Source organism: Meles meles, chromosome 7 (assembly GCF_922984935.1).
Source record: "Meles meles chromosome 7, mMelMel3.1 paternal haplotype, whole genome shotgun sequence".
Classification (NCBI taxonomy): Eukaryota; Metazoa; Chordata; class Mammalia; order Carnivora; family Mustelidae; genus Meles; species Meles meles.
The window spans coordinates 53,983,735-54,127,913 of record NC_060072.1 but is presented as its reverse complement, the minus strand read 5'-3'; the positions used below and the strand labels follow the sequence as shown (position 1 = coordinate 54,127,913).

At 41.1% G+C, this 144,179-nt stretch overlaps 5 protein-coding genes across 11 annotated transcripts; 3 read left to right on the top strand and 2 right to left on the bottom strand.

Annotated features, from left to right (window-relative positions):
- The first annotated feature begins 3,122 nt into the window (after positions 1–3,122).
- Positions 3,123–16,767, top strand: CLEC7A (C-type lectin domain containing 7A). Of its 5 annotated transcripts, none has more exons than XM_046012503.1 (6): positions 3,123–3,302; positions 5,019–5,117; positions 6,378–6,494; positions 7,610–7,761; positions 9,500–9,618; positions 16,002–16,767. In XM_046012503.1, exons 1-6 carry the CDS (start codon positions 3,200–3,202, stop codon positions 16,135–16,137), a joined length of 726 nt encoding a protein of 241 aa, XP_045868459.1. In that variant the 5' UTR covers positions 3,123–3,199; the 3' UTR covers positions 16,138–16,767. The 5 variants fall into 5 exon arrangements, with proteins under 5 accessions (XP_045868459.1, XP_045868458.1, XP_045868460.1 ...); XM_046012502.1 differs by having other exon boundaries at positions 6,357–6,494; positions 16,002–16,765; XM_046012504.1 differs by lacking the exon at positions 6,378–6,494 and having other exon boundaries at positions 16,002–16,765.
- A 41,469-nt stretch (positions 16,768–58,236) lies between these two features.
- Positions 58,237–82,491, top strand: CLEC1A (C-type lectin domain family 1 member A). 2 transcript variants are annotated; one of them, XM_046012622.1, is made up of 6 exons: positions 58,237–58,520; positions 70,488–70,586; positions 72,528–72,704; positions 75,995–76,146; positions 78,209–78,327; positions 79,717–82,491. In XM_046012622.1, the coding sequence occupies exons 1-6, from the start codon at positions 58,406–58,408 to the stop codon at positions 79,865–79,867; spliced, it is 813 nt and encodes a 270-aa protein (XP_045868578.1). In that variant the 5' UTR covers positions 58,237–58,405; the 3' UTR covers positions 79,868–82,491. The 2 variants fall into 2 exon arrangements, with proteins under 2 accessions (XP_045868578.1, XP_045868579.1); XM_046012623.1 differs by lacking the exon at positions 70,488–70,586.
- Positions 82,492–85,756: 3,265 nt separating this feature from the next.
- Positions 85,757–99,997, bottom strand: CLEC9A (C-type lectin domain containing 9A). The gene is made up of 6 exons (XM_046013947.1): positions 98,922–99,997; positions 96,928–97,008; positions 90,999–91,145; positions 88,962–89,113; positions 87,387–87,502; positions 85,757–86,711 (listed from the first exon to the last, which is right to left on the bottom strand). Exons 1-6 carry the CDS (start codon positions 99,010–99,012, stop codon positions 86,582–86,584), a joined length of 717 nt encoding a protein of 238 aa, XP_045869903.1. The 5' UTR covers positions 99,013–99,997; the 3' UTR covers positions 85,757–86,581.
- Positions 99,998–100,941: 944 nt separating this feature from the next.
- CLEC1B (C-type lectin domain family 1 member B) lies at positions 100,942–109,613 on the bottom strand. Its single transcript, XM_046013948.1, has 6 exons — positions 109,439–109,613; positions 108,731–108,829; positions 107,614–107,733; positions 107,309–107,460; positions 104,555–104,661; positions 100,942–102,702 (listed from the first exon to the last, which is right to left on the bottom strand). The coding sequence occupies exons 1-6, from the start codon at positions 109,500–109,502 to the stop codon at positions 102,558–102,560; spliced, it is 687 nt and encodes a 228-aa protein (XP_045869904.1). The 5' UTR covers positions 109,503–109,613; the 3' UTR covers positions 100,942–102,557.
- A 10,446-nt stretch (positions 109,614–120,059) lies between these two features.
- CLEC12B (C-type lectin domain family 12 member B) lies at positions 120,060–128,338 on the top strand. Of its 2 annotated transcripts, none has more exons than XM_046013587.1 (6): positions 120,060–120,169; positions 122,030–122,128; positions 124,381–124,599; positions 125,299–125,453; positions 125,626–125,741; positions 128,275–128,338. In XM_046013587.1, the coding sequence occupies exons 1-6, from the start codon at positions 120,079–120,081 to the stop codon at positions 128,336–128,338; spliced, it is 744 nt and encodes a 247-aa protein (XP_045869543.1). In that variant the 5' UTR covers positions 120,060–120,078. The 2 variants fall into 2 exon arrangements, with proteins under 2 accessions (XP_045869543.1, XP_045869542.1); XM_046013586.1 differs by having other exon boundaries at positions 128,188–128,338.
- The last annotated feature ends 15,841 nt before the right edge of the window (positions 128,339–144,179 follow it).

Genomic DNA, 144,179 nt, shown 5'->3' with positions numbered 1-144,179 from the left:
TCTGTGAACAAGACAAACAAAATTCTTAACTCATGGAGCTTACAGACCTGTGAATAGGGGGAGAATAATTATAAACAAATGAATGATTTTCAAATAGCACGAAGTGCTTTGAAGAAAAAAGTAAATAACAATGTGACTCAGAATGATGGGAGAGCTCCCTGGTTGTATTCTGCTTCAGGCTGAGGAATCAGGGAAGGCTGCCCAGAGAAAATGATGTTTGAACTGAGAACTGATTGTGCAGAAAAATCCCACATGCAAAGTTCTGAAGGCAAAGCACATAGCCAAAGTGGAAGGCCCAAGTCTCTCAGACAGGAGCAAATCGGTATATTTTTGTGATTAAAAAAAGAAGACCAGTAAGGCTGTAGAGGAGAAGTGAGTTGGGGGAAATCAGAGGGAGAGACAAACCGTGAGAGACTGTGGACTCTGAGAAACAAACTGAGGGTTTTGGAGGGGGAAGGGGTGGGAGACTGGGTGAGCCTGGTGGTGGGTATTAAGGAGGGCACGTATTGCATGGAGCACTGGGTGTGGTGCATAAAAAATGAATTCTGGGACCCTGAAAAGAAAAAGAATAAATAATTTTTTTTAAAAAAAGTCAGTCTGCTTTTTTATCATCAGCATTATTCAACAATGCCAATGATCAAATATTCCCTGAAAATACCTTTTGCTGCCCAAGGTTTTGAACCATTTTTGTGATTATTGTTAAGTTTTACAACTCTGTTTATCTATTTATGTACACTGCCCGTTCTCCTTATTGTAGGATTGTGATTAGAGGAAGAGATTCCTAGAAAATTAAAGTTATTATACAAAATTCACCCAATGAAGGGGCCTGGATTGACAGTGGGAAACCAGCTTCTTATTATTGCCTGGAAGGTGCTTGCCTCATTACGGTTCTGTTAGCAGGCTGACCTTTTTTCCCTGAACCAGATAAGCAATCTGTGAAAAATCCCCTGTTTTGCAAAGACTGCATTATAGAACAGGGAGGCTGATGGATGTTGAGATTAAGATCCACATGACTACTTTGCAAGGTATCTACAAAAAGTTAGCAAAACTTTCATGGCAGGTTAAGTGAGGGGGAGAAACTCACCTATTTACTCTCCATCGAACTCTTCCATTTTGATATGTGTTAGTAAGAACCTTAGAGCTCTTAGCTATATCTCCATCCAAACTTCTGCACTAACAGACTTGACATCATCTGACACCTTAATGTCCCTCGGATGATATTGAAACCCCGCCTCCCCTGCCCCTTGAAATGCTTGCCTGAGAAAACTCAGTGCTTCCAGGAAAATTTACTGTTTGTTCCAGTCAAAACTTGGTGATGGACAGGCTTCTAATTCCCTCTTAGAGCAGTTACCTTAGAAATCTTGCAACTATGATTCCTTTCTCTGACCTTTGAAAAGTCCATCTCCCACTTGAAGCTATTTCTTCAAGGAGTTGAGAGCCATCTCTCTGAAATGCAAACATCCAGGGAGTTAAGAGAGAGGACTCTCACTCTCTCTGTCCCTGTGGGAGCGTAAAGATCTAATTTCACCAGGGGCACCATCTTGCTTTGACACGTATGGCTACTACCATCATAAAGACCAGAGAAGTTTATTTCTCTCCTAAATAGTCACCAACTAACAAAACTTCACATGGATTAAGACCCCTTAATACCACTCAGTGTCTCTCCTTTTGCATGCCTTTAAAAAGAAAGTCTTTTAATACTTTGTTTTGGAGAAGTTGAGTTCCTTCATGCTGGTCGCTCTTCTCCACTGTAATTGTATTACTGAACGAAATCTGTCCTCACTGCTTTAATGAGTGTCTGGGTTTTTTTCAGATGTCTCCTTCATTCTGCTTGCTTCATAGTCTTGTAAGTGGGTTGAGTACCTTTCTGGTTTCCAGTAAAGATAAGTGTTTTCCAAATGTCATTAATTTGGGTATTTTACATATTTCAGTCCCAGAATTCTCCATAAGTTGTCAAACTCATTTTTTCTTATCTCTGGGAGATATGTTCCAAGATCCCCCTTGGAGGCCTGCCCCAAGGATAGTATTGAATCTTATATATATACTGTTTTTTTTTCTTCTTCTTGTACATATGTACCTATGAGATAGGCCTTGTGAGGTAGGTTTAGGCTGCTACCGACTTTCTGATGATACATCAGGAGGATCATCTTCTTCGTGACCGCAGTTGCCTGGGGTAACTGAAACCATACAAAGCAAAAACCACAATTAAAGGGGGGACTATGTACTTATAATATAAGCGTATGAAAAGATCATGCATCTTGCAATGAAAGTGCACTTTGGTTTGATTTTTTGCTTCAATATTTTTACTAGCTTCTTAAAACTGGGTAAGGGACTAAAATTTCTATATCCCATCGTCTTCATTTGAAAATTAAATAAAGGGGCACGTGGGTGACTTAGTGAGTTAAGCTTCTGCCTTCAGCTCAGGTCATGATCTTGGGGTCCTGGCATCAGGCTTAGTGACAAGTCTGCTCTCCCTCTCCCTCTGTGATCTCTCTCTCTCACAATATAAATAAATAAACTCTTAATAAAATAAAATAAATATATACTATATGGACTTGTTGGAAAATTGAGATTGAGTGAGAAAATATGAGCAATGGGTGTACCTAGCTCAGAGTAATTTTCAATAAATAATTACTACTTTGAATTATCAATCCCTGAAAAATCCTAAAGAAATTTGTTTCTCCTCTCTGTTGTTACAATGCCTCCTTATGGCATCCTTTACATATTTGTCTGTAGGTTTCCTCTATTACGCAATGAGCTTCTTCTCAGATATCTTTTATCCCTATATCCTCAAGTCTTCAGCTCTGCCATTTGAAAAGATGGGCATTTGATAAATGTTTAGTGGATGAACAAGTACATGAATAAATGAATGCATGTATGAATTCATGTTTTTTTTTCTTATATTTGGTCTGAAACAGAGATTTGTCTATTGTGCTGCCTTATACTTTTCTTAAGACTCATCAGTCTTAGAAACAGGATCTAAAGTTACAAATGGGAACTTACCACAGCGTAGTTTTCATTTCCTCCCTTTGGCCGTATCTGGTTGGACTATTTACTTGAGCTCAACTTGTTAAAACTCAGTAAATGCCTACCCCACATGATTTGACCCATACATCCTTTTTTGTCCACAGACAGCTGTCTTTAGAAAAAAAAGGGAGAACTCTCAAATGCTGTGTCAATTCAGGAACTCAGTAGAACAATGGAATCCCGTGCTGAGGTAGAAAATTTGGATGAAGATGGTTATACTCAATTAGACTTCCACTCTCAAGGCATCACTGGGAGACGTGTGGTGTTAGAGAAAGGTATCTTTTCTTTCTACCTTCAATGTTCTTGTTTTCATCAATGAAAACACTTATGTGGAGAAAATTTGAGAGATTTATGATTTGTAGGCTGAAAACCTTTGAAAAGATTTTCAGAAGTCACTGAAGATATTTTGAAATATCTTTCCTCATTGCAAGCATTTGGTGACTAATTATCAGTATTTAAATTAATTATTATCATAGCAGAAAATATAATTTCTCGGGTGCCTGGTTGGCTCTGTCAGTTAAGTTTCTGCCTTTAGCTCAGGTCATGGTCCCAGGGTCCTGGGATTGAGTCCCACAGGGAGCCTGCTTCTCACTCTGCTTCTCTCTCTCTCTCTCATATAAATAAATAAAATCTAAGAAAAAAAAGAAAATAAAATTTTCTCTGTTCTGTAGAAATAGACCCTTCAGCAGCAAGGAACAGTAAATAAGTGTGATGAAATGCAAAGATGTAAGAATTTCAATAGGAGTGACTTGTTGCTTGTTTGGTGGCAAGGAATAACTCATAGAATGGAAGTCATGGAAACTTAAAGAAATATATGTGAACAACATCAGGATATTGGAGATAAGAAAGAGAAGAATGAAAAGAGAGAAGATAGGTGAGGGAAGAAACAGATTTGTGATTTTGTGGTAAAGGCCAAAGGGACTTCAGAAGTCATAGGGTTTGGAATCACAAAAAACACCAATGTGTTTTTTGAGGTAAGACATTGATTTGGATGTTTTTCTTAATCAAACTGGAGTCTTTTGTATACTAGTGAAGGAAAATATATGTGCTGGATGAAAAGATTCCATTTGCAGAACATGAGTCTTAAACATAATAGAAAAGGAATAAAATACGGAGAAAGGTATTACAAGCTCTTTCCCTTAATAGAATGAGTCATGAAGTTTCCTCTATGGCTCTCCTATTTGACAATTCTCTGAAATGCCTGTAATGCTTATTCTCAAAGGGAGAACTATATCCTTGGTGAAGTGGTATCAACATAAAATGAGTTCCCTGTTATCAGGAGAAAGATTATTCTTAAGTTTTGACATGAGAATTTGCTCTCTTCTGTTTTGTGGTAACCCACATTGCACAATTATTTTCCCTTTACCACTTACGCAATTCTTTTCTTGCTCAACCAGTTGAGGAGGACTAGAAAAACTGGATGATGCAAGAGGTAGGGAGGCAGGTGTATGTTTCTATGTATTTGTTGACAAACAGTGAATTACGTATAATGTGCTAGTAGCCTCTAGACTAGGTGTTTTATGTGTTAGCCCATTTGGTTCCCACAATGAAACTCTGGAGTATTATTACCTCAGTTTTTCACAAAGAGAAATGAATAAAGTGAGAGAGTAATTCATCCAAGGCTGTCCAACAAATAAATGAAAAGAGAAGGGTGTCCCCAGTAACCAGGGCTATCTTCCCTATAGTCATCTGTCTTCTATAAAAATGAGTGGGATTTCAGAAACTCTGGTAATGTCAGGACCATTAGTGTGAACCTGAAATTAGGAGTGTACAGATATCAGGTCACTGTGCTGAAATTGCAGTTCCAGAGTTTAAGGAGGTATGCCAAATATGAGGGAAAATTCAGATAATCCTAGATGATTAGATTATCTGCACATCAGTGATTATTAATTCACTTATAATTTTCCAGATTTTGATGAATTGTAGAACTGAAATGCTCTGTGATTTATCATATTTCTTCATTTTAATTTCTCTTCCCTCTGGCTTCCTAGTAACTTGTGCTACATCTCCTCATTGGCGTACCATTGCTCTGACTTTAGGAATCCTATGCCTGCTAATACTGGTGATAGCTGTGATCCTGGGTACCATGGGTGAGTATTGGTGGGGGAGATCAACAACAACAATAACAACAACCAGATATTCAATAAGCATTTATTATGTGCCAGGCACTCTTTTAAGAGCTTAGCATGCATAATCTAATTGAATCTGTATATTAACCCAATTGAATCAGTGCTACGTATTCTCATTTTACTTATAAGAGAAGTGAGAGGTGGGTGGAGGTGCATTTTATTTTCTAGGGCCATAAACTAGTAAATGGTAAGACCATGATTAGATTGAAAAAATGCATACTTTTTTTTTTTCTTCCTTCTTCTTCTTTTTCTTTAAGAGAGGTAGAGAGAGCCAGTGTGAGTGGGGGAGGGAAGGAGGGGAAAGATTCTCAAGCAGACTCCTTACTCATTACACAGCCTGACACGGGGTTCCATCTGATGACCCTGAGATCATGATCTGAGCTGAAGTTAAGAGTCAGAGGCTTAACCAACTGAAGCACTCAGGCACCCCTAAAAAAGGCATACTCTTAACTATGTTGCTCTACTGTCTTCCTTGAATAGCTTGTTTTAAAGCTGTGAAATTCCCAAGATACATTAATGGTAGTAAACCAGGGGAAGTGAAGAAGGAAGTACAATAAGGTGCTTATCTTCTTAATGAAATAAATTCTCTAATAAGACTATAAACTACGTTTATGAATCTCATGATCTAAGGAAATTATTTTATACCTAATCTTTATTTAATCTAAACTCTTCTGAATAATACCAGGTATTACCTGAGGTACTTACTAAATAGATATTTTGTGATGAGTGAATGAATTCCTTTAGATTTTGTATCTCACATGTTCTATTGTCAATAAAATATTACTACACCTTTGGAGTCTCCTCAAGGAGCTCTCATTTTTAAATAACAGAAGAAAGATAGAAGATTTATTACTACTTCAAATCTATCATGGACCCAGTTGATGGTATTTCATGTGCCTCTTGCTTTCTCTTTCATACTCTTTCTTTATCTCTTTGTTTTTCTCCCAATTTTTACTACACCTTCATGGAAGTAATTTTTTTTTCCATCTATTTATCTATCATCTATTCTATAACATATCACCTCTCTATCTACCATCTATTTTTAACCTCTCAATCAGCAATGTGTTATCTATTTATTGTTAATGAAAATATACCCCTTTGTATTCCAAACAAAAATATGGATCTTGGAATTATAATTTCAAATATAGTAGAATGACTTTTTTTTTTTTCTGTCACTATAATTGTTGTTGGTATATGAAGCTATTTGGAAATCCAATTCAGGGAGCAACCCATTGAAGAACGACAACTTTCCATCAAGAAATAAAGAGAACCACAGTCAACCCACACAATCATCTTTAGAAGACCACGTGGCTCCTACCAAGTCTCTCAGAACCACAGGCAAGGGCAGGGTTAAAAGATGAATGGAATCCTTAATCCAGGAAGGTTAATAACTGGGGCTAAGTCCTGGAGTAGGGTGGGTAAAGACAATACTTCTATAGGCAAGGATTGCATATTCATGAAAGTACACATCAGTATTACCTCAGTATATAGTATGTCCCTGTCATATATGCAATAAAGTCATATAAATATCCCATGCATTTGGCCAACAATTTCTAAGTTGGATTTTTTTTTCAAATCAGCAACAAATTTATCACTCTCTACATATTTAGACCCATAGGAGACTGTATAATTTGATGCAAAGGAATGAAATATGTTCTCCCCCCTTGAGAACTGACATTTTAAAGTAACAGAGATAGAATAGGAAATTGGATGTCAGAAAGGAAGAAAGGGAGAGAAAAGGAAAGAAGGGAAAATGTGCTAAGAAATAAGAATTGTATGTGAATTAAACATATACAAAAGACATAGACCTAATAGATATAGTCCTAAAAACTCTGGTTATATTTGTTTTTCTTTAATCATACAATTTCATTAATTTTATTGCAATTTTATATATACGACCTTTTTTTTCTCGTTGTATCAAAATTGAGTATGATAATATTTTCATTTCAATTTCCCATCTCTGGAACCATACTTTCTCACTATATCAAGTAGCTAAAAATAGAAAGTAGATATACTCTATAATGTGATCAATTTCTCTTATATTCTTTTCATTTGTAAAGTTGCATTCTTAAATGGATCTCACAACTCTAAACTAAGTTAACATGAAATGACTGTATATCTTGAAGATTGATTTTGAATTGATTTATTTTAAAAATTATCATGAAGAAAGGGAGTTCTGGACTGAAGGTGAAAGAACGGAAGAGAGATCAAGAAGGAAAGGAGAGTTGACTGTCTAAACTGTTTATGGTTAATTCATTTTTAAATTTTCAATGAATGAGGGGATTTCAATGTGGTCTCTTCTGTAAAAATCATATCCCTATGATTTGAACTAAAAATGGAATATATTACTGGCAATTCATTGATTATTAAGTATCTTTGAAGTGAATGATGCTTACACTAAAAGAGCAAACTGTTATGTTATGAACCTCATTGTGTTTACATTTTATTTCCAGGAGCTTTTTCCAGCTCGTGTCCTCCTAATTGGATCATACATAAGAACAACTGTTATCTGTTTAGCACCTCATTAGCTTCTTGGAATAGAAGTAAAAGTCAGTGTTCTCAGCTGTACTCTAACCTCCTGAAGATAGACAGTGCAGAAGAACTGGTAAGTGTGGACTTCAGTTATAATTATCGGAGGTCAATATTGAGCAGAAAAAATACATAATTCCAGGTAATGATAATTTTCCCTAAGAGAGGGCACCTGGGTGGCTCAGTCAGTTAAGTGTCTGCCTTCTGCTTAGGTCATGATCCCAAGGTCCAGGGATGGAGCCTCACATCAGGCTCCCTGCTCTCTTTGCCTCTCGCCCCTGCATATGTTCTCTATTTCTAGCTCTCTCTCTCTGTCCCTCTCAAATAAATAAATAAAATATATTTTTTTAAATTTCCCTAAGAGAAAGTCACACTTAATATCTTCCATAATTATAGCAGCATGTATTATGTGGGTAAAATATATGGTTTTTTAATTAATTCAAAAAATAAATATTTTCACTTTATGTTTTTAAAGGTTTTATTTGTTTTATTTTAGAGAGAGAGAGTTTGTGCATGAGGCAGAGTGTGGGCAGAGGGAAAGAGAGTATCTCAAGAAGACTCTGCACTGAACACAGAGCCTGATGCAGGTCTCGATCACATGACCCTGAGATATGGACCTGAGCCAAAACCAAGAGTCGGATGCTTAACCAACTGTACTCAGGGGCCCCAATGTGTTTTACTTTAAAACAAATATATCCAAACACACTAAAAGTTTGCATGACTATGACAATCAGGCCACTACTCATTTTTGTGGGTTTGGATTTCAGTTCTTAAATTTGCGGAGTAAAATAGAAAATTCTCCCCCTTGTCATCATTATTATCAAGGAAAAAAGCAGCAATAATAATACACATTTATAAATCATTTACTCCTTGCAAGATACTGGGAAGGGCAAAGAGATTTAAAAAGTAACCTTGCTAATTCAATGCTTACATAGTTTCTAAGAAGAAAGAAAACAACTCAACAGTTGCTAAAAGTTAAATATCTGCTTTTGTCAATCAATGACATAGGAATTCAGAGAGAGATGTCCAGATACATAAAGTTTTATAGAAAAAGTGAGAGTTATAATGCATCTTGAATGAAGGGTAGAACCATTTGGGCTAGGAGAAGGCATTAATAGTCAGAAAACACTCTGCACTATAAATCTAAACACTCTTTAACTCCTACATTTACTTTCATTTCCTTTCAACTTCTGTGTTTCTGTCCTGCGTTACCCAACAGTTGTAGTTCGCATGAAAATGAACAGGAAGTAGTGTGTGGCAAAGAAAAGGAATGATACTGGAAGTCTGTCTGGCTTTTAGATGTTCCTGTTGTTTGTCAAATGTCAGCATTAAACCTCAAATTACTTATTCATAGAACATGCAGTGGAACGAAGTTATTTTTATATTTTTATCTAACTCTGCAAAGCATTTCTTGACAAAAGTGTTACAAATTCATATATTCAATTGGAGAAGATAGTGGCCTGTTGTCCATGAAAATTGCCTCAGGGGTCTGTCATTCATGGGCCTTGTCAAGCAGGTTGCATGGAGGCATTATAATTTTGACACTATAAGTCTCTTTTTTATTGGAAAACTAAACAATAATGACTTTGAAGAAACAAAATATACTTTTTGAGACACTCAATGACAATCAATAATTGGTACTTTTCTTTCGGTTGATGCCAGTGTATGCCTGCGTTCTTTACAAGGTGATTCAATCTGTTGTCTCTCTCAATGTCTATGAGAGTCTCTCTCCATCTTTTTATCTCTATCATCTCTGTCTGTCTCACTCTCTCCATGACTCTTTGACATGTACTTGTATTTATGTTTTCCTACAGGAATTTATAGTAAGGCAAACGTCTTCTCAACCCGATAATTCATTCTGGATAGGACTTTCTCGCCATCAAACTGAAGGACCATGGCTCTGGGAGGATGGCTCAGTGTTCTCTTCTAACTTGTAAGTATCTGGAAGGACAATACTTCATACTCTTTCTCAGAAGTATAAGAGCATGCCAAGCAGTTACGTACCTGATTTGTAGGTCACATATAAGAACGAGAGAAAGAGAAATGGTGACAGAGAGAAAAAGAGTGAATCAGGGGGGGAAAAAAGGAAAGAAAACAGGGTAGAAAACAGGTTGCTGTTAGTGTAAAATTGTGGTGAAGAGCACGGGCTTTGGAGTCAGTTCTCAGCTTGAGACAATGATTGGCCCGCTCTCTGTGTGAAATTGGATAATTGGCTTGACCTACCTGAGACCCTCTTTCCTCATTTTAATAAGAATAAAAATAATACCTTGCTATTAGGATTTTAAGATAAAGGAGATAAAAGCCAAATCACTTAGCATAGCATCCAACACCTAGTAAATGTGTGACACATGTTATTATTCATTTTGAAAGAAACCACGTTTCAGACTCTATAAAATTCTTTTACACATATTTCTCATTTACATTATAAATTCTCCTTATTGTGTGTGGATCAGCTAGGGTTCCTTAGAGAAGAAGATCTATACAGATCTACTGGTTCTTCAGAACTGATCCACACAATGAGGAATAACTGATACACGGAGATTTCTTATGAGGAATTGGCTCACATGATTATGGAAGCTAAGAAGGCCCATAACCTGCCATCTGCAAGCTGGTGACCCAGGGTAACCTGGGGCTATAAATTCCCTTCAAGTATGAAGGGCTGGGAACCAGGGAAGCGAATGGTGTAAAACTCAGGGCTCAGGTAGAAAGAAAAAGAGGAACTACACTGATCTACACTGACATGCCTCAGCTCACACAGTGAGGCAGGAAAAGGCAAAGTCTTCCTCCTGAGGACTTTTTGTTCTATTCAAGCCCTCAGTGGATTGGATGATACCCACCCACATAGGGTGGCAGTCTACTTTCCTGTGTCCACTGATTCAAAGGCTAATTTTACCCAGAAACACCCTCAAGATATAATTAGAAATAATGTGGAATCTGGGTGTGGCTAGTCAAGTTAACAGAAAACCATCACAAAATGTTGAGGTCCTCCTCATTATAATTGTCATTATTTTTTTTTCATACCTGAAACATATGAAATTATATTCTCCTTCTAAATTTCTGTTGTTAGCATATATATATATGTGCAAGTGTCTGGTTTTTTGTTTGTTTTCCCATTATTCTCAGTAGGTTTATTTTCCAACTCAATTTCTCTCTTCAAAGAAAGAATTTTAGGTTTTGTTGATTCTCTCTTTCCTCTGTGTCTTTTTTAAAAAAAAAAAAACTTATTTCCGCTCTCACCTTTATTACTTTTTCCCATTCAAATTCTTTGTGTTTTATTTGCTATTCTCTTTCTAATTACTTGTATGGATGTTTGACTCCTGAAATTCCCCCTTCTTTTTCATAAGTATGTTTATTTAAGGCTATAATTTCAATGTATTTTTATTATCATCATACTTTTTAATTTCCATTGTGAGTGGTTCTTTGGTCTATGAGTTACTTCAAAATGCACTTCTTGGGGCACCTGGGTGGCTCAGTGGGTTAAAGTCTCTGCCTTCAGCTCAGGTCATGATCCCAGGGTCATGGGATCGAGCCCCACATTGGACTCTCTGCTTAGCAGGGAGCCTGCTTCTTCCTCTCTCTCTGCCTGCTTCTCTGCCTACTTGTGATCTCTGTCTGTCAAAAAAATAAAATCTTAAAAAAAAATGCACTTCTTAATTTATAAATATCTGTGTGTTTATAATTATTCCTTTGCTTCAGGTCTCAGCTTAATTCCATTATGGTCAGAGAACATATTATATGTGATTGCAATCCTTTGGCTTTTATCTGCTTCTTCATCCCCTGCTGAGAAAAGTAGATTAAAATCTCCCACTGTGACTCTACTTACAATTCTATAACGATTTTGTTTGGCTGATGGTGTACTATTAGGCACATATAGATTTAGAATTTTTATACTGTACAGTACACAGCCATTCAAAGTACTTTTTCTTATCTTTCTTCTCTTTGAAATGTTTAATAGTTTTATGACTCCATTTTTTCTTACATCAATTCAGAATTTACTCTTACTAATTTTTTGTAGTTGTTCTAAAGATTATAACACATATTCTTCACTCATCAAAGTCTAATATGAATTGTTTTATAATGTTCTTCCCGGGCAATTTAAAAATATATTAGAATATTTCTTTACTCTCTGTCCTCCCTCCCCAATTAAATGCTATTATTTTTGTGAACTTTAATGCTTTCACATCTTTTCCCACATTTTAAATCTCTACATTTGGCACCTGTCTTACAGCTGCTGGTCTTTTTTTATTTTTTTAAAGATTTTATTTATTTATTTGTCAGAGAGAGAGAGACAGAGAGAGAAAGATCACAAGTAGGCAGAGAGGTAGGCAGAGGGAGAGGGAGAAGCAGGCTCTCTGCCGAGCAAGGAGCCCGATATGGGACTCGATCCCAGGATGCTAGGATCATGACCTGAGCCTAAGGCAGCCGCTCAACCAACTGAGCCACCCAGGCGTCCCAGCTGCTGGTCTTTTATCATCACTGTAGGTCTGAACTGAAGTCGAGTCCTGTCAAGAAGGATTAGTGTTTGCTTCTGCCAGTCAATGAAAGGCACCACAAACCTGAGATTACTTAAACACTCTGCTTGTTTTTGTTTTTGTTTGTTTGTTTTGTTTTTTAAATACACTGGTATTATGGATTCAAATAGAAGATCTGTGTAAGTACCAGCTTGTGGTTCAGCTTCTCTTTTCTCTCATCCTCCACTTGGGGGCAAGATTGAGACAGGCACGTCTCATGGTTACTCTTTTCTGGTTGTAGTTTTAGTTTTCATTTACTCCTACACAAGAATTGACCTTTGTTCTGCAGGGTTTTCTACTAAATTCAATCTTGGATGAATTTATTTCACAGTATTAGTTAAATAAATGATCTCTCCACAATTGATGCACCTCTGATTCAGTAAAAATATAGTCCTAGAAAACAGTAGATACATAGATTATATACTCCATCTGGATTTTCCCACATATTTATGATTTGCATTAGTTCTTGTTTATTTCTGTCTCTCCTACCTTCCATTTCAACCATTTTCCTTAAACCTGAAGAATACTCTCTACTATTTCCTTTAGAGTTTATTTCTGTATCTAATACTATTTTTATTTCAACTTTTTTTTTGATGATAAAATTGGAAATATGTAGTTTGTTTCTCCCATCACTCAAAGATGTTGTTCTAATGTTTTCCCATTTATTTATTACTGTTTTTGAAAGGTCAGATGTTTGAAGGTAATATATGTTTTAAATCTGGTGCCTTTGTTCAGCTTTGGAAAACTCTCAGCCAACTTGCTTCAGATGTTGCTTCTATCCTATCTTTCTTCCTTCTGGGGATTCCAGTTATATACATTATAGACCCATTCACAATATTCTGTATGTCTCATTTACTTAATCCTTCATCCTTTTTTCCTCATATATTTACTTCTCATATATCTTCCATTTCACAATTTTTTTTTCTCATCTGTGACTAATTTGGTGTTAAAAGACTTCATTAAGTTTTTAATTTTATTTAGTGGATTTTTTTCAGTTCTATAACTGAAACTTGGCTCTTTGTCACATCTACTTTGTCACTATTTATAATTTCTAGCGTTCTTCCAACATTCTCGAATTTATCTTTTAACTCCTAGAATATGCTGAATATGGCTGTTTAAACATTTGTGTTTGGTAATTCCAATGTCTTATACTCATGTATGTCTGTTTGTATTGTTTTTCTATTTTTCATTCATGTTGATTTTTTCTTATATGTCTGATTATTTTGTTACTATTTTTTAAATTTTACTTCCGGAGCAATTAACATGTAGTGTTATATTAGTTTCAGGGGTGCAATATTGTGGTTCACTAATTCTATGCATTATTCACTGCTCCTCATGATAAAGTATACCCTTTAATCCCAATCACCTATGTTACCTTTTTGCAACTCATATTCTCTCTGGTAACCATTTGTGCTCTATAGTTAAGAGTCTGCTTTTTGGTTTGTCTCTTTTTTCCTTTGTTCATTTGTTTTTTCCCCTTAAATTTCACATATGAGTGAAATCGTATGGTATCTCTTTTCTCTGACTGGCTTATTTCACTTAGCTTTGTACTTTCTAGCTCCATCCATGCCAATGCAAATGTCAAGATTTCACTCTTTTTATGACTAAATATTCCACTATATATCCTCTTCTTTATCCATTAAGTATATCTCCTCTTCTTTATCCGTTCATCTATTGTTGGCCACTTAGGCTGCTTCCATAATTTGGCTACTGTAAGTAAAACTGCAGTAAACATAGGAGTGCATGTGTCCCTTTGAATTAGTGCTTTCATATTCTTTAAGTAAATAACTAGTAGTGTGATTCCTGGATCTTAGGGTAGTTCTATTTTTAATTTTTGAGGAACTCCATACCATTTTCCACAGTGGCTGCACCAGTTGCATTCCTACCAACAGTATAAAAAGGTTCCTTTTTCTACACATCTTCAACACTTATTTCCTGAATTTTTTTATTTTAGCCATTCTGACAGGTATGAGGTTATAGCTTACTGTGGTTTTGATTTGGATTTTCCTGACGATGAGAGTTATTGAGCATCTCTTCATGTGTCTGTTGGCCATCTGAATGTCCTCCTTGGAGAAATGTCTGTTCATGTCTTCTTCCCATTTTTTAATTGGATTATTTGTTTTTATGCCTGATTATTTTTGATAGTGTGCTTAACATTATATCTTAAATCTTTGTAGATTTGAAATATACAGAGTGGCTTTTTGTTTGCTTCTGGTAGGCATTATTTGAGTGTGAATAATACAAACTGCTGAGTATGATCACATTTGGATTTTTAACTGTTTCACTTCCACCAGCCCAAGCACAGTGAATTTATTAGCAATCTTAACAAAGTATATGTCCTACTTTTTTTTATAGCATTTGGTTGTCTTTGAGTTTTCTTTTGCTATTTAAACATACGACTAATGGACACTTTCTAAAATCACAAAAGTGGGCCCAAATTGACACTTTGATATGTTACAATGTCTTGGTTTCCTGGGTGGCAGTCCATACTCAAAAATACTCTTCAACATCAAGGAACATTTTGGAGAACACCAGTCAGAATTCTCCCTGAGGCCTGAATCAAAGTTGTCTCATGCTTTTAGCCTAGCCATTTCTACAAAAGAATTATCTCAATCCTCCAGTCCCAGGGCCTCTTTAGAGCTCGAGGCACAAGATGAAGAGTACTAGTCCATAACCTTTATGGGGAAGCTCAGTGTTGCCTTTGAAGTTTGACTAATTATCACCACTCCTTCAGGAGACTGAAGAGCAAATAGAACAGAGTCATACTCCCACTTACCCAGGATAATTATCATAATTGTCTATCACTGTATTGTAATATAATTCTGTCTTCAGAATGCATTAAAATATATAATGCTGAAAAGTATATATATATATATAATGCTGTTTTCCCTGTCTTTAAATGGCCTTGATAGGGGCGCCTGGGTGGCTCAGTGGGTTAAAGCCTCTGCCTTCAGCTCAGGTCATGATCTCAGGGTCCTGGGATCGAGCCCCGTATTGGGCTCTCTGCGCCCCGTATTGGGCTCTCTGCTCAGCAGGGAGCCTGCTTCCCCCTTTCTCTCTCTGCCTGCCTCTTTGCCTACTTGTGATCTCTGTCTGTCAAATAAATAAATAAAATCTTTTAAAAAAATGGCCTTGATATCTACGATTCTTCATTTATATTTTTTCCAAGATTTTATTTATTTATTTGAGAGAAAGAGAGCATGAGAGAGGGAGATCACAAGCAGGGGGAGGGATAGAGGGAGAAACAGACTTCCCCACTGAATAGGGAGCCCATAGTGGGACTTAATCCCAGGACCCTGGGATCATGACCTGAGCTGAAGGCATATACTTAAATGACTGAGCCACCCAGGCACCCCTATGATTCTTCATTTAGTTCTAGATTCTTCTCAATAATAACTCTTCTGCTTGGTCTACTCACTAAATATACACTAAGATAATTTCATGAACCTGTTGTTTTATTTGATAAATATAATTCTAGTTAAGAGGTTGAAAGATAAAGAACTGTCTATAGAATAGTAAATGATTTTTTTATTTGTCAGAAGCTTTATTTAATTTTATGTGACTAATAGTATTTTTCTTAACAAATTTTTGAGTCATTTTTATGCCTTAATAATAAAGGCTCTTCTGTTCCCATTTGAGAACGAATGCAAGTTAAGTTCAAGTTTCCTTTTCCAATAACATAACCACTTAGGAAATTTTTTCACCAATATCTTTGCCCATATCCTTGCTAATTTATTTCAGTATTGTGTAGATAGTAGGCAGTATTTCTTACATTTGTTCCAATTGCCTTATTATACTTTAACAGGTTTCAAATCAGAAGCACAGAAACCCAAGAAAGCTCATCTCACAACTGTGTGTGGATTCACCTGTCAATAATTTATGACCAACTTTGTAATGTGCCCTCATACAGTATATGTGAGAAGAAGTTGTCAATAAAATGATTGGGGTGTCACTGTGGAAGACCAGAGAGAAGTATGTAAAATAATAAGAAGGGCAGAAAGCAACACAGAAAAGAGATATTTGAGGTCAAAATAATGGCTGAAAATATCAAGAGAGCTCAGCCAACTTTAATCTTAGATGAGAATGGAGAAGCTATAATTCTGTACTTACCAAATGAATTAGAAGATCAGTATTAGGTTCTAGGTAATAGAGCCCTAGAAATGGAATCAGGTCAGCTGAACTTACATCTTCTCACTTAATATTAACATGGAATTAGCCATAAATCTTGGTGTTTCAAGAAGACAATTATTTCTGGGTCTACTAGGGTTGCTTTTTGTCCTTAAAAAGTGCCCCTGGACCCCTGGATGGCTCAGTGAGTTAAAGCCTCTCTGCCTTCAGCTCAGATCACAATCTCAGGGTCCTGGGATTGAGCCCAACATCGGGCTCTCTGCTCACCAGGGAGCCTGCTTCCTCCTCTCTCTCTGCCTGCCTTTCTGCCTACTTGTGAACTCTATCAAATAAATAAATAAAATCTTAAAAAAAAAAAAAGAACTGCCCCTGGGGTACATATGTTGTGTTTCCATGAAATGTTTCTCCATGTCCAATAAGTGTATCCGATACAGGTGGAAGGAAGAATGTATTTCTGAACAGCAAAATGAGGAAATGAGAAAAAAAATCTTTACTACAATCAGAGCTATTTTATTATTTTGTTCATCAATATGATTATGATAAAAAATCATGAAGAAAACAGCAACTCCAACTCTTTTTTATCTTCAAATAGCTCAGAGAATATGTCTGTCACATATCTGACTAATAAGATCTTGTATATTGTGAAATAGTATGGTAACTGCTCTTATAAAAAAGTGTTCTCCTTTGTAAATACTATCAATCAAAAAAGATCTGGTAATGAATATAGAATGACAACAACAACAATAATCCAGGGGGCCTGGGGGGCTCACTTGGTTGAGCATCCAACTCTTGATTTCGGCTGCGGAGGTGATCTCAGGATCTGAGAATGAGCCCCAGGTCAGGCTCCACATTCAGCTCGGATGCGCCTCGAGATTCTCTCTCTTCCTCTCTCTGCTCCTCTCCCTGCTCATGTGCTCTCTCCCTAATAAATAAATTAAATCTTAAAAGAAAAACAACAACAACAAAAAATCCTATCACTGAGGTATTAACATTCTAGAAGGCAAAAACTGTCTTACTACGTTTTATGATTACTGCTTTGGAAGATTTTAGCAATTTTTCAGTAATTACCATTAAAGGGTGTTATTGGAACATGTTTCCTCATACGATAACCCTAACCCTAACCCCATAACCCTAAACCCTAAACCCTAACCTCTGCCCTAACCCTAACCAGTACCCTAACTATAACCTGTACAATAATCCATACCCTAACCCTAAACCTAACCCATACCCAAACCATAACCCGTACCCTAACCCTAACCATAACCCACACCCTAACCCTAACCCATAACCAAACCCTAAACCTACCCTAACCCTAACCCATACCCTAACCCTAACACTAACGCGTACCCTAACCCTAACCGGTTCCCTAACCCGTACCCTAACCCATACCCTAACCCTAACCTACCCTAACCCTAACCTGTACCCTAACTATAACAAAGGGGGAAGGTTACCTCATGAATGCTTAACACCTCTTTTCCTCTTCTACCCTAGTTCTCTCCGCTTACCTTTGTACCTGGGCAAACTGGAAGGAACATATCCATGGAACATGGACATGCTCTGACATCTGAATCTTTCCGGGCAGCTTTTTGAGGGCTCCTTATGCAAACAGAACCTAGTGTATCCTACCATAATGTGTTTGAAAATGATCATCGACAGAATAGGAGAGTGAAAATCCCTCCATTTTTACCTCACTCTTCATGAAGTAGAACATGGTCTTCATCTTTCCTTCCATGACTTCAGTTCAAATTTGTTTCCATGCAGTCTTCATTCCTTTGCTTCAGGGGTAGGATTTCATGATTTCTCCCCTGCATAGAACACCCAGAGCTCATCACAACAAGTACCCTCCCTAATATCCGTCACCCATTTAACCCTTCCCCTCCACACCCCTCCTCTCTAGCCACCCTCAGTTGGTGTTCTAAGTTTGAGTCTCTTTCCTCATTGGCCTTACACCCCTCACTGTGTTCATCTGTTTTCTTCTTGAAATTCCATGGAAGTCAAGTTAAAGGCTATTGGTCTTTTCTTACTGATTTTGCTTAGCTAAATCTATTCTAGATCCATCCACATCCTTGCAAATGGTAAGAGTTCATTCTTTCTGAACCTGGCTCCTATTCCATTAGGAATATCTGGGAGATTATATATCTACAGTCATATATATATATATATATATATATATATATATATATATATATCTCACTCATCAGTGAATGGATATTGGGACTCCCTCCATCGTTTTGCTATGGTTGATAATGCTGGTGTCCATATCATGGTGCCTGTACCCCATTTAATGTGCATTTTTGTGCCCTTTAGGGAAATACTTAGGAAGGCAACTGCTGGATCCTAGGCATGTTCAGTTCTTAGCTTTTGGAGGAACCACCATACTCTTTTCTGGGGTGGCTATAACATCCTGCATGCACAACAACAGTGCAGAAGGGTTATGCTAGAAGCAGAACATTCCCCGACAGCAATTTCCTAATGGGGAAATAGAAAACCTGGGGGATAACATGACTCACCCAGCGTCCGGCAAGGAGCCCCAGAAATTCACCCCAGGGTTCCTGATGCCATGCCCTGGGAAGCTATCAGAATGCCTCTATACAGGGGAATTCCCAAAGACTCTCCTTTTGATTCACCACCCATGAAACTGCAGGGAAAGGATGCCATGGCCAACTCTCTAGATGGTCCACTGAGTGAAACTAGAAAGTCAAGCTTCCCTTTTCAATCATCCAAGGATCCTTGGAATCCTTTTGAATGTTCCCTCTCCCCTCATTGGAACTCTTTGGATACAAAGGATGAATCCATTAGGATACATCACCTTGGACAAAGGAGAAGCCGTCATCCAAGTCTATCTCTGACTACAAACAGCCACCTTACTCTAGATGCCCGCCATTCCACCACAGCCTGGGACCCATGGAATCAACACTGTTAGATGAAGGAACACATTCTAGGTTCCAAACACACACAAAGCCCATCTCATCTTCCCTTTCTAATCCAAGGGACTGCCTAGGAAAGAGATGTGCCAAATATCTTTGTGAGAAATAAACAGAGAAAATTAGATCCCCGGACAAGTGTTCCCTTCAGGGAAACTCAGGAACTCTAACACCCACTATATATTGCCAACAGGTGCATTAGTGTGACTTTGTGGCTCCACTGGAGAAAACCCAGGATGTTTGGAGTGAAAGAGAAGTTTTACCTCCTATCCTGGCATGGATGTGACATTGTGCCCCACGGGCATGCTGTTTTCCCTGAAGGCTGAAGTCCTGGGATAAGCTGCATGGCTGCCTCAGACGCTGATTTCCAAACTTCAGGTCTCGTGGCACCAGAGTGGAGAAGGATTGTCAGGTGGGGATAAGCAGGCACCTCCCACCTAAAACCTGTATACCTGCTCCAATTCCTGGGAGAAGAAGAGACACATGCTTGTTTCTTAAGTGGTCACTACTTCATTCTAAAGCCAGCCAGTGCCCTTGTGCTTTTTTTTTTTTTTTTTTTTTTTTTTTGCCCTTGTGCTTTTTAGAGAAGCAAATATACTTTCCCAAACAAACACTCAACTCCTCAGTTCCAAAGGCACCAGGGGTCGAGTTTGGTTGCCCCTGGCTTCAGACTCCCACCAGGAGGACTCTCCTGAACCATTATGACAGCACATTACCATCAAACCTGGGGCAACGGGGTACAACCTGAGTGGGGGTCCGGCTCCAGCAGTTGTTACCACCACTCTTGAGCCTGGGAAAACAGAGAGTCTTCAGCTCAGCACTCTGTCCTGTAAAAACAAGTTGCCATGCCTCACTTTTCAGGCTCTCTCACCCAGGCCCTCACCACTGCTCTTGAGCCTGGGGAAACAGAGAGTCTTCAGCTCAACACTCTGTCCTGTGAAAACAAGCTGCCGTGCCTCACCTTTCAGATCCCTCACCCAGCACCTCACCACTGCCCTCAGAGCCAGCATGCTGCACAGACTCCTGGTCTGGTGTGTTTCCCACGGCAGCTCACCACTGCCTCCAGTGGTGGCAAGCAGCATTGCCACGCCTACTATGCTCTCTCACACCACAGCTCACCACGCCCTCCAGTGGCGTGAATCAGCACTGCCAGGCCTTCCACAGATTCCTAATGCAGCTCACAAACCCTCCACAGGTCTAAAGCCACTCTGGCACTGTCCCTCCAGACTGGGGACCTCTGGGCCACACCCCACGAGTCTGCCTGCCACCCAGGAAGAAACTGTGCCATTTGAAGCTATGCAGAACCCTTGGAATGGAACAATCCTCATGCCTCCCTGAGGACACCCCCAACCTCAATGCCCCCCACCCAGTCACAAACTCACAGCCTGATGTGCTTCCTAACCCCTGTGCTCGACTCAGCCCCCAGGGCTCTCACCTCAGTAGTGGAAGATCGGGCCAGGATACCCCTAAGCTCTAACCCAAACCCTAGATTGTGTTTTCAGGCTTCTGTGCCCAGAGAACTAGCCAGCAAGCCCTCCAGCCACACCTAAGGACTCCGCCTGCCATCCAGGAGGAAACCCTTCCACCTGGAGCTGCCCAGAACCCTCAGACCATGAGACCCCCCCCCCACATTCCTGTGTTAGGGTCCGTAATCAAAGGAATGAAACTGGGGCGCCTGGGTGGCTCAGTAGGTTAAAGCCTTTGCCTTCGACTTAGGTCATGATCTCAGGGTCCTGGGATTGAGCCCCGCATTGGGCTCTCTGCTCAGCAGGGAGCCTAATCTTCCCTCTCTCTCTGCCTGCCTCTCTGCCTACTTGTGATATCTCTTTATATCAAATAAATAAAATATTTCAAAAAAAAAAGGAACAAGACTGACACAAAGTGAAAATCAAGCAAAACTTTATTTCACGCCAAGCATCAGAAACCAAACCGATCGGTCGGGGCCATCTCTTACCTATAGGCGACGACGATGAGGACGTCACTCCCGATGACAAAGAGGGAAGGACGACGAGGACAACAACCCTGATGACACAGACTCTGCTCCCCATGAGGCCACTCTGACAAGGCCACTCCCTGGAGGAGGCTGCTCCCCAGACGAGGCCACACGCTGAACGAGGCCGCTCCCGACGATAAAGAGGCCGCTGTGGTGAGGCCGCTCTGGCCAGGCCACTCCAGTGAGGCCACTGCTTGGGTCAGTGAGGCCACTGGCAGCGGGGCGGTGCTGCTCCCGACGACCCCAATGCTATCACTTCTACGACTACCCTAATGGCTCCCAAAGGCTACCCTAACAGCTATGCTAACAGCTCCCAAAGGCTACTCTCACGGCTATTCTAACTGCTATTCTAATGGCTATTCTAACTCCTCCTACTTCTCCAACAGCTATTCTAACTCCTCCTACTTCTCCGTCCCTCCAGCCTCACAGACTAACCTTTATAGAGGTGGTTGAACCCGGCCCCCACACAGATGGCCAATGAGATTTCAACTCACCACAGTTAATATATGCGTGCCCCACTGATTGGATACGGCTATCTGGCCTCGTCTGCCCCTATATCCACAGTTTACAAGTTAGTTCCTCTGGCTAACCAGGCCCCTACACCTGAGACCACCCTCACCACAGATGACCCACATGACAACAAAACCCAGAGCCTGACATGCCACTTGACTCCCATTCTTGACTCAGCCCATCAGGGAACCTGCCTCAGAATCTGGCAGATTGGGTCTGCCATGCCCCTAGGCCCTAATCCTAGGGGTTAGCTTTTCCAGCTTCCATCCACAGAGAACTGGCCCCCAAGCCCTCCAGATTCGGGACACCTGAGTCACAACCCAGGACTTTGGCTGCCACCCAGGACAAAACCGTACCCATAGGAGCTGTGCAAAACCCTCAGAGCAGGAGAAACCTGCATGCCCCCATAATGCCACTCCAACCATCAGTGGCTCCCAACCATAAAGCCGGATTCTGCTGCAGTGCTGGACAGATGCCCTCCACTCAGCCCTGAGTGGAGCCTGCCTTAGCGCTGGCAGATCAGGCCTGTAATGCCCCTAGGCCCTAACTCTAACCCTAGTTTGGGTTTTCAGGTTTCCATTCTGAGGGGCCTGGCTCACAAAGCCCACAGATAAAGGACCCCTGAGTGACACTCCAAGACTCTGCCAGCCACAGGGTAGGAAACCATGCTGTTTGGACTAGAGGGCTGGCTCCCAAGCCCACCACACTCGGGATGCCTGAGACTCATACCAGCAATCCACCAGTCTCCTAGGGTGAAATGGTGCCATTTGGAAGTGCAGAGAGACCTCAGAGCAGGAGAAACCTGCAACCCACCGAGACCACTCCCGGCGTCACCACCCACTGGACCCAAATCCTGACTCTGACCCACCACCTGAAGGCCACCCTCCACTCAGCACACAGCGGAGCCCATGTCAGCACTGAGAGATTGGGCCTGTCATGCCCCTAGGCCCTAATGCTAACCCTAGTTTGGGTTTTCAGGCTTCCATCCCAAGAGGCCTTGCCCCAAAGTTCCCCTGACTAAGTACCCCTGAGTGACAACCTGACTCCACTTGTCACAGCGAAGGAAACCTTGCAGTTTGGAGCTATGCCGGACCCTCAGAGTGGGAGAAACCGCATGCCCCCGTAAAGCCACCCCTACCATCGGTGGTCCCCCTGGCCATAAAGCCGGATTCTGCTGTGCCACCGAACACATGTCCTCAACTCAGCCCTGAGGGGAGACTCAGTCAGAGCTAGCAGATCAGTCGTGCCATTCCCCTAGGCCCTAACTTTAACACTACTTTGGGTTTACAGCCTTCCTTCTGAGGGTCCTGGCCATCAAGCCCCACGGATTAAGGACCACTGAGCTACCCCCACGACTCCACCTGCCATTTGGTAGGAACCCGTGCTGTATGGAGCTGCAATGAACCCTTAGTGGGGGAGAAAACTGCATGTCCCCCTAAAACCACTCCCACCATCTGTGTACCCCCGGCCATAAAGCAGGATTCTGCCATGCCACTGGACTCATGCCTTCAACTCAACCCTAAGAGAAGCCTGCCTCAGCACCATCAAATCAGGCCTGCCATGCCCCTACAACCTAACCCTAACACTAGTTTGGGTTTTCAGTCTTCCATCCAAAGAGGCCTATCCTTCGACCCCCCCCCCCCAATTAAGGACCCCTGAGCAACACCCCAAACACAATCCACCATGTGGGAGGAAACCTTGCAGTTTGGAGCTCACTGAACACTCAGAATGGGAGAAAACTGTATGCCCCCCTAAAGCCACCCATACCATTGGCTGCACACCTAGCCATAAAGGCAGAGTCGGCCGTAGTGCTGGACAAACTCCCTCAACTCAACCCTAAGGGGAACCTGCCTCAGCGCCAGCAGATCAGACCTCTAATGCCCCTAAGCCCTAAAAATAACCCTAGTTTGGGTTCTCAGGCTTCCATCTGAAGAGAACTGGCCCCCACACACCCACATTAAGGATGCCAGAGTGACAACCCATGACTCCACCCGCCACATGGAAGGAAACCTTGTGGTTTGGAGCTCGCCGATCCCTCAGAGTGGGAGAAAACGACATGACCCCCTAAAGACACCCCCACCATCAGTGGCCCACCTGGCCATAAAGCCGTATTCTTCCGAGCTGCCAAATGCATGCCCTCAACTCAGCCCTGAGAGGAGCCCACATCAGCACCATCAGATAGGGTCTGCCATGCCCCTAGGACCTAATGCAAAGACTTTCATTGCAAGAGGCTGGTCTCTCAAGCCCCCTGGATTAAGGACCCCTGAGGGACACCCTAGGACACCGTCCACAAAGCTGGAGGAAACCTTGCCATTTGGAGCTCACTGGACCCTCAGAGTGGGAGAAACCTACATGCCCCCCTAAAGCCACCTCTATCATCGGTGGCCCACCTGGCCATAAAGTTGGATTCTGCCATGGCCCTGGATGAATGCCCTCAACTCAGCCCTGAGGGGGCCTGCCACAGCGCCAGCAGATTGGGCTTCTAATACCCCGAGGCCCTAACCCTAACCGTAGTTTGGGTTTTCAGGCTTCCATTCTGAGGTGCCTGGCCACAAAGCCCCATGGATTAAGGACCCTGAGCTATACACGAGGACTTCCCCCACCACATGGTAGGAACCTGTGCCTTTTGGAGCTGCACCGAACCCTTAGTGGGGGAGAAAACCGCATGCCTCCTTAAAGCAACCCCCACCATTGGCAGCCTTCCTGGGCATAAAGCCAGATTCTGCTGTGGTGTCAGATGAATTCCCTCAATTCAGCCCTGAGAGGACCCTGTCTCAGTGCCACCAAATTGTGCCTGTAATGCCCCTAGGCCCTAACCCTAACCCTAGTTTGTGTTTTCAGGCTTCCATTCTGAGGGGCCTGGCTCCCACGCCCCCAGATAAAGGACCCTGAGTGACACTCCAGGACTTTGCCAGCCATGTGGTAGGAAACTGTGCCATTTGGAGCTGTGCCGAACCCTCAGAGGGTGACAAACCTGCTGCCACCCTAAAGTCACCCCAAACATCAGTGGCCTCCCTGTCATAAAGCCATATTCTTCCACGGTGCAGGATGCATGCACTCAACTCAGCCCCGAAGGGAGCCCCTCAGTGCTGGCAGATTGGGCCTGCCATGCCCCTAGGCCCTAAGCCTAACCTTAGGTGGGGTGCACAGGCTTCCTGAGTCCACCCCCACCTCTGGGGCCCACTCGGTCATTAAACACAGAGCTTGACACACAGCCTGTCACCCACCCTTGACTCAACCAAATGGGAATCCTGCCTCAGTGCCGACATATCGGGCCTGCCATGCTCCTAGGCCCTAACCTTAACCCTAGTTTGGCTTTTCAGGCTTCCATCTCCAGAGACCTGGCCCCCAAGCCCTCCAGATTGGGGAACCCTGAGCCACAACCCAGGACTCCGCCTGCCACCCAGGAGGAAACCGTGCTGTTCAGAGCTGCACAAAACCCACAGAGCAGGAGAAACCTGCATGACTCCCTGAGGCCACCCCAACATTTGGTGCCCCACCAGGCCACAAACATGAAGGCTGATGTTCAGCAAGACCCCCTGACTCAACATAGCCCCCCAGAAAGCTCCACTGGGTGGGGGCCCTCAGGGGAGCCACGTGGGCCCAGCCAGTGTTCCTGGATGGCCGGGACATGCACCTAGCGAGAAACCGCTCTAGACCATGGGCAACCAGCACAGCCCAAATCGTCGCACAATGCTGGCCAATTCTCAAAAGCTTTCTGCTCAAATCTATATTGATTTAAGCAGAAAGCTTGTGAGAATTGTTCAGAAACTCCCCAGCAAACTAGCTGGCAGTGGCGCGGGCCACTACAGGGCCACCGCCTGGGCCTGCCCTTGAATTTCGAGTGGTCGTGGCCTGAACCCTGCGATACAGCCGTCTATGAGCCAGGGCCACGTGCGACCTACCCCTCCTGCTATTCAGTCCTATGGGGTGCCTGCCCCAGTGCTGTTGGTTTGGGCCTGCCAGGCCCTTAGGCCCTTGCCCTAAGTCTCCTTTGGGTTTTCAGGCTTCAGATCCTGGGACCTGTCCCGAGTGCTCCAGATTGGGGACCCCGGAGTCACACCCCAGGGGCCCACATGCCACCCTGAGCTGCACAGAACCCTCAGACTGGGAGAAAACCACAAGCATCCCTGAGGCCACCCCCACCTCTGTTGCCCCGCCCCCATCCACAAAACCTGGAGTCTGACACTCTGCTTGACCCTCATCCTCAACTCATGCTCCCTCTGGGGATCCCACCTCAGAGTTGGCTGATCAGGCCTGTCATTCCCCTAGGCCCTAACGGTAACCATAGGGTGGATTCTCAGGTTTCTGTCCCCATAGAACTGGCCCCCAATCTGTCCAGATTAAGGACCCCTGAGCCACACTCCAGGCCTCTGCCTGCCACCAGGAGGAAACCGTGCCATTAAAAGTTGACCAAATGCCTCAGAGCAGGAGAAATCTGCATGCCCACATGAGAACTTCCCCACGTTGTGCAGCTCCCCAGTTATAAACCCGGAGCCTGATGCACCGCCTGACCCCATTCTCAACTCAGCCCCTCGGGGAAACCACCTCAGCACCAGCAGTTCTGGCCTGCCATGCCACTAGCTCGTCTCTCCTCAACAACCCCATCAGCTCTAGGCAAACCTAGAACTCTCCTGTCTGTGGCAAAGCTCTGGGATCCCCCCTCATTCTTCTCAATTTACACTGGCCCAGGCATTCATGAGAAAGGGGGAAGGCTACCTCCTGAATAGTTAACACCTCCTTTCCTCTTCTGCCCTTTTTCTCTCCACTTACCTTTGTACCTGGGCAGACTGGAAGGAACATATCAGTGGAACATGGACATGCTCTGACATCTGAATCTTCCTGGCACCTTTCTGAGGGCTCCTTATGCAAAAAGAAACTAGTGTATTGTACCATAGTGTGTTTGAAAATGATCATTGACAGAACAGGAGAGTGAAAATCCCTCTATTTTCACCTCACTCCTCATGTAATAGAACATGGTCTTCTTCTTTCCTTCCTTGACTTCAATTCCAATTTGTTTCCATGCAGTGTTCAGTCCTTTGCTTCAGGGGTAGGATTTCATGCTTCCTCACCTGCATAGAACACCCAGAGCTCATCACAACAAGTACCCTCCCTAATATCCGTCACCCATTGAACCCTTCCCCCCATACCCCTGCTCTAGCAACCCTCGGTTTGTGCTCTAAGGCTGAGTCTGTTCCCTCATTGGCCAATTTTTCTCCCCTCAATATGTTCATCTGTTTTCTTTCTGGAATTCCATAGGAGGAGGAGTCAAGATGGTAGAGAAGTAGCAGGCTGACAGGACAACACATAGCAGGAGTTCAGCTAGATAGCTTGTCAAACCATTGGAAACACCAACAAATCCAATAGGAGATCGAAGAGAAGAAGAGCAACAATACTAGAAACAGAAAATCGACCACTTTCTGAAAGGTAGGACCAGTGGAGAAGTGAATCCAAAGCGACTGGAAGATAGACCGCGAGGGGAGGGACCAGCTCCCAGCAAGCAAGCGGCGGAGCAATGAAGCACAAAATCAAGGAATTTTTAAAAAGTCTGCTCCACTGAGGGACATCACTCCAGAGGCTTAACTGGGGTGAAGCCCATGCGAGGTCAGCATGGCCCCAGGTCCCACTGGGTCACAGAAGGATCAGGGTGTCTGAGTATCGCAGAGCTCGCAGGTATTAGAGTGGGGAAGCTGGCTACAGAGACAGAGCCAAGGACTGAGCTCTCAGCTCAGGGTTACCTTGAACTGGTCACAGGCTGGGTGAGCTTGGACCACGGCCAGAGACTAGGGAAACAGGAGTGATTGAATGCTTTTCTCTGAGGGCTCACTGAAGAGAGGGGCACTGAGCTCTTGGCTCCTCCAGGTCAGAGATTGGGAGGCCACCATTTTCGTTCCCAGTCTCCCGAATTCTACGGAAAGCGTCCAGGGAACAAAAGTTCCCAAAAGCGAATCCAAACGAATTACTTAGCCTGGCCCCTGGTAAGGGCGGTGCAATTCTGCTTCGAGCAATGACAATTGAGAAACACTACAACAGGCCCCTCCCCCAGAAGACCAACAAGAAATCCAGCCAAGACCAAGTTCACTTACCAAGGAGAACAGTGGAATTCCAGAGGAATTCACAGAATTCATGGCTTTCTCCCCATGATTCTTTAGTCTCACAGTTAATTATTTTTTTTTAATTTTTTTTCTTCAGCTGAATTTTTTTTAAACTTTTACCCTTTCCTCTTTTAATGTTTTTTAACTAGATTATCTTAACAATACCTTCATAAAAAAATAATAATCTTTTTTGAACCTTCATTATTATAGTCACATTTTATCCTTCATTGTATTCTAACTTTATTTTTTGAACACACATAGGAATTTTTCTTCTAAAAATTTGGGGTACAACTTCTTCTAATAGATCAAATATACCCTAAATCTAGCTTTGGGCTTGTTCTAGTCTCCAGCCCGAGTAAATTCTCTCCACTTTCTTTTTCTTTATTCTCCCAACCAACTTACTTTATCAACTCCTTTTTTTGAAATTAAAAAAAAATTTTTTTCATCTTATTGGGCATATTCCATCCCTTCATTGTGTTTACCCTTATATATGTTTTTCATTCTTTAAAATTTGGGGAAGTAGTTTCTTCTAAGAGACCAAAATACTCCCAAAATTAAGATGGTGACCCAGTTCTAGTCACCAGTCTAATATGTATATATATATTTTTATTTTTTATATTTTTTCTTTGTTTTCTTTTTTCAATTTTTTTTCTTAACTTCTTTTTAACTTTCTCCCTCCCATGATTCGGGGTCTCTTCTTATTGGGTTAAATCACATTTTCCTGGGGTCTTTGCCACCCTTTTAGTATTTTATTTGCTCCTTCACATATTCTTTTTTTTTAAAGATTTCTATTTATTTATTTGTCAGAGAGAGAGAGAGAGAGACAGAGAGCACAGGCAGACAGAGTGGCAGGGTGAGGCAGAGGGAGAAGCAAGCTCTCTGCTGAGCAAGGAGCCCGATGTGGGACTTGATCCCAGGACACTGGGATCATGACCTGAGCCAAAGGCTGCTGCTTAACCAACTGAGCTACCCAGGCATCCCTCCTTCCTATATTCTTATCTGGACAAAATGACAAGGCAGAAAAACTCACCACACACAAAAAAAGAACAAGAGGCAATACCGAAGGTTAGGGACTTAATCAATAAGGACATTGGTAATAAGTCAGATCTAGAGTTCAGAATGGTAATTCTCAAGGTTTTAGCCAGGCTCAAAAAAGGCATGGAAGATATTAGAGAAACCCTCTCCAGAGAAATAAAAGCCTTTTCTGGAGAAATAAAAGAACTAAAATCTAACCAAGTTGAAATCAAAAAAGCTATTAATGAGGTTCAATCAAAAATGGAGGCTCTCACTGCTAGGATAAATGAGGCAGAAGAAAGAATTAGTGATATAGAAGACCAAATGACAGGGAATAAAGAAGCTGAGCAAAAGATGGACAAACAACTACTGGACCATGAGGGGAGAATTCGAGAGATAGGTGACACCATAAGACGAAACAACATTAGAATAATTGGGATTCCAGAAGAAGAAGAAAGAGAGAGGGGAGCAGAAGGTATATTGGAGAGAATTATTGGGCTGTCATTCAGAATGAATGGAGAGAAAAGGGCCTTCTGGGATCACCAGAAACTGAAAAAATATGTAACCACCAAGCCAGCCCTACAAGAAATATTAAGGGGGATTCTATAAAAGAAGACCCAAAGACTAATATAGACCAGCTATTTATGGAGAAAATCTATATAAACAATTTCACAGGCAATACCTTTATTGAAAATATCTTGTATTGAAAGTATTGAAATCATATCTTCCAAAACTCACTCTCAATGTGAATGGCCTAAATCCTCCCATAAAATGGCACAGGGTTGCAGATTAGATAAAAAGATATGACCCATCCCTATGCTGAACCTAAAGATACATCCAGATTGAAAGTGGGGGATGGAGAACCATTTTTCAGCAGAAAAGACCTCAGCAGAAAGCTGGCGTAGAAATTCTTACATCCAACAAATTAGACTTTAAGCTAAACATTGTAATAAGAGATGCAGAAGGACACTATATCATACTTAAAGGGTCTCTCCAACAATATCTAACAATTGTAAATATCTTTGTCCCTAACATGGAAACAGTCAACTACATAAGCCAACTGCTAACCAAAATAATCATATTGATGATAATAATAATACGTTAACAATAGAATACCTCACCACTCCACCCTCAGCAATACACAGATCATCTAAGCAGAAGATAAAACAAAACAAAACAAACACACACACACACACAAAAAAAAAAAAAAAAAAAAAAAACAGGAGCTTTGAATGACACATTGGACCAGATGGACTTCATAGATATATACAGATCACTCCACCCTAAAACAACAGAATACTCATTATTCTCAAATGCACACAGAACTTTCTCCAGAGTAGACCACATACTGGGTCGCAAATCAGGTCTCAACCAATACTGAAAGATCGAGATTATTCCCTGCATATTTTCAGACCACAAGGCTTTGAAACTGGAACTTAATCACAAGAAAAACTTTGGAAGAAATTCAAACACTTGGAAGATAGAGGCCATCCTGATGAGAGTGTTTGGGTCAACCAGGAAATTAAAGAAGAACTTAAACAATTCATGGAAACCAGTGAGAATGAGAACACATCGATTCAAAACCTATGGGATACTGAAAAGGGGGTCCTAAGGGGGAAAGATGTAGCCATCAAGCCTCACTCAAAAAGGTAGAAAAATCCCAAATGCACAAGCAAACCTCACACCTAAGGACTGGAGAAAGAACAGCAAATAAAACCCAAACCAAGCAGGAGAAGAGACATAATAAACATTAGAGCACAAATCAATGAAATAGAAACCAGAAAAACAGTAGAGCAGATCAAAGAAACGAGAAGCTGGTTCTTGGAAAGAATTCATAAGATTGATAAACCTCTGGCCAGACTTATCCAAAAGAAGAGAGAAAGGACCCAAATTAATAAAATCATGAATGAAAGGGAAGAGATCACAACTAACACCAAGAAAATAGAAACAATTACTAGAAATTATTATCAGCAATTATATGCCAACAAATTAAGCAACCTAGAAGAAATGGATGCCTTCCTGGAAATTAATAAAATACCAAGACTGAAACAGAAGAAGTAGACAATCTGTAGAGACCAAAAATCACTGACAAAATTGAGGCAGTAATCAAAAACCTCCCCCAAAACAAGCGCCCTGGGCCAAATGGATTCCCACAGGAATTCTACTGAACATTTACAGAAGAAATAATACCTATTCTTCTGAAGCTGTTTCAAAAAAAAAAAAAAATAGAAACAGAAAGAAAACTTCCAAACTCATTCTCTGAGGCCAGCATTACCTTGATCCCAAAACCAGACAAAGACCCCATCAAAAAGGAGAACAGACCAATATCCCTGACGAAAATGGATGCCAAAATACTCAACAAGATCCTAGCCAAAATGATCCCATAGTACATTAATAGGATTATCTATCACGGCCAGATGGGATTTATTCCTGGAATGCAAGACTGGTTCAACATTTCCAAATCAACCACATGATTGAGCACATTAATTAAAAAAAAAAAAAGACAAGAACCATGTGATCCTCTCAATTGATGCACAAAAATCATTTGACAAAATACAGCATCCTTTCCCAATTAAAACTCTTCAGAGTGTAGGGATAGAGGAACATTCCTCAGTTTCATTAAAAACCACCTATGAAAAGCCCATGGAGAATGTCATTCTTAATGTGGAAAAGCTGAGAGCTTTTCCCTTAGGCTCAGGAACACAACAAAGATGCCCAATCTTGTCACTATTTTTCAACATAGTACTAGAAGGCCTAGCATCAGCAATCAGAAAACAACAAGAAATAGAAAGCATTCAAATTGATAAAGAAGAAGTCAAACTCTCTCTCTTCACAGATGACATGATACTATATGTAGAAAACACAGAAGACTCCACCCCTATATTACTAGAACTCATACAGCAATTCAGTCATGTGACAGTATACAAAATCAATGCACAGAAATCAGTTGTTTTTCTATACACTAACAATGTAACTGTAGAAAGATAAATTAGGGAACCAATTCCATTTACAACAGCACCAAAAACATAAGATACCTAGGAATAAACCTAACCAAAGAGGTAAAGGCTGTATATTCTAGAAACTACAGAACACTTATGAAAGGAATCAAGGAAGGCACAAAGAGATGGAAAAATATTCCATGCTCATGAGTTGGAAGAATAAACATTGTCAAAATATCTATGCTGCCAGGGCAATCTACACATTCAATGTCATCCCTATCAAAATACCATTGGCATTTTTCAATGAGCTGGAACAAACAGGAACCTGAAAAGACTCCACATAACAAGGGAAAGATTGAAAAAGAAACCCAAAGCTGGGATCATCACATCACGATGCCGGACTTCAAGCTATATTACAAAGCTGTGAGCATCAAGACAGCATGGCATTGGCACAAAAACAGACACATAAATCAATGGAACAGAATAGAGGACCCAAAAATGGATCCTCAACTCTATAGGCAACCAATCTTTGGCAAATCAGGAATGAATATCCAGTGGAAAAAGAACAGTCTCTTAAATAAATGGTGCTGGGAAAATTGGACATCCACATGCAGAAGAATGAAACTGGACCATTCTTTTACACCATACATAAAGATAAACTCAAAATGGATGAAAGACCACAATGTGAGACAGGAATCCATCAAAATCCTAGAGGAGAACATAGGCAGAAACCTCTTTGACCTCAGCCACAGCAACTTCTTTCAAGACACATCTCTAGGGGCACCTGAGTGGCTCAGTCATTAAATGTCTGCCTTCAGCTCAGGTCATAATCCTGGGGTCTTGGATCAAGCCCCACATCAGATTCCCTGTTTAGTGGGAGGCCTGCTTCTCCCTTTCCCACTTCCCATGCTTGTGTTCCCTCTCTCCTTCTGTATTTCTCTGTCTAATAAATAAAAATCTTAAAAATAAAAAGACATGTCTCTAAAGTCAAGGGAAATAAAAACAGAAATAAACTTTTGGGACTTCATCAAGATGAAAAGCTTCTGCTCAGCAAAGGAAAGAGTCAACAAAACTAAGAGACAACCCATGGAATGGGAGAAGATATTGGCAAATGGCATTACAGATAAAGGGCTGGTATCCAAGATCTATAAAGAACTTATCAAACTCAACACCCCCCCCCCAAAAAAAAAACAAATAATCAAGTCAAGAAATGGACAGAAGACATGAACAGACACTTCTCCAAAGAAGACATACAAATGGCCAAAGGACATATGAAAAAGTGTTCCACAGAGCTAGCCATCAGGGAAATTCAAATCAAAACCACACTGAGATGCCACCTTACATCATTTAGAATGGCAAAAATTAACAAGACAGGAAATAACAAATGTTGCAAGGATGTGGAGAAAGGGGAACCCTCTTACACTCCTGGTGGGAGTGCAAGCTGGTACAGCCACCTTGGAAAACAGCATGGAGGTACCTCAAGACATTAATAATAGAGCTACCCTACAACTGACCAATTGCACACTGGGTATTTACCTGAAAGATACAGATGTAATGAAAAGAAGGGACATGTGCACCCCAGTGTTCATAGCAGCAATGTCCACAATAGCCAAACTGTGGAAGAGTCTAGATGCTCTTCAATAGATGAATGGATAAAGAAGATATGGTCCATATATACAATGGAATATCACCCAGTCATCAGAAAGGATGAATACCCCCCATTTGCATCAACATGGGTAGAACTGAAGGTGATCATGCTGAATGAAATAAGTCAACCAGAGAAAGACAATTATCATATGGTTTTCTTTTTTTTTTTAAGATTTTTTTTAAAGATTTTATTTATTTGACAGACAGAGATCACAAGCAGGCAGAGAGGCAGGCAGAGAGAGGGGGGGAAGCAGGCTCCCCACGGAGCAGAGAGCCTGAGGCAGGGTTTGATCCCAAGACCCTGGGATCACAACCCAAGCTGAAGGAAGAAGCTGTAACCCACTGAGCCACCCAGGCATCCCTTATCATATGGTTTTACTCATATGAGGAATGCAAGGAATAACATGGAGGACCATAGGGGAAGGGAGGGAAAACCAAATGGGAAGAAATCAGAGAGGGAAACAAGCCATGAGAGACTCTGGACTTTGGGAACCAAACTGAGGGTTACAGAAGGGAAGGGAAATGGGGTAACAGGGTGATGGATATTAAGAAGGGCATGTGTTGTGATGAGCACTGAGTGTTATACACAGCTAATGAATCATTGAACACTACATCAAAAATGAATGTTGTACTATATGTGGCTAACTGAACATAATAAATAAATAAATATGCTTTCTACATGATAAACAAATAATAATGGGAACAGAAGTTCAGATTTGTAAGATGAAATGTTCTCAAGATAAGATTTGTAAGATGAAATGTTCTCAAGATCTGTTTCACAGCAGTGTAAATACACTTAACACTATTGGACTTTATACTGAAAATGCTTAAAATGAAAAAATCAATGTTCAATTCTTTACAATTTTTTAAAAGTACATTCTGTATGATTCCATTTTTATATTTTACTCATTTATTTTAGAGAAAGAGTGTGTGGCATGAGAGTGGTGGGAGAGGCAGGAGGGGGAAGAGAGAATCATGAATCCACACTGCACTGAACCCAGACCCTACACTGGGCTCGATCCCACACCATGAGATCACATCCTGAGCCAAAATCAAAGCTCAGTGGCTTAACTGAGCCACCATCCACCTCCATAGACATTGGCATTGTTTCATCTGCTGCTATTTCCACCACTGCTGTGTTGAACTTTGTTGAAAATACATCTATGAAAAACTGTGCCAGACTTTCCTGGGGTGAGTCTGAGTATAAGCACTGCTAGGTGATGGGTGCACCTGTGGCCTAGGATAGATGTTGCTCACCATTCTCCCAGACAGGGGTGTCCATCACCCTTCTCTCCAGGGGAAATGCAGGAGATCCCCCTGTTCTAGGCACCTGAGGTCCACCTGGCCCAAGAATTCACCTTCTCTAGCAGAGGACAGATGGGGCTTCCTTCTCTGGCTAAGAATATGAACCTTGATCCCAGGAAAGGAGAGCTCTGCTGGGACTCCTGGCCTAGATAGGCAGCTGTGCCCACTGTGTATGTGACAGAGCCAGAGCAGCTGGGCATGGAGGGAATGAGTGCCTTAAACCAGCCTTGCATGGGGCAGTATGGGAGCAGCAGCCCCTGCTTCTTGGGTAGCAGTGATGTAGTGATGTGTGCAAAAGGAGGGAGGCCATGGTGGAGCCTTCTAAGCCACACCACAGTCTCTCCCTTGGTCCTGAAAGCAGCAGGAAGAGAGCACTGAATACAGAGACTCCAGGGGTGTTCCCATCCAGGGAAAGGGGACCGGCTGGAGGGCACTGAAGCTGCCAGCCCCGCCAGCCACAGGCCACTGGCACAGGATCACCTTCAGCACTTCCTTAGCATGTTGTCCGTGTTCGTGTGTGGATAGTGGTTGACCCACTGGTGCACTTCCAGAGTCAGACTACAAAACTTCCAGTGCCTGCTCATGGGTCAGAGGACCCCACGCCCAGAGAAGCAGAGGATGCCCTCTTTCTCCAGAGCTGGAGAAGGCAGCCACCACCCTGGGGCAGAACCTGGTCCAGGCATATGTTCTTTCTGAAGCCCCCACTTTCAGTGGGCATTGCTGCGCCTGAGAAAGGCCCCCTCAGCCCCAGAGTCAGGAGCCGTAAGGAGCTGTCTCCCATCCTGGCCCAGGATCATGACTAGAAACAATCCAGTCTTTGAGAGGACAGGTCTCCTTCAGGAGCCAGAGAGAGAACTGGCCCCTCCCCCTTCTCAAGTCCAGGACACCCAGGACCCTGCACGAGCTCTTCATTCAAGGAGGAGTCATGGAGAGCCTATGTGTCTTGTCAGCCCAGCAAGTGAAAGAACCAAACCCCAGTTCTCAGATTCTAACAGAAACAGAATTTCAAATGTACTTCTTGGGGGCAGCCCCCTCCCTTCTTACATGGCCTTGGGGGACCCGAGGAAAAGTCTTCCTTCCTCTCCTGTCCTCAGAGTGAGGAGCTGATCCCATGTCCCAGGGTTCCCACCCTGACCCACTGCTGAAGAAGAGCCACACATAGGGACCTGGTGTCAGGAGTGTGGTCTCCCAGGGGCCTGGCAGCTGTGTGGAAGGGCTGAATGGCTTTGGGAAGAGGGGTACTCACTGGCAACACTGTGCACCATCTCCCACAGCACTCTGCAATCCAGGCTTTGTGCCCACCATAGGTCAATCACCAGCATCCCATATGTTCGTGCCATAGGAGTGATCATTCAGGATCATCCCATTGCACAGAGGCTGAGAGTGAGGCCCAGAGTGGGGAGGCAAATGGCTCCAGTCACAGGGCTGGTCAGCGGAGGGGCTGGAAGGCCAGCCCTCCTGAGCCAACATTAGCCCAGCCAGGGACTCCCTGAGCCCAGGGCGAGCTCTCCCCTACCTGCCCGGCCACACACTGGCCCCTGAGCTGGATGATGGGCTGTTCTTCTTGGCTCTGAGGAGAGGGAGTCCAGCTGGTGGGACAGGCTGTAGCTACAAGACAGAGTGACAGTCTGAACTAGCACAAGCCACATTCTGGTCTCCCTCCCGGAGCCTGCCTGGGAGCTGGTGTCTGGGTACCCTAAGGGCCAGCACACAACAAGGTCTGTGCAGACCAGGGAGCCATGGCCCCCAGGGAGAGTCCATTCTGCCCTCTCCCTGCTCCTGCCCCATATCACCTCTTTTCACTGTGGGGCTCCTGGACCTGAAACCAGGCCCCATAGGCTGGCTCGGCTCCAACTTGTAATGAGCTTGACGCCTCCTGGAGCAGCTGAATTTCCTAGGGCTTGAGGGGGGACTGGCTGCAGACAAGGACTAGGCTGAGGGAAATGCAGTCCCTCATGGAGGGTGAAGGAGGGGGCAGGGGCCGAATCCTGGGACCACTGCTTATGGCTAAAAAGGGCTGAAATCCATGAGTATCCACAGGGTGCCTCATTACGGTAACAACACCCTCACACTTGGGCATCCTGGTGGTGGCCCCCTCCTCCCTGTCCTCCTTCCCACCCCTCTGACTCTAGCCAGGGCTGAATCCAGGGACAGGCTAGACCTCTGACCCAGGATACAACCAAAAAGACAAAGCAGGAGGAGAGGAGAAGTGGAAGGGGCAGACTGATCTTCTCCCTGCCTTGAATCAGCCTCCATTAATGTCTCCAAGTCCTCTGGCTCAACCCCACACTTAGCTGGACTCTGGAAGGGAGTCTGAATTCCAGACCAGCTGGGTGGGGTGGGGGGTGGTATTCAGTGACCTTTGCATCCCCAGATGTCCAACCCACATGGCCTTGCACCCTGAGCCTTGCTTCCCAGGGTAGGCATGGTTCTAGTGCTCAGCAGACTTTGGGGTCACAGAGCACTTGGCAGTGGTGAGGGAACATGGGGGACCAGTCAGGTATGGAGCTATGGGGACCAGTCATGTACACATCCACCATAAGGCTGGGTCATGGTACAGGTGATGTGTGCAGGTCTCCTATGCACACCTGGCCCTCTTGGAATGGAGGTCTGTGTGCCTGGTGCACCTTTCCTCTATCTCCACCTACCCCTGGAGGAATGGCCAAGTTCAAGCATTTCCATGTCCAACCCTCAGGGAAGTTGGGAACCTGGGGTCAAGAGAGGCAGGGACTGTCCCAGGACAAAAGAGGGGTATAGAGTCCAAGGAGCAGAGCTTCATTCCAGTCCTAGGCCAGCCCCAACCCTCCCATGAGGTTTTCTTTGAGGGTGAGAGCCCCTCAGATCCTCAGGGATAGCTATCCACCGCATCCCATGTGGGGACATGACCTCAGGCATCCCCAGACAGGTAGAGGCATACGTGCTTGTGCGCGCACACACACACACACACACACACACACACACACACACAAATACACACATACACACACACACACCCCACTCTGACTGACAAGCTAGGGGTCAGAAGGGGAGTACACCCTGGGAACAAGGTGGGTGACAAGGGGGAAAGAAGAAAGAATTTGGAGACAGCTGGCCCATGGTGTCAGGGGCATCAGGACTCCTGGCAAGGACAGAGATCCATTGCATGGGGAGGGGAGACAGGACAGGCTGATGGTCAAGGGGTCTGCAAGGGGCCCAGAGGTTTGCCAGGGCACTGGATGAGGATAGGGTTTGGGGTCTGGTATCCATCACCACTCTGGACTACTGGAAGTAGGAAGAGATACCCCTCAGTGTGGACAGGGCTACAACACAAAAGGCCTCCCCTTACTCTTCTATCAATTGGGTCATAGAAACAGGGTGTCTCTAGGCTCCCACGGGCTTGTAGAAGAGCCTGTTGACCTTGAATCTCCAGCCCTAATCCACTATACTCCCAGTCTTGGGAAAATGCTTTGTACTCCCTTGAGGTCCTTCTGAGCAGAAGACAGCCTAGGGCTTGGGGGGCTGAGGAAGTGGGCTTACAGAACGTGGCAGAACACTAGACCCACTGGTTTGGGGATCAAGGCCAAGACCCTCCTTGTTGCAGCCTCGGGGTCCTCATTTGGAAGAGGTTCCAGATTCAGAGTGCTGGTCAGGGTGAGAAGGCCTTAGGAAGGAACCAAGCACCAGCACAGGAGAGGGAAACTGGAACAAGGGAGGCTTCAGATCTTTCTCAAATCACCTCTGGAGCCCAAAGATCCTGCTCCTGTGAGGCACACAAAAACAGAGACAGAGACTGAGACCAAGACAGAGACAGACACTGAACACAGGAGAGAGAGAACCAGGAGAAGTCACAGACTTTCCTCAATCAGCTTGGAAATTGCATCTAAACATTTTGTCCCATTCTCACAGTCACACAGACCATCCACCCTGGGGGAAAGGACTCCACAGGGATGTGTGACCAGGATTTGGGAATGCCTGGGAACCACTGTGGAGACTGCCCAGCACAAGGGCACAGACGAGGCCCTTGGACTGAAACCTAATGGAAGCCCCTGGAAGTCTGTGTCACCAAGGTCAGAATCCGTTCACTGCAACCTTCCCACGGGTGATGGGACACAGGCAGGAGGAGGGTGGCTTTGCCTGGATCCCAGAGCAGGTCCCGGCCCCTCTGGGCTGTGTTCCATGCCCCGCCCAGCCCCTGGCTCACCCTTGCATTGCCAAGTGTGTGCACTAGCCTCCTGTGATAGTGGGTATGGAATATATGTAGAGGTCCTACTCCTGATAGCACTCCTAGAAGTAGAAGCCAGAACATCCCCAGTGTGCAGATAAGAAGACTGTGGAGGCCCTGAGAGCCACAGGTTGTGTCTGGGGACACAGTCCTGGGCAGGAGCAGAAGCCCAATCTGAACCCAGCTCTGTGTCCTCACAGCGGGGACAACAGCTGCACCCAAGCCTCCCAGGGACTGTGTGAAGGTAGGCTGTGTGGGTGTCACTGTATAGACGGGGCATGTGTGGAGGGTAAGCATTGAGAAGCTGGGGGAGGGAGGCCCTCCGGGAGCTCTGGTGTGAGGAAGAAGTAGGGTAAGGAGCCCCCAGGCAGTGGTGACCTCACTTCCCTGACAACAGAGCCCAACAGAATTTGGAACCCACATATCCAGGCACCCACATCCCAGAGACAGCCCCCTGCCCAGCTCATTTCTTTGGAGATCCTCAAACAAACAAGATGTTCTTGTGTTGAATACCAAAGTCCAGAGGATGCAGGCAGGGGACAGCATGCCCGGCAAACACTTCCCCTTGTCCCGGAGGTTGTGTTAGGGCTCCCCGTTGCCTCTGGCCATTTGGCAGGAAGAACCAAAAGGTGACACCGGGAGGCTCAGAGTCAGCCAGCCCCACACCTTCTGATCGACCTGTGTAGCTCCGGGTCTCCTCCGTGTGTGTGTGTGTGTGTGTGTGTGTGTGTGTGTGTGTGTAAAGAGAGCTCATGGAGGGTAGAGATGCCCTGAGCAGGAGCAGGCTGATGAGGGGTCAGATGCCTGGTGGGCAGGTCATGTTCACACCCCAGGTTAAGGCTGGCTCACTGGGTCAGGTTGTGGGGGCTGCACCCTTCTGCCCAGCATTTATCCTGAGAGCCCTGCAGGGATGGGTCACTGACCCAGGTGCAGGGCTGTGCACACACAGGTCTGTGTGTGATCTGGACTGGGGGACTGGGCAGGAGGATGGTGGGTTTGGCCGGGCAGGGCTCTGATGCTTCTTGCACACTACCTGTCTCTGTCTTTGCAGGCCACAGATGAAATAGGAAGGAGGCTGGAAGACACTCACTCCTCCCTGACACAGGAGTCCCCAGTCCTGGGAAGGCCTCCAGTACGTCCCAGACCACTGCCCCCCGTACTACATTGGACTGTGGTCCTGGACACAGAGCCCACGGAGGCCAAGCCCGAGGCTGAGAAGGCTGGGATTCAGTGCTTGTGGCTGTATGGGGAGGGGTCAGTGCTGGGCCCCACAGGGAGAAGCCCCCATAGGCTGGTGTGGGGCCAGGAGCGACGACTTGGCTCAGAGCACCCGGGGTGGACTGCAGTCAGGGAAACTCCCCGGTGAGGGTTCCTTCCTGTCTGTGGCTTCTCTGGGAGGCCCTGGGCTGTGCCCTGTCTCTGCAAAAGCACAGGAAGAGGCAGGCACGTGGGAGAGCTTTTCTCCTCTCACAGCTACTCCAGCTGAGGAGCTAGACCCAGTCCCAACTTCAGCAGCTCGGGAGAGGGAGATGGTGACTGTAGAGACTTTGGAGACCAGGAGCCAACAGGTGACCAGGCACCTGACCACAGAGACACTGATGCTGTCCAGGAAGAGCTGGCTCCTCCTCCTGCCCCCACCCCTGCTCCTGCTGCTCCCCCATTCCCTGTCCCTGCCAGAGCTACTCTCACTTTCCCTGCCCCTGCCTGTGCTCCTGCTCTTGTCCCTGACCCAGATCTTCCCTTTGGCCCATCCCTTCCCCAGTCCCTCCCTGTGCCCCTATTCCTGCTACAGACCCAGGTCCTGCCCTTGACCCTGCACGGGCCATCACCACTGCACTTGCCCCAGCTCCTGCTCCTGCCCCTTCCCCTGCCCCTGTCCCTTCTCCTTTCCCTGCCAGGGCCACTGCCCCTTCCCCTGTCCCTGCACCTGCCCCAGAACCAGGTCCTACCCCTGGTACTGCCCCTTCCTTTGCCCCTTCCCCTGCCTGTGCCCCTGTTCCTGCCCCAGACCCAAACCCTGCCCCTGCTTCTTCCCCTTAACTGCCCCCATCCCTTCCCCTGCCAGGACTACTGCTCCTTCCCCTGTCCCTTCCTATGCCCCTGTTCCCACCAGACCCAGCTCCTACCCCTTGCTCCTGCTCCTTTCCCTGCCCTTGCCTGTGCTCCTGTTCCTGTCTCTGACCCAGCTCCTGCTCTGGATCCTGCACTGGCCACTACTGCTGACCCTGTCCCCACCCCTATCCCAACCCCTGCCCCTACACCTGCTCCTGTGGGGTTCCCAGAGCCACATCCAGAGCCCACAACTCTACGGGGAAAGCTCCCTGTACAATTACCCTCGTTCCATTCCCTGACCCTGGCGTCCACCCACAATGTTTCATCCCCTCCCCCTATGTTCTTTCTCTCTGGTACATAGTCACTGTTATAGTAGCTTTCCATGTCCTGTATGCTCTCTATTATTTATTTTAAATAAAACTACTTGTTTTCACTTGAACACATCACGAGCATGAAGTACATTCCCAATGCTGTGCCACCACACCACAGGACATCGCTGCAGGATATCTCCTTCCCCAAAGAAGACCCTGAGCCCAAGCCCTCCCTGCCCACTGCTCCCCCAGCCTGGCTCCTCACAACCCTATGCTGCTTTCTCTTTCTGTTCCTTCATGTGTTCTGGAGGTTTCTGCCCATACACACTGATTCCTAGAAGCAAAAAAGTAAATCATTCAATGTTGACTGGGGGCTTGTGACACAACTTTTCTGACCAAATGACAATTCAGCCAACATCTCTAGGGCCTCTGAGTTTACCCAAAGGTGTCTGTGATCCTCTGGCTCTTCCGTCAACCTCCTGGGGAAGCTCAGTCCTGTTGCCTTCCTTGTCTCCTGCCTCTTCCATGGACACTTCCATGGACGCCCCCACCCCCTGCCAGGGTCTCCCCCTCCAGGACTCCCCATGCCCTGTGGCTTGGTGCCTAGAACCTGTGCTGGGTCACTTGAACCTAGTGCTTTGTCCAAGGCCTCTGTGCTCCCTCTGCAGTCACTGGGCATCTCTCGTGTAGTGGCCTGCATCTTTCTGCACTGGGTCTCCTCTGACGAATCTGTGAGGCCAGCCTATGCCCATATCATGGGCATGGAAGCATGAGTCCAGAAGATCCAGATGATCTGCTCCCAATCCCAGCATATGAAGCCTGGGCCAAGAATGGCCCCCAAGCAGAGGACGACTTGGGCCTAGGGAGCCTAAGGGAGGACGTAGTACACTGAGCCCACAGGAGAGTGAGAACGGTGGGGACCTGGCGCTCAAGCCAACTGGAAGACCACACCCCACCCTCACTGGCTCTGCCCCCAGGGCTGGAGGTCATCTGGGTATCTACCCTCCAATGCTGTAGGCTGGCTGTGACTGGCAGGGGAGGAGGCAGCACTGGAGCAGGAGAGAGCCCTCCACAGAGAGGAGGGGGCAGGGGCTCTCCCAGCAGCAGGTGCACTGGGGTGGGCTGAGGGGGCATCAGGAGACAGCAATATCTGCAGCTGGAGTCTTCAAACAGACCCCCTCCTCAGGCGCGGCACAAGCTTGTCTGGATGGCCTTTGTGCCCCAAACATAGGCTGACTCAGGACCTCCCCTCAAGCTCCTACTCCCAATCCTTTGTATTCAGCTCAAGTGACAAGAAAGGGCCAATAGATCAGGTGGTGTTGGGCGCACCGAGGCATGTGATTTTCTGGCCCACACTGCAACACTGCTAGCATTTTAAAGATCTCAGGGCTTTGATTCAAAAACGGTAGGATGCCTGGGACCATGGAAAACTTTCTGAAACATGCCTCTGTGCCCTGCAGCCCTCCCATCCCACCAGCTCTGCTTAGAATCCCTCCAGGCCACAGACCCAGAGTCTCGGGTCCTCAGACAGCCCAGACAATGTGCCTCCAAAAAGGTGGGGCAACAGGACACACTGCAGATTCCAGCAAATCCCCCTCCCAGAAAGTGAAGGTGCCGCTGGGTGAGCTGTCTGAAAACAGCCAGGTCAGGGTTCCAGGAAGACAGCAGAGGTACTGGAGTAACTGAGGAGCATCTGAAGGTAGCCGCCTCACTACTGGGAGAGTTGGTGGAAGCGAGAAGTCACAGAGGACTCCCAAGGTCTGGACTTGGTGTTTCCCTCTCCTGAGATGGGGACACCTGTGGAAGGAGCAGGTGGCCAGCTGGTGGGGAGTGCAGGCACCTGACACGGACAGATGGGGTAAATGAGGCCCGAGACCCCCGGGGGATATTCCTGGCATCTGGACTGAACAGGTCTAAAAGGAACATATTGATTGGGATCATTTTTAGACTGAGAAAGAAGGTGAGGGGGACAGAGGGGACTGAGGAAGCTTGGCATAGACAGGAAAGGGCTGAGACACTCCTTTGGGGGAAAAGCTGGTCAGCTCCAGGCTCATGGGGACAGACCTTGAGGCCATTATGCTACAAGAAATAAGCCAATCCCCAAAGGACTGATACTGAAGGACCCCACTTGTGAGGGACAGAGAACACTGAGTCATAGAGGTGGAATGAGCTAGTGGGTGCCAGGGCTGGGGAGGGGAAGTGGAGGTTTAGAGTCAGGGTGAGTGGAGTTCAGTTTGTGGTGATGGCAAAGTTGTGGCGGTGGATGGAGGTGGCAGGTCCAGAAGAGTGAATGTTCTCATTGCCACTGAATTGACCCTGAAATGTGCTTCACAATGTCAGTCATATGTCTGGTACACCACAACAGGAAAGAAGTGAGTCAGGAGGTCAGGAACGTCATGAGTCCCAGGAGGGCCCTGGAGCGGGGATCCTGTATCTTAGTTCTCACTCTCACGCTCTGCCCCTTGTCGGCAACTGAGCTCACAGCAGGCACTCAGTGAATGCTTGCTAAGACACAGTGCAGGCAGATGGGGGCACAAGTGCAAACCCACTGGTGGGCACTGAGGAATCCCAACAGGATCTGCATCTAGACGGAGCCAGTGCCCACATTTTACAAACACCAGCACACAAATAGCCATTTAAAACCAAGGCAGGAACCACATATAACCCAGAGGATTCCATTCTCCTGGAGGCTGAGGTAGCGGCCACAGCCAAGGCCTCTGATAGTCAGGGGACTGGGGGTCTGACAGGTGGCTCGCCCTTGACCCTGAAACCCATGGGACTGGGAGGGAAGCCCCAGTCAGGGCCCATTCTGGCTCCAGGGTGGCTGCAGGGCCACTCCCAGCCCCACCAAGAAGTGTCTGTTTAGAACCAGGAAGGAAACGTTTTCTCTCGATTGTTCTTTTTAAAGATGATTGCTCAGCATTGACAAAAACATCTGACATAAAACTGGAGCTGTTCACAGCTGCAAATGATCCAGAAGTTATCAAAATGTAGTGATTCCAAGAGAGGAACTTGTGTCTCCAGGCAGGTCTCCTGCATGCAGGTGTGGTTGGGGGCCCTGGACATCTTGGCCTCACAGTCTCCCTCAAAGGGACATAAGAAGGAACTTGCTCTGATAGCTCCACTGGCAGCATCTCCTGATGGAAATGGGGGCAGATGCTCATGTGTTCCTGGTTTCCTGGTGGTTCTTGGGCACAGATATGTATCTCAGCTTCTCCATGATTAGGGAGGGGGGTGGTGGGTAACCCAGCAGCTGTGGATCCCTCAGATCCTCCAGGGACAGCCTAGCATCTACAGATCCCAGAGGTCTGCCAGGGGACAGCACAGCAGCCACAGGTCCCACAGGTCCTCCAAGGGACAGCTCAGCAGCTGTGGGTACCACAGGTCCTCCAGGGGACAGCCCAGCCACTGCAGGTCCCACGGGTCTTCTGGGGATAATATCTTGGTGAGCCTGTGGTCCAGCAGGTACCTGCTCAGGTGGCTCTTGTCATGGCACGTGGCCTCTATCCCATTGGCCAAGTCGATCCCCATCCCATGGTGACAGTCCAAGGTCAGTCAGTGAACCTCTACCACCAATACCCCAAAAAAGGCCCCCATGTAGTAAATGCTGCCCTGATCCCTGGGGATGTGGGCCTGGGACTAAAGCTGGTAGTCGTAGCTGAAGTCCTTGCAGGCTGCCCAGTAGAAACTGGGGTATAGGGTGCCAAAGAGGGGGGGAGAGGATCTCTACACCCCTGTGGTCACAGAACTTCAGGTCTACGCCTGCACACCAAGCCGTCCAACTCATGGAGGAAGTGCTGCTCGCAGAAGCAGCTGACCATCACCATGTGCTGCATGGACAAATCCTGCCAGTGCAGGGAACCACAGACCTCGAGGACCACCACCCTCCAGCCCTCCCTGGGATGGGAGGGGACAAGGGCCCAGCAGCCAGATGGTCCGTGGAGTAGCAGGTGACCCTGTGTCCCACCTGGACGGGCTTCTCCACTATCTACAAGAACATGTCCAGGAAGACCATATAGCTATAGGGACAGGGGACAAGGTGTGAAGAGGTTCACTGCCAGAGGCTGGCATCAGGACCCCAGAGCTGGGGGCTGTGAACATGTACTTCTTCTACAAGGGTTCAGGCTCTGGGCTGTTTTAAGCAACAGCAAATCTCTCACCCTGTCCTGAGTGAGTCCACTCATGTGGCCTCCCTACCATCTGCTCCCAGAGATAGGGGCCATCAGCACCCCATCTTACAAAGGAGACTCTAAGGCCTAGAGGTTGGAAACCCATGCAGCCCTACATTTAAGTGGGGGAAAAGCACACACACACCCAGCAGGCATGAGCCAGGTCATCGGGGGCAAATTGAGGCCCAGCCATTGGGAAACAAGCCAGACATGAAGCAGGAGAGAAGAGTGCTCCTGGAGGAGGGCACAGCATATGCAAAGACTTGGATCCAAGCCTGAGGCACCTGTGGGTAACCACACTCCTGGGTGCCCACAGAAGGAAGGGTCCCATTAGGAGAGGTGATGCTGGAGGTTGGGGGCAGGAGGGGAGCAAACCATAGAGAGGCCCAGAGGTTATGTTACAAAAAGATTACTCTGGTTACTGGAAGAGAATGCGCTCTGTACAGGCGAGGACAGGGAAAACCTTACCCTAACCAAAACCATAACCCTAACCCTAACCCTAACCCTCTAACCAAAACCATCTAACCCTAACCCTAACTCCTAACCATAACCATAAATCCTAACCCTAATCCTAACCTTAACTTGCTTCATGTGCCCCATGTCTGCAGGGCCGCACCCTGAGCCTGGCACAGAATCCCAAGTTGTCCCAGCTTGAAACTTGCCAGAAAACCCTCCGAGAGTCAGACACAGGTGAGGCCAACATCTCCTGCTATGCACCCGCTGGGGGTCCCCTCCCTGGCACTGGCAGATGGGGCCTGCCCTGCCCCTAGGCCCAGGCCCTAACTCGCACCTGCTTTTTCAGTCTTCCTTTTCCAGGGTCCTGTCCCTTGGGCCCTCAAAATGGGGAAACCTGATAACCCTGGAAATGGTGCCTTTCGGAGCTGCAGAAAAGTCTCAGATCAAGAGAAACTTTCATGCCCCCACTGAGGCCTCCCCAACCTTTGGCACCACAGCGGCCTGAAAAGTCGGAGGCAGATACCTGACCACAACCCCACCCTCAACTCTGCCCTGGGAAAGCTCCCCTGTGCTGGGGCCCCAGATGGGGAGCATTGTCTTGGCCCGTTTTCTGGATAGCCAAGATATGCACCAAGCCAGAAAGCTCTCTAGGCCACAGGGGACAGTGTGGTCTGGATGACCACCTAACGCTACCAGTTCTCACGAGTGTTCTGCCCAAATCGATGTCGATTTTGGAGACGAAGAAACCTGCTCACTGTTCTAAACCACCCCCACCATCAGTGGTCGCCCTGGCCAGAAACCCCGATTCTGCTGCACTTCAGGATGCTGTGCAGCATCAGCTCAACCCTAAGGGGTGCTCGCATCAGCGCTGGCAGATTGGAGCTGCCGTTTCCCAAGGCCATAACCCTAAACCTAAGTTCAGTTTTCAGGCTTCCTTCTAAAGGACCTTGTCCTGCAAGCCCTCTGGCTTGGGAACCCTGGAGTCACACTGTAGGAGTCCTCCTGTCACCCAGCAGGAAAAAAGTCCATTTGGAGCTTCATGGAACCATCAGAGCCAGAGAAATCTGCCTGTCCCCATGAGTACTTCCCCACATTCTGTAGCCCCCCAGAGCCTGATGTGCTGCCTGACCCCCAACCTCAACTGATCTCCTCAGCGAACCCACCTCCAGACCAGCAGTTTGGGTCTGCCACACTTCTTGCTCAGCTCTCCTCAGGGACCCCTGTCAGATCGAGGCAGACCTGGAACTCCTCTGCCTGCCACAAAGCTCTAGGATCCCCTTTCCTTCCTCTCAATTTATACCAGCCTAAGGCTTTCTTGAGAAAGGCTACCTCCTGACTGCTTAACACCTCCTTTCCTCTTCAGCCCTAGTTCTCTCCACTTACCTTTGTACCTTGGCACACTGGAAGGAGCATATCAATGGAACACGGATGTACTCTGACATCTGAATCTTTCCTGGCAGCTTTCTGAGGGCTCCTTATGGAAACAGAAACTAGCGTATCCTACCACAATGTGTTTGAAAATGATCATTGACAGAACAGGAGAGCGAAAATCACTCCATTTTTACCTCACTCTTCATGAAGTAGAACATGGTCTTCTTCTTTCCTTCCTTGACTTAAGTTCCACTTCGTTTCCATGCAGTGTTATTTCCTTTGCTTCAGGGGTAGGATTTCATGATTCCTCACCTGCACAGAACACCCAGAGCTCATCACAACAAGTGCTCTCCCTAATAGCCATCACCCATTTAATCCTTCCCGTCCACACCCCTGCTCTCTAGCCACGCTCAATTGGTGCTCTAAGTTTGAGCACCTCTTTCCTCATTGACCTATCTTTCTCCCCTCACTATGGTCATGTTTTCTTTCTGAAATTCCATAGAAGTCAAATTATAGGCTATTGGTCTTTTCTTACTGATTTTACTTACCTAATCCACTTTAGATCCATCTACATCCTTGCAATTGGTAAGAGTTCATTCTTTCTGAACCTGGCTCCTATTCCATTAAGAATATATGGGAGATTAGATATCTACACACACACACACACACACATATATATACATAATTATACATATCTCTCATCAGTGAATGGATATTGGAACTCCCTCCATCTTTATGTTATGGTTGATAATGCTGGTGTCCATATCACGGTGCTTTGTACCCATTGCATGTGCATTTTTGTGCCCTTTAGGGAAATACCTAGGAAGGCAACTGCTGGATCCTAGGGTTGTTCAGTTCTTAGCTTTCAGAGGAACCATGATGCTCTTTTCCAGAGTGGTTGCAACAATCCACATGCCCACCGACAGTGCAGGAGGGTTCCTCTGGAAGCAGAACATTCCCTGCCAGCAATTTCCTGAGGAGGAAATAGAAAACCTGGGGGATAACATGACTCACCCAATGTCGGGCAAGCAGCCCCAGAAATTCACCCCAGGGTTCCTGACGCCATACCCTGGGAAGCCATCAGAATGCCTTTATCTAGGGGAATTGCCAAAGACTCTCCTTCTGACTTCACCACCCATGAAACTGCAGAGAACGAATGACATGTCCAACTTTCTAGAGGTCCACTGAGTGAAACTAGAAAGTCAAGCTTCCCTTTTCAATTGTCCAAGACTCCTTGGAATCCTTTTGAATGTTCCCTCTGCCCTCATTGGAACTCTTTGGATAAAAAAGATGAATCCATTAGGATACATCACCTTGGACAAAGGAGAAGCCATCATCCAAGCATCTCTCTGACCACAAACAGCCACCTTACTCTAGATGCCCGCCATTCCACCACAGCCTGGGACCCATAGAATCAACACTGTTCGAGGAAGGAACACATTCTAGGTCCCAAACACACACCGAGTCCATCTCATCTTTCCTTTCAAATCCAAGGGATTGCCTAGGAAAGAGATGTTCCAAATACATTTGTGAGCCAGAAATAAGCGAGAAAATGAGATCCCCTGCCAGGTGCTCCCTGCAAGGAAACTCAGGAACCCTAGCACCCACTCTCCATGGCTGACAGCTGCATTCCTGTGACTTTTTGGCTCCACTGGAGATGAGAGAAAACCCAGGATGTCTGGAGTGAAAGAGAAGTTTTACCTCCCATGCTGGCATAGATGTGCCACTGTGCGCCACTGGCCTGCTGTTTTCACTGAATGCTGACGTCCTGGGACAAGCTGCATGATGGACTCAGACGCTAATTTCCAAACTTCAGGTCTCGTGGAGCCAGAGCGAAGAAAGGTTGTCAGGTGCAGATAAGTAGGCGCCTCCCACCTAAAGCCTACACACCTGCTCGGATTCCTGGGAGAAGGAGAGACACATCCTTGTTTCTTAAGTGGTCATTCACTTCCTTCTCAAGCTGGCCAATGCCCTTATCCTTTTGAGAGAAGCAAATAGACTCTTCCAAACAAACACTCAACTCTTCAGTTCCAAAGGCACCATGGGTTGAGTTTGCTTCCCCGGCTCCAACCCCCACCGGGAGGACCCTCCTGAACCATCCTGACAGTACATTCCCATCCAACCTGGGGCAAAGGGGCACAGTGCTTACTGAGTGGGGGCCTGGCACCAGCAACTCATACCATCACGCTTGAGCCTGGGGAAACAGAGTCTTCAGCTCCACACTCTGTCCTGTAAAAACAAGCTGCAGTGCTTCACATTGCCAGGTCTCTCACCCAGCACCTCGACACTGCTCTCAGAACCAGCAAGCAGAAATGGTGCCTTTCAGAGCTGCGGAAAAACCTTGGAGCCACAGAAAGTTTCTTGCCCCCACTGAGGACCACCCCAACCTTGGGCACCCCAGTGGCCCGAAAAGTCAGAGGCGGATGCCCAGCCACAACCCCTCCCTCAACTCTGCTCCGAGAAAGCTCCCCTGCACCAGGGACCCTGGGTGGGCCAGGTCATCTCAGCACATTTTCCGGGGGACCAGGACATGCCCTGAGCGAGAAAGGGTTCGTGGCCACAGGGGACAGGGTGGCCCGTTGGCAGCCAGATGCCAGCCAATTCTCATGAGCGTTCTGCTCAAATTGATCCAGATTTGGGCAGAACGCTCATGAGAATTGGCTAGAAAATGCCCAGCAAACTTGCTTCGGGTGCCGCACGTCTGCAAGGCGGCCCCCTGGGCCTGGCCAGGATCCCGAGAGGTCATGTCCGAACTTTGCCAGAAAGCCCTCCGTGAGTCAGGTGCAGGAGAGGCCGAAGCCTCCTGCTCCTCAGCCTCCAGGGGTCCCCTCCTTGGCACTGGCAGATGGGGCCAAACCTGGCCCTAGGATCCGGCCGGAACCCTTGCCAACTTTCTCAGCCTTCCGTTTCCAGGGTCCTGTGCCTTGGGCCCTCCAACTGGGGAACCCTGAGTGCCGCGTCATGATTCCCCTTTCCAACCCGGTGGAAACGGTTCCTTTTGGAGCTGCAGAGAAACCTTGGAGTGAGAGAAACCTTCGTGCCACCATTGAGGCCAGCCCCAACCTTGGGTGCACCAGCAGCCCGAAAATTCGGGGGCAGACGCTCGGTCACAACACCTACCTCAACTCTGCTCTGGGAAAGCTCCCCTACACCAGGGCACCCGGGTGGGCCAAGTCATCACAGCGCGTTTTCCGGGGAGCGGCGATATGCCTTGAGCAAGAAGGGCCCTCAGCCACGGGGGACAGGGCCGTTGGTAGGGCCGCACAATGCCGGCCAATACTTGCAAGCATTCTGCCCAAACGATCCCTAATGGGGCAGAACGCTCGTTCTGAATAGGCCGGAAAACGTCCGGCGAACTTGCATTGGGTGCCCCACGTATGCAGGGCCGCTCCCTGGGCATGGCACAGTACCCCAGGCGTCGTGTACGAATCCCGCCAGAAAGGCCTACGTGAGTCAGGCACAGGTGAGGCCGACTCCTCCTGCTCCTCAGCCTCCGGAGGTCCCCTCCCTGGCACTGTCAGATGGGGCAGAGCCTGCCCCGAAACCCGGGCATGGAACCTCGCCTGCTTTCTCAGCCTTCCGTTTCTAGGGTCCAGTCCCACGGGTCCTCCAACTGTGTAACCCAGAGTCCAGCGCCACGAGTCCCCCGACCATCCCGGCGCAAACGGTGCCTTTAGTAGCTGCGTACCAGCCTTCAAGCAAGAGATACATTTGTTCCCCCACAGAGGCCAGCCCCATCCCTGGGTGCCACAGCTGCTGAAGAGTCGGAGGCAGACACCCGGCCACAACCCCTAATCAACTGTGCTTCGGGAAAGCTGCCCTGCGCCGGGGCCCCCAGCTGGGCCACATCATCTCAGTGCATTTTCCAGAGGGCCATGACATTCCCCGAATGAGAAAGGGCCCTGGGCCAAGGGGAACAGGGTGGTCCCCAGGGCTGCCCAACATGGGCAATTCTCCCAAGCGTTCTGCCCAAATCTATCCGATTTGGGCAGAACGCTTGGGAGAATTGCCCGGAAAATGCCCGGTGAACTCGCTTCGGGCACCACACATCTTCAAGTCCGTCCACTGGTCATGGACTGAGATCCCGAGTCGTCGCATCCAAACACCACCAGAAAGACCTCTGTGAGTCAGGCGCAGGCAAGGCCAACGTCTCCTGCTCCTTAGCCTCAAGGCATCCCCTCCCTGGCCCTGTCAGATGGGGTTGGGCCTGCCCCAAAACCCGGGCACGGACCCTCGCCTGCTTGCTGAGCCTTCCGTTCCGTGGGGGCCTCCAACTGGGGCACACTGAGTCCTGCGCCACGAGTCCCCCGACCAGCCCAGCACAAAGGGTGCCTTTCGGAGCTGCGTACCAGCCTTCGAGTGAGAGATACTCTTATTTCCCCACAGAGGCCAGCCCCATCCCTGGGTGCCCCAGCCGCTCAAAAAGTCGGAGCTGGATGCCCAGCCACAACCCCTCAATCAACTCTGCTTCGGGAAATCTCCCCTGCACCAGGGCACCCTGTTGGTTTCACGACATCTTGGCCCGTTTTCCATGTGGCCGTGACATTCCCCGTGCATGAACGGGCCCTCAGCCACAGGGGACAGGGCGGTCTGCAGGGCTGACCAATGCTGGCCAATTCTCACAAGCGTTCTCTTCATGTTGATCTCGATTTTGGAGTGGAAGTAACCTTGTCTTCTTTGTCAACCATCCCCACCCTCATTTTTCTCCCTGGCTAGAAACCCAGATTCTGCCACACTGTGGGACTCATTTCCTCAACACAACCCCGAGGGGAGCCCCGTCAGCGCTGGCAGATCAGAGCAGCCTTTCCCAAGGCCATAACCCTAACCCTAAGTTGCATTTTTAGGCTTCCTTCTACAGGAGCCTGTCCCGCAAACTCTCTGGCTTGGGAACCCTGAAGTCACACTGTAGGAGTCTGTCTGCCACCTAGCGGGTAACCAGTCTCTTTGGAGCTACATAGGGCTGTCAGAACCAGTGAAAAATTGCGTGTCCCATGAGTACTCCCCCACGATCTGCTGCCCCCTGGAGCATCATGCGCTGCCTGACCACCATCCTCAACTTGGCTCCTCAGGGAACCAACCTCCAGACCTGAAGTTCGGGCATGTCACACCCCTACCAGCTCTCCTCAGGGACGCTCTCAATTCTAGGCAGACCTGGAACTCCCCTGCCTGCCTAAAAGCTCTGGGAGCCCCTCTCCTTCTTCTCGATTGACATCGGCCAAAGGCTTTCTTGACAAATGGGGAAGGCTACCTCCTGACTGCTTAACACCTCCTTTCCTCTTTTGCCTTATTTCTCTCCACTTACCTTTGTACCTGGGCAGACTGGAGCAACATATCCATGGAACATGGACATGCTCTGACATCTGAATCTTCCTGGCAGCTTTCTGAGGACTCCTTAGGCAAACAGAAACTAGTGTATGTACCGCGTTGTGTTTGCAAATGATCATCAAGAGAACAAGAGAGCGAAAATCACTCCATTTTTACTTCACTCGTCATGAAGTAGAACATGGTCTCCTTCTTTCCTTCCTTGACTTCCATTACAATTTGTTTCCATGCAGTGTTCATTCCTTTGCTTCAGGGGTAGGATTTCATGATTCCTTGCCTGCACAGAATACCCAGAGCTCAACACAACGAGTGCCCTCCCTAATAGCCGTCACCCATTGAACCCTTCCCCTCCACACCCCTCCACACCCCTGCTCTCTAGCCGCCTGCCCTCAGTTGGTGCTCTAAGTTGGAGTCTCTTTCCTCATTGTCCTATCTTTCTCCCCTCACTACATTCATGTTTTCTTTCTGAAATTCCATAGAAGTCAAAATTATAGGCTCTTGATCATTTCTTACTGATTTTGCTTAGATAATCCACTCTAGATCCATCCACATCCTTGAAAATGGTAAGATTTCATTCTTTCTGAACCTGGCTCCTATTCCATTGAGAATATGTGGGAGATTAGATATCTCATCAGCGAATGGACATTGGGACTCCATCATTTTGCTTGGTTGATAGTGCTGGTGTCCATATCACGGTGCTTGTACCCCACTGCATGTGCATTTTTGTGCCCTTTAGGGAAATACCTAGGAGGGCAACTGCTGGATCCTAGGGTTGTTCAGTTCTTAGCTTTCAGAGGAACCATGATGCTCTTTTCCAGAGTGGTTGCAACAATCCACATGCCCACCAACAGTGCAAGAGGGTTCCTCTGGAAGCAGAACATTCCCTGCCAGCAATTTCCTGAGGAGGAAACAGAAAACCTGGGGGATAACGTGACTCACCCAATGTCGGGCAAGCAGCCCCAGAAATTCACCCCAGGGTTCCTGATGCCATGCCCTGGGAAGCCATCAGAATGCCTCTATCTAGGGGAATTGCCAAAGACTCTCCTGACTTCACCACCCATGAAACTGCAGAGAACGAATGACATGTCCAACTTTCTAGGGGTCCACTGAGTGAAACTAGAAAGTCAAGCTTCCCTTTTCAATTGCCCAAGGCTCCTTGGAATCCTTTTGAATGTTCCCTCTGCCCTCATCGGAACTCTTTGGATAAAAAAGATGAGTCCATTAGGATCCATCCCCTTGGACAAAGGAGAAGCCATCATCCAAGCATCTATCTAACTGCAAACAGCCACCTCATTCTAGATGCTGGCCATTCCACCACAGCCAAGGACCCATGGAATCAACACTGTTTGAGGAAGGAATGCATTCTAGGTCCCAAACACACACCGAGTCCATCTCATCTTACTTTTCAAATCCAAGGGATTGCCTAGGAAAGAGATGTTCCAAATATCACTGTGAGCTAGAAATAAGCCAAGAAAATGAGATTCCCCTGCCAGGTGCTCCCTGCAAGGAAACTCAGGAACCCTAGCACCCACTCTCCATGGCTGACAGCTGTGTTCCTGTGACTTTTTGGCTCCACTGGAGATGAGAGAAAACCCAGGATGTTTGGGGTGAAAGAGAAGTTTTACCTCCCATGCTGGTGTAGATGCGCCACTGTGCTCCACGGGCCTGCTCTTTTCACTGAATGCTGACGTCCTGGGACAAGCTGCATGATGGATTCAGACGCTAATTTCCAAACAGGTCTCGTGGACCCAGAGCAAAGAAGGGTTGCCAGGTGCGGATATGTAGGCACCTCCCACCTAAAGCCTACACACTTGCTCCGATTCCTGGGAGGAGGAGAGACACATCCTTGTTTCTTTTATTTTTTTTAAATATTTTATTTATTTATTTGACAGACAGATTACAAGTAGGCAGAGAGGCAGGCAGAGAGAGAGAGGAGGAAGCAGGCTCCCTGCTGAGCAGAGAACCCAATGCGGGGCTCGATCCCAGGACCCTGGCATCATGACCTGAGCCGAAGGCAGAGGCTTTAACCCACTGAGCCACCCAGGCGCCCCACATCCTTGTTTCTTTTTTTTTTTTAAAGAGGTTTGTTTTTTTTTTTTTGTTTGTTTGTTTGTTTGTTTTTAAGATTTATTTATTTGACAGATAGAGATCACAAGTAGGCAGAGAGGCAGGCAGAGAGAGAGAGAGGGGAGGAAGCAGGCTCCCAGCCAAGCAGAGAGCCCGATGCGGGGCTCGATCCCAGGACCCTGGGATCATGACCCCAGCTGAAGGCAGAGGCTTTAACCCGCTGAGCCACCCAGGCGCCCCCACATCCTTGTTTCTTAAGTGGTCATTCACTTCATTCTCAAGCTGGCCAATGCCCTTGTCCTTTTTGGAGAAGCAAATAGATTCTTCCAAACAGACATGATTGTTGTCCTTGGTTCCAAAGGCACCGTGGGTTGAATTTGGTTCCCCCGGCTCCAGACCCCCACCGGGAGGACCCTCCTGAACCTTCCTGACAGCACATTCCCATCCAACCTGTGGCAACGGGGCACAGTGCTGACTGAGTGGGGGCTTGGCTCCAGCCATTCTTACCACCACTCTTAAGCCTTGGGAAACAGAGTCTTCAGCTCTACACTCTGTCCTGTAAAAACAAGCTGCAGTGCCTCACGTTTCCGGGTCTTTCACCCAGCATCTCACCACTGCTCTCAGAGCCAGCAGGCTGCACAGACTCCTCTCCTGGTGTGTTTGCCATGGCAGATCGCTGCTGCCCCCAGTGGTAGCAGTCAGCATTGCACCCTACCACGCTCTTGGGTACCACAGCTCACCACGCCCTCCAGTGGCAGGAACCGGCACTGCCAAGCCTTCCACAGACTCCTCACGCAGCTCCAAAAACCCTCCACTGGTCTAAAGCCACAGTGACACTGTCCCTCCAGATTGGGAGTTCCAGGCCAACCCCACGAGTCCACGGACCACCAAAGCGGAAGCGGTGCCATTCAGAGCTGTGGAAAAGACGCAGAACGAGAGAAAATTTCATGACCCAAGTGAGGCCAGCCCCAAATATCCGCGACCCAGAGGTCCAAAAAATCGGAGACGGACGCCCAGCCACAATCAATCCCTCAACTCTGCTCCGGGAAAGCTCCCCTGCGCGGGGGCCCCTGGCTAGTCCGCGTCCTCTCGGAGCGTTTCCCGGGTGACCACGACATGCCCCAAGCGAGAAAGGGCCCTCGGCCACGGGGATCAGGGCTGTCCCCCGGGCTGCCCAACCCGGCCAATTCTCACGAGCGTTCTGCCCAAATTGAACCCGATTTCAGCAGAACGCTCGGGAGAATTGGCCTGAAAACACCCGGGATCGCTTCCTGCGCCGCACATCTGCAGGTCCGCCCCCTGGGCCTGGTCCAGGATCCCCAGTGATCGCATCCGAACACCGCGAGAAAGACCTCCGTAAGTCAGGTGCAGGCGAGGCCAATGCCTCCTGCTCCTCAGCCTGCGGGGATCCCCTCCCTGCCGCTGGCAGTTGGGGTCGGGCCTGCCTGAAACCCGGGCATGGACCCTCACCTGCTTCCTCAGCCTTCCATTTCCAGGGTCTGTCCCTTGGAGCCTCCAACTGGGGAACCCTGAGTCCCGCGCCACGAGTCCCCTGACCATCCCAGAGCAAACAGTGCCTTTCGGAGCTGCCTACCAGCCATCAAGCGAGAGATACATTCTTTCCCCCACAGAGGCCAGCCCCATCCCTGGGTGCCCCAACCGCCAGAGAAGTCGGAGGCAGATGCCTGGCCACAACCCCTCAATCAATTCTGCTTCAGGAAAGCTCCCCTGCGCCTTGGCGCCTGGCTGGGCCACGTCATCTGGGAGCATTTTCCAGGGGGCCGCGACATGCCCCGAGCGAGAAAGTGCCCTCAGCCATGGGGAACTGGGCAGTCCCCAGGGCTGCCCAACACCTGCCAATTCTCAGGAACGTTCTCCCAAATCCCAAAAGGGCAGAACGCTTGTGAGAATTGGTCGGAAAACGCCTGGCGAACACACTTTGGGCGCCGCACATCTGCAGGTCCACCCCATGGACCTGGCCCGGGATCCCCAGGGTTAGCGTCCAAACACTGCCAGAAATCCACCCCTCCTAGGGTCTGCCTGTCCCCACCCAGGCATCTTCTCCATTTCTTTTTATTATTTGGTATGCTTGATTTAGCTAAGCTAATAACCAAAACATAGAAAAGTGTTGATGAAATAATACAATTATATTTTATTGATTCAAGAAGGATTTTTGGACATTATCTAAAACAGTCTTTTCATTTCCAAATAAACCATTTGTTTATTCTCTGTAGTTAAGAATCTCTTTCTGGTTTATCTCTTTTTTCCTCTGATCATTGTTTTTTTTTCCCTTAAGTTCCACATATGAATGAAATCATATGGTATTTGTCTTTTTCTGTCTGGCTTATTTCACTTAGTATTACACTCTCTAGCTTGACCCAAGTCATTGCAACTGGCGATATATATATATATATATATATATATATATATATATATATATATGACATATATGTATCTCCATTCATGTATTAATGGATACAGTGGCTGCGCTGATTGCATTCCCACCAACAGGATAAGAAGTTTCCTTTTTCTCCACATCCTTGTCAACCCTTGCTGTTTCTTGATTTTTGGATTTTAGCCATTCTGACAGGTGTGAGGTGAGAGCTCACTATAGTTTTGATGTGCATTTCCATGATGATGAGAGTGATTGTGGATCTTTTCATGTGTCTGTTGGCCATCTGAATGTCTTCCTTGGAGAAATATCTGTTTGTGTCTTCTGCTCACTATCAAAGCTGGCCCAGGGTCCGGAAAAGTGTGTGGGGGTAGGAGACTGGGTGTTGGCCTGGTTTATGCCAGTCTCCTGGGTGAGGGCACCCGCAGTTATGAGGCAAACATAACTAGAAAGGGCAGGTCTTCTGAAGCAGTGTGTGTGGAGTGGGGTGTATGGGATTAGAGGTGTGTGTGTTGGCAAATTAGGCACCACATTGGTTTCTGCAATTGGTTGCTGTTTATGCTGAGGGGCAGGGAAGGGTAATGGCACCTGACAGCTCCTTTGCTCCTGGAGAAGTTCAACAGGAGAACTTTTGAAGCTCATACTGTCACTAAGACACTATGTGACTTTAAAACAACCACTTCATCTAACTGGGCTTCCATCTCCTTTTTTGTGAAAATGACAATGTAGAATCCATAGAGAGTCTCAAAAAGACTCTGTGCTGACATTTCATGGATATGATGCTTTAATCTATTCCCTTGGAGATAGGAAGAAGGTGGTCCTATGATCTCTTCTCTTTTCAGAAGTTAAAACCTTATCTAAGTGACACTCTGAGTGTCTGGTATGTAAGAGACTGGGTAATATGTATTCCTTTGCCTGATTATTGCTCCACAGAGCCTGAAGGAATCTCTGTGTGATTGTATGGTCTGCCTTTTTTACACTGTACTTACACGGGAATTACAAATGAATGAACAAAAGGGATCTGAGAAGGACAACCCTTCAATAATTGTTCAGACAGAGACCGCCCAAATAGAAAACACATGCTATTTCCTCCCTGCCTGACCAACTCGGCCTTCAGAGTACAAGTTCCCAGGAGAGGGGCTGGGCCTGTCCAAGCAGGAACTGGAGTCAGAGGCTTCCCCCGCTGCTCCTCTCTGGGAGAGAAGAACTTTAGGAATGACTTTCAGCTCCATAGTTCCTGCACTGTCTCCCAGTAGCTACGCAGCTTCGGGGCAATCAAACTGCAGCTCAGCCTCACCCCTGCAGGAGTCCAGATGCAGGCCAAGTACAGCAGCACGAGGGACATGCTGGATTTTGATAGGGACACCGTCATGAGTGTGTCATCTCGAGCCTCTTCTACGACCCAGCGGCCAGAGGCTGGGCACACAGGTACTTGGTCTCCGGCTGTCCAAACTGGTCGCTCTTGAGCAGTACGTGAGATGAACTATGTCTCTGAGGAATGTGCAAAGTGAGGGAAGGACAAAGTGTTTTAATGACTTACACTTATGTGTAATAACTGTGCATTTTCCATAATTCGTGTGCCATGTGTACAAACATCTAAAAAATTAAACTCTAATAGATGCACAGATGTTAGTTTTTCTACAATTTTGTTGTTGGCACAGTAGTTTGCAGTCAAGGGTGTGTTGTTTTTAACAAGTTGGTATAGTGTACAAAAGTGAGATTGTATCTAGAATTCAAGCACTGTTTCTGTCTCTTCCTGGATTTCTGTGAAGGCCAGATCCAAAGCTGTTTTGTTTGCCATCTGTGATTTGATCTGGAAACTTGGATTTATAAAGGTTATCTTTTTGCTAGTTTTGAGCTCATGCTTTAGAGGAAGGTTTCCAAGCAGACACACTAACCCTGGTGTTCTGCTGTCATAATTCTGTATCTTGAAGTTGGGAGGTCTTTGGAGAATCATATTGGGTTTTATCATCTGTGAAATGAGGGGGGATTAAAGTAAATGTCTTCTAAGGTCCTTTAGCTCTAAAATTCTGTGATTTGCTGATTAAATAGTGGACTCAGATGCAATTATATCCCATCTCATTCCCTTTTATTATTTTTCAGTCCATGGAAGAGAGAATTCCTATACATAGAGAAGGATCTTATTTCCCAGGCAACTCTCTCTCTCTCTCTCTCTCTCTCTCTATATATATATATATATGTAAAACAGAACTTATTAACCTTATACTCCAGCCATCTTGTAAGAGAGGTGCTTTATATATACAAGTGCCTAAAATAATTCTAGGCACATAATACTCACTATATACATGTTTACTGTCAGAAACACTTATAAATGAAGAAACTGAGAACCCAGAATACTTAAGTAATTTGTCCAATATCACCGTTTTATTTTAAGATTTTATTTATTTACTTGTCAGAGAGAGAGAGAGAGAGAGCACAAATAGGGGGAGCAGCAGGCAGAGGAAGAAGCAGGATCCCCACTGAGCAGAGAGCCCGATGCGGGTCTTGATCCCAGGACGCTAGGATCACGACCTGTGCTGAAGGCAGATGCTTAACCCACTGAACCACACAGGCATCCCCAATACCACAGTTCGTAAGCAGCACACCTGCTATTAAATCCTAGTCCTGTTTGTGTTCTACTGTGAGGTCTTTCCACTAGAACTCAAGTCACATTTCTGCCTTACTTTGGCTGAGTTGCCCAAGGAAAAAAATTCTTCTCTATGTATGTGAATTCTCTTTTGTAGGGATTGAAAAAAAAATATTTTTATTACTATGTCAGAAAGTGAATTATTGGAAATGAAAGTATAAGTTGGAAGCAAAATGTAACAAATTAAGTATTTTATAATTCAATTCAAACACGTCTCTTATAAGGTGGTTGGGGTATAAGGTTGATAAGTTATGTAAAGGCCTTGGCATATTGCAGACACACCAGAAATGTGCATTTTCTTTCAATATAGAATTCCTTGAGAGTTCCCAAGTGTTCTGTTTAACATTTTTGTGTCAGTTGACATCAGAGTGAGTCTCATTTAGTGACTGTATCTTAGTATGTCCTTTCTCTTTTGATAGTCAGGTTTTCTTTACCTCTATAAATCTGGGCACATACGTTTTCACTGTTCTCTTCCACTTCTCCTTTATCATATAGCTTTTAGGTTTTCTTCCTTTTCCCCTGTTAAACCTTTCCATTCCCTTTCTATTTACTGAGCGATTACCACCTGAGACCCCCCTGATGTGATGTTATTTTTTTCTTTTTACTAAACCCTCTACTAAGCTGTAAGAAGATACCGGGGACTTCCTGCCTCCTTGATGAGAAGCAAATGACAACACTGGGATGTCAGTTTCTGTGGCCACTGGATATGTGTAATAAGATACGTTATATTTTCCTCCAACAAATCCTGTGAAGAATTAGTTTTCAGGGCTGTGGTTTTAAGTGGCTTGTGTATAACTTCATTTTTCACCTTTGACTGGAGCCAGGAACTCTCACAAGGATTGGTGATCAGCATAATCAGGAACAGAGTGTACAAATAAGTTCTACTGAACTCAAGGGTAAGAAGTAGGTGGGGCAGGATGAAACACTTAGTGAAACATCTGGCAATATTTCCATAGAAGTGGAAACTGAAACAGTAGGAGTAGAGGTTACAAAGTGTCTTGAAGGCAAACTTCTGTAAACAGTTATCTTACCCTACACATATGATACCTTGTTTTCATCTTGTGATAATGCAAATATGTAGAGGAATGTCCCTACAGAAATTTAGTTATGTCTTAGAAAAATGATTTGATATAATTTTTCTTTTAAAAATAACAGAGCAAAAATTGTTCCAAGAATATTTTGGCAATGCAGAAGATTTAAATTCAACATAATATTGTGGCACCATTATGAATGAAAAGTTAATTTTTTTTCTTTAGAATTAATAAAGATAAATTATGTATACTCATTTATTTTCTTGATTTTCATTTTTCAATATAAAAGTTATGTTCATCCTTAAAAATGCTAAGCAATTAAGAAGATAAAAAGGAAAAGTGAAAGACAACATCCTCATACCGTCTTTCCAAAGAAAGTTCACGTTCAGGTCATGCTCAGGTTCATGTTATGCCAGGTGTATTGCAAAGTACTACAGGTATAATGCCAAACATGATATGATCCCTGTTTATAAGGAAACTTAAAAGTCTACTACAACTCTTAGCTATGTGATAAGTATAAGGTGCCACGATGGAAGTATATACATGATACAATGGAGAGCCTGGTCACTTCTATCTGGTAGGGGTAGAGGAGATTGGGAAAGGTTTGAAGGAGGAAATGGCCATGGAGTTGAGTTAACTTGAAGAGGTTCCACATTATATGAAAACAAAAATGGGAGGGTTTAAAAGGCTGGGATGCTATAGTCAGACAGATACATGAGAGGAAAGTTTTGGAGGTCTTAAGTAACTTTGTGTTTTTGGAGAACAATAAGCAATACAAGCAGTATGGAAAGTTATAAAGGGCCTATTATATCATACTCAGGAATTTTGATTCTAAGTCTGTAAAATGAGCTCACGGAAAGATTTAAACAGGGAGTAACATAATGAGTTTTGTGTTCTTAGAAGACCGTCTTGGCTGCAATGAGGAAGATGAATTGAAGAAATAGGAAACTCAATGAGCTAATAGCTAGGTATTTTGCACTAGTCTAAGCATGAGATTAGAGGAACCTGAATTGAAGTAGCATGAGAATGAGGAGGAGGAATCAGAAACTGAGGAGATGGAGTTTAAAGACTTGGTGACTGGTTATGAGTGGGAAGACAAGCAAAGAAAGAGCATAGGTTGACTAGGTCCCATTGGATATTATGTAAATGTGCTGCTAATAACTAAGATAGAAGCTACAGGAGGAATAGGAATGATGTTTAATCCAATTTGAGTTTGTGATGCCTGGAAGAAAGGAACATGCAGCTGGAGTTGCCCAAAAATCCTTGAATATGCTGCATGGAAGGTGTCAAGTAAGGATTCTGAACTCCATTTGTATGTGAGAATTGTCAACATTTTGGTAGGAATTAAACTTTCTGAGGATGAGCAATATCACTGAGAATGAGAAAGGAAAGTGAAAAGACGAAAAGCCCAAAAGAATAGAGTACCAAGGAGAGAATCTTGGGCAATATACCAAGTGAGGGGAGAGATGACTGAGAGATTTCAATAAAAGTACTAAGAATGAATGATAGACAGTGGTAGAAGTGGACCAGGAGAGCGAGATATTAAGGAAGCCACGAAACAATACCCTCCTGCAAGACAGAAAAGTCAATGGTAATAAATAGTGAATTTAAAAAATAATAAGCAATAAATACTGCAGAAAGTTCAAGTAAATGGAAGGTTAAAAACAATTTGTTGTTTTAGCAGTAAGGAGAAAAATAGTATATTGGTAATTTTTAATAGCAGGTGTTTGAAAGAACCATAGTTAAACAGGAAAATAAATACTTTGTCACTTTCCTTTTTAAAATTTTCTCTTTTTGAGAAGCCAGCTATAAAGAGAAAAGATAAAGTGTGAGACCTGAGGTATGATGAGTTTGCATGAATGCATCTTAAATTTTTTTTTAAGATGGGAGATTCCAACTCAATTGTAGCTTGAAAAGAAGTGCAGCAAAAGCACATCACAGTAATAATATACCAGGGAGAGAGAATGAAATCACTGAGGAACTAGAATTCTTACCTAAGACTAACTATAAACGTATCAAAAGAATATGAAAACCTATTTGGGTTTAAGAAAAAAATAAAAACCCTTTAATGATAAATTCAAATTCTACTTTCCCCCTACTGATATTAATTACAATATTCTCAAATTTTTCTAGCTTTTTAGCTTCATTTCCTCAGCTAAATTAGCATAAATCTTCATTGAAGTGTCAGAACATGAATTGATTCACATCACAGCTAATTGATTCCACGAATCTTTAGTGCACACCTACTTAATATCAAGTGGTATGGTAGACATAAGAGACCCCCTTTTTTTCCTGTTGAAATATATTTGAGGCAAAATGCTACATTAGTTTCAGGTGTGCAGTATAGTGGTTTGACAAGTTCACGCATTACATTTTGCCTAAGAGGAGCTACCATCTACCACCATACAGCACTATTAGAATACCATCCACTACATTTCTTATGCTGTTCCTTCTTTCCCTTGACTTAACTCATTCCGTAGCTGGAAGTCTGTACCTCCCACTCCCCTTCACTCATTTTGTCCATCCTCCCACCTGCCTCCTCTCTTGCAACCATCCATTTGTTTTCTGTATTTATGGAGAGACCCTATTTCTAGGTGCTTGAAGGAGTGGAAGGAACAATTTGAATCAATTATAAGGAAATGTTATGTGGTGCTATTGGATATACGTAGGAGACCGCAGAAGTCAATAGGGATAAATAAATTACTGACTGCATTTACCCATGTGGGTATTTTTTTTTTTAAGATTTTATTTATTTATTTATTTGACAGAGCAAAATCACAAGTAGGCAGAGAGGCAGGCAGAGAGAGAGAGGGAGAGAGAGAGAGAGAGAGGAGGAAGCAGGCTCCCTGCCGAGCAGAGAGCCCAATTCAGGACTCAATCCCAGCACCCTGAGACCTTGAAATGGCCGAAGGAAAAGGCTTTAACACACTGAACCACCCAGGCCCCCTTCATGTGGGTATTTTTGAATGAGATGACATTTGCTCTTGTCTGTAAGGCAGAGTCCAAGTTTTCTAGGTAGAGCAAGATGGAAACGAGCTGTGAGGACTACGTGTGCAGAGATAAAAGCAGATAGGTGAGAGCTAACTTGGTGCAGCATATTAATGGGTAAAATGAAGAGAGACAAGGACTCAGAGGGAAAAGGAGAGGTGTGAATTTTGGCTTGGAATTTAGAACAGGATAAGATTATTTGGGAATCATCAGCAGATGATTCAAACACAGTGGCAAGGTAGATTATCGGGTTGAGGAATGATTAGTCCTCAAAGGGAGGGTACATGAGGGGGCATGTGGGCAGATGAGGCTAAAAAGTAGGACGAGATTCTACTGCAGGTTCTTATATAGCATGCTAAGAAACTTTTTTTTTTCCTTAAGGAAGAGATTAACTTTATACTTGAGAAAGTTCACCTTGGGGGTAGAGTGGAGAATGTAAAATTTACGGTGGCTATTCCTGAGATATTTCATAATAAAGAGTGAAAAGTAGTAAGCAGTAGAATCTTTCTACAATTTCATAAGGAACTGCCATATAAGCACAAAGATTAATGTGGGATTTGTTGGGAGAATAAGAAAATTATTTAAAATATTCAGATCTGGAAGGAGAGTATTAGTACTTCTGGCTCCATCACTTACCACTTACAAAGCAGATTAGGTAATTCTTAAGTACTAAAAATCCAAACAAGGGTTAAAAATTGTGCCATCTTAAAAAATATTTGGATGAGTCAAATGAAACACTACAGCATACGTAATATACTCAGGAATTATTATCAGAAGCTGTGTGTCTATGGGTAAGGGAGCTCACCTCCCTAGGACTCAGTTACCTACCTGTAAAATGGGGACATAATAGTATCTCTTCATAGGCTGTTATATGATTTGAAATAATGCATTCAAGGCATTTATTTTAGTAACTCCAAGACTGTTAGCAATTGTTATTAATAGTGATGCTATTTTTAAATTATATTTCATAAATGAAACTCCTTAATTGGGATATAAAATTGACTCAGCTAAATTTTAGTATATATACCAATATCTATCTATCTATCTATCTATCTATATATATATATTTGACTTTCTAATTGCTGTGAGTTGAAAACTTGATGATAATCTGGAAATAGCTTATACATTTTTGGATGTATATTCCTTCGAAATTATAGGAAGACCAACACCCATTTACTTTTAGCGAGAATGAAAATATCGAATATTTGAAATAGACTCATAAGATAAAGAAAATCTGCATTTTTCACAAACACTGAAAAATACTCTTAACTCATGGAACCTTGACCATTCTCGCATGATGAGATCTATTATGTGCTATATGTGCTTAAGGAAGCAAAGAGAAGTTGCTAAAAAGACAACATTTATAATTTTAAAAATATATCCAAAAGTCAGATATCCAATGAGCAGTATCTCATGATTAAAATATATTGAAAGTAATTTCTGAAATATTATGCACTTTGTCACCAGTGTCTGTGAGTTCTGGTCAAAAGGAAATATACAACATGTGGAGTTAAGCACGGCAATTTAATCCTGGTTCCGCCCCTGATTTGCAATGTAGCTTTGCACAAATTATTTAAAGTCTCTTTGTTTTTCCTAGGGCACCGGGATGGCTCAGGTCATGATCCTGGGGTCCTAGGATGGAGTCCCACAGCAGGCTGTCTGATCAGCAGGGAGTCTGCATCTCTCTCTCCCTCTGCCCCTCCCCACGTTTGTAGGCTCACTCTCTCTCTCTCTCTCTCTCTCTCGCTCTCAAATAAATAAATAAAACATTAAAAAAATAATAAAGCCTCTGTGTCTTTCCCAGCTTTTATTATGCTTTCTATTTCAGAGTCATACTAATAGATTACATCTGGTAATATATGTTTCATTTCTCCTAAGCTCTGGGAATGGAGGTGTATAAAATGTCCTCATTCAGATGCTTGTGGAAGAGTAACTGGTCAAGTATGAAAGCTCTTCATCTACTAAAGTTTCTTATACCTACAAAGGAATTTGTGTTCAAAACTTGGCCTTAGCACTGTAGCCTTTTATAGTATAGTTATAGTAAAAGGATACAGGAAAGCGTTGTTTTTTTCTATGCATATCTTATTATTCCTAAGGATGTTTATATCATTCCTTGCCCTGTCCACACCTTTTTCTAAACATGCCTCAGGAGACAGAATAGGGGTTCTTTTCCAAAAAATATACCACAATAAAGCCAAGACAAACTGAAGCACCTCCCAGGCAGCTAATTTTTCTTATTTTAGGGTGGGTGTGATCCCTAGAGAGAGACCTCATTCTGATCAAGGCACTTGGGATAAAATTTAGGGATATTAAACCTAAAGTTAGAAAAATAGAGGGAAAAATGGCATAAAAAAAGTTTCACTTTTTTTCTTTTGTTTTGGGTGTAGAATTTAGTGATTCATCACTTCCATATACCACCCAGTGCTCATCACAAGAGCCCTCCTTAATGCTCATCACACACTTAGCCCATCCCTCCACTCTACTCCCCTCCAGCAATCCTCAATTTGTTCTCCATGGTTTAAAAAAAAAAAAATGAAGGGTGCCTGGGTAGCTCAGTCATTAAGCGTCTGCTTTCAGTGGGAAGCCTGCTTCTCCCTCTCCCTCTGCCCCTGCCTGTGTTCCCTCTCTTTCTGTCCAATAAATAAATAAAATATTAAAAATAAAAATGAAACTTTCGGCTCCATGGTCTTTCCATCATGGAAGCAAGGTTTCTAGGAAATTGCCATATGTGCTCTAGAAACTCTCTGGTGTTGTGTTTTTCTCGGTCCTGAGATAAAACAAAGAGATTGTGAATATTGAGAAAGGGAGGCAAGGAGGGAGAAAAGGAAGGAAGAGGAAGGGAGAGAAAGAAAGAGAGAGATAAGAATCAAGAGTAGAAAAATTTCCAAATGACCAGGGAGAGATGACTCATTGGAAGAGAATTTTAAAAACTTTGTTCCTTAGTAGAAGATATCGTATACTTCTTTCATCTTCTGTTTTAGAGACAACCTTAGGAAGGATGATCTGTTTACACAGATATAACTATTATTAAATAGTATTCTAATTCCTTAAGTCCATGCCCTCATTTTACAGTAAGGATTTAAGATTATTCTTTTTGATCCTTTGGGCAGAAGATCAGCACTTCTGGTGCCGAGTATTACACAAGGAAAAATAGGTTTCTTAAGGGATCATTTGGTTGATTTCCATAGTTGTTCTTTTCCTTTACACACTTACTAAATAGTAAGATCATTTTGGCCAGGGAAATATCAACTATAAGAAGTAACAATATTTAAAAAATAGTTTATGCCTGGGGTGCCTGGTTGGCTCAGTTGGTTAAGTGACACATTCTTGGTGTCTGTTCGGGTCATGCTTTCAGGGTCTTGAGATCGAGCCCCGTGTCCGACTCTGCTCAGCACAGAGTCTGCTCGAGATTCTCTCTTTCCCTCTCACTGTGCCCTTCCTGCTCACCGTTGCGCTCTTTCTCTCTCTCTCTCTCTCTCTCTCTCAAATAAATAAATAAATAAATAAATAAATAAATAAATAAAATAAAATACTTTTAAAAATAGTTTATGCCTTTCAGATGTGTACTAATATAAATAGGTTTGAGCAGGGATAGACAAGCATATAACAGATATTTATATATAAATGACACACTCATTCATTCAATGTTAATTGAGCTTCTTCCATCTGATGTTCTAGGAGCTAAAATTGATGTTCTTCTAGTGAATAAACAGACTATAACAACCCTCTCCAAAAGGAACTTACTTTCTACAGCTATAAACCAAAAGAAATGAGTAATGCATATCATATACTTGATGGTAATAAGATGTATGGAGAAAGATAAAGCCATCACAGTGGTGGGTCCACATATGCACTGGTATTTCTGAAATCTAGAACCATCTACCTACTTAAGTTTCTTGGGCTACACAGAACTTTCAAGAGACTTAGGGATTGGAGAGGATGTTTAGCTTATGCTGTGTTCTGCCCTCTGATCTTGTTCTTTTATGTTCTGGTGACTTGAGATACTCTTAAGGTCAATGAATTGAGAAGCCAACAATTTCCAGGAAAATTTAGACCAAACTACTTAGATAAGCTAATTGAAGGAAATAAGAGAGAAAACAAATCTCTCCAATATCTCACACAAGTCTGAATAGAGACCAATATGGCTAGAAGATAAATTTAGCTGAGTCCAACTTCTGCTGTCAGAAATACTGCTGAAAAGTCAATAGAGTTTTAAAAAAATCATTGAAGTGTAACTTTAGGTAATCCTCTGTGCCTCTATAAAAATTACATAGTTAAAGTCATATTAAGTTTTTACGGTTTCATTCTTTATTCATTTACTCATTCAAATACGTATTCAGCCCTTATGTGACAGGTACTACTTTCAGTACTGGAAATATACTGGTGGACAAGACAGACAAGATTACTGTTTTCATGGGGGCACCTGGGTGACTCAGTTGTTAAGTGTCTGCCTTTGGCTCAGGTCATGATCCTAAGGTCCTGGGATCTAGCCCCGCATCAGGCTCCCTGCTCCTCCCTCTCCCTCTTGCATTGGTTGTGTTCCTTCTCTCACTGTGTCTCTCTCTGTCAAATAAATAAATAAAATCTTAAAAGAAAAGATTACTATTTTCATGGATTGTACCTTCCATGAGAGGGAGGATATAGAGGAAAACAAGCACATGAAAATATTAACAATCTAATTTTTAAGAAAGATATGTAATGGGGTTATGTATTAGAACTGAACTCATGGAGCTCTTCCAAGGATGCACATTTAAATGGAAAGCTGAGTAGCAGGGAAAAGCCTACCAACAACTTGCTAAAGGTTAATTAACAGGGAGCAGAGGCAGCCCTAACTCCAAAGGTACTAGGACTAGGACAAGCTTGTTCATTTCAAGGACAAACAGAGGCCACTGTATGTAGAACACTTGAATGAAGGGAGAGTAGTTCAGAAAAGGATGCAAGAAGTAGGTAGGATCCAGAAGAAAAAGACTCTTGCAGAATTTTAAGTGCAAAAAAGCTACTGGAAGTTTTTAAGTTGGGAACTAACAAAATCAAATTTCAATTTTGTTAAAAAGAGAAATCTGAGTCTTCATGAGGAGTGATTTGGATTTTATTCTAACTGTAATGCAATCCACTGAAAATTTTTAACAGACATGATTATTAAGGGAAAATAAGATTCACTTTTTAAAATATATCAATCTCAACGTCTGCGCCATGATTTTTCCTTATTTTCCTACTAGACTGTAAATTCCAAAGGATAGTAATCACATTTTCCATTTCTATCTTTCCCACTTATCATTCCCCACTTGGAAATAATGTGTAACACAAATCTCTATACGTAGACTACATTATGTAGAGGGCTTTGCTAAAGAGGAAATGAATTTGTATGTCTTTAATCTTTTAAATTCAAGTCCTAATGAAGTAAAACACAAGTCTTGGAGACTGATGGAAGTTTTATTGAGGTTGTGGCTCTCCCTTTGTTTCATTTTATTTTATTATTTTTTTAAGATTTTATTTTTTTTATTTATTTTTTATTTTTATTTATTTTTTTTTAAGATTTTATTTATTTATTTGACAGAGAGAGATCACAAGTAGACAGAGAGGCAGGCAGAGAGAGAGAGAGGGAAGCAGGCTCGCCGCTGAGCAGAGAGCCTGATGTGGGACTCGATCCCAGGACCTTGAGATCATGACCTGAGCCGAAGGCAGCGGCTTAACCCACTGAGCCACCCAGGCGCCCTAAGATTTTATTTATTTATTTATTTGACAGCGAGAGAGAGAGAGAGATCACAAGCAGGCAGAGAGGCAAGCACAGAGAGAGAGAGAGGGAAGCAGGCTCCCTGCGGAGCAGAGAGTCCAATGTGGGACTCCATCCCAGGACCCTGAGATCATGACCTGAGCTGAAGGCAGTGGCTTAACCCACTGAGCCACCCAGGCGCCCTCCCTTTGTTTCATTTTAATCACAATGCTAGATGCTACATGCACCTAAGAGGTTGGAGGGTGGGAGGGTCTTCCTTTTCTGATATCACAGATCATTTAGAATGATGGCTAACTTCACTAGATGATGGGTTCACTGTTGACTCAGTAGAGTCTCTGTAATTAACACCAGACAAACTCGTGGGGGCGTAGCATGTATTATTTAACTGTTCAAAATTGAGATAGCTTAGATCCGTCCTCTATAAACTGATGATCATGTCTCTTTATAATCCATTCTTGCAGAGATAGAAATCCAATGAACTAAAAGAGGGACTTTGAATAGAGAAATCCCAAAAAGGAAAGAGTAAAATGATCATTTCTCATTACCAATATGCAATTTTCTTTTCAGTGGAAGCACATATGGAACTCAGTGGCAAGGTGTTTTGCAAAAGTAACAACGAATTAATTTCATCTCTTCTCTGATGATATGAAAAATTGTTCCCCGTTCAGGCATTCGCATGTCTTTCATAACTCGAATTTTGACAAAAAGAAGGTTATGCACACAACCTTATAAAGATTAGGGCAATGCATAACTTGATTCGGTGCTAAGCAGAACTGAGGGTATCAGGGTTATGGAAATGGGCGGGGTGCGTGAGGGAACCCTGCTGTGGAAGGGAGGCTTGGCACTGAGCCTTCTGACAGTGGGACAGAGGGAGTGTTATCAAGCCTCTGCTTACTGTTGCTCTTCCCCAGAACCAGCTCTTCTGACTTCCTGGTGGAATGGATCCAAGAGAAAGACAAATCAAAATCCTGCCTTTTCCTCTCTGTTCCCTGCAGGGCGCCGGCCTCCCTCTTCAGTTTGGCGTCCAGTGGCCCTGACCCTGCTGACTTTGTGCTTGGTGCTGCTGATTGGCCTGTTAGCCCTGGGGCTTGTGTGTAAGTCTGCACTCTGACTAGGGGGAGGACCTTGGTTCTAAGGTTTGTCTAGGATGAGAAATACTTGTTAAGGATTTTTTTTTCTTCTTACTTCAATTCTGGAGCCTGTGGATAATTCAATGCACCTTATTCTATTTTTTTTGAATATTTTATTTATTTATTCGACAGAGAGAGAGAGAGACATGAAGAGAGGGAACACAAGCAGGGGGAGTGGGAGAGAGAGAAGCAGGCTCTCCACTGAGCAAGGAGCCTGATGCCGGACTGCATCCCAAGACCCTGGGATCGTGACCTGAGCGGAAGGCAGATGCTTAATGACTGAGCCACCCAGGCGCCCCTCCATGTACCTTATTCCAAAGCACTTATCGAGATGATGAGCAGCAAGAGCAGCATTAAAATACAGCAATCACTCGACAGCTAGACTTCTACATTCTGTTTGCGATAAGCAGGTTTTATCTGTTTGTCTACATGCCAATATTTAAAATCAGCATTTTTTTTGAGGGGGGCAGGGGAGGTCTCTAGATGGGGAGGAGCAGAGGGAGTGGGAGAGAGAAAATCTTAAGCAGGCACCAGGATGAGGGCAGAGCTGCACCAGGGTCTTGACCCTGAGGTCATGACCTGAGCCAAGATCAAGAGTCAGATGCTCAACTGACTGAGCCTCTAAAATCAACAATTTTTAATGAACCTGAGGGTTTTGAAGGGGCGGGGGGTAGGAGGGGGAGCCAGGTGGTGGGTATTATGGAGGGCACGCATTGCATGGAGCACTGGGTGTGGTGCAAAAACAATGAATTCTGTTACACTGAAAAGAAATAAAAAAAAAAAGAATGTATGATTTGGCTCTCTTTCATTCTACTAAACAGTATAGGCTGTGGTTTTTGCTCTTAGTATGCATGGCTCAGCAGCTAATACAGAGAGGAGATTTCATTTGTAGCTACTCCCCTCCTCCCATAAGGAGAGCAGAATAGGTCCTTAATTTCTACAGTATTTCTCAGAAAATTCAGGAAATTATAGAATCATTTTACAAAATCTTGTGAAAACTGAAAAAGGAAAAATGCATATGAAAAAGTCTTTTCTTTTCAAACATGGAAGACAAACTCAAAAAGTAAAAAAAAAAAAAAAAGAAAGTGGGTGAATTTGCTTCATGAGATTGAGACCCTACAGTAATGTTTCCTGATCAGTTGAAGAAGGTGGCTTAAGGAAAAGGTTACATTGAAGAGCAGGACAAACATTTGGTTTTTCTAAGAAATGTTTGAACTTTCCTTCTTATCGTAACTTTTCAAAATTAAAAAAAATATATTTCTTAGTGTTTCTTTCATGGCCCCCAATTGTTACTTCATTTTGATATAATTTGTTTCACAACCACCATTCTTTTTAGGGATATAAAGCAACTTTCATGATTCATGAAGGATTTCTCTACTTAGATTTAGAAATCTAGAGCTTAAATCTAAGTGTTGAAATTTTCTAGCCAAGTGATACTAAGGAAATTGCTTGTTCTCACTGACCCTGGTTGGAAGCTATAAGATAATGGAAATGATAATATGACTATTTTATGAATGAATGAGATAACTATATGTGGTACATTGTCAATACTTAATACTCAATATAATAATCAATAGATAAATGGATTTGTGGTTTTAGGTTGAGCAGTGGTTTAAGAGTATACACAAACTATTTATTGAGCAATAGATATGGTTAAGGAATTGAGTCCTGAAGTTAGAAACTGTTACTATGATTCTACATTTTCAGATAAAAAGATGGATTCAGAGACATTAATTTGCCCGAGACGATGCAGTTTATCATGTGCTACATTAACTTGAACACAGGCAATATGAAATCTCAGAGCATGAGATCTAAACAATATGACATTTTGTCTTCCCCACATGAAAAAGTAGAAATAGAAATGAAAAAGTGGCCTGTCCAGTCTGACTTGGTAACTTGGGTTAGTTTTTCAGTTCTACCAGCTTTCCAATACCCAGCAAGACAGCATTTCTCACAAGGAAGAAAGATTGGGGAATCTCTCCCGACAGCTGCAGTCTCTGCAAACCAGGAACAGGAAGCTTGCGGAAATCCTGCAGCGTGTGGCTGAAAAACTGTGTCGTGAGCTCTATGACAAAAGTGGAGGTGAGTAGGGATCGCTAAGCTCCCTCTGCTAGTTGGGTCCCTCAGGCTAGTTGTCATTATACAGCTGACCTTCCTATCCGAGTGCCTGGGAGTCACATGTCATATAGTTAATTGTCTGACAAGCTTCATGAAGAATTTGGGCACCTGGGTCATCCCCCGTCACTGGGATCATTTAGTTTGGATACATCTGTGCTGTAATACATAAAGGGATTCTTCAAACTCAGACATTTTAAACAATAAAAGCAATTAACGTCCAATAACCAAAATAACACTGCAAATATATAACACAGGGTTATTTCTGAGTTTACCTCGGCACGTAAAGACCTACCAGTAGTATACATTTCATAATGTGTTTATACATTTTTCTCCTTAAGAATTTAACGAGCTCATTAAATTTCTCACATCTTAAGAATCATATGGGGATCAGTTTAAAAATGTTGAAGGACAGAATCAAATTACAGTTATTTAAATCCACTACGCCTTGTCTGGGTGCTATAAATCAGCATTTCAGTAATAATGACAATGCCAGTGGAGATGAACCATGCTTCGATAATCATGTCTGGACAAGACAGGAAGCATCACTTCATTCTTGTCCCTTTCCCTCCCATCTTTTTGGGGGTTTTGTAGCTTCTAACTCTTCAAGTTAGCCTTCCCTTCTGTTCCACTCATCTTGCATGTATAGAAAGCAACATACATTCTAAGTCGCCACTTTTTATTTTTCTTTTGGGGACTTTAAATTAGGCTGAAGTCTTCCTCTTCCACTTCCCACACTAACCAGAAGGCCAGATTGCATGGTTACCCAGTGAAACAACACCCACAAGCACATTACCACTTCTCTAAGTGATTCTTCCCCACATGATTAATGATCTCATCGGTCACAGTTTTCTTTCTTTTCTTTTTTAACTGTAGTGACGAATAATGGACACATGGAATTGAATGTATTTAAAATGTACAACGTGATGGTTTGACATACACATACATTATACAATGATAATCAAGGTCAAGATAATTAATATATCTACCACTTCCATAGTTTTGTTTTCTCTTCTTATGTTTCTGACAACCCACTGTGTCTTTGTTAGAAAGACATGTCATCAAAAGATAATCCAAGTTTCTCTGAAACCAGTGGTCTCGGGAATTTACATCTAGCTGCATAAAGACAAAAAGAAAACTGTGTATACTATATTTTGTTTTAATATAAAATCTATATGCAAATATATTCATGATATTCCTGTTCCCATGAAAATGTTCATAAAGCTTTGGTTTGATGTTAGTTCTCAGTGTTATTCTGCTGCTTTCCATTTCTTTCCCATTATCCAACCATCCATCTACTCTGCCACACAAGATAAGATTTACTGAGCACATACTGTTGCATCCGATGCAAAACATACACAGATTTCTGCCCTCATAGACCTCTTATTCTATTCCAGTGTGGTAATAATCAATTTAAAGAGGTAAAATAAAATGATCAACTTGTCCCTGTTTGCTCAAAACTTCTCCAGTTTTAATATTAAAAGTCCTACATTTTGGGAAAGCCTAGGTTTCAGGAACACAAGAATGGTTGGCTAAACTAAATATAATATATAAGAAGGTAATCAATCCTATGGAAAATAAAGTAGATAAAGTACGAGACCAGAAATTCTGAGATGGTGGGTTGCTAATTTACATAGGGATACCATAAATTCCTAATTAAGATAAGGGTATCTTATCTTAAGGGGTTAGCATGTAGGCATATGGAGAAAGAATAAGCCAGGTAGAGAAAACAGGAAGTGCCCTGAAATGTGAATGGAGCTGCATATTCAGGGAACAATATGGAGTCTTTGTGCCTGGAGCAGAGTGAAGGAGGGAAGGACTAATAGGAGTTGTGGTAGTGATTGTATATTGCATTAGGTGACGTTGCTAGGGATTTGGCTTCTATTTTGAGCAAAGTAAGGATTCGTTACTGGATCTTGAACAGAAGAAATATAGATCTGACATGAGCATTTTAAGGCTCACACTGCAAATATGTTGAAAATACACTGGAAGGAGGAAGAGTGAAAACAGAGAAATCACCTAAGAGATGGCATTTGTAAGTAACCCAGGAGAGAGATCATGGTGCCTCAAACAAGGATATTATCACAGTAGATGAATGAATGATGGAATAAAAGGGGACATGAGAGAAATAAAGGAGTCAAGGATGGTTTCGGAGTTTTGGAGCAAAGCAATTAGAAGAGATGTGATCAAGTGAGATGGGGAAGAATCCTGTGGTTATGAGTGGGAAAGGTTAGGGACCAGGAGTGCTATTTTGGACATGCTTAAGTAGAGATCTGAATAAGTAGTTTGGTATAAGGTCTGGGCCAGAAATATGAACTAACATACAAAGGAATCTCCTCAATTATTTATTTATTTTAAACTGTTTTACCTTAAGGAAGATTTCCAATATACAGAAAAATGAAAACAATAATATAATATCCAAGTGCATGTTGACCATTCAACTTTTAACATGTTAACATTTTAACACTGGATTGTTCTTAAAATAAAGACATTTTTATGGAATGATTGAGTTCCCATCCCACCATCAGGGAGTTAATTACAAGTGGCCACTCTCCAAGGCTCAAGGCCATGTATCCCTCATCAAAGTTAAAACCATGGCTCTCAGGGACTAGTTCTTATACTTATGACCTCTACCGTGGTAGTCCATCTCACCCTTGACTTCTGCACTGACTTTGGTGTTTACCTTAACTTCTGACAATGGAGATTTATCATTCTAAATCATACTTTGCTTAGTATTTATGTCTTTTTTCTTCTAAAATTTTATTTACTTGTGTTTAGAGTAAGAAAAGGATCCATTATCTTATTGGTATATATTGAATTATAGAAATCCTTTTGTAATTATATAAGAGGATTTTGAGGAAGAAAATTGTGGAAGGTTCAGTTCTTTCTTAAATATAAGGCATAATGAGTTTTTGAACATATGAAAAGTTCTTTATGAAATTGAATATCCTCTGTGTGTTGAATTATATAAAGTAAGAAGCAAGGAAGTTCTAATCATTCATTGCTAGATTCCAAACTCCATGAAAGCAGGTAGTGTCTGTTTTAATTTTTACTATACTTTCAGTATTAATTATAGTTTCTGGCATATGAAGAGTACTTTTAAGCATTTGTCATTACCATTCCTGGGCAATTAAATATCTAAAAGAAAGTACTCTAAATATTAAGAATACTTGAGTCATCAAATACTATATAATTCCAGGACAGGAAAGATGGCAGACCTGGATAGAAAATAGTATTAAAATTGGTTTCTTTCCAAGAGCACAGATGCAGCCCTTGTCCAGAAGAATGGAAGTGGCATGGGGACAAATGCTACCGATTCTATAGAGAGAGCAAGAATTGGCAAGGCTGTGAATATTTCTGCATTGCTGAGAATGCGACCATGCTGAAAATAAACACACAGGAAGTAATGGTAAGATCCTGGTCAGTGTTTGAATTATTCTCAAAAAGAGGTCCTTGAAAGAGCTATACAAGAGTATTAAAGAGTCTTTGTCCCCAGACTTTCGCCCTTACTGCAATCTCTTACTCCTATTGTTTTGAGTGATTCCTTGAGTATATAAAGCTGTTCTGCTCTCCACAAACAAAACAAAACAAAAAACAAAACAAAACAAAAACCAGTAAGAGGAAGCTCTTCAATATCCCCACTCGTCAGGAATCAAATAAAAAATTCCTTAATTTCTTACCTTTTTTTGTTTTGGGCAAGAAGGACATGATATTGAGGCAATGTTAGAAAGATGAAAATAGCATTTCCTGTTCTTCTGTTATAAAAGGATAAAGCTTTTAATTGAAAAACATTTAATTAAATCATTACTATAACCAGCAGATAAATATCTTGTCCTCCAGAAATTTATAACCTAAAATAGACAAGTTGAGGCAAATATGAAAGTAAAATTATAAATTAACATATATTAAGTATATGCAACTAAGACAAACTGTAAAATCATATAATTTTTCCCACCCTTTTTAAAAATATTTATTATTGCCTTTGGATTTAATCCCTTAAGCATTGTGACCACTTTTTATTTATCATTGTTTTAGCAGAAGTCTTGGCAGAGTAATTTATCAACAAAGGATTATTTAATTGAAATAAATGCTTAGCTCACTATGCAAATTCTTGTCATCCTTCTAGTTATATCTTAATTCCTATCCACTTTTCTGAAATCTGTGGTGAATGTAACTCTGAAATGTCTCTCTACTAAAATAACATTTTTTATCCTTTCTCAGCAGCTCAATTTAGGCAGAAAAGGAGGTAATTTATTTGACTGAGACAATGTGTCCTACCGTAAGCCCACCTAATTTTTCTTACTCTCTTCATTTCCACCACCTCCACCACAAACCAAGGACACAGGTTTATTATAAATGAATTGTACTATATATAATGGTAGGAAGTATTGTAAAAGTTATATAGTGCTTTTGTCTCATGCACTTCAAAGATTTATATACATTTAAGTCATTTTCATATGACTTATTTTTAGAACTTTTAATTTGAGCTATCTACCATAAATTGGAAGTATTTTCAACTGCACTTCCTTTGATATGCCTACTAGATGACTATTGCATAGTGATAGTTTCATATCTCTTTCCAAAGATCTTTTATTGAACCAAACTATGCCATTAATTATGTGAAGGGTTGAGGACATAAAACAAAGTATGTATCCTTAAAGAACTCACAGTAGAGTGAAGAGTCAATTGTGTCTCACTCTTGATTTCAGCTCAGGTCAGATCTCAGGGTCATGAGATCAAGCCCCAAGTTGGGCTCACTGCTCAGCATAGAGTATGCTTGTCCCTCTTCCCCACCTCAAATAAATATATAAATAAATAATAAAATCTTTTAAAATTTTCAAAAAATTTTCAATATAAATATTAGAGAAGGAATTATATATATGTGTTTATATAAATACTATACAGAAATATAAATACACACATATGTATGAAAAATTTCTTTCTCCCCTTCCTTGTCTGAGACATAAGTCATCCCTTCAAATTTTCTCTTACCTCTTTTTGCATTAAAGTATATTCATTGTTCTCTTCTTCCTGGTCAGTCCCTTTGCAGGTATTTATAAAGATTACTTTCCCCATTTTTACACTTTTCTTCCCATATTCTTCCATTTCACAGTCACCCCACATCTCTTTGTAAATCTGCCCCCCTGTCTTTTTTTATAAAAGTGTTAGCGTTTACCCTGTGACTTGAAAATAATGGGTCATTTATAAATCTTCCTTGATGTGATTCTTGGTTTTAGAATATATTCTTTATATTTATTTTAGTATATATTCAGACTTAGTAAGACAAGATAAATTCTTCAACTTGAACTGACCTGAGCATGGACACTTTTTCCCTCTAGTATACTATCACCTACGTGGGGCAGGACTCATGTCCTGTTTTCCTATTAAAAGTGCTGGCTGGCCCTACGCATCTCTCTATGTACACAGTATAACATCTCTAAAGCTAAAGATCTTCTTGTGTGCCTTCACAGGAGTTTGCCATGCCTCAGAGCTACTCTGAGTTTTTCTACTCTTATTGGACAGGGCTATCTCGCAACGGCAGTGGCAAAGTCTGGCTGTGGACCGATGGAGCCCTTTACTCCCCCGAACTGTAAGACTTCAGAACATTTTGTGGGAAAAGAATTTAGTAGAGAACTTAGCTTGAGTGACCGAGTTCAGCAACTTGCTTCAATAAGCATTAATCAAACCTCCACTTTGTACTGGACACCATGTTTGTAGGAGAATGTACACGGATGTATAACAATAAAGCATAGTGCTTGCTTTTGACTGACTTATAAACCAGTAAAGGAGACATACAAAATGTTAGTAAAATAGTAGGGACAGTTCTCTGTCTGGATGCTTTCAGAGTTTTCATTTCAGCCTCTGATATATCTTGGAGCATTATTAAGTATTTGGTATTTGCTGAGTGGGGGAGATGGAGACAGAGACACACAGAGAGAGAGAGAAAAGAAGGAAGAGGAGGAAGAGGAGGAGGAGGAGGGGAAGAGAGATTTTATGGATGAATAAACTGAAACCCAGGCTGAGATGGTAACTTGGCTAAGACCACACAACTTCCCAACTTATCAATACCCAGAGATAATAAAAGACCTCAGATTTCTTGGCTTTCTGTGCAGTGTAATAGGGAGCACATCTTTAAAAGTACAGTTTCTGAGGGGCACCTGGGTGGTCCAGTCAGTTAAGCATCTGACTCTTGGTTTCGGCTCAGGTTATGATCTCATGGTCCTGCACTCAGCATGGAGTCTCCTTGTCCCTCTCCCTCCGCTCCTCCCCCCACTTATGTTCTCTCTCTTTCTCTCTCAACTAAATGAATAAATAAAATTTTTAAAAATACAGTCTCCAAGAACAGATTTACTGAGGTTATAAGGAGCAAAATTATCAAAAATTTGTTTTACTTATGTGAGTATTTAGATAAGATTGTGCATGATATCTTTTGAAATAGGTCAATATAGGGGCGCCTGGGTGGCTCAGTGAGTTAAAGCCTCTGCCTTCAGCTCAGGTCACGATCTCAGGGTTCTGGGATCGTAATATCTGTTGTAAAATATATTACAATTTGAAGCCATGTTTGGACAGACATCTTTCTTCTCTCTATATATATCATATGGGATTTATTCTCCCAAGAGATAAGACATATTCAATGTAATCATTCTTATTTTATAGTTAATTAAACGGAGTCACCAAGAAAGTAGCTGATTTTTCAGATGATGGCAAAATATGATAAATTTGGATTATAGTATGTATCTTAGTTTTAGTTACAAACAGTTTTTTGTTGTTTTAGATGAACTGATGCTTCTAGGAACAAGTATGGAAATTGAGGGGCTGAAAAGAAAGAGCTTGGTGACCCCATCTCTCCAGTAAATCCATTCTGTGTATCTAGTTATAATTTTATCACATTGGGAGTACTGCCTATGTATTTTCGGGGTATTTAACATTTCATTTTAGAAGTAAACTATGATTCAGTGAAACTTCTTTTTTCTTTAAGGTTTGAGATTGTAACAGATTTTACCAGCCTAAGAAGCAGAGACTGTGTGACCATCCTCAATGGGAAGGCTTTCTCGAAGGACTGCAAAGAGTTGAGGCGGTGTGCATGTGAAAGGAGGGCAGCCACAGTGAAGCCCGAGAGCTTCCATTAGCTCCCCTGAGTCATGGACTCTCCCATCATAATTGCAACGTCAAGGTCCCTTCAAGGAGACTGAAGATCAGAACAGAATTCAGTCTGTTTATGTGCAGCTCTAAGAGTTTGGTTTCAGTTCCTATTTTCTCCCATGTGGTCCATATTTATACAACAATTCAACAAAAAGTTTGAGTCAAGCAAAGTCAATGCAAAGGATATTTGGGACTTTGGAACATGGAAAAAAAAATAGGAAAGGCAATTTTTCTGACTGGTGCAAGAGGGATTTTCATGATCCCCAGCACTTCTGAGCTTGGGTTCATGCATGTATTTAGTCACAAAGAAATCCCATGTGCCAACAACCAGTCCCAGAATCTCACTAAATTATAATTCACCTTCTTGACTTAGAGATCACTTTCTAGTATTCTTCCTTCTCAATATCTAGTATCATCTCCCTGTTTCCATGTCTTCCTTCATATTTGGAGAAGTGAGAAACTTATTGAAGTAGGGGAAATAAATGTGCATAACATTGTTTGCCCCAAAGATCAAGTAGTCTGTAAGAAACTAACAATCATTTCCTATACCATGCTCCTAAATACATAATTAATTCTTTCTGTTTGCTTCACACCATACTTTTCCCTTCCAGTCTCTCAATAAAGCCCCTATCTTACATGTCTATGACCTACTTCCTACTGGGATAATTCTCTTTATTAGCATCTTAACTTCTTCCAAACATACCTCCCCATATCCATTGAAGAATCCAACAGCTGGGGCACCTGGGTGGCTCAGTCAGTTAGGCGTCAATTCTTGATTTCAGTTTCAGGTCATGAACTGAGGGTTCTGGAATCAAACCTTGTATCAGGCTCTTTGCTGAGTGGAACTTGCTTAAGATTTTTTTTCTCCCTTTCCCTCTCTCTCTGCCCCTCCCCACTCATGACCTCTTGTTCAAAAAAAAAAAAAAAAAAGTACTCCAATGATTTTGTCCTTTCCCTAGGAAATTCTTCCAGGAAAGAAATATCCTCAGCTCAGTTCCATATCCAAATTACTGTCCCTGATGTTTCCTTCAGAAAGATCGAATACCAGAGCAAAAATCAGTCTCTTTATGTGGATCTATAATAGTTTGGTTTCATCTCCTATTTTTTCCATATCTTTCCGTGTTTATGCCTTTCAGGTACTGGATATTTAATAATAATAAATGTAAATAATGTGAAATGTGTGTGATTGGAGAACAGATTTGTGATTTGGGAACAATTTCAGTGTGGAGATGCTTTTCAAAAATGATAGCAATCTGTGTTTTGGTTGTTTGTGCCTTACAGAGAATTTGTAAGGATTCTACAACAGTACTGATTATTTGATTATTTGAGGAAGATAAATATTTGAGAAAGACTTGCTGTCTTCAAGAAGATGATTTTAATAGTTTCCTGAGATGAAATCCTTTGAGGCTAGTTCACCATCAACATAGCTAAAGATGAGTAAATAAAATCTCAATAGGGTGAATTATCCAATAAGGTCATGGAAAGTGGAAGAGAGACCGTGACATCTGCACACATCTTTGGTTTCTCATGTTGCGCTCCCTTGCTCAGGATGCCAATATGCACAATCTTACAATCTTAACAAGGGGTTACTGCAAATAACACCATCACATCCAGTGACTTTGTTGATTTATAGATAAGTGAGTTTTAGGGGTTTAGTGCTAGTGAGGATCATCTAGTATAAATCTTTATTTTTCAGCAGTGAAAACTAGGGTACTTCAGTTTTATTTTCAGTAAACACCTATCACATGGTGAAATGACATTAAATTAGTAAACGTATGATAAAAAGAACATTTCTGTATTCATTTTCATAAGACTGTGTTACTTAGCAATCACTACTTATGCATTTCTTCCTTATGAATTTTCCTTTTGATTTTCTGTTGATTATGAAATTTCTTCAGTGTTGAACAGATTTTGTGTTGATTCATTGTGTCATGCAGAAAGACTGTGCTTGTGGTCATAAAATGAGAGTTTCAAATCTTGTGTTTTGATCTATTATTGGGTGAATCACTTTATTTCACTAAGCTTATTTCATTAAGTATAAAGTGTAAATGTTTATAATTTTCTCATGGTGCTATTGTTAGCTGAAATGAAGTAAATGTGAAATTAGTTTTATAATCTAAATTGCAATATAAAATGTAAAAGATATTAAAATATATAAAAAAAGATTTAGTATTTTTTTTTAAAATAGGGAAACACAAACAAGCAAAAACAACCCTTTTTTTAGAGACCTGTATTCTTTAGTTAATTGCAAAGAGGCACTTACATTGGGAGGCTGTGGATATTACCAAATATTTTCTATGATCAGTACGGATATCTAATGGATGCAAGTTACTATAATAAGGATGTAACAGGAAGTGTGGATGAGGACTTCAGCTAAGCAGTTCAATGTAATTTAAGTCTTGTTACAACAGGAAGAAAATGTGGTTAACCGGAGGAAAGTCAAATGACTTTGTGGACTAAGTTGTAAATAAGGACATGACACACATTGTGTTGACCTCTGGCATCCTATATAAGTGCAGTCGAGGGCAGGTTGGATGATAAGGGGAAAAAATACAATTTGTTTGACGTTTTTGCTGTTCTTGACCTTGTTTTTCTCCATCTTTGTCCTCAATCCCATCGTTTGTATAACAAAACTCACAAGGCTAATCACAATATGAGCAAATACTCCAAAAACAGAAGACTAGTATGGCACAACATTTTCTCCACAAACCTTTTTAAAATTTAGGAATAGGAAATAATCAGGACATGATTTGCTGAGAACATTTTTCCATGGAGAATCAGAGCGTAGTGCCCCATGAATTAATTTTTGGCTGGAGAAGAACTTTTCTCTTCCAGGCTTTTGTGTGTTTAGGTAATTCAGAAGAAATTTCAGGAAAAGTCACATGAGGAACATAGCCTTTCCTGGTAGATCTGAGTTCCCTAGGGTACACAATGAGCTATTTCCTTTCCTGAGGATATTGAACTAGCTCTTGAAACTTATCAACAGGAAACAGGTCATGAGTCCTGCAATAGCAGGAAGTGTGAGAAGTATAAGGGGAGATCTTACTTTGGGGACAGAAGCGATTTTGAAATAAGTAGAAGAGTCTAGTAGATTGCCTCAGTTTCGGCCTTACTATTTGGAAAGTCAAATACTTTGTAAACGGATTCTCTCATTTTTTTTTTCAGTATTTAAATTTATTTATTTTTTCAGCATAACAGTATTCATTGTTTTTGCACAACACCCAGTGCTCCATGCAATACGTGACCTCCCTATTACCCACCACCTGTTCCCCCAATCTCCCACCCCCGACCCTTCAAAACCCTCTGGTTGTTTTTCAGAGTCCATAGTCTCTTATGGTTCGCCTCCCCTTCCTTTTTTTTTTTTTTATAAACATATACGGAAAACATCATAATCTGATTTAAGGTGTATGTAACATTTTTACAAGGCCCATTGGATGTACAGACTTTGGATGTATAGATTCTAATAATAATAGAATAATAATAATATTAGATAGATTAGATAGAATAATAATATTATTTAATCAATATTACTATTCTAATGTTTTTCTTTTTTACACACTTAGTGCACTTTAACCGTAGCGTATAAAAAAAGCTTCTTCACATTTGCAGGACAGATTTTTCTGTTTCCTTTCCTCTTCCCCCCTTTTTGAAGCTAACTTGGATCTCAATGAAATGGGTCAAAATTCCCAATTTATTATTGGTGCGACCAAGAACTAAAACATGTTATCCCAGTGCTAAGGCCCAATGTCTTACCAGTGCCTGGAAAAAGATCTTGATATTTTGGACCAAAAGCAACCTATAGGAAAAAAAAAAAAAACAACTTCCACTCATAATATCTATGTAAAAAGCAATATTGCCACAGAGGAAATTTGTAGGAGTTTATGGCAGCTGCACTGTGGATAAGATTCTGACCTTCAGAGACTACGTCACATATTGATGGGATGACATCAGCTAAAGGATGTTTGCCTTTTGTTTCATTGTGCTTTTTCTTAAAAGAGCTATTAAATGCTTCCTATCCTTTCTCTAAACATAGTCCCATGACAATACTCTGAAGAATCTTGAAGACAAACAGTCTTTACTACCAAAAATTGTTATTGTTTCTCCTTCATTCCAAGTTATTATATTCAGCTGCCAGCTGTCAGCTGTGAAAACCAAACACAGGACTCAACTTACACTGTGTTTTCAGTGCTATTTTCTTTCTCTAGGTTCAGCAGAAAATTAGAAAAATCCCTTTTACTGAAAGGCCCACTATTTAAACTCCAGGTCAAGGGTAAATTAAAACAAAAACAAAAACATGAAAACATGCCCTTCCCATCCTTAAAGGACCTAATCCCTCAAAGGTCACTTTTTAAAAATAGACGTCTAGGTTCATTTAAATGATTTCCACTGTCTCCGTGAATTGGGTTTTACTTTATTTTAGTGGTGTCCTTTATCAAAAAGAAAGATGAGACTCCAATATGTAGCTCAACTACTCCTTGTGAAAATTTGAAAGATTAAATAAAATTATATTGAATTTAGCAGGTATTGAATGAGAATTTACCATGTAGTAAGTTATTCCAAGGAAGGCAAGTGGTAGAAAAGTAATATAATAATAATTAGTGAATTTTTCTTCTTATGGATCATAAGATACTTTCATATCTCCTGTCTCTTGGGAAAAGCTAAGCTATGTCCAAGGAGCCTCCAGACCTAAGAGACAGATTTCTATAGCTTCATTTGAGGAGATTCATTAACTTTAAAGCAGATATTTTATGTATAAGCTTTACCTTCTCAATATTCCTGTAACATGAGCAGGAAAAAGGGTCATTTTTATCTGGTCTACATCTCCAGATGCCTAGAAATGACTGGTGATTTACTCTAGATAATAGTAGCGAGCACTGATATAGCATCAAACTCTAAGAAAGGTACTATTCTTAGCAATTAACATATATTCATACATTAATATTCAACCAATATTTTGAGATAAATTCTATTATTATTTTTACAATGAAGAAATTGAGGCACAGAGAGATACAGTTGCAAGTGTTGCAGTGTTACTTCTCAGAAAAAGACATCCAGACGGCCCACAGACACATGAAAAGGTGTTCAACATCACTCATCACCAGGGAAATGCAAACCAAATCACAATGAGATATCACTTCACACCTGTCAGAATGACTAAGATAAAAAACTCAAGAAACAACAAGCAAGAAACAACAAGCATTAGTGAGGATGTGGAGAGAAAAGGAATCCTTGTGTGTTGTTGGTGGGAATGCCCACTGGCACAGTCAGCATGGAAAACAGTATGGACATTCCTCAGAACCTTTAAAAATGGAAATACCCTACGATCCTGTAATCACATTACTGGCTACTTACCCCCCAAATCAATAAACATTAATTCAAAGGGTTACATGTACCCCTATTTACTACAGCATTATTTACTATAGCCAAGATATTGAGGCAGCCCAAGTGTCTGTCAATGATAAACAGGTGGAGAGGTGATACACCCCCCCCAACACACACATACATACCACACACTGGAATATTACTCAGCCATAAAAAAGAATGAAATCTTGCCATTTGCAATGACACAGATGGAGCTAAAGAGTATAATGCTAAGTGAAATAAGTCAGAGAAAGACAAATACCATATGATCTAGCTCATATGTGGAATTTCAGGAGCAAACGAGCAAAGGAAAAAACAAAAGGAGAAACAAACTAAGAAACACACTGAACTACAGAGAACAAACTGATGGTTACCAGAGGGGAGGTGGGTAGGGGGAATGGGTGAAATGGGTGATGGAAATTAAGGAGGGTACTTCTGATGAGCACTGGGGGATGTAGGGAATTGTTGAATCATTATATTTTACACCTGAAACTAATATCACGCTGTGTGTTAATTATGCTGGAATTAAAATTAAAAACTAAGAAAAAAAAAGTGCTAGAGTGTTAACTTTGAGACTCTCATCCTGAGCCCTTTGATTTGTGAGTGGTGAGGATGGTCAGTGAGAGGGAGGAAGAAAGTTCACGGCTGTCTTTTACTGGAGATGCACTGGTATCAGCAGCCTGGCTATTCCTTCCACTTATATGAAGTTCACGTGTCCAGCAGAATTCTGCAGTCCTAAAAAAGTATTGTCTTACTAGCAGCAGATAACTGCCTGTCTTCCTTCTAATTTGAAAATCCATATCTCTGTCTGACCATCCTACCAGTTCGATAACAGAAAATGTATAGAAAATCTGGCAAATCTGGCAGGTAGAGACTTTAAAAGAACACATTTATTTATTTATTTTAAAAGAAAAGAACAACATCCAAAAAAAAAAAAAAAAAGAAAAGAAAAGAAAAACCAGTCAGCTAGAAATGCATTTCCTCCCCCTTATAGGTTTTTATGTGGAGTTTATAGTCATTCTAGACTAGGAAAAAAAAAAAAAAGCAAGCAAGCACAAAGAAATTATTTTTCTTCAGTTTGTTCTCAACCTTTCAGGATTTTGTCCTCTGAAGCTATAAATTGGTTTTATTCTTGGCAATTTAAACAATATCAATTGAAGTTCTGGAAAGTATTGAAGAAAATTGCCAAGTGTAAATATAGAGATAGGTTTTGAGTCCCAGGTAGGTAGTATAGCCCACACATAGGTTCACTTCTGCATCCGCTTTATGGAATTTTGTGGCAGGTTTTCCAATGTCCTGTTTCAACATATCATAATAGATTTCTCCCAGTACAATTTCTTTCAGATAGAGGATCTTAACGCATACTTCTCACAGATAAAATATTTCCAATTGCTGCAGTTAGTGGAAGAAAGGAACTTGTCCTTGAGATATCCACAGAGCTGGTCAGTTGATTGGAGTGTCTGTGGCGATCTGGAGAAGTAATTCAGTGAATCTGACATTAGGTAGGGGGCTTACAGTGTTGTTCTTGGGGATAATGATGAGAGGTGGGTAGCTTTTTGTTTCATTTTGTTTTAATATGGTACTCTCCTGTGGCACCCTCCTTCTTCAGTAATAGAGATGTTTTTGCTCAATAAAAATGTTAACATAATATTAAAAAAGCCCTCATATTAAAGAAAATAGATCCACAAAAATAGACTCTAGCTTAGGATCTCTTTACTGACTTAATTCTCAAAACACGAAAGCACCTAATTCTGTTCACTAATCTCCCTAGCTCTATCTAAGAAGCTTAATAGGGAAAAATAAATAAATAAAAGTAAAAAGCTTAAAAAGGAAATGTCTTAATACTTACCACAATTTCTTTCCCTGAGCACTCACTAGCCATTAAATAATATACAGGAAACATCTGTGATAATTATACTGTTGATTCAGATTCTCAAGTTTTGATGTGAATGTGCTAGAGATTAATGGCAGCATGGCCAAAGAGTAGGAAGACTTGGAAGCCTCAGTTTTGACTGCAATCAAAAGCCTGTGTAATTATCATGCTGACTATGTCTTCTGGAGAAAATCTGAGGTATAAAATAAAATAAACTTTGGAATTCCCTCATGTTTCTTCTTTTTCTTGTAATATTTCTCTCAGACACTTACAGGGAAGGAGGGGAGCCATCTTTCCAAAGCCAAGGTCTGCTGAGTCCATCATGAGACAGCTCCACCCAGTAATCATAGCCTTTTTTGACATTACTCAGGCTGTCAGTGATAAAGACCTAGAAGAAACAAGACCTAACAGTGAACTGAGGGGAAAACAAAGGCAAACTACCATGAAATATAAAGTGTGGCATTTTGCCTAGACAGACAGAAATGGGAACTTGAGAGGTGGAGACCAAGACAGAGGGTTTTAAAAGAAGTGATACCTTTTATAGATTTTTTTTTATTGCCATATAATAGGTGCAGTGTTAAGGACTATACAGAAAATAGGCATCTGGTATTAAAATAATCTTAACAGATTCAGAGTTTGGCAGATAATATATGTGAAAACAAGTGTTATACTGATTCCCTATCAGGAAAAGTAAAAACATCCTTGACATCTTAGACCACATAGATCATTCTTTCCCAGTATACTTCAACATGAGAAATAGTTGAGGATATTCCAGAAGCAAATTAACTGTAGGCATATTTTGTTAGAAAAACCATTATTAGAGGCACCTGGGTGGCTCAGTGGGTTAAAGCCTCTGCCTTTGGCTCAGGTTATGATTTCAGGGTCCTGGGATCGAGCCTCACATCGGGCTCTCTGCTCGGCAGGGAGCCTGCTTCCTTCCTCTCTCTCTGCCTGCCTCTCTGCCTACTTGTGATCTCTGTCAAATAAACAAATAAAATCTCAAAAAAAATGAAAAAACATTATTGCCTTTTGTCACCAAATTTGCACAGAAAAAATAGTATAAACCTATAATTGTTGTAAGTCCAAGTTGCCTTGGTTTACTGCATATCCTTAACATACCCTTAAAGACTTTTATTTATTTATAAATAAAAGAGCCACCCAGGAGCTCCCTTAACATACCCTTAAATTGTTCTGTCATTATTTTTTGAAAAATGAACTTTAATTATTGAGTATAGCAAGCATACATTTTTAATAGGGCCAGAAATGTGTAACTGTATATTCTATTTCACACACATTTAGGGGTAAAATGATTTCAGGAAAACTCTTTTTGCTTGTTAAGATGTTAGTAAAGTAGACAATGTCAATTAAACATTTCGTTTACCAATGCTTATTCTTATAGACCTCACCATTTCATGACATCACTTCCCTTTCTATACTTCTGCTTTTCTTTTAATAACAAAATTTTATGGTTGTTACACTTCCCTACAGTGCTGAAAATAACAAATTTAAAACATATACAAAGTTGTAATATAGGTATATTTTAGAGTGGATTAGCAAGCAACAAAATGGTATTCCCCTTGCCCTCTATCCTTTTTCATTAAAAAGGGACATACAACTAATATATTTCCCTTAATCTGGATAACTTCCTATATGTTTGTTTGTCCAATTAAAAGGAAAACAACCCTCGGTAATTCCTACTTTGTCTCTTTTAAACACTTATTATATATATATTAAATATAGTTTTGTTATAGAATATTAAGAAATCCTGTCTAATTAGAACCAGCCCTTTCTTTTAATGTATATCAGGGTATTTTCAGAATGATATGAAACCATAAGAGGGTGCTTACCATTTCTTCTTTGCTGTCTATTTGCAGAAGATTGGAACCCTCCTTCAAACAGTCCTCTTTACTGGTGTGCCAAAATTTCCAGTTTTCAAAGACACGGTAACAACTTCCTCCATTCTGAATCCACTTGTTTGGACAAGGGTTGCAGTTATGGGCTTTGAATAGAAACATTTTACTTTATTAAAGTTATTATAAAAATATTAGTAGCGCATCTCCTCAAAGGCAACCTTTCTCACCCCCAGTGAAGGTGAACATTGTAACCAAATGGGTCAGATAAGTTGGTCCTTACCATGGAAAGATTTATATATTTCCAACTGCAATAAGCCTGTAAGAATTAGTTTAAGATAAAATTAATTTCAGAATATCTTATCCCAAATGGCTCCTTTTTATACAATTGAACTGATTATTCTATTTTTATAAATCTTTCCCCTCTTTAAGCTTATGTTAGGTATAGTCTTCATTATTTGTTTATTTCTTCATGTCTGTTACTCTTACTGGCCCAATTTAGTTGGAATATATACTGGACCACTATGCAAGCTGATAATAAGTTTCAAGTTGATGTGTAAATTCTGAGAGTTATACATGAAAATGTTTCCTATAGAAAGGACAGGAACACCAGTGTACTTTGAGGACTGATTTGAAAATATGTGGGTGAGGAAAATTGAAGAAAATCATAAGTGACCAATAAGCTTTTTCAGGACTTGGATGTAACTTAGAAGTAAGCCATATTGTTTAATCAGCTTTATGAAAGCTGTCTTAAGAAAGAATGTATTCACAGAAGAATTGTGCTCAAGACTATAAAAGAGGGACCAAAAAGCAAGAACTTGACCAAGTGTTTCTTGCACAGAGGGAAAGACACTGAAATTGCCAGAAGTCTAGTTTTGACAGAAAGGCCTTCTACTTAAGGTCACAAATAGTTTGTTATCAGTGTCCAGGGCCCAAAAGTTGAGTCATTTAAAGCTTCTCAATATCTTTTGTTTGGAATCTATGCTAATCAGTGTCTTGACTAGTGTTACAGCAAGACTGGTGTTGACAAAAGCAGCTTAAATGTTGGAGGACATATTAGATTTGTAGTTCTCCAAAATGGTTATTACCATTGTCTTAAGGTTGATGGCTCAGAGGTAGAGCTAATTCATGCTTGCCAAAGCCTGCTATATTTAAAAACACTGTTGGGCACCCAGTGATTCTGTAAACATTTATTTGACTAAATTTCAGCCAGGAGGTGGTTTTTTGAGCTCTCTTATTGGTGATAATTTAAATGATATCCACTATAGGGATAATTAATGTCAATTAAGTAACCACAGAATACATGACAAACTATACCACACATAGAAATAAGGCTGTTTTAGGTTTAAGATTCTAGTAAGAGATGTAAAAGATAAAAACTGAAGTAACTTTATAGAATTTTTAAAAATAGTTGAACCCTGCATTATTATAATGTTATGGTAAATACTCTGATTTTTAAAAAATGATTTTTCTTCTCAAAGAGATACCTAAATTTGAATCTAAAGCAGTGTTTAAACTAAGCATATTGAATAATTTAGAACTATAATTAAAAATATACTTATAACTTTGATTGGATAAAACATAAAATGCTGCTTTAAAAAAAAAATCCGGGGGTGCCTGGGTGGCTCAGTCTTTAAGCATCTGCTTTTGGCTCTGGTCATGATCCCCAGGGTCCTAGAATCAAGTCACCCGCTTGTGTTCCTTCTCTCATTCCCTCTCTCGCTCTCTCTATTAACTAAATAAATAAAATCTTTTAAAAAAACCCAATCTGCTAATCCTACACATTTCCCTTTGAAATTTGTATGATTCTAAATTTGCATTTCTTGAGACCTCAGTATTTTTGACATACTAATGAAATATATAAATATATATTTTAAAAAATTGAACTGGAGTGTGGATCAAAATTATGTCCCTCCTAATTTTAAAATTCTGTCTGCAATTTTGCAGACAATAAAATGTGTGCCACTGTTTCTTTTGAGGAATGGGTGCCTGCGTTTGTATCTGCACAGTGAAAGCTGGTTATGTATCAATTACCTGAACTGAAAGACTTTTGCCTCAAGGTTTGGCAACATTTCATCTGAAGGTTGTAGTTTCTCTTCCATTGCGTGAAGTTGGACAGTTCTCTGTCCTGACGGAGGAGTTTTTCTTGCTGCTTCATTGCAATAGTGGACACCTGGAACACTTCAAACGATAAATGACAATCATTCTCAATTAAAAATTCTGACAAATTAGAACAAAGTAATTCTTCTATACAGACTAAGGACAACTACAAATTATTATTTTTGTGACTTCAATTTGCATTAAGGTTTTGTTTAAAATTTACACTGTTCAAGCATCAAAACTTTGGGGTGTCTGGGTGGCTCCATCGGTTAAGCCTCTGCCTTCAGCTCAAGTTTTGATCCTGGGGACTTGGGATCTAGCCCCTCCCAGGGGATCTGCTTCTCCTTTTCCCTCTGTCACTCTTCCCTGCTTGTGCTCGCTCTCAAATAAATAAGTAAAATCTTTTTTTTTTTTTAATTTAAAAAAAGAATTAAAAACTTCAAAGGATATAGAGCAAAAAACCCCTTTGCCTTCCAGATGCACCCAACTCCTCTCCCCCAGCATGGTCAATTTACCCATTTCTTTTTAATTCTTCCACACATATTCTGAATTTTACAAGTGAATGAATATAAAATGCCTCCTCTTTATACAAACAGTAATGGTCTATGTAAACGGTTTTTCACATTTTCATATTTCATATTTTACTACTTAAAATATATTTTGGACATAATTCCATCTCACTGTATAAAGAGCTTTCTCAATCTTTCATTCTAACTTTAGCAGATTCAATTGACTTACGTTAGTCATTCCCTACTGACTTTTTTTTAAAGATTTTATTTATTTGACAGAGATCACAAGTAGGCAGAGAAGCAGGCAGAGAGAGGGGGGAAGCAGGCTCCTCCCTGAGCAGAGAGCCAGACGGGGGGCTCGATCCTAGGACCTGAGACCATGACCCGAGCCAAAGGCAGAGGCTTAACCCACTGAGCCACCCAGGCGCCCCCCTACTGACTTTTAGACTACTTGTAATCCTTTGGTGTTCCAAAAATAAATACTATAATAAAGAACCTTAGTCACACATAATTTCACACATATGTAAGTATATTTTTAAGAAAAGTTGCCAGGTCAAAGTTTATATGCATTTAAATTGTATTAGGTATTTCCAAATTATCCTCCATATAAGTTGCTGCAGATGGTATTTCAATATTATTTGAATTTGCATTTCCCTTTTTATGCTTGGTTTTGAAACTTTTTCTCATACATAGAAATGTTAGTTGCATTTCCTTTTCTATGAACTGTATAATTATATGTAATTACATAATTTTTTTCATTGCATTTCTAGTCTTTCTGTTATTGTTTTATACAATAAAGATATTATGCTGTGAGAATTTATTGGAGCAGGACTGGGATCAGCATGCATAGTGTTTCTAAGTTCCTGCCTCTTAGTTTTCTAAAGTTCCTGCCTGACACTGACCTCTGGACAAGGTGTGAGGTATATTGATTAATAGTGTAGCTTTGTAATCATCAGTCTGAGGACTTTTTGGTCAGATGATACTAGCTTGTCAGCTTTGTTTACTGATGACGCATGACTGATGATTTGCCCCTGGTTACAATGAGATCCTGAGCAGGCTGTGCCATCGAAGCTGGTTACCTGGAAGAAATATGCCTGTGTGGGGACATCTGGGAGGGTCAGTAGGTTAAGCATCTGCCTTGGGCTTAGGTCACGATCCCAGCATCCTAGAATCAAGTCCCACATTGGGCTCCTTGCTCAGCCGGGAGCCTGACTCTCCCTCTGCCTGCCCGCCATTCCCCTCTGCTTATGCTCTCTCTCTCTGATAAATAAATATGTAAATAAAATCTTTAAAAAAAGAAGAAGAAGATAAAAAGAAATATACCGATGTGGTCAGCATAATATAAAAACTACCAAGCAAGATTCCATTTTGGGCTCTCTGCTACCAGAGTGTTTAGTGCACATACATATCAGTGGTTCCTGACTCGAGAGAAATTGTGTCCTGAGAAAATAGTTACAGAGGGAGGACAAAGTACTTCTCTGTACCTGGACTCTCCAGACCATACCCTTACTTTAATGCGGTTCTTAAACTGCATCCTTTTTTTGTAATAAACTATAAATTTGTAAGCATTGTCATTTCAGGTCCTGGGAATCTTCTTTAGCAACCGATCCTGTTTTGTTTAACTGATGTTAGTGCACTTACATTTAATGGGTAAGGTTAGCTTATGCATGATATGAGCCACAAGTTTCCCAGTGTGTCTTTTGACTTTGTTTGTTGTAGTTCACCCTATATACATCAGATGCTTTTTGGGTCATTTTGAGTAAAAGTCTTACACATGAGATTATACTTTTCACAAGTATATTTTCACTTTCATATTTTGATGTAGCTGGAATTTATTTTGTTGGAATTTATGAGGTATGACTTCCAAGTTTTTCCCCCAGATGGCGACATTGTGGTCTCAAATCATATACTGAATAACCCCTTTCTCATTCTCTTTTAATTGCCATCTTTAGCTTACCTCTACTTTCCAATAAACTAGTTTGATATATTTCTATTGTTTTCATGATATTCAATCCACCTGCTTATCTATTCCTAGGTCAGTACCACATAGACTTCATTATTTTAGACTTATAATTTATTTCAATATTCGGTAAGGCCAGGCCTCCCATTTTCATATTATTTTTATGGTTTTTGGAGTTCTTTCCTTATAAGTCAGTTCTTTTTTTTTAAGATTTTTAAAAAATTAATTTATTTGACAGAGAGAGAGTACAGGTAGGTGTAGAGGGAGAAGCAGGCTCCCCACTGAGCAGGGAACCCGATGCAGGGCTCCATCCCAGGACCCCATAATCATTACCTGAGTGGAAGGCAGATACTTAACCAACTGAATCATCCAGATGCCCCAAGTCAGTTATTTTTATTTATTTATTTATTTTTTAAAGATTTTATTTATTTATTTGACAGACAGAGATCACAAGTAGGCAGAGAGGCAGGGAGAGAGAGAGGAAGGGAAGCAGGCTCCCAGCCGAGCAGAGATCCCAATGTGGGGCTCATTGCGGGGCTCGATCCCAGGATCCTGGGATCATGGCCTGAGCCGAAGGCAGAGACTTTAACACACTGAGCCACCCAGGCACCCCCAAGTCAGTTCTTTTTAAAAAATCATTTTATACAGGGGCGCCTGGGTGGCTCAGTGGATTAAGCCGCTGCCTTCGGCTCAGGTCATGATCTCAGGGTCCTGGGGTCGAGCCCCACACTGGGTTCTCTGCTTCGCAGGGAGCCTGGTTCCTCCTCTCTCTCTGCCTGTCTCTCTGCCTACTAGTGATCTCTCTCTCTGTCAAATAAATAAATAAAATCTTTAAAAAAAATCACTTTATACAACATTTATTCCTATTCTATTAAATATTTTTCTTAATATGGATATTGATTTTCCTTGAACCTATAGCTTAATGTTTTCAATCAATTTTGGAAAATATTCATCCAGTAAATTTTTTTCATATAAATATCTTGCTTTTTTTCTTTTTAATTTAATTATTTTATTAACATATAATGTATTATTTGTCCCAGAGGTACAGGTTTATGAATCGTCAGGCCTACACATTTCACAGCACTTACCATAGCACATACCCTCCCCAATATCCATAACCCAACTCATCCAGTAAGCCTTAAAATAATACTACTTTTGTCTAACTCTATCTTCTACCTTGAGGTCTGCTATTACACTTATACTAATCTTTTCAATATGCTCTAGGACTCTTTCCCTCTTTTCTGTATTTTGCTCAGGAGCTATAGACAATGGGTGGTTATGCCTTATCCATCTGTGGATGGTTCAAGTAATCCCAGCTGCTAGTGGCTTGGGTTATGTTCCTTCTTAGCAAAAGGTTGGATGTAACCAGAGTGGAGAGTAAGAGATCGATATTATTTATTTGATTCTATTTATAATCTGGCATGTTTGGAGATTTCCTTTTAGGAATTTGAAGTATTATTTTAAAATTTTGAATTTTGATGAACTTTTTCTAGATAAACTATATATATATATATATATATATATATATATATATACTCAAGGTTATTGTTGTTTTGTTTATTACTATCTGAAAAGGTTGTAATACATAAAACTGTAATAAACTGGAAAAAAGGAAACGATACTTCTCTTTAGTTTTCCCTTATATGGGAAGCAATGTACTTTACTGGTGTTGGACTTATAATCAATTTGCAACAAGTGAGGAATATAGATTAAACAATATATTTACTTAGGGGATTGTAAGACAAATGTTTTTATTAAAGTCCCCCAAATAAAGCGCTTATTATATGATGTTATATGATATATCTAATTGTTGGATTAAGAAAATGGAAAAGAGGGACGCCTGGGTGGCTCAGTGGGTTGAAGCCTCTGCCTTAGGCTCAGGTCATGATCTCAGGGTCCTGGGTCCAGCCACACATGAGGGTCTCTGCTCAGCAGGAGGCCTGCTTCCCCCTCTCCCTCTTCCTACTTATGATCTCTTGGTCAAATAAATAAATAAATATTTAAAAAAAAGAAAGAAAGAAAATAAAAAAGACTAGTAAAAACAGTAGGAAAAATCTGATTTTACAGAAATTATTTTTCACTATAGTTTTTTTTAAATAGAAGGTAATTAGTATAAGTCATATGGTATGAAAAAAAAACCAAAATAGTAGAAAGAAAGCAAGAAATTACTTCTTACATTTAAACCTACCATTCAAATAACAGTTGTTAACTTTAGTTTGTATCTATTTGTATGTTAAAAAAATCTATTTTACATACAATTTTTATAAAACTATATTTTTCCATAATTGACTTTTTAATCTGCTTATTTCATGGTAAAATATTGCATAACCATATCTCCATGTTAGTAACAATAGTTCTAGAAGACTTCTTTAAATTACTGAAGTGTACTCTTTTATATCAATGTAGCATAATTGATTTTTATCAGTTATTTTATTGTCAAATATCTATGGATGCATTTTTGATAGTATATAAGACTAATTTGTAAATTAACCCATTCATTACTTTGATATCACGGTACTTTAAACAGGATATATAGATTTCATTCTTTACTCTCTGTCAAAAACATGTCCTTGTTTTTACTATGTGTATTGGATTATATACATCATATGTGGTTATATACATATAATTTAAATATTAGTATTTACCTTTCTCTTACATTGAAAATTTTCGTGGAGAAAACATTTAATATTTTTGTTGAAATGGAATGATGATTAAGATGATATAATTATTAAAAATTAAGCATGATATTTATAACTCAAAATCTACTGTCTATAACATAATCTATAACTAGCAAGGATAAGCAGTTAGTTAGGAAATTTGAAGTGAACCAGCTGCTTCTTGTTTAACACAACTCTTGTTTCTGTAACTAGCTTTACATAATAAAAGCCTCGAGAATGTTTTTGAGAATGTGTGAGATGACTCTGGCAAAAGACTGGCTTGGTAGCAATAGTATAGTCACTATACTTGAACAAAAGCCAATGGTAAAAATATTTTACATTTATGTAATAATATTTAAATGTTTTAGAAGTATTTATAACTATTAACACAAAACAAAAGAAAGCCAAAACTTTTACTAGTAGACAATTTCCAGAAATTACTAAACATTTTAAATACTTTACTTTTTGGCTAGCTTTCCATTATCCTTATCAAAATATTTTCTTCCCCCAATTTTTTCTTTGGGAGTTAAAAAATTGTTTAATAAGTACTACATCCATGAAATGGCAACATAAAAAAAAAAAAAAACCAGCAAAAAGTAAGCACTGACATTGTCACCATCTGTCCCCTTCCCCTGACCCCTTTTTTTAGTGACTTCTTCTTTGTAATGTATAATTGTGTATAAAGTATATGAAATACATGTATACAGATTATTTTGAAGATATGCTTTTGTACTTACACTTGATCCCCAAGAAAACAGAGGTTGTTACTGAGCCCACGCAGAGAATACATGAAATCACCACCACCAGACACCATGCTCCTGAACAAGGCATAGAGGCAATGACACTGAGTTAAAGAAGATGAAAGAGACGGGCCAGTGTGAAACTAGGCTCAGTGAAAGAATGAGCATTCTTACTAGAGAATCCTTGATGCCATGGGAACTGTGGTAACAGGAGAAAAGAATTCCAACTTTTTGAAATGCAAGTTATAACTTGGAATATCTTTTTTTTTAAAGATTTTATTTATTTATTTGAGAGAGTGCAAGTGCACAAGCAGGGGGAAGGAAAGGCACAGAGGGAGAAGACGACTCCCTGCTGAGCAGAGAGCCCTACTGACTGTGCGGCTTGATCATGGGATCATGACCTGCGGTGAAGGCAGATGCTCAACTGACTGAACCACCCAGGAACCCCAGAACAGCCTGGATATTGAAAGATGTCAAATCCATTAGGTTAAGTAATTTACTCCTCTCATCCTTTCATGAGGTCGTAACCTTACCAACTAGTTACATATTCCAACGATCTTTTAGAGACTATAGCAAACCAGAGTGCAGGCTTTCCTTTTTGAAAGCAGAAACACTGTGGTTCATCTCATCTCTTTTCTGTACCCCTTGAACATGATTGGTTTAGAGCTATTTCTTTTAAACATACACTTTTGAATGAGGAATACTTTTCTTCCCCCCCAGGTAATTTTGCATCTCTTCAGGAAAAAAAAAAAAAAAAAAAAGAATGTGTGACTTGTTATATTGTTAATGCTAATCAGAGAAAAAATAAAAGTTATCTTTGGATTATGTGGTAGGCTGAATGATGCTCCTGTCCCAGATGCTCACGTCCTACTCCTGGAACATGTAAATAGTACCCCATGTGACAAAAGAGACTTTAAACTGTAACTAAGTTAAGGATCTTGGGATGGCGGCATTATCCTGTTTTATCTGAGCCTTTATAAGTGAGAGGTCAGTGGTCAGGGTGCTATCTGATGAAGGAAGAGAGGTCAGTGGTCAGGGTGCTATCTGATGAAGGAAGCAGAAAGAAACTTGAAGGCATAGTGTTGCTGGCTTTGAAGATGGAAAAAGGGGCCATGAGCCAAGTGAAGCAAGAAATGCAGCTCTAGAATCTGAAAAACACGAACAAATGGATTCTCCCCGGCTAGATTTCTTGAAGGAAGGCAGCCCTGACAACACCTTGCCCAGTGAAACCTATTTTGGACTTCTGATCTTTAGAACTGTAAAATAATAAATTTATATTGTATGAATCCCCTTGGTCTGTGATAATTTATTATCAAAATAACAAGAAGCTAATAGAAAGCTTAAAGAAGAACAGCAGAATGGATCACCATAGCACACAGCTCCAGGTTGATAAGTTTTGTCAGTTTTTCAACCTGTGTTTTCTCTTTATTTCCTAGTTTTTGTCTGATAATTTTCAGGGTGTTTTATGCAGGACCTAAAATAATAAAAAATTAAAATATATAGGGTTCCTTTCATTTATCTTCCAAATCCCGAAATTCTTTGTCTTTCCAGCAGGAGAGAGGGAAAAAGCTATTATGTATTTGTCAAATCCCTTTGCACATTTACTTACTCTTCCACATCACCTCACTTTTTAATGTTATTATACAATGCACATTATCAGAAGCCTATGTGGGTTATCTCATTAGAAAAGTCACCTTGGGGGGCGCCTGGGTGGCTCAGTGGGTTGGGCCGCTGCCTTCGGCTCAGGTCATGATCTCAGGGTCCTGGGATCGAGTCCCGCATCGGGCTCTCTGCTCGGCGGGGAGCCTGCTTCCCTCTCTCTCTCTGTCTCTGCCTGCCTCTCTATCTACTTGTGATCTCTCTCTGTCAAATAAATAAATAAATAAATAAAAAATTAAAAAAAAAAAAAAAAGAAAAGTCACCTTGGGCTCATCACAGAACAGGAAACTGAGCAGAAACTTCAAAGTCTTAGACTAAAATCAGATGGTTACCTGAATATTTGGTGGAAGACAGATGTTTCTGGTAGGGGCTTGGTGTTGGGGGATCCCACTGAAGATGGGCGTATGCGTCTTCCTCCTGCATGGCTGAAATGCTGCGATAGGTAAGGCAGGCCACAGGAGAAGCTAAGACAAACAACTCCTCTTGCGGTAGAAGCAGGCTTGTGAAAGAACTGAAATTGGCTACTTCTCACATCAGTGGGAAACTATGTTTGGGTTTAAGGGATACAATAGGTGCATCTTCATCTAGAAAGTAGAAGTTTATGAAGTTTAGGCCAAAGTACAACTTGTTAAAGAAGGAAATGAGAAAAGAAACTGAACTTGAAATGGCCTCTGGTAGAATAAACTATTGCTCTGGGTTCTACATCCACGAACGTAATGTCCATGTTCGGATGTCAAAGTCTGGGCCTGATAAATGTAATTTTTTCCCTGGCTAGTGAACTTTTGATGACAACTGTACTCTAAATGAGAAGCATGAATTATTTAGCGGATAGATGGCCACTTCTGCTGCATCCTGTGACTACAGCATTAAGAAACTTGATATTTTAATCATCATTCACGTATTGGCCATTTGTTCTGATGGCCAAAGGTCATATCTTGGTAATTTATAGTTTGCAAATCTCAACAATCTGCAAAATTGCAATGTTCTCTTTTGTTTCAGTATCTTGCTAGATCAATCATTGATGACTATAACGAAGGAAAACAAATGACATACTCAAGGAATAATCTCAGGGCATTGAATCAAGACACTGTTTGTAAAGTTTAGGAAAGACTAATGGGAACAGAAAGAGGAGGTGAATTATGCATTATTCATAAGGATGTTATGACCCCTAGGCCCGAGGAGTTAAGGGGAGGGTATCTGATGCCATGACCTAAGATACAGAACATGCAGTCTTTGCCAAGCATGACATGGTAAGGAGAGAGCCAAGGGAATGAGTAGTACCCTGACCACTCTCTCCTTTCACCTTTGATTATTGCAAGTACTTCTCAATAGGTAAGTTAACTGGAAGCCGGAGGAAAGTTGCTCCAGATAGTGCTGTTCATTTGAGTTCTGCCTCCCAAGGCACAGAGTGGGGCTGAGAGGCTCTCAAGATGTAAATGGAGGGGGCACCTGGGTGGCTCAGTGGGTTAAAGCCTCTGCCTTCAGCTCAGGTCATGATCCCAGGGTCCTGGGATCGAGCTCCGCATCGGGGGTCTCTGCTCCGCAGGGAGCCTGCTTCCTCCTCTCTCTCTGCCTGCCTCTCTGCCTAGTTGTGATTTCTCTCTGTCAAATAAATAAAATATTAAAAAAAAAAAGATGTAAATGAAGAATATCCAGCAAAGTCTCCAAATGTTTCAAATGGCCTGAGATGTTGACCTGAAAAATACTGTGACGTAACTTTCTGTAGCCTTCTTTATGTATTGATTTCTACCTTGAGGACAAAAGGAGGAAGGAACATATCAAATATGCATTAAGACTAGTGTCGGGAGCACAGGAACAGAAGTTTAATGAGTTGTCAATAATTTTCAGGGGCTCTCAAATTTTATCAGCGCTAAATAGCAAGCTCAGAAAGATCTGGTTTTCTCTACTTTAGTATATTCTCTGATAATTTTCTTTGGGGGAAACACTGGGCTCTCCCAATAAAGGACTAATGTTACTTTTATTGCTTTTGATGTTTTAGATCATACCACCTGTTACTTATTATTCATTACATTCCAAGTGCTGTTTCAAAAGGCTTTTACATGAATTACTTTGACTCTCAAATCAGCTCTGTGAAGTAAGCACTATTACGAGTACATTGTAACTTAATTGCACATTGAAGAACAGAGAAGTCAAATTATTTACCGAAGTTCACTTGGGTAGTAAGTGGAAGAGTTAGTATTTGAAAGTAAATAGTCCCATCACAGAGCCTGTGCTATTAAAATCTGTGTTATTCTGCTTTCATGTGTAAGATGACTTTGATATGAATACCAGAAAAAAGAATCTTTGTAGGCACAGTTGGTTGGTTGGTTAACATATTTTAATTGCATTTTTGCCATAAGTTAAGACATTATTCTTCGAAATTTACTTGTGCCATATAGTAATATATAAATATATGTTTTTCCATTTGTAGGTAATAAAACATGAAAGTCCAGAGACATGATTGATTGGTTTTTGGATGATTTTCTGAGTTATTAATTCCTATTCCATTTCTCTAAATCAGCAAGTAAAAAAACAATAAAATACTGACACTATCCCCGAAAACCCAAGATCTCAAGACATTTGAAGTAGAAGCAGAATCTGAGGTACCTGTGTTATTTTTCCTCAGTTCCCCAAAATCTGCTTGTTTACTGATAGTCTAAAACAAGATAAAGATTCAAATGTCTTTGAGTATTAGTATAATGCATATTTATTGTTTATTACATGCTTGATTCTCTGCTCAATGCTTTATATACTATATTAAATGATCCTTGCTATTACCTATGAGTAAAATAGTAATGTTAAGCCCATTTCATAAATAAGGAAACAGAGTAACTTAGCAAAAGCCACACAGGGAATAAGTGTCAATGTAATTTTTTCAGAATGTATCTAAAAACTACTTGAATCAAGTAGGAGAGCTTATTAAAAGCACAGGTCTCAGTGTCTCCTTAGCCTTCCAACTGAGAACCTTAAATATCTGTGTTTGAACATCCACATGTTTTAAGAAACATCTCAGTTGAGATGTTTGAGACTCATATTCATGAATTTTATTACTACTGATGTAAGAAGAAAGAGCCTCAGGGGAGCCATGGGAAAGAATGGCAATGTTTGCCTGTATCCTATGAAAGGGTGTCTCCCCACATATCTATAAATACTTCATGAGTTACTCAGCACAAACCAAGCATAGAACTGTCAGGAAAAGATAAAACATTTGTACTTGCTGTTTTGTCTACTTGCCTAAAGGCCTTGTTAAGAAGTCAAACACTATCAATTTCCTTGCACAGAAATTTTATTTTCCTTGCATAGAATGAAACTTTAATACCTTTGCTGTTGAATCTGACCAAAGGTGGACCTGGAATCCAAATTATAATTGTGTAGTGTTTTACATATTGTGTGCTTCTCACATAATGAGAAACTATTTTCCTGTTTCCAGTGAGCCAGGAATCGCACTTGGTGCTTCACATACAACAAATGGGAAAGTCACGGTGTTGGCCTTTATGGAATTTCTGACATAGCTAGCGTTTTATTAGGTTGTACAACTGTGAAGTCATGGGTGTTATTCTATTTGAAATATCAGAAAATACGTAGTAAAGAGACTACATGACTAGTTGGCCCATGGTTGTACTTTAAGTAATCACACGATCTTATGTCTAAAGATGTGGTGAATCATACCATGTTGAGATAATTAGGAATGGAAATCAAGAAGAAAGTCCATGGAAACAGAAGAATTGAGAACAAATGATCAACTCACAGACAGGATTCTGGATATATAAAGAAGGGACAAAATCATCCCTTAGAAAAGGGGATATATAAAGAAAGGATGAGGTGGTATTGTTAGAAAAGATAATATAAAGATGACTCTAAGGGGAATGAAGGGAAAAATAGCAATTTTATGGCTAGTGAGTCCTTCACCCAGATCTTTCATTGTATAATCAAGAACTTGTCTGTGACATCTCGCCCATCTCTTTGCATTAAAGTAGTGTGTCCACATTCACCATGCCTGCGCTCCTCTCACACATCAAATGATGCTTGTGCTTACAGAAGGTAGGGTAAATTTTCCCATCATAAAAATAAGCACAATTCATATTTTCTCTTTCATTTCCAGAAAGCTCAAACCTGTGAATGGAAAAGGTAGAATGAGTTCCTCTAAAAGCTATATAAGTAGTCAACAATTAAGCTCTGCATGAAAGTATTTTGTCGTACAAAGTGGAAATACAAAGTATGGGGATAAAAGTAAAAAACAATGTTCAGATCATTGAGAAATTTTCAGTATGCTTGTGAATATAAAGTATGTACATCTGCTTAAGTCAATAACAATTCAGTACAGCTTTGATTAAGCAAAAGGTGAGCAGTAGGAACAGTAGGAGGGAGAAAGAGATGGATGGGATCCGAAATGACAGGAAAGGCTTTTATCTTTTCATCTTTTCATAGAAGATCACATTTCAGCTATGTATTGAAAGAAGGGTAGGATTTAGGTAAACGGAGAGGAGATAGGAGAGCCCTGTAGGGCAAATAGCTGCACAAAGTTGGAATAAGCTCGAGGAAAAGTAAGTTGATTAAATAGTTTTGAAATGAAGATTTATGTTGTAGGGTAACAGAAATAAGGCAGCACATTCTATTGTAATCGCCTATTAACTTGTCTCTATGCCCAGCTGTGCAGCTTATGACAAGGGAACAAAAAATGTATAGATCTAATTTATTTGCCAGATATCTATGGGATACCAGCTACGTGCCAAAGTTGCTGTGTGTGCCAGGATTGGTAGAATAAACAGAGACATAGTCCCTTCTACTGGGGAACTTACATTATAGTAAGAGGATATTGGTAAGAAGTCAACAAATAGAAAATTTCAGAGAGTGGTAAGAGTTAGGAAGAAATGGAATTGGTGTGATAATGGACTTGAGTGGATGTGGGTGGAAGGAACCTAATTTAGTTTGGGTAATTAAGGTTGACCTCGTTGAGGAAGTAATGTTTAAATAGACATGTGAGTCACAACGGGGAGCCCATCATGGAGTTCTGGACATGGAGCATTCTAGAAGAAAACAGTAAGTACAAAAGTCCTAAGACAACAAAACAAATTTTATTTGTTGAAAGCACAGAGGTTTCCCAGTTTGCGTGCAATATTGTGAAGGAGGCAGCAAATGATAAGAGATAAAGCTCAAGATCTATGAAGAAGTTTTCTTATACTTACAGTATCCTTTGCTCCTACGCACAGTAAACATTTAGTATCTATTGAAAATTTGAATTGAAAATTTAAGTAATGATCAGATTGTACAAGTTGTGTTTATCAGTTTTAATTTTAACTGGAGAGACCTTACAGTTTTGATATACAAGATGACCAAAGGTCTTGAGATTGGAGATTGGAAAGCCACATTAAATAACTCTTAATGTAATGCCTCCTTTGCCTGCATTATCTGTAGAAGGATGGAGCATTATGATATGAATACTAGAACCACCTTGTGAATGATGGTGTGCCTGAATCTTGGAGACCCCTGGGGAGGAAAAGTAGGTAAAATGATACTGAAAAATGAAAAGAATCTTCAACGTAATCACTTTCAACCATAAAATAACAAGAATGATCATTTTCTTCTAAAATTATGTGAAGGGAGTCAGATCAAGTCACACACACACACACATACACACACACACACACACACACACACACACACACACACACACATTCCAATGGTAAATTTGAGGGTAGAAATGAATGGGGAAAATATCAGAACAGAGGTGGATTGTGACTTAGATAAAGAGCAGAGGAATGGGAAAGTAAGTACAGTAGAATTGTCTTATTACCAGGGTTCACTTATTAGGAGTAGGGTGTCAGTGAGTGCTGCTGCTTCCATAGCACACAGTAGGTCATGGAGCCACCTCCAACATTTAAGTAGCTCGCCTTCAAGAAGGTAGAGGATCTCAAGAATAAAGTCTGCTCGTTGGGCCTTGTATTCTGAATGTCTATTGACTTACACATTTTTGGAGGGCACAGAGCCATCTTCCCACATCCAGACCTCAGTAGAGTTCTTGCGGGACAATCCAACCCAACGAATTAATCCAGTCCTGGACTTCATGTATTCCTATTGCAAACACAGACAAATATAATGGTCAATCTGCTTGCACAATTCTTGTAACGATGTAAAGACATTCATGGTAAGACCCTGAACAACAACAACGTTAGATGTATGTCTATGTGAGTGCTAATTAATTATATATAATATTTAGAATTGTGCCAAGTTCACTTGTTTTAGAATAAAAAATTATTTGTAGAATACAGAAAAAAATGTTTACAGAAGGCAGATATTGTAACCTTTCTATATGTTTATCTTTCATTGGCTGAAGACCAGAGTTTCAAATAGAGTACCAAATATGGCTCTTAAGTAAGATAATGGTGAATGACTAGAGAAGGAAAATAAAGAAAGAAATATATTGTTGGTGAGACATTATTACTCCCTACATTTAACTTCTACTTGCTTTGGTTTCATTGTTCAACTTAGTTTTGTAGTAGCCTACAATATTTACAGTGTAAATATTAATTTGTTTTGGTTGATTGAGTAAAAGGAATTATATGATGTCATTCTCAAAAGGATTACAAACAGCATTTGCTTTTCCTAATTTATATTTTTTTAATTTAGGAATTATCACTATTTACTATATGATACACTATACTCATTTGTTTTGTTTATTGCCTCTTCCTCCAAGTAGAACATAAGCTTCTGAGGTTAGGGATTTCTGTCTGTTTTATTAACTGCAGAGATTCAGATTCTGGAATAGTTCCAGTGCATATTTGGCAAATTAATGGAGAAATCAATCAGTCAATAAATCAATTCATGGGTAACAAAATTAAAAAGAGTCAAATAGTCAAATACTCTCATATCTCCCAGAAAAACAGATAGGTGAGAATGCATTCTTGGCAAATAAAAAAATGACTGAAGCTTCTTAACAGAAATGAGACACAGAATAAGAGATTATGTGTGAAAGTGACTTTTGACTGCTTATTTATTTATTGCTATTTTTTAAAGATTTTATTTATTTAAGAGAAAGAAATAGTAAGAGAGATCATGAGCAGGGGGGAGGGGACAGAGGGAGACTTCCCTCTGAGCAGGGAGCCCTACGTGGGACTCTATCCCAGGACCCTGGGGTCATGATTTGAGCTAAAGGAAGATAGTTAACCAACCAAACAACCCAGGCGCCCCTTATTTATTTATATTTTTAAAGATTTATCTATCTATTTTACATTGAGAGAGAGACAGTGTGATCAGAGTGTGGGCAGAGGGAAAGAATCTCAAGCAGACTCACTGCTGAGCATGGAGCCCAAAATAGGGCTCAATCCCAGGACCCTGAGATCACAACCTGAGCCGAAACCAAGAGTCAGATGCTTAACTGGCTGAGCCACCCAAGCACCCCGATTGGTTATTTTTTAAAGCATGAGCTACCCGTCCCCTTTCTGTTAACTCCTGTTCTATTTTTTAAAATACATCCACATGATAGACTTCACTATACAAAGTCTATTCTCCCTGAAATTCAACTATTCTTTGTTTCTCAAAAATGACATTACATCCCCTCCCATGTATAAACCTCCAACCTGGCATCCGTTTAGACTACCAAGATTCAAGACATATTTGTATACTTCCCTTTAGCCTCTTGTTACGAAATTGAGATTTTAGGACACTCTCTTATTTTGCCTGATTGGAAAGAAAGTTAATTTACTTACCTGAATATCTTCTCTATGAGTTCGAGTCCACAAAAGCAGTTAGTGAGTGGTACAGCAGTTAGAATAACAAGGCAACAAATGATCATGAGTGTCAAGGGAATGATCTCCTCATGTCTGGTCCATTACTGTGGACTTCATCTCAGGAAAAGTATAATCAGTTTTGTTAATCAATTATAGCAGTTCTGTAGAATATGACTGGCTTGACTATTTGAGTTCAATTTAATGTCTGCACACAGCCCAAACCAGATCTTCTACTTGCTTTTGTTTTAAATATACAGAACCTGAATAAATACTATATTGGAAGTTGTAGGTTAAGCACCACAAATAATTTCTGCTTTTTAAAAATGTTTTAATAAATCTATTATTTGGCAGAAGGGAGACTCCAAGGCTTGGTTTCTGGTTTGTTCCCAGGATTCACAAAAAAGAGAAAGGCTATATTAAATAATAAAGGGAGAGTGCATAAGTGGATGTGAACATATTTTGTTTCAAAGTAGAGCCTTTGTTAGAAGCTGTTTAAGAGGAAAATGTGGAAGAGGAGACATGTTTAGTAGAAAAATTTCAACTGAAATCCTGTGTGTTTCACAAATGAGATTATTCCCAAAACTATGGAAGAGCCTATGAAAAGGTGAAGTTTGCATCAAATTGTTGCTAAATCAACAATTTAGCAGGAACTAAGGACTCATGTAATATTGGGATGACAGTGCTATTTATATTTTATAATGCTAGAGTTTCTTCGTACTTTCAGATCCATTTATGGATTAGTAAATGCAATCAAGGAAGCTGAGAAAAGTGAAATGACTTGTCACAGAGGTAATATCTGAACCCTAGTCTCATTAGTTCATTTTACCCCTTTCTATTCTTAAATATGGTCATTTCTACTGGACTTGATAAGGCTCTCAGATTAGCACAGGCTGGAAGACAAGAGAAAAAATATACATATGTATTTTTTAAAGTTGAATGTTTCACTTAAGATTCTTCTTATGACTCGAGTATACTTGACACAGTAATCTTACCAGAACGTTCTGACTGGCAATCTTCACCAAAGTGGCATTCATGTTAATACAGAACTGCTTACTCTCTTCCCATGTCAAGTTGTGCCTGAAGAATCCATAGCAGCTATCTCCATAATATCTCCAGTTTCTGTCACATGGGCTGCATTTATGGCCTTAAGGTGAAACCAAGCAGAGGAATCCGTACTTTTTACTTTCGCTTTCCCCACAAATCAGTTTCTTCTGCAGATCTCCAGATTCCCTACAGATAACGTCACAGAACTACTCTAGGGGGAGGGGAGATCAAGAGGTTACAAAACCATACTTACTGACACTATTCTTTTGTTCCAATTGTTTTATTAAATATTGACAGAACTTCTTTGCTACTTGGTGCAGAGTTCCTGAGACATTTTTATTCTCCAATTGTTGGTGGTTTTGCTCTCTGAAAGCTAGGTGTAGAAATTAGATAATAATTTATAATTGGGATCATAAGGGTGATGCAGAGACCTTTCAATGAACTTTACTTTCAGTAGAACTGTCAATCTGGAAAGTATTTACTAGATACACATGAGTAAATGAGTACTGCAAAAGGGTCTGGGTAACGGGGGGGTGTACAGAACAAACTAAGAACTATGCAAAACTGACACCTGATGGTTATCCAAAAGAAGACATGAACTCTATGAAGGAGAAAATCACAAATAAGAAAAATGTCATGATCAAATTGCATGCCCAAAACGAATGTTTTGATATTCCTTTGAATATAGATTTCTAAGCAGATTTCAGAGTAGAATGACATCTGTTATTTTGTTTTTCATGTAATATCAAAATATCCCTTTATTTAAAAAACACTGATTTCTTGTGCCCTAAATAAACAATGGCGAACAAAAGATTCTAAAATATCTTGTGAACAAATAAACAAGCACACAAACAAGCAACAGCTACATGGTGGCAATGTGATACTGTGGGCTTTTAGATTTATAAAAAGAAAATATATATAAATGAGATGGGATATGAATTGCTTCTGAGTGAAAGTGAATGCATTCATTAAACAAAGTGAGAAGGAGGGCATTTTAGGAAGAGGGAATACAATGGAGAAAAATTTCAGACAGGGAAAGAGGATCTATCTGTGAAACTGAGAAAAGTCCATGTTGGCTAGAACTAAAGATATGCAGGATAGAGAGAAAAAAAATGAGAAGATAGTGTGGATCTAGACTGAGGGGTATCTTAAAGACCAGTTTAAAGTTCTTGAAAATAATTTCAATTACAGTGATTTGAATGAGAAGGAAAAGTCAGAGCTCTCCATTATTGAGAATGCCTTGGCAGCCAAGTATAAGATGACTGAAGCAGCAACAGAGACACACAGTGACAATCAAGCTTAGTGGCATACACCAGGACCCAGGTTGTGCTCTCCTCAGAACAAATCTTTTGCAATGAGTCAATACTTACACATCATCCCCAGAGCCACCAGCCCAACAACTAACCCCATGCACAAGACCAGCAGAATCAAAGCCGTCACACGCCACAGAGGTGAGGAAGCAGGGTCCACTGTAGACATAGAATACAGATGTTATGGGGCAGGCAGTATGGCGTAGCTATGGGGCAGTGTTACTCTTGCCCTCTGTCCTCTCAAGGCTTTCTGAGTGATGTAAACAGCTTCGTTGCCAGGTCTTGCTGGTGTTCCTTTGGGGATCATCACTAGAAAGTATAGTCCATTCCCATTCCACACATCCGTCCTTGTCCAATGGACTTTTCTCTGAGTCAAAACAGAGGTTTGTGTTTTGTGTCTTGTTTTGTGCCCAGCCCCATAAACAATTGCTGCTTTTATAAGCAGCAAATGAAGAATCACACGTATTTGCCAGCAACTGAGAAAATGAGGTTATAACACATTCTTTCCTCTTATTCTTTTGGTTTCTATTCTACACAACATTAAACTTTATAAGCCTTAACATAAAGTTCTCTGCTTTCATCTCTTGCTGCTTATATTCTAAATAAATCTTTCTGAGCCTAAGTAGGTATTACTCAAATTCTGTAGAGCAGGATGGTCATTGGGAAAATAAAATAAAATGATATGTGCTATCACTAGTAGAAAAAGGAAAGTGGGGTTGACCTATTTCAATAATTAACTTCCAGATCCCTGGCTCTGGGTATTCTTACCTGAGGTGAGAGCTGGCTTTCGATTTTTAATATTTAAGGTGATGTATCCATCTTCGTCCAGCATGGCTTCCCTTGGACTGCAAGTGAGCTCAGGGTTCAATGACTTAGCAAAATCGTAGTGTCCACTCTTATAGATTTCAGTGCCTGCCAGTCCGTGTTCCTCCTCTCTCTGGTAAGGTGGAGTTATATGAGTTGGGGCACATATTTTTGGTCCTGTTTTGTTCTTGTTTTTTGGATCTTTTTTCTTCCAGGAAGCCCTTTCATAGCTGTTCAGAGATACATGGACCTTGAGCATAAAAATATAAAAATAATAACTTGCAGTAAAGGAGTAGATATCACATTTGTTTCCTGTCTTCTTATCTTCAACTCTGAATGAAGGAATGTCTCCTTATTATATCCTTTCAAAGAACAAAAGTTCGTGCTTCATCTTAACCTTAGTGGAGTCTAAATAGTATTGTTTAAATGAACTGCTTTCTGATGAAAATTCGTGGATAAAACACGAACAGATACATAGTCTGTTCCATTGTGAGGAGCACGTCTAATATAATTTGATCAAAAATGACCTAGAGTGGATGTTTCAAGGTCTTGTGTTAGAAGGCGCCATTCCTAACTATGATCTAGAATTCATCCAAATTCTTGCATCATTCACAAATCATATTGTTCAAAAATTTGAGGACTCCACAGGAGGCAGACTTCATATTGCTTGGATTTAGGCATTAAAGAAAAAACAATCAAATAAAGTGAAATAATATAGAGTTAGTGATTACTGTCTTTCAGGAATGTTTTCACTTTAAAGTGAACATACAGGAAGGGAAAAATGTTGTGTGAAATTGTGTAATTTCAAGTACAGTGGTGCTTCAAAGAAGAGCTATTTGTGGGAGGGACAGGTTCCTAGTGCCCTTCACACTGGACTGTGACTATACTATAGTAACTCTATGTAACTATAACTATAGTTAAACACATTTAACTATAAACTGGGTTTTCAAATTGTTACTGCAGCTCACATTGAAAGGAATTAGAAGAAGAGCTAGAGAAGGCTAGCTGCTGTGCTAATGTAAGGATATTAGTGAGGATGCTCTTTATTTTGTCATTGGGTAGCTTTTATATAGTTTTAGAGTAGATATATATTTTTTACTTTTTGTTAAATCTTTATGGCCAGAAAGTTACTTCTAAGTAACTTCTAGGCATTTTTCTTATAAATAATCTTATTTTTATGTTTTCTTTAGTTAGTAGTGTCTTAGACTTTACTTTTCATTATAGAAATCACGTACGATGTCACAGCAGGTATTTTGATTACTAATGTTCCCTTTGGTACATCTCATACATATCTGTCCTTCCTTTCTGTTATCTCCTTCACTCTGAATTCTTTGTCAATTCACTTAAAATAATATTTCATCTTAAAATTTCTTGCCCTACACAACTCAAATAATTTTAAAAGTGAGGTAAAGTATAAACAAACAAACATGAAATGCATTGCCTGATTTAAGGAACCTAAACTTAGCATGAGTTAAATATTTTCACTAAAAACCAATCATTGTTCAAAAAACCCACTTTTAACAAATGTCAAATCTACTTAAAGTACTGAAAATCAAATAATCAAATTTCTTAAGCCCCACACCCATTTTTTTCACTGGGTTTTGTAGCTCAGGTAAAATATTTAGTGTTTCCCAGTCATAAGCAGGGTAAATGCAGATCTTTAGTTGATCATTAATCTACCTCTGCTTCCATCTGCATCATTTCTCATTCGATCAAAGTGGACTGTTAGCTCTTCCTAGCAGTGCAGGCTAACCCCCATCTCCCAGCACAGCCTGGGGATTATTCTAGCCCTCCCTTTCTGGCCGCCTTTATTCATACACCAAGTCCTAAGGCTTTTCTTCCACCTTTACTCCTCTGTTCCATGTTCTTCCCATCACTATCTTACATCAGCTTTTTTTTTCCCACTAAAATATACAGAGATCCTGAAAAAATAATTGTGACTTAGTGACAGAAAAGAATGCGGAGGGTTTAATTCAAGTTAGTTTTTCTTTTTTTTTTTGAAGATTTTATTTATTTATTTGACAGAGAGATCACAAGTAGACAGAGAGGCAGGCAGAGAGAGAGAGGGAGGCAGGCTCCCTGCTGAGCGGAGAGCCTGGTGTGGGACTCGATCCCAGGACCCTGAGATCATGACCTGAGCCGAAGGCAGTGGCTTAATCCACTGAGCCACCCATGCGCCCCTCAAGTTAGTTTTTCAATCAACCTTTACTCATTTCTCCTAGTAACCAAATTTGTAACTTCTGAAAATTTATAGTTAAATCAAATATGTAAGTGCAAGATCCATGGACATTTGGAAGCCTTTATAATTACTGTAAACATTTTCATGTTCAATTAGCAGATACTTTCAGGAGGTATGAAACATAACAGCTTGATTTGTTGTGGTTTCCACATTTTCTAGTCTTGGACAATTGGATGAGTTATAAAATATCCCATTTATTCTTCTTGCAAATAGCAAGGAATATGCTGGACTTACTTGTTTTGCGAATACTTAAAATTGTACATTTAAGAAATCTAAGCCTCAGATGATATTCCTTTCCTACCTATAGCTCAGTCTCTAGACTTTCTTTTGTCTTTTTTACCTTTTAATGATGCAATGCATCCCTGGGTTTTGGATATTTGATAACACTAGCCGCAGGCTGAGGGTCTTATGTTCTATCTATGTTCCAAAAAAATATATTTACCTTTGGCTTGGAGGTGTTAGGAAATATGCGGGGTGAGTACAGAGTCCCTCAGGGTCAAAGGAGTCCCTGATAACATTAGTCTTTGTTCTGTTTTCTTCCTCTACATATGCTATAAATACAAGCTGAGTTACTCAGCAAAAATTAAGCAGAGAACTGCAGGAAAAAGAGAGAGAGATTACAAACTTTTCTTTTTCCTTTTCCAAAATCCAGAGGCTTTGCTAAATACCACTTTTTTTTTTTTCTTAAGAAAGCTCTTCTGCCAACATGGGGCTCAAACTCACAACCCCAAGATCAAGAGTTATATGCTGTACCAACTGAACCAACCAGGTGCTACTTTGTTAGATATCTCTTACTCACCCTACAAGGTCTGTCATTGGTATGTTTGTCTATTTTATTGCCCCTCTTTTCTTGGCTTAGTAAAGTATAACAGAAAAAGTCCTTATTGCACATATTCTGATGAATTTGAATTTGGAATAAAAATCTTTGTTTAGTATTTTAGAGATTAAGAGGCACTTTAATAAAGCCATCTCTTTAATTTTAAAGCAAATATATTTTAACAATCTCAGACACTGAAATTGGCAGTGAATATTCACAGAGAAAGTTATGGTACTTTTCTTTACGGAGCAGTCTTAGATTTTAGCTATCTAATCTTGATTTGTTTGTATTTAGACTTCCCAAATCCTACCATATGCCAGCCCACATTCCTGTACCTATTTATTTATTTATGAGAGCTGTTGCACAGAAGCAGGGAGAGGGGCAGAGGGGAAGGGAGAGGAGAGAGTATCCCAACAGACTGCACTGAGGACAGATCCACACCTGGGGTTCGATGTCATGACCCTGAGATCATGACCTGAGCTAAAATCAAGAGTCCAAGACTTAAGCCACTGAGTCACCCAAGCGCCCTTCCTGTTCCTCTTTCTTGTTTCACTCTTTCCCATTACACTTAACTCTCTCTGTCTCTCTTTCTCTCTCTCTCTCTCACACACACACACACACACAAGCACACAGATATTTTTGTCATGTATCCCCAAAGAATATATTCCATGGTCTATATTAGTGACCAACATACAGTAACCATCCGGCAGATATTTGGTAAACGAGGGCATTGTCATCTGATATTACACACGTAGAAAGGGAAGGTTAAGAAATGTGGAGACATTTCTACAATCATACTGCTTGTAAAAAGCAGTACCATCTACCTAGTTTCCAAGATCTTTCAACTACTTTATAAAGTCTTTCAAATTTGAGGATTGTCCAGACTCCATTATCTATGTTTATAGCTGAAGAATGAGTAAACACAAGACTCACAATGACAGGGTAGAGATTTAATAAGAAATCAGTGGAATTCATAACATCGTAGATAAGACTGTTCAATACATACTGAGGGCTAGTGGATGTGTAAAAGAGAAAGACCAAAGGAAAATGATATTGACTACTATGGATGCTATAATAACGTCTCTCTCTTTTTTTAAGATTTTATTTATTTATTTGTCAGAAAGAGTGAGCACAGGGAGACAGAGGCAGAGGGAGAAGCAGGCTCCCTGCTGAGCAAGGAGCCTGATGTGGGACTTGATCCCAGGATTGCTGGGATCATGACCTGAGCTGAAGGCAGCTGCTTAACCAACTGTGCCATCCAGGCATCCCATATAACAACATCTCTTAACTGAAAAAAATATATATAAAGGAAAGGAAAATTTTGTAACTGGTGATATTTTTTTTTTGAAAACTTTCTTTTTCTTTTTTCTTTTCTTTCTTTTTTTATTTTTTTAAGTTTCAGATGTAGAATTCAGTGACTTATCCATAACATATAACACCCGGTGCTCGTTACATCAAGTGCCCTCGTTAATGCCCATTACCCAGTTACCCCATCCTTCCGACCACCTCCCTATCTCCCATCTAAATCCCTCAGTTTGTTTCCTACAGTTAAGAGTCTCAGACTTTTTAAGGCACATCACTTTTATGCTAACCCTTAGGTGTAATTATCAGTGATGTCCTGTTCCTTCTCAATCCTCTGCATGAGTATTGTTGGTTCACGTCTGACTTACTAACCTTCTACGCACATACCAAACATCGTTTATCTTTGAAAAAACCTAGAACTTCCTGTCATGAAAAAAAAGCATAATTCATATTTTTCTCTTTCATTTCTGGAAAGCCTAAACATGTGGACTGAAAAGTGTCATGTTTTATTAAAGGTTCATGAACTAAACAATGAATAACTATCAGTTGACAACTGTGGCAGAATGTTTTGTTACAGAGTAGAAAAAATAAAGGGGAAAATGTGTCAGACAGCATCTACCACACTGAGAAATTTATCATACATGTGCATACAAAATATCTGTAAAGTTAAATAATAATCAAACAGAATATATAAGCCTTGAATTAAGATTTGAAGGAATGGCAAAAATTATAGAAGAAGAGAGAGAAGAAAGGAATACTTTTTTATCAGGAGGGGCAAACATCTGAACAAAGCTGTGGAAGTATGAACGAGTGCGGTGTGATCAAGGAAAGCAAAGTGATCAAGCATATTTGAACTGCGAATTCATGTCACAATATGTTGGGATATAAAGTGTTCATTAACAAGGAATCTTGGAACACTACATCAAAACTAATGGTGTATGGTAACTAACATAATAAAATAAAAAAATTTTAAAGATTTTATTTATTTATTTGACAGACAGAAATCACAAGTAGGCAGAGAGGCAGGCAGAGAGAGAGAGGAGGAAGCAGGCTCCTCGCGGAGCAGAGAGCCCGATATGGGGCTCGATCCCAGGACCCTGAGATCATGACCTGAGCCTAAGGCAGAGGCTTTAACCCACTGAGCCACCCAGGCGCCCCATAAAATAAAAATTTTAAAAAATAAATAAAAAGTAAAGTCTTCTGTTAAAATCATTATAAAATGTGCATTGCAGGGACCATGAATTAATCCATTATTTGAACAACATTTCTTGATCACTTTTTGTGTCCCAAGCACTATTCTATTTCCTGGGATAACATGGTGAACAAAACATACAAAAGCTGTGCTCTTATTGAGCTTGTATTCTAGTGGAGGCTGGTGAACAGAGACAGGAAAGAAACAAAGGAAGAAAAAAGCAACATAATTTCAGATCATGATAAGTATTATGAAAACAATGGAATAATAGAGCTTTACTGGAGAACATGGAGACCCATGTTGTGTTCACTTTGCTGGACAAGTAAATGTTGATCTGAGATTTAAGGTAATCAATATATATGCATGACCTTTTATTTTAATCGGGATATTTGATTTTCCTGATTGGATGAATACACATTTTAAAATAAGTCCTAGAAAAAAAAGCCCCAAAACAAGAAATACCCCCAAATAAATTCTATCAGTTGTTTATCCTCCAGCTCCATCTTGTGGTCATTTTTTTTCTTTCTGAGTTTATCTTTAGGTCTTTGATTCTTCTGGATTTAATCTTCATTTTCTCCATTCATTTTTGTGAATTAATTTCCATTCTGTCCAATCGCTAGATATTTTGAAAGTACTTTGAAAGTGTTCTCTGGAATAGGCATGTAATATGTGGGCATGGAATGATCACGGAAGAACAGAGTTAGAGGGTAACTTCTTATTGTGTAAACTCAGTCCTTCTTTTAATGTATATCGGACCAACGATAGCTCCATATTTAATACCTGCATTCCCTTATTTTCCACAATGAACAGTATTTTCTGGGGGATTTGATGTGAGAGCAGCATGAAAATTCAAAGCTGATTTGAGTTTGGGGCTTAGGAACTGTGCAAAGTTTTCATTTACTGAAACGGAACGGCATAGAGTGAAACCACGTGGAAAGAGTTGTTTATTAATTTATTTTTTGATGTGTTACATTTAAAAACCCTATAGCATATGTAAATAAGTATACCAAATCTTCAGTCAGATATTTGGGTCTGGTGATCAAACCCTGGCATGAATATATATATTTGGAAATCCCTTATGCATGGCTGTTGCTCCAAGCCATGGATCTGAAAGAGCTCATCCAGGGATGAGTACAAAGAGGACAGAGGACCAGGAACTCAACTCTGGGTCACAACAGCATTTTGGAGCCTGATAAAGAGAGCCAGCAAATCTGAGGGAGGATTAGGTAGTGAAGTAGGAAGAAAAACAAGATAATGTTGTCCTATAGAACAGGGTATTTTGGAGAAGAATTTTAAGTTAAAATAAATAATCAATTATCTTAGATGCTTATAGGATGAGTAAAATGAATTTGGAGAAAGAGCCTTGGATGTGTTAATGAGGAGATTAATGGTGATTTAGGAGAAATGTCCTAGAATTCGGTAGAGGACTACAACAAGTTATAATATTTGATAGCATAACTTGCTAAAATGAGCTACAGAGATGCTGGAAATTTTTAAGGGAGGCAAGTATAAGCAGTGATTTCTAAATTAATAAAACTATAAGCTAAGAATATATAAAAAGACTTTTAGAATCACGGTAACAGGAAGTGTATAGAAAGTACGACCAGTCCCTTTTCTTATAGAAATTATTAGCAACTAGGTGAGATACCTCATCACTGTTTTACCCATGTATGCTTTGGATAAGACTGTAAGAAGTTAAATGCTTTCTTAGGGAGCTTGAAGGTGAAAGAATTAGGGCAATGAAAATGAAAACTCAGTCTTTGCAAAATTTAGTGAAAGTGAAAGATGAGACAAAAAAAATTCTGAGTTCTCATTTTCATAATCACGTATGCAATCTAACTTTTCCTCATACTGATGGTCTTTGCTTTTACCTAAGTTATGTAGAATAGTAAACATCAACATAGATTCATTAATTATTTCTACATCTTTGGCAGGGGAGTTTAATTGATTATGACTCAGAGCCTCCACTTTTTTTTTTTTTTTTGCTTGAACATGCATCAGTTTGGGAAAAAATCGAAATGAGAAATAAATGTACATTTATGTATTTAGAAATCATACATAAATATTATTGAAGAATTATTATTTTTACATTGTTTTTCTGCCACCTATTGGATATTTCATTCACCCCTCTAAGACAAGGTGCAATTTATTCTGGAGAGCTTCGACGAAGACAATCTTCACATACAGGAAGATCTGGGAAGTTTCTGATCCGTCCTTCTGCCGCCTGAAAACAAAAACCTACATCAAATCATCCCCCAGTGTAGTTATGCAATCGCCTTCTTACCCCAAAGGAAATTTTAAAAAAGATTCCTTAGTTCTTCTGCTCACATATAGCAAAGTTCTGTGTTAGTTTCTTGTTGCTGCTTTAGCAAATTCCACAAATATAGCAGCTTAATCAAGTCAATTTATAATCTGAGAGTTCTGTAGGTTAGGAGTCTGACATGACCTCACAGAGGTATATCAAGGCTGTTTGCGGGGGGGGGGGGGGTGTTGTGTTCCTTTCTGGTGCTCTGTGGGAGTTTCCCATCCCTACCTGTGCATCTTCCAGGCCACATTCCTTGGTTCCCGACCCTCTTCCTTCACCTTCAGCCAACAATGTTGTAGCTCTCTGACTGAATCTAGGAAAGGCTCTCCACTTTGAGGGACTTGTGACTAAATTGGGCCCACCAGGTAATGCAGGATAATTTCTTCATCCCAATGTCTGCAATCTTCTCCCCATCTGCAATACCTTTCGCCATATGAACTACCAGACTGAGAGATCCTGGGGATGAGAACATGCACAGATTTGAGGGGCTGTTATTCTGCCTTCCACAAGTTCTCAACAACAATGAATTTTATTATAGAAGTTAGTAAATTTTGGGTGATGCTCGCATTAGAAGTAAATACAGTCCTTTAAGAGTCTGACACCAACTGACTAAATGACCAACTACATGTGTGATGGGCTGTTATTCTCTCATGTTCCTTCAAATAATAGTCAGAACGCTTTCTATATAAACTGTCTGGTTTTACTGCTCATGTGATGTTGTTGAAACAAAGTATCACAGTTAAATCCTTCTGCAGTGAGTTTACTTCAGATTTGTGTGTGTGTGTTACATTAGTCACCTTATTGTACATCATTAGTTTTTGATGCAGTGTTCCAGGATTCACTGTTTACCTATAACACCCAGTGCTCCATGCAGTACATGCCCTCCTTGATACCCACCACCAGGCTTGCCCATCCCCCTAACCCCCACCCTTCTAAAACCCTCAGTTTGTTTCCCAGAGTCCACAGTCTCTCATGGTTCATCTCCCCCTCTGATTTCCCTCCCTTCATTTTTCCCTTCCTTCTGATGTCCTCCATGTTATTTCTTATGTTCCACAAGAATGTGAAACCATATGATAATTGACTCTCTCTGCTTGACTTGTTCACTCAGCATAATCTCCTCCAGTCCCATCCATGTTGATGCAAAAAGTGGGTATTCATCCTTTCTGATGACTGAGAAATATCATAGTATACATGCACCACATCCTCTTTATCCATTCATCTGCTAAAGGGCATTTTGGCTCTTTCCACAGTTTGGTGACCGTGGCCATTGCTGCTATGAACATTGGGGTACAGATGGCCCTTCTTTTCACTACATCTGTATCTTTGGAGTAAATACCCAGTAGTGCAATTGCTAGGTCATAGGGTAGCTCTATTTTTAAATTTTTGAGGAAATTCCACACTGTTTTCCAAAGTGGTTGCAATTCAGTTTTATTGGAAACACCTTTTCAGGGCTTTTTTTTTTTTTTTTTTTTTTTTTTTGGTCCTAAGAAAGGAAAAAACCAGATCGATTATTTTACAATTTTTTTTAATTTGTTTAAGATTTATTTATTTTATAGAGAGAGTATGCATGTGAGCCTGGGGAGGAGCAGAGGGAGGACAAGAAGACTCCTTGCTAAGGAGGGAGCCTGATAAGCTGTTCAATCCCAGGACCCTGAGATCATGATCTGAGCTGAAACCAAGTGTCTGACACTTAACCAACTGAGCCACCCAGGTGCCTCACCCCATATTATTTTTAAAATGAAATGTATATAATCTGTAGTTCAAAAAGACTTCAAGGCACAAGGGGCTCTAGGGATTCCCCATATCCAGGGGTCCATGTGAGTATCCAGCACAGTTCTTACCATTGCCCCAAACTCCATCTTCTGATTTTTCGAACCCAAAAGACTGCATGCTTTCTATAGGAATTTTAGCTGCACAAAATGACTGTTGGCTGCCTTCAGTTAAAAACCAATTCAACAAACAAATTAAAAAAAAAAAAAAAAGGAATGGAAAAGGAAAGGTACCACACCACATGCTAGTTGTTATTCACAGGGGGATTATTCTGTAGGGTTTAGCCCTGCCAGAGGGAGCGCCCATCCATGCCCAGTTTTAACAGTTACCAATTTCTTCTCTATGCCCTATTACCACTGCCTCTCTCCCTTCCTTCCTGCCTCTCTGTCTCTGTCTCTCACACACACACACACACACACACACACACACACACACACTTGTATTTTTAAAACAGTAGGCAGGTGTGGGTGGTTTTTACACAGCTTTTTCTGTCATGTGCATATCTCTCTGATATGTGTGAGTGTAAATCAGATCCAGTGTCTTCATACAGGATTAGCTGGCCTTTGACACATGTAAAAATGACAAGCTGACCCTTTATTGAATAATTCAGAACAGCATCTACCCTGGAGATCATGGGGATTCCCCTAGAAACCACATTTCCACTCTGCTCCCAAGTATCCCTTTCACTTCACAAGAAACAATGCTGCAAAGAGCAGACAGATTGAGATCTATGACCTTCTGATTTCTAAAAAGAATTATTTGACTTCTATTGCTTTCTCTGCAAAAACAAAACAAGACGAAAACAAGCAAACAAAAAAACCTGACTATCATTCTGTCTTTACAGAGGGGCGGTGGGGTGTGTCTTGGGTCAGTTGAGTGTGTTTATAAAAGCTCCCAGCCTTGAGAAGAACGTCCTGTTCCTGGGCCTGAAGATATTGAAATATTAATTACATAATTTATAGTAGTGCTTTCTTCTACAATGTCTGAAGAAGTGACTTACGCGACACTCACATTTCAGGATTCTGTTGGAGAGAGAAATAACCGCGATAGAAATAACCTAAGGAAAAGAGGTAGGAGGTCAGGGACAGCACGATGTGACTTTGGGAAATGCACGGGTGATAAATGCTTTGGTTCTGATGGGAAAGAGAGGTGTGTTGTGGAATCTCCAAAATGGAGACAGAGTTGTGAAATACACTAGTAGAATGAGTGTTCCCAGTTTGGGACAGAAAGCATGTGGCTTCCAAGATCTCTTTAAATTGTGTGATATCACTATGTATTTGTGTTATAGTGAAACCTTTGACATGAGAGAAATTGAACTTGGGGACTAACAGAATTCTTTTTACAAATGAAGTTCTTAATATGTATACTTTGTGAGAGATGCCAGGGAAATATTTTTTTAGTAGCCAGATTGGAGGTCACTAAAATAGAGGAAGTCTAGGAAATTTTTCTTTTCAAAGGTATAAATAACTGAAGAGAGAAATGGGAGGACAAGAGAGTCAGAAATAAGACAAGAGAGAGTTTCTGTTTTGAAGTAGTTTAAAATTTGGGGGAGTGGAAATTCTTAGTATAATTAATAGTGTTGGAGCAATAATAACAATATCCATATAGTACTGTATATGCATTATATCATATTTTTATCAAAGTATTTGTGAAGTAAATGGAGTGATACTGGTAAAACTGAGTCTGAAGAAAATTAAATGATTTAACCATGTTCCCACAACTGGTAAAAGCCCAAACTCAGTGCTAGTCTTTGGCTCATTCCCTTATCCCCTGTTGGAAGAAATACTAATCTCTGTGGTCAGGAATTTAGTTTAGTATATCAGACTGTATTCCTTATTTTCAAAAATCTGTTGGCAGGTCAGATTGTTGCCCTAAATCGTCTAAAATATGGGAACTACTTTCTTCTTCTCTTGAATTTATTTTTACTGTGTGTGTGTATGCATGCACGTGTGAGTGTGTGTATGCATGTGTGTGTGTGTGTGTGTGTGTGTGTGTGTGTGTGTGTGTGTGTGTGTGGTTTGGGGTGATATACAAAGAGAATAGGAATAGGCTTGCCATGGGTCTAATAACAGTGGTTATACATTTTTGTTTGTTTAAATTATAGCTGTAATTCTTCAGAGAAAAGGAGTCGTGGGTGTCATGTGTATGATAGTACACCTGGAAATTTGCAATCCATCTGTCTGAGATACTGGGCTAGATGCTGTTAGATTCTGAATTAAGAAATATTGGGGGCACCTGGGTGGCTCAGTGGGTTAAAGCCTCTGCCTTCGGCTCAGGTCATGATCCCAGGATCCTGGGATTGAGCCGGCATCAGGCTCTCTGCTTGGGAAGGAGCCTGCTTCTTCCTCTCTCTCTCTCTGCCTGCCTCTCTGCCTACTTGTGATCTCTATCTATCAAATAAAATAAATAAAATCTTTAAAAAAAGAGAAATATTGTAGGTTATTGGAACACTGAAAAAAATAAAATAAAAATTTAAAAAAGAACATTAAAAAAAAGAAACATTGTAAGTTAGAGTGCACATTTGTTTTGTCTTTCATTCCATACTCATTCGTTATCTATGAGGTGATAAACAGCCTGGATAATAGATAAGAATAAAATGCACTATAACATTTGCCTTGTGGTGGTTTGTCATCTCAAAAACTTGATGCCTCTCCTATTGTCAGGATCATCCAGAGAAGCAGTTTCCACAAGGTCTCATATGTGCAATTAGTAAACTTAATAAGGGTGTGTGATGATGCAAAACAAAAACCTGGAAATTAGGAGACACTCTCAAAGGAAAGGAGAACGGTGGGGAAGAGAAGTGAAGGAGAAGTGATGGTGGGGCCCTTACCGAACATCATTTTAGGTTATTTTCTAGGTGGAGCATTAAAGAGTAAAAGAGAAATAAACAATTCATTCGTAACCATAATTCCTCTGTTGGCTTTTTTCAGGGTACCCAGCTCCTTCCCCCGCCTGGCGTCAGGCTGCCCTCAGTCTGCTAACTCTTTGTCTGATGCTGCTGATTGGGCTGGTAACCTTGGGGATTATGTGTAAGTATATTTCATCAAACCCCAAAAAAGTGATTAGGAAATACATTTATAAGCTATGTAAATTCTGGTTTGATTATATTATGTAATCATAGCTCCTTCATTCTCCAAGTCTCTAACATAGATAAGCAAGGGACAGACTTAATTATTATGAGGATTTTACTCTAAACACATTGTTTTCTCTTGATAAACTAGACTGGATTATGAAGACAACTTTTACATTTCTCATTATTGGTTAGAATAAGGAGTTTCTTTCCCGCAGAGGCACACATCCACTTATTATCCCAGTGGTAAGAAATGGGAACCCAGGGAGTTGGACTCAAGGAAGAACATGCCGTTTCATTCACCCTGAAGACTTAGTACAAGACTGACTTAACCCACTCACTCAAGACCATTCGAGTGTAGAAATAACTTGCCTGCTGTCATAGAAAAAGAGATACAAACAAGGAGGAAATGTTGCTTGGGATACATTACCGTCTAAGCAGAAAGTTGAACCACCTCCATGTAACAATGGAAGCTTCCCTCCCAAGCACAATAGCTAAAAAAGAATATTCTTTTGGTTCTGACCTATCACTGAGCCATCAGGGCTGAACAGGGTAGGGAGTCCTGAACTAACAATAAATGGAAGAATCTCTCGAGAATCCACACTCTGTAGGATATTCTTAACTATACGATGGACACAGTAGTGAGTGGCACAGTATTCCCTTTTGGGGGGACTTGCCGTCAAGAAAGTTTATTCTGGGGGCGCCTGGGTGGCTCAGTGGGTTAAAGCCTCTGCCTTCGGCTCAGGTCATGATCCCAGGGTCCTGGGATCGAGCCCCGCATCGGGCTTTCTGCTTGGCAGGGAGCCTGCTTCCGTTCCTCTCTCTCTGCCTGCCTCTCTGCCTACTTCTGATCTCTGTCTGTCAAGTAAATAAATAAAATCTTAAAAAAAAAAAAGAAAGTTTATTCTGTGAATGACACTAGCATCTTCCCTGCTACTTTCATTTATTTTTACATATGTAGGACTTCATAGATACTTAGAATTTAGACATACTGATTTGGAAACATAAATAGGGCCTAATGATGTAGCTTCCTCTTTTGGAAAGAAACACAGGGTTCTAGCAGCAGTTACAAATATTTAATAGCTGATCATTATGAGGATTAGCAGTTGATCTTCTATAATGATGCATATTTTTAAAATGAAGATGAAGGGTACCTGGGTGGCTCAGCTGGTTAAGCCTCCGCCTTTGACTCAGTTCAGGATCCCAGGTTCCTGCTATTGATCCCCACATCATCGGACTCCCTGCTCAGCGGGGAGTCTGCTTCTCCCTCTGCCCTTCCCTCCACTCATGCTTTCTCTCCCTCTATCTCTCTCTCTCTCAAAATAAATAAATACAGATTTTTTTAAAAAATGAAGATGCAATGATACATATTCATTGGTTCACCACAGAAGTAAAGGGTTTTTTTTTTCCTGAAGTGTAGTGTTTTTAGTGCAATGATGCTTAATTTATTGTGACCGTGAATCACCTGAACTGTTAATTAAAAAGGTAGATTTTGGGATGCCTGGGTGGCTCGGTCAGTTAAACTTCCCACTCTTGGTTTTGGCTCAGGTTATGATCTCAGGGTCATGAGATCAAGCCTCACATCCAACTCCATGTTCAGCGTGGAGTCTGTTTGAGATTCTATCTGTCCCTCTCCCTCTGCCCCTATCCTGCTTGAGCTCTCTCTCTCTCTCTCTCTCCAATAAATGAATAAAACCTTTTTTTTAAAGGCATATTTTATGGATTCAGATCCAGAAATAGTCTAGTATGGAATTAAAATCTGCATTTAAAACAAAACCAAATATGTGGGTGATTCTGATAAAAGTGATCTGTATACCATACCTGAAGGTACCTATTGCCTTAAAGGATTCTGTTTCTGTTAAAACAACAATTACATGAACCAACTCCAAACAGGAAAAAGAATAGTATTCCACTAAATGAATGGAAAAATGCCTGGCACTGCCTTAGATTAAATGTCAAAGATATAAAATTATTAATTCATTATTTTAATACAAGTATAATCATATTTAAAATCTCAGTAAAATTGTGAGGATGAACTCCAAGCAATTTGGAATAGAAAGGCATCTGGTGTGTTTCTTCCATGATACTTCTATCATTGGGAGCTACTGAAAAATATTAAGTAACGTGAGAAATAGTTCTGTGTTAAGAATTATCGATGACAATGATGAGAATGAGAGGATATATAAACTTAGCTCCTTTTATGTCTTGGAGTTTTGCAGACATCTAATGAAATTAACTCAGATTCAGAGAAATTAAGTCAACTTCAAAAAATCATCCACCAACAGCAGGATAACTTATCTGAGCAGCTGAACAGCTACAGGAACATTCCCACCCAGGAGGAGTTTCTCAAATCACAGATCTCCAGTCTTTTGAAGAGACAGGGACAAATGGCCATCAAACTCTGCCAGGAGCTAATCATTCACACTTCAGGTAATTGGGACCTACTGGACAGTCAGGTCCAATCTGTTGGCATTGATCACATGAACCACCTCATAGCATGAGAAAGGTGTGTTCTCCAGTGACCTCTATTGATATCACACTAAATTTATAGAAGACAAGGGAAGATATCAATATATTTAATATTTTTGAAAACACAGAGGTGAATTTGGGAAGCGTCTTGGAATGATACCAACCTGGGTACTTCAGCTTCTTATATTGTGAACTATTTTTAGGTGATTTTGATATTTTAAGAAGTTAAAAGTAGAGCTTGTAATTCTAAGGCCAGGAAACTGAGCCCTGAAATGAGAATTTCAATCACTGTTGCTCCAACACATAATTGGGAGTGACTTCATTTCCACTGGCTCCTAAAGTGGTATGATTCCAGAATGCTGGGTCTCAGATGCTGTCGTCAAGTTCAAGATTTTTTTTTTTTATTTTATTTGACAGAGAGAGATCACAAGTAGGCAAAGAGGCAGGCAGAGAGAGTGAGAGGGAAGCAGGCTCCCTGCTGAGCAGAGAGCCCGATGCGGGACTCGATCCCAGGACCCTGAGGTCATGACCTGAGCCGAAGGCAGCGGCTTAAACCACTGAGCCACCCAGGCGCCCCAAGTTCAATTATTTAGTTTCTAAAACCTTCCCCAGGCCCCCAGCGTTAATTATTTGTACTAATGGGTGTAATTTCTTTTTCAGACCACAAGTGTAATCCTTGTCCTAAGATGTGGCAATGGTACCAAAACAGCTGCTATTATTTTGCAACAAATGAGGAGAGGACCTGGACTAACAGTAGGAAAAACTGCATGGATAGGAACTCCACCTTGGTGAAGATAGATAGCTTGGAGGAAAAGGTCTGGTTGACTCTCCTTCCCTGGTTAGAGAAATTATTCATATCATAGAAAGCACAACAAGTGGAATGTGTGACTTGTATAGTAGGAATTCAGTGGATTTTGAGTGAGAATTAACATCTTACTTCTGCACTCTGGAATGTGGTTCACACATTGTCCCCATTCTTCTTCTTAGGATTTTCTGAAGTCACAGCCATTACCTACGTTCTCTTTCTTTTGGTTGGGCTTGTCATGGGACCCATCTGGAAGGAACTGGGTATGGGAGGATGGCTCTGGTCCCTCTCCAGCCTTGTAAGTCTCTAACTGTTAGGGGTGGGGGGAGAAAAAGTAAGCTAAGAATACTGAAAAATGGAATGCTAAGAAAATCAATGCTAATTGTAAGAATTATAAATCTAGATACAAAAAAAGAGTACAACACACATGGAAAAGAAAGCTTCAGTAAGAAATAATGAAAGCCAGAGTACCTAATTTCATTTATGTGACAAACTCATGGCAAGATACTGAAGTTTATCTATTAGTTTTAATTTATTTTTTTGATTTAACAAACAATATTTATACTTAATTTGTTCAAAGTGGTATGTAAATATTAGCTCTGTGATAAAAGCACTGTTATATTCCTATTTTATGGATGAAACAATTATCATAGAGAGATTAAATAACTTGCCCAAGGTCACTACCGCCTGAGTGCCAAAGTCAGGACAGAGTGCTTCTGTGACCATGAGCTTGGCCTCTCAGCTCCCCTGGCTCCAACACTTAAAGTTCCAAGGGTGGTGTGTATCATAAGAACATACATTAACTCATTTATTTAATTCAATAATTGTCAGCCATTTTCTAGCAGCAAGTAAGTCTGAATCGATAGATTAGTTTGGTTTTGTGATAGAGATTGACCAATTAGATTTCATGGCAAATGTTTTACATGTCCTAAAATGAGCTAAGTCTGCCACTTCAAGGTTTTGGAGAAATATTTAAAATATGTACAGGATATATGATACTTTGAAAATTACAGTTTTTACAACTATTTAAAGTTATAAAAATAGGTGTTATATTAAAAATACAGAAAGGAACACATAGTCTTATAAAATTCTCTTAGCAGCTACAGAACAAATATTTTGAGGAACACAGCTGTGTTCCCAACTATATTAAAATGATATATGATATTTATATTGATTACATATATGATATTTAATGTAATATATGACATTTGTGTATTACATGAAATATAAGAGCACTGGTACATTTCTGGGTGTGATAGGTTTTTCCTCCACCTCCCTTCGCATTAAATTATTCACCTATTCACCTCCCTCTTGTCTTACTCCTTAATGCATACTGTCAAAATTTCCTTAAGCTGAATTATAATCACTCATTTCCATCAAGGTTACTGGGTTTCAGCTATGACTCCCAGTTTAGACAATGATATGTCTATACTTTTCTCCCTGGATATACTTTATCTTCATCCGTTTCCCAGAATGCTATCATGGTTTTTTTCTACTCATGCCAATTTCTCACTCTCTAATGTCCACTACTGGTCATATTAAGTCATTGATCCTGGTTTCACTCAAATGATTACCAACTAACCTGGGGTGTTGCTGCTAGACCGAGGTTCTACAGAACAGGACCAGCATATCCTGTAAATGCAGCTGTTTCCCCTTTGGACTTTAAGAAGATGAGTTCCCTCTCCCAAAGGAGTTGTCATCATCCCGGATCCCTCCACTCACTTCTAGTGAAAATATGGAGGAGGGGGCCCCCTGTGGTGAGGTTTGGAGTCTGTGTACAAGGACGCTCTGAGGCTGTGACTGTCACACTCAGGTGGAACTGCGCTTCAGAATCACCTTCCCTGCTGAGTAATGCTGCTCTCAGCAAGGGCATATGCCAAGGGGAGGGTTTAGTAAGCCCAACACCAAAGTAAGGATACTGCAGTGTAGCACAGATCATTTGAGTAAAAAGGCACATAGGAGATTTAGGTCTGATGAGCATAATTTTTACATTAAAAAGTATGTTTATTTATTAATTTATTTGAGAGCAAGAAAGCACACAGCAAGCATGGGAAGGGGCAGAGGGACAGGAGAGAGAGAATCTCAAGCAGACCCACCACTGAGCCCGAGCCCAAGGCAGGGCTTGAACCCACCACCCTGAGATCTTGACCTGAGCTGAAATCAAGAGCTGGTGGCTTAACCAACGAAAGCCACCCAGGCACCTCTATAATGATATTATTGAAGAGTTATCAACAATTCCTTAGCAGAGGAACTAGGGACCGATATCAGAGTCCCATCTACATCATTGTTCATATTCTGTCTGAATCCCTCTTACTCTCTCTTCACCTTCCACATAAAATTATGTATACACAGAATTATATTTGTTCATAATGAAATGTTATAAGTTTTTGCCCAGAATATGATTTCATTTGTCTGTTTTTCTTCATAAAGTTACAAAGCAAAGAAATTCTGGTACTTCTGATATAATCTATACTGGGTACTTCTTAGTACCCAGTATAGATTATAATGGTAATGGAGAGGAGACGAATTCTCAACCCAGATTTAAGTATCCTTCTTAAATAATTCTACCTGGGATTATGATTAACTTGAAATGAAATACTCAGATTTGCCAGCTTTAAGAACTTTGATATGCTATGGAAACAGAAGTCTCTCAAAGTTCAGATAACTGGTAACTGAGAACATTGAGTTTTGAGCAAATTTGAAATATGAAATTTGTAATTAATTTTAAGTGGGTTAATTTTCAGATTCAGCACTAAAGAGTATGCCCAGATCAATGGATCCAAAGGATGTGCCTATTTTCAAAAAGGAAATATTTATATTTCCCGCTGCAGTGCTGAAATTTCCTGGATTTGTGAGAAGATGGCTGCGTTAGTGAAGATTGAAGACTTGGATTAATATGCTTCTTCCAAATTCACCGAGATGTAAGGGACTTGGGGTTAAATTCATGTGAAGAAAGAGAAAGTTACCCACTAGAGCCAAAAACATGAAAAAAATGACTGTGAATTTAAACTCTCAGGCAAATAAACTTCACAGAACATTCTCCACTTATCATCTGATGCCTTCTGCTCTGATGTTCTGGTTATTGCTGGGGACCCTGGGTTATAGCCGTTCTCTGGCCCTATTAGCCTATCTCAGCATCATTTCACTGAATTCCCTCTCTCGAATAAAAGATTCTTTTCCTGCTTTGTTATTACATATGCACAAGTGCAAAGGCTGATATGTAAATGTTTAACAGGCAGAACTGACATAAGATGCAGCTCTGGAATGACATTTGGGAGACCCTGCTGTGACAGTGGTTTGGGGGCTTCCGGGGTAGGGATCCTGGTGACTAGAGCAGCAGCTCTAGCAGAGCTCACTGTGCCAAGTGATTGGGAAATGTCCTAGTATCTTAGCAAATGGTTTGTTTGCACCCGTGTACCAGCTTTGTAATATAGGTGAAGTAACATATCGTTTAATATTTGCATTCTCATTTATTTAGATTAAGTAATTTTGAGGTTATTGTTTGGTAATCTGGATATTATTAATGGGAGATTATAATCTTTCCATAAATGTTATTTCCTTTAGAAAAATTCTAAAAAATTACTTGAAGAGGGGCGCCTGGGTGGCTCAGTGGGTTAAGCCGCTGCCTTCGGCTCAGGTCATGATCTCAGGGTCCTGGGATCGAGTCCCGCATCGGGCTCTCTGCTCAGCAGGGAACCTGCTTCCCTCTCTCTCTCTCTGCCTGCCTTTCTGTCGACTTGTGATCTCTCTCTGTCAAATAAATAAAATAAAAAAAAATCTTTAAAAATATTACTTGAAGAGAGTAGGGCCCTTATATTTTACTTTCAAGAACTTTCCTTTATTGTAGTTGGTCAGTGTCCCTGCACTTTAGATGCCAAACCTTGTAAATCTAGAGCTTGAGAGTTTTTCTGGGACCAAATTGCTGGTTTAAGAATAACAGTGAAGGAGATAGTATTCACTTGCTCCTCATGTAATTGCATAGCGATATATAGGCTAAAGAAAATAGTAAACCAACCTGAAATACTGATTTCGTCTAATTCAGAGATCTAGAATTTACTGGGAAAACATATGATCCGAGTTCTGAGCTAGGTGCATTTCAGAATATTTTGAGAGTTCTTTAAAAGAACATCACCACACAGACATCTAGTAGCCTGTTACACTCTAGAGATTTAAAATTGTGAGCTAATAAAAAAAAATTGTGAGCTAATGGACAATTTATAGATGCACTGACAGAAAGTCTAGAACAAAGGAATTAAAGTCTAATGTGAAAATTTGGTGATAACTATAAACAAAATGTATTTAAGCACAAATTTTAACACAGATAATTATTTCATCATAATTCAAGTGAACAGGCTTTACTAATTATCATACAGGACTGAAATATAAGTTACATACACACAGATTTAAAAAGAAACTTTAGTCTTTCATTTCTTTAGTAGCTTACTGCCACTTTCTTTCTCACAAAGATAAAACTATTCATTAAAGGTCAACAACTCTGCACCTCACTCCCACACATTTGGGTTTATCCTTATTCCCGTGGGAAAGATCATTTCTTCTTTTATTCCTCTATTTCTAACCACAGAAAGATCTGCTCTTAGTGATTAAAACATCGTCGTTGGTTATTTTGTTCCTATAGAGAGGTTACATACTGCCCCCACCACTGCCCCTGGTATCTTGCATCTTTTCATTCTTCTCTCATGCACACTCTGACTTTCATACTCAATAAAGAGAACATTTCTGTTTCTGACCTCAGAGTGGCTCTGGAATTGAATCAGATCCTATCGCTCATAGACGTCTCCCTGCTTTCTTGCCATCATGATGTCATAGTAAACCGAAAGGTCATCTTGAGAATTCACCAACCTCTTTTCCTGAATAAGTTATCCCTTATTGCTTTCTGGTACTTTGGCTTAAAAGACATGGCATATGACGGGAATTTCTCTCTCTTTCTCTCCCTCTTACACAAAATTCCTGGGAGATATCACACACACACACACACACACACACACACATACACACACACATACACACACACACATACACACACACACACACACACATACGCATGCACAAATGTACTGTCAAAATTCCTGGGGAAAGGCCATGTTTTGTATTTATTTTTTTATTTATTTTGGATAACTATCCTTCCCTCATTGAAGACTTATGTGGTTTCCAAACTTGTCTTCATGTAAGATTTATACAGTCCTTAAAAGGACAGATTCCAGGACCACATGTCAGATCTGTGGACTCAATGACTGGAGGGCAGGACCACAGAAACTGCAAGTTTCACAAATTCCGCTGGCGATTCTTAACTCTGCCTGGGTATTTGACAACGTTTGGATAAATAACCTCAATACTAGGTTCCTTAAGCAAGTATATTCAGAGGCAAAGGTGGTGAAATTATCCTCAAATCGGAAGCTCTTTCTTTTCTGTCTTTAAAATTATTTATTTATTTATTTTTATTTTGTTTTTTTCCAGCTTCATTGAGTTATAATTGACATATAACACTGTATATGTTTAAGGTGTAAAACACAATGTTTTGATGTGTGTATGTATTGTGAAATGATGTCCACAATAAGTTTAGTCAACACATCCATAATCTCAGTGAATGGCTCTTTCTGCAACGTCAGCAAAATTACTTTGGCTTGTGTAGGCCAGATAGGTCAGGGAAGGTCAAAATTGGGACAAAAGTAATTACAAAGTTCAGCTATTTCATTTATCTATCCTTGTACAACAACTCCTTAATGAGGAGGTGGTCAGGGTAGACAGGTGCTTTGCAATCTGACCCACCTGGCTTTGTGGAAATAGTTTTCTAATCAGCTGTACACTGAAATTATACTGAGGAGTGTTGAAGAAATGCTAATGCCTGAGATTATCCCACCTCTGAAGACTGATTGAATTGATCAACAGTGTGGTTAGGTTATTGAAAAAAAAAAAAAAAACTCAAGCTACTTTTATGTTTATAATTTTCAGCTAAGTTTGGAAACCACAGAAGTGAGATCATTCTAGTGACCATGATGTTGGTGCGGGGGCTATTGTGTTGATAAAATAACCAACCCTCCATCGTATACTAAAGGAGGAAGTGAGCTAGTTCCCTTGGGGAGGATTCCATGGCATTGAGGCAGCGGGCATAGCGCCTGTTATCTGAAGCTAGGGTCGGTGGTATAATCGAGGCCTGGTGCTGAGCAGTTTATATGTGGAGAAAGACGTGAAGGACATGTTAGTAATGCTGTTTTCCTCAGGGCAGGTATGATGGTAGTAAAATTGGACAGGAAGAGGACACAATTAACTTTTAAAATTGAGAATTCATTGTGAAGCAGAGGACTGAAGGAGGAGTCATATTTATCAAGACGATTCTAAAGCAAATGTAACGCTTCATTCCCCAGGCATGTTAGCTTGCTGCTCGAGTAACTTGAAGTAATAACATGTTTTTTTCTCTCTCTTTCAAGATATATAACATATAAATGTAATAAAGTACATTTCCCCCAGTACTCTCAAAAATATATCTTGGCATGATTTTCAATAGTCTACAAAGAAGAGGGTTAAAAGTAGAACACACTGGGGCTGATACCCACTGGTTCACACATTAAGCCCTTTTCAATGGCCCAACAGATCATTTCTAACTTTATTCTGTGTAAATAACCTATGATCTTCTTTCAGTTTTCTTAGTCCTGGAGCCTAATGATCTTGAAGCAATAGGGCTAAATAAAATAGCCACCCCTAAATAAATACTTGTTTTGAGATTACCCAAAGACTCAAGAGAAAATTTGACATGGAAGGATATTTTTTACTATATTGAGGACCAGAAGAACTTGCTATTTCTCTAGGGGATTTTCCTCTAGTCTCTGTCTGTCACATGGAGATAGAGAAATTATTTTCTCAACATCCAGGTTCATCGTTAGAGGTGAGAGTGGTGTGTGTTCATAAACACTGTCATAGGTATAATATTAGAGGTATCTGGTGAGTGCTGTATGTGGAAATACTGAAGAAGGATTGATAATGTAGATTTGGGTGTATTCACCCAAAAGCTGCTCTGTGTTTTCTTCATGTTCTCATTATTTCTTCAGGCTGGGATGCATTTTCTATTTGTATATTCAAATGTAACTTCATTTATGGGTATAAGTCAAATCTGTATGAATAATAAAATATGGTCTGTAGCTAATGTTCATGCTTCCCAGATCTGTTGGGACTACCAACACTTTCTTAAAATTCCTAAAAAATTATGTAGATGACTATGAAACCAATTGTGATAGAATAATAATAATAATAATAAACTTAAAAATTCAAATACCTGAGGAAAAGTCTATCTGTAATAAAACCACAGGACACATTCTGAGAGAGGATGGGAAGATAAAGTTTAATGTCCCAGTTTTGGCACAGAATTGGGTAGTAGGACAGTCTGCAGCAGAGCTGAACATAATCTCCCAGTTTCTCTCCCCAGGTCCTGGAATGGGAAAGTGTCCCTTAATAGAGCAGCAAACTGACAAGGTAAATCTCTATTTTAAGGGCCAAAACAAGTAGTTCCTGGGAGGCCAAACATCTATTTTTAAAAAGCCACACCTGGAAAGAATGTGTTCTATTTCTAGCTTGGGGAGGCAGTTGTCTTGGCGGTTTTTCCATCCAGAGCCTCTGTGATTATTCGTTGCCCAGGCTGGTGCTGTTTTTTAGGTGGAGAAATAGAAGTCATGAAAGACCAGAGGAGGCTTCTAGACTTCACCAGGAGGAGGCAGTAGACTACCAGTGAGACTTGCAGGTGTGCACAAGCTAAGGAATTTGAAAATTTTGTGATTTGATATTATGGATGCTTGCTCTACTTTTAATGAATTACCTCATAATCAGAGAAAGCATAAATCAAGGTTATAGCAAAAACAGCCACCTGTGGACTGTTAGACTAAAAGCCAGGAGAAAAACTTGTAGACACTATGGACTGCTCTTAATATCTGCCCTCAAACTTGCATAATACTGAGCAAAGGCAATTTATATTAGTATGATAGAAAGAACTTCTAAATTCTTATTAGGTTTATTTGGTAATGATGACAAATCATGAGTTTCTGGTCTATTTCGTAGATTCTCAAGTCTTTTATAATTGTTTTTATTAGAGGAATAATATTTCAAGTTTGATTTTTTCCCTAAGCGATTGGCTTCATCATTCAATCAAGTACTTTATAGTGGAATAATCAAAATAACCTACCCTACCCTCACTAAATCAGATAATTCTCCATAAATACAAAAATAATGTAGGTACTTTCAAAGGGGGTCAATAACTCCTTTGAAAACAGGCTCATATTTTTGACTCAATTCTTATATGATATTTTATGATTTTAATTCAGAAAAACAGAATTTAAAAATATTTTAATTCATGAACTCAATTTACAAACTTGGTTAATCATTTGCATATGTCACAAAGTTTTATTTTGTTCATTTCTAAGAAATAATTGTGAGTAAGGAAAGGGTTAAAGTCTGGGCAGGGAGAGATAGGAGGCCCTGACTCCCCTGAACAGGCTCACAGGAATCCCAAATGTGGAGAAATGCTGAGGTGTACAAAACCAGAGATAAGGGAACACCTGGCCTAGGGTGTTAGGGAGTATTTTATTTTTATTTTTATTATTTTTTGGGTGCAGCTATGTTGTAATCACAGAAAACAACCAAACCTCGGAGAAGAATTAAGCCATTAAGGATGTCATCAATAGTCCTTGCTCAAACCAAGAGGGCACAAGAATTTCAAAGCCACAATATTTCCAGTCAGTTCTCAATAAAAGACTGCCAGCGACACTCAGTGGTAACCCACTCGGGATCCCTATCCCTCTAGAGACCTTTTCTCTTTCCTTTCTGTTCTCACCTTCACTTAATAAACTTTCACTTCACTTCACCCTTTTATGTCCCTGAGATTCGTTCTACACCTCTGTGAGACAAGAACCCAGTAACCCTGCAACAACTGTAGCAATAACGGAAAGTTATGTTAAAATAAGATTTTTTTTTAGAAATAAAAGAAATTTTAAAAAAAAATTTTTTTTAAGATTTTATTTATTTATTTGACAGAGAGAGAGTTCATAAGTAAGCAGACAGGCAGGCACAGAGAAGGGGGAAAGCAGCCTCCCTGCTGAGCAGAGAGCCCTCCCTATGCAGGGCTAGATCCCAGGACCCTGAGATCATAACCTGAGCCAAAGGCAGAGGCTTAACCCATTGAGCCACCCAGGTGCCCCTAAAAATTCTTTTTTTTTTTTTTCCATTTTATTTATTTTTTCAGCGTAACAGTATTCATTCTTTTTGCACAACACCCAGTGCTCCATGCAAAACGTGCCCTCCCCATTACCCACCACCTGTTCCCCCAACCTCCCACCCCTGACCCTTCAAAACCCTCAGGTTGTTTTTCAGAGTCCATAGTCTCTTATGGTTCGCCTCGCCTCCCCAATGTCCATAGCCCGCTCCCCCTCTCCCAATCCCACCTCCCCCCAGCAACCCCCAGTTTGTTTTGTGAGATTAAGAGTCATTTATGGTTTGTCTCCCTCCCAATCCCATCTTGTTTCATTTATTCTTCTCCTATCCCCCTACCCCCCCATGTTGCTTCTCCATGTCCTCATATCAGGGAGATCATATGATAGTTGTCTTTCTCCGATTGACTTATTTCACTAAGCATGATACGCTCTAGTTCCATCCACGTCGTCACAAATGGCAAGATTTCATTTCTTTTGATGGCTGCATAGTATTCCATTGTGTATATATACCACATCTTCTTTATCCATTCATCTGTTGATGGACGTGGAGAAAGGGGAACCCTCCTCCACTGTTGGTGGGAATGCAAGCTGGTCCAACCACTCTGGAAAACAGCATGGAGGTTCCTCAAAATGTTGAAAATAGAACTACCCTATGACCCAGCAATTGCACTACTGGGTATTTACCCTAAAGATACAAACATAGTGATCCGAAGGGGCACGTGTACCCGAATGTTTATAGCAGCAATGTCTACAATAGCCAGACTATGGTAAAAATTCTTTTTATTGAAGAAAAACTGTAGACAAATTTTGACATCTGTTCCTCAGAATCTAACTGTTTAAATATTGATTTTACCTCAACCTTAAACAAATACCTAAATTTTACATATAAATGTGTTTTGCTGCATTATTTTTCCATTTTTTTAGCTTAGTTTGTGTTTGAATACAGAAACAACATAACGGAGAAGTATTGATTATATCTTCTCAGCATCTAGGTTTGAGTTCCTCCTTGCTATTTTTTCTTGGAAATTATGTCCTCTTGTCTTTGAGGTTCTCTATTTCTCTATTCTCTAGGCACCCTGAATCCCTTCCCTCATAGCAATAGAGATGACCACGGATCCAGATCTGAACTTTATGTTTTGGTAAAACATGGTTGGTTTGAGGGGTAGACATGTGACCCAAATAAGACAAATTATATCTATATAATACATATGATAAACTGGCTCAAAATTACCATTCACACACTCACACACACACACACACACACACACATACACAAATAGTTGAAAATAGTACTTGTGTACTTAGCTTCTCCCTAAAATTATGTATGTAAGATTTGTTTTTGTTTTGTTTTGTTTTATCACCTAGAGCAAATTTTGTGAGGCTGGAAGTTCCCAAAAAGCTTGTGTCCCTTTAAAGTATGTCACTTTTAATAAGGCCTTATTTCTCTATCTCTCTGTGCCTCCACTCCTCCTCCTCCTCTTCTTTCCCCAGGGACCTTGAACAGAGCAAGGGTCAGGAGAAGCAAGAGAGGCAAGATATTGGGAGAACAAGGCATCTGCTTTATTCTAAGCCCTATGCTACATAAATGGGCACACACCTCTGAAGGCAGAGCCAGAGATGCTGGATGCCTGCCAGAGTAGAGGCTGGGGTGGGCTAGGGGATTCTCCATTAAAGAACACCACAGAGCCCTGCTTGCTAGAGGAGCACACGATCCCATCAGGTGGCAAGTTCTGATGGTGACAGATTGTTGCCAATTTGTAGCTGCTCCTGTGAATGACAGTCAGGGGATGGGCTGCCTCTATCCTGGAGGCTATGCTGGTGGTTGTGGATGGGCTCTAGTTGTGCAGATCTGGATACCCACTGCTACACAAGGCCTACTGAAGGGGTACCAGTGGTCCCTATACCTACTGTGCAGTGCCCTTCAGTGTAGCTAGAGACCTGGAATAGGCCAATGATTAGGAGAGACTGGTTTACAGGAGAGAGTTCTTGAGGGATGAGGGGCATCTCTAGTCCACGTCCTCACCTAACCAGTGGGGAATGTTCCTCCTGCAGGCTGAGTGCTAGTTTACCCAATTCTTTTGCCAAAGAGAGACCAAATGGGATGACTGGTATAACCACCTGTCAATCTGAAATTGTCAGAAGGCAATAAGTAAGTATTTATTTGGGATCAAATAATTGCAATTCAGTGTACACAGGTTTGGGTAGCAACCCAAGGAGTTTTCACTAGGAAACAAAAGTCAGGGGTTTTTAAAGGCAAAAAAGGAATGCTTGTATACATTGTTCAAAAAGAATTTTCATTAGTGTTGGCAGGAGAAAACTAACATTGACTAAACGTTAATTGGTAGCTAAGACTTTCACTGAACAAAAGTCCATTATTGTAGCTAGTTGTAGATGTTTGCACAGAGTCCTTGGAATCTTTGCAGCTTGGCCCAGTTCAAAAGTTCATAGTTCCACTTGAGGAGAACAGTGAGGACATCCCTAAGGCCTCCTTCATGGCCTCCCACTTCAATTTTAAAACACTTTGACGTAAATGACTCCATTTTATTTCATCTTTCAACAAAAGAAAGAAAGAAAGAAAGAAACAAGAAAGAATGAAAGAAAACAAGAAAGAAAGAAAAAGAAACTGAAAGAAAAGAAAGAAAGAAAATAAAAGAAAGAAAACAAAAAGAAAGAGAAAGAAAGAAAGAAAGAAAAAGAAAGGAAGGAAACAAGAAGAAAAGAAAGAAAGAGAAAAAGTGAGAGAGAAGGAAGGAAGGGAACAAGAAAAAGAGATATCTGGGAGCTCTGGTTGCTAGAGAAGCCCAGGAGCTCCATCAGGCAGAAAGTCCAAATTGAGTCTGTCACCAATTGGCAGCTGCTGCCTCGAGTGATATTCTGGTGGGCGTGGATGGGATGGAGTCTCAGGCACGCCGAAAGCTGTGCTGTTGTTTGGGTTGGGGGTTAGCTGCATGGCCTACAACATCAAGGCTACCCAAGGGCTACTAAATGGCTACTTAATGCATGTGCTCATGCTGCAAATTTAGCTTAGCCAGGGACCTATAACAGGGCAAAGGTCAGGAGAAGCCTAGTCACAAGAAGCTTGGGAAGAAGGCGTCTACCTAATTCCAAGCCCTAACCTACGAAAATGTACATATTCCCCGCAAGGGCAGTGCTGGAGAATGCTGGACTGCCTGGACAGGGAAGGGCTGGGGTCCTGGCTGGTATATCCTTTATATTAAGTTTCCAGTTATGATGAGTGTATCTATTGATTTCTAACTGCTGGGATAAGTTCCTGGGCATGCACTGAAAAGTTTATCGAAGTTGGGGTAAAATTTGTTTTTTGTTTTTTTTAATTAAATTATTTATTATTTCAGCGTAACAGTATTCATTGTTTTTGCACAACACCCAGTGCTCCATGCAAGACGTGCCCTCCCTATTACCCACCACCTTGTTCCCCCAACCTCCCACCCCTGCCCCTTCAAAACCCCCAGGTTGTTTCTCAGAGTCCATAGTCTCTCATGGTTCGCCTCCCCTTCCAATTTCCCCCAACTTCCTTCTCCTCTCCATCTCCCAATGTCCTCCATGTCATTTGTTATGCTCCACAAATAAGTGAAACCATATGATACTTGACTCACTCTGCTTGACTTACTTCACTCAGCACAATCACCTCCAGTCCCATCCATGTTGCTACAAAAGTTGGGTATTCATCCTTTTTTTTTTTTTTATAAACATACAATGTATTTTTATCCCCAGGGGTACAGGTCTGTGAATCGCCAGGTTTACAAACTTCACAGCACTCACGATAGCACATAACCTCCCCAATATCCATAACCCCCTCCCCCTCTCCCAACCCCACTCCCCCCAGCAACCCCCAGTTTCTTTTGTGAGATTGAGTCATTTATGGTTTGTCTCCCTCCCAATTCCATCTTGTTTCATTTATTCTTCTCCTATCCCTCTAACCCCCTATGTTGCATCTCCACGTCCTCATATCAGGGAGATCATATGATAGTTGTCTTTTTCCAATTGACTTATTTCACTAAGCATGATACCCTCTAGTTCCCTCCATGTTGTCGCAAATGGCAAGATTTCATTTCTTTTGATGGCTGCATAGTATTCCATTGTGTATATATACCACTCTTCTTTATCCATTCATCTGTTGATGGACATCTAGGTTCTTTCCATAGTTTGGCTATTGTAGACATTGCTGCTATAAACATTTGGGTGCACATGGCCCTTTGGATCACTACATTTGCATCTTTAGGGTAAATCCCAGTAGTGCAATTGCTGGGTCATAGGGTAGTTCTATTTTCAACATTTTGAGGAACCTCCATGCTGTTTTCCAGACTGGTTGCACCAGCTTGCATTCCCACCAACAGTGGAGGAGGGTTCCCCTTTCTCCGCATCCTGGCCAGCATCTGTCATTTCCTGACTTGTTAATTTTAGCCATTCTGACTGGTGTGAGGTGATATCTCATTGTGGTTTTGATTTGTATTTCCCTGATGCCGAGTGATGTGGAGCACTTTTTCATGTGTCTGTTGGCCATCTGGATGTCTTCTCTGCCGAAATGTCTGTTCATGTCCTCTGCCCATTTCTTGATTGGATTGTTTGTTCTTTGGGTGTTGAGTTTGCTAAGTTCCTTATAGATTTTGGATACTAGCCCTTTATCTGATATGTCATTTGCAAATATCTTCTCCCATTCTGTCAGTTGTCTTTTGGTTTTGTTAACTGTTTCCTTTGCTGTGCAAAAGCTTTTGATCTTGATTAAATTCCAATAGTTCATTTTTGTCCTTGCTTCCATTGCGTTTGCCGATGTTCCTAGGAAGATATTGCTGCAGCTGAGGTCGAAGAGGTTGCTGCCTGCATTCTCCTCAAGGATTTTTATGGATTTCTTTCTCACATTGAGGTCCTTCATCCATTTTGAGTCTATTTTTGTGTGTGGTGTAAGGAAGTGGTCCAATTTCATTTTTCTGCATGTGGCTGTACAATTTTCCCAGCACCATTTATTGAAGAGGCTGTCTTTTTTCCATTGGACATTCTTTCCTGCTTTGTTGAAGATTAGTTGACCATAGAGTTCAGGATCTATTTCTGGGCTCTCTATTCTGTTCCATTGATCTATGTGTCTGTTTTTGTGCCAGTACCATGCTGTCCTGATGATCACAGCTTTGTAATAGAGCTTGAAGTCTGGAATTGTGATGCCACCAACTTTGGCTTTCTTTTTCAATATTCCTTTGGCTATTCGAGGTCTTTTCTGGTTCCATATAAGTTTTAGGATTCTTTGTTCCATTTCTTTGAAAAAAATGGATGGTACTTTGATAGGGATTGCATTAAATGTTAGATTGCTTTAGGTAGCATAGACATTTTCAAAATATTATTCTTCCACTCCAGGAGCATGGAACATTTTTCCATTTCTTTGTGTCTTTCTCAATTTCTTTCATGAGTACTTTATAGTTTTCTGCATATAGATTCTTAGCCTCTTTGGTTAGGTTTATTCCCAGGTATCTTATAGTTTTGGGTGCAATTGTGAATGGGATTGACTCCTTAATTTCTCTTTCTTCTGTCTTGTTGTTGGTGTACAGAAATGCAACTGATTTCTGTGCATTGATTTTATATCCTGACACTTTACTGAATTCCTGTACAAGTTCTAGCAGTTTTGGAGTGGAGTCTTTTGGGTTTTCCACATATAGTATCATATCATCTGCGAAGAGTGATAGTTTGACTTCTTCTTTGCCAATTTGGATGCCTTTAATTTCTTTTTGTTGTCTGATTGCTGAGGCTAGGACTTCTAGTACTATGTTGAATAGCAGTGGTGATAATGGACATCCCTGCCGTGTTCCTGACCTTAGCAGAAAAGCTTTCAGTTTTTCTCCATTGAGAATGTTATTTGTGGTGGGTTTTTCATAGATGGCTTTGATAATATTGAGGTATGTGCCCTCTATCCCTACACTTTGAAGAGTTTTGATCAGGAAGGGATGCTGTACTTTGTCAAATGCTTTTTCAGCATCTATTGAGAGTATCATATGGTTCTTGTTCTTTCCTTTATTAATGTGTTCTATCACATTGATTGATTTGTGGATGGTGAACCAACCCTGCAGCCCTGGAATAAATCCCACTTGATCGTGGTGAATAATCCTTTTAATATACTGTTGAATCCTATTGGCTAGTATTTTGGTGAGAATTTTTGCATCTGTGTTCATCAAGGATATTGGTCTGTAGTTCTCTTTTTTGGTGGGATCCTTGTCTGGTTTTGGGATCAAGGTGATGCTGGCCTCATGAAATGAGTTTGGAAGTTTTCCTTCCCTTTCTATTTTTTGGAACAGTTTCAGGAGAATAGGAATTAGTTCTTCTTGAAATGTTTGGTAGAATTCCCCTGGGAAGCTGTCTGGCCCTGGGCTTTTGCTTGTTTGGAGATTTTTGATGACTGTTTTAATCTCCTTACTGGTTATGGGCCTGTTCAGGTTTTCTATTTCTTTCTGGTACAGTTGTGGTAGTTTATATGTCTCTAGAAATGCATCCATTTCTTCCAGATTGTCAAATTTGTTGGCGTAGAATTGCTCATAGTATGTTCCTATAATTGTCTGTATTTCTTTGGCGTTAGTTGTGATCTCTCCTCTTTCATTCATGATTTTATTTATTTGGGTGCTTTCTCTTTTCTTTTTGATAAGTCTGGCCAGGGGTTTATCAATCTTATTGATTCTTTCAAAGAACCAGCTCCTAGTTTCATTGATTTTTTCTATTGTTTTTTTTTTTTGTTGTTGTTTGTTTGTTTCTATTTCATGGATTTCTGCTCTGATCTTTAGGATTTCTCTTCTCCTGCTGGGTTTAGGGTTTCTTTCTTGTTCTTTCTCCAGATCCTTTAGGTGTAGGGTTAGGTTGTGTACTTGAGACCTTTCTTGTTTCTTGAGAAAGGCTTGTACCGCTATATATTTTCCTCTCAGGACTGCCTTTGCTGTGTCCCACAGATTTTGAACCATTGTGTTTTCATTACCATATGTTTCCATGAATTTTTTCAACTCTTCTTTAATTTCCTGGTTGACCCATTCATTCTTTAGAAGGATGCTGTTTAGTGTCCATGTATTTGGGTTCTTTCCAGCTTTCCTCTTGTGATTGAGTTCTCACTTCAGAGCGTTGTGGTCTGAAAATATGCAGGGAATGATCCTAATCTTTTGATACCAGTTGAGACCTGATTTGTGACCCACGATGTGATCTATTCTGGAGAATGTTCCATGTGCACTAGAGAAGAATGTGTATTCTGTTGCTTTGGGATGAAATGTTCTGAATATATCTGTGATGTCCATCTGGTCCAGTGTGTCATTTAGGGCCTTTATTTCCTCGTTGATCTTTTGCTTGGATGATCTGTCCATTTCAGTGAGGGGAGTGTTAAAGTCCCCTACTATTATTGTATTATTATTGATATTTTTCTTTGAATTTGCTATTATTTGGTTGATATAGTTGGCTGCTCCCACATTAGGGGCATAGATATTTAAAATTATTAGATCTTCTTCTTGGACAGACCCTTTGAGTGGATATAGTGTCCTTCCTCATCTCTTATTATAGTCTTTGGCTTAAAATCTAATTGATCTGATATAAGGATTGCCACCCCAGCTTTCTTCTGATGCCCATTAGCATGGTAAATTGTTTTCCACCCCCTCACTTTAAATCTGGAGGTGTCTTCTCGTCCAAAATGAGTTTCTTGTAGGCAACATATAGATGGGTTTTGTTTTTTATCCATTCTGATACCCTTTAGTGCCATTATTAGCCTGTAAGGTGACTGTTATTGTATATTGTCTCTGTACCTTTCTGATCTACTACTTTTAAGCTCTCTCTTTGCTTAGAGGACCCCTTTCAATATTTCCTGGAGAGCTGGTTTGATGTTTTCAAATTCTTTCTGTTTTTGTTTGTCCTGGAAGCTTTTTATCTCTCCTTCTATTTTCAATGATAGCCTAGCTGGATAGAGTATTCTTGGCTGCATGTTTTTCTCATTTAGTGCTCTGAATATATCATGCCAGCTCTTTCTGGCCTGCCAGGTCTCTGTGGATAAGTCTGCTGCCAATCTAATATTTTTACCATTGTATGTTACAGACTTCTTTTCCCGGGCTGCTTTCAGGATTTTCTCTTTGTCACTAAGACTTGTAAATTTTACTATGAGGTGACGGGGTGTGGACCTATTCTTGTTGATTTTGAGAGGGGTTCTCTGCACCTCCTGGATTTTGATGCTTGTTCCCTTTGCCATATTAGGGAAATTCTCTCCAATAATTCTCTCCAATAGACCTTCTGCTCCCCTCTCTCTTTCTTCTTCTTCTGGAATCCCAATTATTCTAATGTTGTTTCGTCTTATGGTGTCACCTATCTCTCGAATTCTCCCCTCATGGTCCAGTAGCTGTTTGTCCCTCTTTTGATCAGCTTCTTTATTCCCTGTCATTTGGTCTTCTATATCATTAATTCTTTCTTCTGCCTCATTTATCCTAGCAGTGAGAGCCTCCATTTTTGATTGAACCTCATTAATAGCTTTTTTGATTTCAACTTGGTTATTTAGTTGTTTTATATCTCCAGAGAGGGTTTCTCTAATATCTTCCATGCCTTTTTTGAGCCCAGCTAGAACCTTCAGAATTGTCATTCTGAACTCTAGATCTGACATATTACCAATGTCTGTATTGATTAGGTCCCTAGCCTTTGGTACTGCCTCTTGTTCTTTTTTTTTTTTTGTGGTGAATTTTTCTGCCTTGTCATTTTGTCCAGATAAGAGTATATGAAGGAGCAAGTAAAATACTAAAAGGGTGACAAAGCCCCCAGAAAAATATGCTTTAACCAAATCAGAAGAGACCCCAAATTGTGGGGGGGGGGGAGAAAGGGGATGAAAAACAGGTTCAGGAAAAAAAAAAGAAAAAAATTAAAAAAAAGAAAACAAATAAAGAAAAAATATAAAAAAGAAAGAAAAAATATATATATTAGATAAACTAGTAAAAAAACGTTAAAAAAGAAAAGGGTAAAAGTTAAAAATAATTTAGCAGAAGAAGAAAAGAGAAAGAAAAAAATTGAAAAAAAAATTAAATTAACCACAAGTCTAAAGAGTCATAGGGAGAAAGCCATGCGTTCTGTGCTTTGCTTTCTCCTCTGGAATTCCACTGCTGTCCTAGGTATTGAACCTGCTTTCCTTGGTAGATGAACTTCATCCTGGCTGGATTTTTTTATTGATCTTCTGGGGGAGAGGCCTGTTGTAGTGACTTTCAAGTGTCTTTGCCTGAGGCAGAATTGCACCACCCTTACCGGGGGCTGGACTAAGTAATCCTCTCGGGTTTGCTTTTGGTAGCTTCTGTTCCCTGAACGCTTTCTGTAGAGTTCCGGAGGACGGGAATGAAAATGGCGGCCTCCCAGTCTCTGGCCCAGAGGAGCTGAGAGCCCGGGGCCCCACTCCTCAGTGCATCCCAGAGGACAGCACCCAATCACTCCCATATCCCCAGCCTCCAGCCGTGCTCCGAGCTCACACAGCCCGTGGCCAGTTCAAGGTAACCCCAAGCTGAGAGTTCAGTCCTCGGCTCTGTCTCTGT

Bases quoted from the DNA above. Each gene is read 5' to 3' on its own strand.
- CLEC9A (XM_046013947.1), bottom strand. From the start codon at position 99,012: ATGCAGGAGGAAGACGCATACGCCCATCTTCAGTGGGATCCCCCAACA. The intron at 91,146-96,927 runs GTAAGTACAAAA...TATCGTTTGAAG, and splicing joins TGTTTTCTTGGGGATCAAGT to TGTTCCAGGTGTCCACTATT. The intron at 86,712-87,386 runs GTAAGTGTCTGA...TTACTTCTCCAG, and splicing joins GATGGCTCCCCTCCTTCCCT to ATCGCCACAGACACTCCAAT.
- CLEC12B (XM_046013586.1), top strand. From the start codon at position 120,079: ATGTCTGAAGAAGTGACTTACGCGACACTCACATTTCAGGATTCTGTT. The intron at 124,600-125,298 runs GTAATTGGGACC...TTTCTTTTTCAG, and splicing joins GCTAATCATTCACACTTCAG to ACCACAAGTGTAATCCTTGT. The intron at 125,742-128,187 runs GTAAGTCTCTAA...GTTAATTTTCAG, and splicing joins TCTGGTCCCTCTCCAGCCTT to ATTCAGCACTAAAGAGTATG.
- CLEC1A (XM_046012622.1), top strand. From the start codon at position 58,406: ATGCAGGCCAAGTACAGCAGCACGAGGGACATGCTGGATTTTGATAGG. The intron at 72,705-75,994 runs GTGAGTAGGGAT...TTTCTTTCCAAG, and splicing joins GCTCTATGACAAAAGTGGAG to AGCACAGATGCAGCCCTTGT. The intron at 78,328-79,716 runs GTAAGACTTCAG...TTTTTCTTTAAG, and splicing joins GCCCTTTACTCCCCCGAACT to GTTTGAGATTGTAACAGATT.
- CLEC7A (XM_046012502.1), top strand. From the start codon at position 3,200: ATGGAATCCCGTGCTGAGGTAGAAAATTTGGATGAAGATGGTTATACT. The intron at 3,303-5,018 runs GTATCTTTTCTT...CTGGCTTCCTAG, and splicing joins ACGTGTGGTGTTAGAGAAAG to TAACTTGTGCTACATCTCCT. The intron at 6,495-7,609 runs GCAAGGGCAGGG...TTTTATTTCCAG, and splicing joins CAAGTCTCTCAGAACCACAG to GAGCTTTTTCCAGCTCGTGT.
- CLEC1B (XM_046013948.1), bottom strand. From the start codon at position 109,502: ATGCTGGACGAAGATGGATACATCACCTTAAATATTAAAAATCGAAAG. The intron at 107,461-107,613 runs GTAAGTATGGTT...TTTCACCTTAAG, and splicing joins GGAACAAAAGAATAGTGTCA to GCCATAAATGCAGCCCATGT. The intron at 104,662-107,308 runs GTAAGATTACTG...TGTTTGCAATAG, and splicing joins TTGCCAGTCAGAACGTTCTG to GAATACATGAAGTCCAGGAC.